The 131,653-nt window shown below is 42.5% G+C and overlaps 2 protein-coding genes and 1 pseudogene across 9 annotated transcripts; all 3 read left to right on the forward strand.

The window, feature by feature from the left end:
* Window positions 1-2,197: 2,197 nt before the first annotated feature.
* Window positions 2,198-6,990, forward strand: LOC121405234 (annotated as a pseudogene).
* A 30,440-nt stretch (window positions 6,991-37,430) lies between these two features.
* LOC111080054 lies at window positions 37,431-52,087 on the forward strand. 3 transcript variants are annotated; one of them, XM_041595893.1, is made up of 5 exons: window positions 37,431-37,746; window positions 42,609-42,639; window positions 42,704-42,846; window positions 50,950-51,225; window positions 51,290-52,087. In XM_041595893.1, the coding sequence occupies exons 1-5, from the start codon at window positions 37,534-37,536 to the stop codon at window positions 51,338-51,340; spliced, it is 714 nt and encodes a 237-aa protein (XP_041451827.1). In that variant the 5' UTR covers window positions 37,431-37,533; the 3' UTR covers window positions 51,341-52,087. The 3 variants fall into 3 exon arrangements, with proteins under 3 accessions (XP_041451827.1, XP_041451828.1, XP_041451829.1); XM_041595894.1 differs by lacking the exons at window positions 42,609-42,639; window positions 42,704-42,846 and having other exon boundaries at window positions 51,290-52,083; XM_041595895.1 differs by lacking the exons at window positions 37,431-37,746; window positions 42,609-42,639; window positions 42,704-42,846; window positions 51,290-52,087 and adding an exon at window positions 48,009-49,302 and having other exon boundaries at window positions 50,950-51,249.
* Window positions 52,088-53,919: 1,832 nt separating this feature from the next.
* On the forward strand, window positions 53,920-108,943 carry LOC111081552 (serine-rich adhesin for platelets). 6 transcript variants are annotated; one of them, XM_041595900.1, is made up of 14 exons: window positions 53,920-54,468; window positions 55,080-56,410; window positions 56,482-57,342; window positions 57,405-57,554; window positions 57,616-57,648; window positions 59,828-59,854; window positions 70,844-71,224; window positions 71,314-72,797; window positions 81,303-81,497; window positions 81,553-82,031; window positions 82,100-82,512; window positions 97,578-98,025; window positions 98,084-98,171; window positions 106,672-108,943. In XM_041595900.1, exons 2-14 carry the CDS (start codon window positions 55,112-55,114, stop codon window positions 107,909-107,911), a joined length of 7,098 nt encoding a protein of 2,365 aa, XP_041451834.1. In that variant the 5' UTR covers window positions 53,920-54,468; window positions 55,080-55,111; the 3' UTR covers window positions 107,912-108,943. The 6 variants fall into 6 exon arrangements, with proteins under 6 accessions (XP_041451834.1, XP_041451835.1, XP_041451836.1 ...); XM_041595901.1 differs by having other exon boundaries at window positions 53,920-54,229; XM_041595902.1 differs by having other exon boundaries at window positions 53,920-54,128; window positions 55,010-56,410.
* The last annotated feature ends 22,710 nt before the right edge of the window (window positions 108,944-131,653 follow it).

A 131,653-nucleotide genomic window follows, 5' to 3' on the forward strand; every position in this document is an offset into this window, starting at 1 on the left:
GACCTCATCCTCTTTACCAAGAGATAAAAGGTACCGGCATGGATCCCCCCGAAAATTGATAAAACCAGGCTGACCCCGAAAACAAGTCAAATACCTCGGCATAGTACTGGATAGCAAGCTGGCATGGAGGCCCAATGTGGTGGAAAGGGTGAAGAAGGCCACCATTGCGCTATACGCATCCAAGAAGATGCTTAGCAGCACGTGGGGCCTGTCACCCGCTCTAATGCACTGGATCTACATCTCGGTGGTGCGACCGACCCTGCTGTACGGAGTCTTAGTGTGGTGGCAAGCGACAGCAAAGAAGACGTACAACAAGCTTATGGAAAGGACCCAGCGGCAGGCACTGCTCTGCATTACGGGGGCGCTGAGGTCAACCCCAACAAAAGCTCTCGAAACCATAATCGGAATAGACCCCCTGGACATCCACGCTCAACTGACTGCAGGAAAGGCGGCACAACGCTTAGTAGCATCAGGCAATATGTCTCTACAAGGATTCGGGCACAGTTCAATTGGCCGAGACATGACCAGTATATCTGACTACATGATCCCCCAAACTGGCCTGGATGTAAAAACAACCTCATACATGGGACCCGATGATTGGAAAAGGGGTCGGGACCAGACTCAACACCTCAACATCTACACTGATGGCTCCAAGATGGAAGGAGGAGTAGGAGCAGGCATATACTGTACAGACCCTGAGATAAGGCTGTCCTATAAGCTACCGGACCAATGCAGCATATTCCAGGCGGAAGTCTTCGCCATACGGAAAGCGGCAGAGGCTGCTCAGTCTACGGATCGTCCACATGACGTGATCAACCTGTTCGTGGACAACCAGGCGGCGATAAGATCCATGCAGTCGTCGGCGGTCAGTTCCAGAAATGTCTTGGCAAGCAGGGAGGCACTAGATATCCTAAGCACGACAAAGTCAGTGCGGATCTACCTCCCACGGAAGGACTGCAGAATGTTGGTGGGAATACTCACAGGTCACTGTCTGGCCGCGGCACATGCCGTCAAACTAGGTATCACCAACAGTGGCCACTGCAGGAAATGCGAGGAATCCGGGGCAACTGAAACCCTGGAACATCTCATCTGCAACTGCCCGGCCCTCTCAAGGGCTAGGAGAATATACCTGGGCGCCCCGGTACTGGCATCTCTGGAAGATGCCTCCAAGAGGACGCCAGGGGAACTGCTAGCCTTTGCCAAAAACACCTCAATCCTTAGGGACTTCAAAACCTCATAAATATTTTCGAAAGGTTCATACCCCCCAGGGCCGTGGCCCCGTGAGGGCCGTCTGGGTTAACCTAACCTAACCATATCCACATACATTTAACAATAAAAATCTGCGATTCCGAGCAGTTTACGCGTTCCAGCAATAACTTTGGTCGCCACAATACGTGATATTATCTCCAATTCCGTAACAAATTATCCTCCACCCAGGCACAGCGCATTTCCGCAGCGATTTCGCATTTTTTTTCGTGCCAATTGTCGTATGTCCGTGGGAAATTAGAGGTGACAAAATTTAAGAAAAACTATCGGTATCACAAACACCAAATTGAAGACAAGAAATAAATTCAAGCTGACGAATTATCCAAAATACATAGTCCCACGTTTGTTCCGCTTCTGTATAAGGAATTATTATTTTTTTTGCATATTCGTTCCGATAGTCTCCGCCACACCAGTGGCAGTTAATTTCTTGGCTCCGATCATCGTGCTCGTGTATCCTATCGGCCCTACCACCTCCACGGCATAACATGGGGAGCAAGAAATCGACCAACTCCGTCCAAAATCCATCCGCACTAGATAAGGAAGATTAGTCGCCCACTGCAAAGGTCCGTCAAAAGGGTAAACGGAGAAAAGCCGCACTAACAATATTTTTATTTTTTTTTTTTAAATATTGCCACAGCCAGTGTGACCGTTCCTCTCCTCGGCGTGTATCAATTTGATCCACTCATTGTTTGGGAACCTCGATCCAGAGCGGCCACAAATAATTCGAGTTGGTATTAAAAATTGTTGTCCAACATCGCGCGAGGCCCTTTCCTTTCCATTCCTCCAGCAGTGGGTTCTTTTTGTGTGTTGAAGGGATTTAGTGCCTTCTCGTGTGGTGCCCAGCCCAGCCGTAGTTTTTTTTTTCTGTTCTTTCGCCAATCCGCGGATTCCGCATCCGACTTCGCATCCAACCTCTGCGTGTGTGAGTAGTATGCCAACGGGTGACAAGGACAGCAAAGGGCTTTTGGCTGCGACCTCTCCACGTCGGCTACGCACCTCTTCCGCGTCAGGAACTACCCCCACTCAAAAGATCAAGTCCCAGAGCAGCCAGTGGCAGCCCAGCTGCAAGGACCAAGTCGGTTCTCTTCCCGTCTCCCGTCACTCTCAAGGTGCCAGCTCGGATCCAAGACGATCCAACCAGCTCTTTCGGTAATAGTCCCGTCAGCTCGAGACCTTCCATCACAATGGCTCAACTCGCCACCACTACTGCACGAGCAAAATTAGCCGCCGCCATTGGCCGGCTGTCTCATTTGGAAGCGCGCATCACTTCCGCTCCATCCGCATCTCTTTCCGAGGTTCGCCGAGGACAAATTCTGAGTATGTGGGCGGATGTCGAGGCGGAATATAAAGCTTGCTCCGCAGTGATGGTTGACGAGGACCCAAGGGTCCAAGAAGACATCCGAGAGAAGTACGGCGAGTGCTATGGGGTATTTGAGCAGTGCCTCGCCGACCTCAATGCTCAGCTGGCCCAAACAGCAGTCCATCCGTCTGCACCGCAAACCTACCAGGGCGGCTGCCGACTGCCTCCCTGCGACATCGAGGTCTTCGCAGGAGATTACGTCCGTTGACCTACTTTTCGAGATTTACTTACTGCAATTTACATAAATAATTCTAGGCTGTCTCCGGTAGAGAAGTTGTATCATCTCACCGCGAAGACAAGTGGCGATCCGAAGGCCATAGACGAGAAGTCCCCGCTCACAAACGATGGTTTCGAGTCGGCATGGTCGGCCCTTCGAAACCGTTATGAAAATAATCGGCTCCTGGTGACCAACCAGATATTTTGCTCTTTTTGCCTCGCGTCGAGTCCGAGACCAGTCGAGCTTTAAAAGAGCTTCAAAGCACGATGCAAGGGGTCCTCACCGCCCTTGCTCACTCCAAGGTCTGCACCGACAACTGGGATAGCCTCCTCGTTACTATTTGTGCCTCCAAGTTGCCGAAGTTGACCCGGTCTTTGTGGGAAGCGTCCGTCACAGACAAGAAGGAGGTGCCTCCATGGACGGAAATCGACGCCTTCCTCACTCAGCGCTATTTGACGCTAGAGGCCATGGAGAGCGACCCGTCCACTTCCAAAGGCAATCCGACTCCACCATCGTCCAAAGGTTCCTTGAATCCGCAGCCCTCCGGAAGCAACTCCAATCCGTTCCGGTCTCATGGCAGTCCCGTGCCAAGGAAGTTTCACTCCTTCCAGCCACAAGTGAGTCCGAAGAGAAGAACGGTTGATCTCTGTTCCAAAGAGAACCATCCTATCCGACTGTGTCTGCACTTCCTACAAATGACCGTGGATGCACGAGCCAGCTGCATTAAAAAAAGGCAGCTGTGCTTGAACTGTTTCGCTAGAGGTCATCAGCTCCGGGAATGCCAAAGCTCCCACAGTTGCTTCACTTGTGGAGCCCGCCACCACACGCTCCTGCATCGGGGGACTCCAGCTCCCAGCGAGCTGACTTCCACAACAACTTCCACGCTTCTTCCGTCGCTCCGCCCAACGTTCAGAACTATTTTGCTTCGGGAACAAGAGCGGTGCTTCTCGGTACGGCAATAATCAACATCTGCCACCGGGGGACAAATTTCCGTGCCCGCGCTCTGATCGACTCGGGCTCCGAGGCGACGTTCATTACGGAACGTCTCTTTAATATCATCCAGTTGCCATTCCGCCTTATTCAGGCCCAGGTTTCAGGCCTAAATCAGACTGTAGCAGCTCAATCCAAGAAGCTCTGTGATTTGTCCATTCGCTCCCTGATTACGCCGAGCGTACAGTTAAACGCCACGGCCTACGTCCTGCCAGACATAGCCGGCAATCTCCCTTCATATCCGTTCCCGCAGAGCGCGTTGCGAGACTTGCCAAACCTGCCTGTCCAGACCAGATTGCATCTTTCTTCACCCAAATTTCCCACGTCCGCGATGCTCCATTGGACAAACTTCTCACAAAGTTTTGGTAGGTGGGGGATCTACCTATCAAGGTAGCAGGAGAGTCGGACTCCTATTGCGAAAGAAATTTTCTTCGAACCACGTCAAGAACGTCAAGCGGGAAGTACGTGGTAACACTGCCGTTTCGTGACCCCGATCATTGTGGGTCAGGCCTGGAGCATTCAAGGTCCATTGCCCTAGCTCAGTTTCTCCGAAATAAGAATCGGCTAAAGAGAAACGTTTCATTTCAAGAACAGTATAACTCTGTGATCCAGGAATATTTAGATCTCGATCATATGACAGAGGTTCCGTCCACTAACTAGTCCGCCAATTATTATCTCCCGCACCATGCGGTAATCAAGCCGGAGAGCACTACCACGAAAGTCCGCGTGGTATTCAACGCGTCCAGCCCTTCTGCGAACGGCACGAGCTTGAATGATCTTCTTCATGCGGGTCCGGTCCTCCAATCCGATTTAACCCTCCAAATCCTGAAGTGGCGCTATTTCCGATACGTCTTCAACGCCGACATTACAAAGATGTATCGCCAAATTTGGGTACATCCAACGTGCACGCCCTTCCAGCGAATATTATTTCGAAACCAGGAGGGTGAGATTCGGGATTATGAGCTGAAAACCGTGACCTTTGGTGTCAATTGCGCTCCGTTTCTAGCCATCCGGGTACTGCAACAGCTTGCCGACGACATCCAGTCGCGATTTCCAAAGGCAAGCCACATTGTACGGCATTTCATGTACGTCGACGACGTCCTAGCCGGGGCAGACTCCATCAAGGAGGCTCAGCTGGCTATCCACGAATTGCAGGCTGCCCTCAGCTCTGCAGGTTTTCCACTGCGCAAATGGACGTCCAACCAAAAGGAGATTTTGGACGAGCTTCCGAGTGACCACCTCCTGCACACCGATTTTCTGGAAATCGATGCCGAGAGCACGGCAAAGACCCTCGGAGTTCGCTGGAAGGCGGCGTCAGACGAGTTCTTCTTTGTTTCTCCCGTGTTCACGCTTGAGTTATCCTACACCAAGCGAGAAGTTCTTTCCCAAATTGCGAAGCTGTTTGACCCCGCGGGGTGGCTAGCCCCATTCATCGTCCGGTCCAAGATTTTTATGCAGGAGATCTGGTTGCAAGATTTGGGATGGGACGAACCTCTTCAAAGTTCGTTGTACCAACGCTGGCTAGACTTTCTGCAAAGTTACGCATCACTACCCGAGATCAAGATTCCAATATGGGTATGTTACCAGCCATCGGTAAAGATCGAACATCACGGTTTCTGCGATGCCTCCGAAAAGGCGTACGGTGCAGCGATCTACGTGCGCGTCGAGTGTGACCAGCATATCACGGTGCATCTACTGTCGGCGAAAACACGAGTCGCTCCCGTGAAAACAGTTTCGCTTCCTCGACTAGAGCTGTGCGGTGCAGTGCTCCTTTCCGAAATGGCGACGGCTATCCTGCCAAGCATGCCGACGGAAAGTCATCAATGCTACTACTGAACCGATTTTACTATTGTACTGGCCTGGTTGAGCAAGCCCGCTTGCCACTGGACTACCTTTGTGGCCAATCGAGTGACGAAAACAGCTCAGACAACCGAAACCAAGGATTGGGCTCATGTTTGTTCCGAACATAACCCCGCTGACTTAGCCAGTAGAGGCGTAGCTTTACCAGAACTGGTGGGTAGCCAACTCTGGTGGCATGGACCAGCGTGGTTGCAATCTCCACGTGATCAATGGCCAGCCCAAGCCGCCGAAACCCCAATTCAAACCCAGAGCAGCGGGCCGTGAAGGTCCATCTCGTTTCCAGCCCACCCGAAGATTTCCTGGAGCGATTCTCCCAGCTTGAGAAGGCTCTTCGAGTGCGGGCATATGTTCTACGTTTTATTCAGTGTTGCCGGAAAGTAACACCCCCATATAGGGACCACCTCACTAGTGGGGAAATTAACGAAGCGGAGCGAACTCTTATCCTAGAGGCTCAGCGCCGGGACTTCCCCCAAGAATCTCACTGCCTGAGTGGTAAACGTCCCGTGCCAAGTTCAAACTCTATTTTGAATCTGAACTCCTTTCTAGACCGACAGGGGATCATGAGAGCCTGTGGCCGGATCACAGCTTCACAAGGTCTGAAGTATGATGAGCGCCATCCAATCATCCTGTCCTATAGTTGCCGCCTGTCTCGCCTGCTCGCTCACTTCACGCACAGGATCACTCTCCATGGCGGCAGTCAACTGATGACGCGCCTCATTCGCTGCAAATATTGGATCCCGAGAATCCAGAACCTGGTGAATGGCGTGGTGAACTCCTGCAAGGTCTGCATCATCCACAAGAAGAAGCTACAGACTCAACTGATGGGTGATCTCCCGACAGACCGAACTTCTTTCTCCAGACCGTTTACCCATACCGGTATTGACTATGCAGGTCCTTTCGACATAAGGAACTATACCGGGAGAGCGTGCCTGATCACCAAGGGCTATGTGTGCGTACTTGTATGTTTTTCCACGAAGGCCATTCACTTGGAGGCTACTTCCGACCTGACCACCGAGAAGTTTCTAGCCGTCTTCGTTCGTTTCGTCGCTAGACGAGGTTGTCCGCAGCGTATCCATTCCGACAATGGAAAAACTTTCGTGAGAGCAGCAACTGTACTTTCTCGGGACTTTCTTGAGGCGTTCCAGGATTCGGTGACTGAGGCATATAGCCATCAACGGGTTGCATGGCGTTACATCCCGCCAGGAGCTCCACATATGGGGGGCCTGTGGGAAGCCGGCGTAAAGAGTTTTAAAACGCTCTTCTACAAAGCCACGTCCACCTGGAAATATACCTTTGAGGAGCTCTCGACGCTTCTCGCGAAGATTGAAGCATGCCTTAATTCCAGGCCGCTCTCACCCATGTCCGAAAATCCGACGGAGTTGCTGGCCCTTACTCCCGGCCACTTCCTTATCGGAGGACCGTTAATGGCGACCGCAGAGCCCGAAATAAAGGAGAACCTCCAGTCGATCATTAATCGGTGGCAGCATTTGAAGGCCCTCAACCAGGAGTTCTGCCAGAGGTGGAAGGATGAGTACCTCTAGGAACTCCACAAGCGCAACAAGTGGCAGACGGATATGCCAAATCTTCAGATCGGCGATATGGTTATCGTGAAAGAAGATAACCTGCCTTCTAACCACTGGCGACTCGGAAGAGTACAGTCCGTGTATCTCGGCGCCGACAACAGGGTTCGGGTGGTAGACATTCTTACTGCCCGCGGTGTGCTCAAACGCCCGGTCGCAAAAGTCGTTCTCCTTCCGGGGGAACTCCCTCATCCCGTACAACAATAACGGAAGTCGTCTTGTGCCTAGCCCGGTTAATAATGCTTCTCCTTGTCTACTATTCCATCCAAGTTCTTTTCGCCTCCAAAACGCCCTCGTTTGTTCTTCCCACAGTACTTAGAGAAGTGCCTGTCACCTGTTCCTAGCACGTTACTAATGCTTCTCAGATTCTTCTTTTCCAAACCAGTTAATTTTGCATCCAGATCCTGATAGCTCCACAACCCCGTGTCAACCACACCTCAGGGAGCAGACGCTCCCGAGTACAAGCTTCCTACCGCTGCCGAGTCTGCTCCGGAAGCCATCCACTACGGGACTGCCGTAGCTTTCTCAACGTGCGCGTGGCGAAGAGGCTCCGAGCCGTGCTGGTGAACAAATACTGCCGGAACTGCCGAAGTGGTGGCCGGTGCAGGGTGTGCCACAAGGACCATCACACGCTGCTCTACATGCGACCGTCCCAGCGTCCAGCCCGCTCGGATTCGCCAGCTCCGTCTCCAGCTCCGGTTTCCCGAGCCGATCGCCGCCCCCGTTCTCCGGAAAGACGCCCCAAGACGGGGCCCTCCCGGCGGCCAGCCCGCTCAAAGTCGTCGACCGCGACTCCAGGTCCGTCTCCAGCTCCGGTGTCCCGAGCCGATCGCCGCCAACGGGTTCCCGCAAGACGCCCAAAGACGTGGTCCTCTCAGCGTCCAGCCCGCTCGGAGTCGTCAGCCGCGACTCCAGGTCCGTCTCCAGCTCCGGTGTCCCGAGCCGATCGCCGACCCATCGTGGGTCATCCGGCTCCATCGGTCGAGACGCTGTTCCAGCACCGAAGCACCAACTGCCTCCCGACGGCCCGGGTGGTCTTGCACACGGGAACAAAAACCAACGAGACAACGGCGCTCATCGACCCATGCACGCCGGTGAGCTGCATTGACGCTTCCTTGGCCGCCGACTTCAAGTTGCCCAGCACGCGCATCGGAGCGGAGAAGGTTGCCACCGCTATCATCCGCGCCAGGACCGGCGATGTTCAATTGGACGTGGTCCTCAAACTGGCGCCCCGCTTACGCGTCCGCACGCCGCTGCGACCCTTGAGCGAGGCGACTCGGGTCAGGTTCAACGACATTAGCCTTGCCAATGAGCAATTCCATCGCCCGGCCACCATCTCTCTAGTATTGGGAGCAGATGTCTATCAGAAGGTGATCCAACCCGGGTTCCTTGCTCAAGGAGACGGCCTTCCAGTGGCCCAAAGCACTGTTTTCGGATGGATTGTGTCCGGGGCCTGTACGCAGCCATAGGAGGTGATGTTGCAGTCCTGCAATGGGGGAGAGGATGTTTAGGGCAGCAGCGCGGTTAACAGCGTTAACAGCGCTCTGTTAGCTCGCGCGCTCTCTCATGCCCTTCGCTCTCGCGCGGCGTGGACGCGATCCACTCGGCGCTCCATCACGGGCGCTAGCCGTAGGCCGAGCTGCAGAGAACAGTCTCTCGACACCTACGCGCCTTTACACAACCGTAACATCAACCCTCAGGTTTGTCCCAGCAAATACACGCCAATTATAATTTACGCCACCGACTATTATTTATTGGGAATCCGGGCTGTGGGAACCACCAACATCCACCCTCCTACAAAACACCATTTGTCGAACTAATATATCATATGCATACTTATTATTTCATTAATATCATTGTTACAAATTAGATTTATGTTGATCAACTTTAAAAGGGAGCGTGTTACATATTATTTTGAATTAAGCGTGCATCTCAACTTATATTATACAGACACATATACTCACATGAAAATGCTTGTATATTAGGAAACCTATTCTAATAATGAGCTTAAAACCATGATCTTTTATAGTAATAAAGTTAGTCGCTACGCAGCTCTCAAAGCGTTTTACTCGGGACACTACAATAACGAATAATGGAAATGTCAAAGCTTAGCCTAGAAATGAAAATATTAAATAAAAATTGTGGCGTCCCTCCTGGGGTGTCCCCTTGTAACAAAGAAAAACGGAATGTTGTCCCTTTAGTGGGAATTATAGGAACTAATGGTTGAGTGGTTCCCTTCAAGGGAGAAAAATTTTTGGGGGAGCGTTTGCTCCTTCACAAATGTGTGTAATCTATGAAATGAATGTTGTATTGTGGCGCCGGCGTTTTGTGTGGTGGTACTGGGCGTCACATGTTTTTATTATATTTTTTGTCAGGTCGATCATTGCATTAACCTTTTTAAGGGGGTGAAATCCTATAATGCATGTTTCTTCGTCGGCGAGTGTATCATCTTTTGCTGTGACCTCTTCTTGGGCAATTGCTTCATGCTCTTGGTCAAAAATTGATTTTTTGTGTAGTCTTCGCGCCTCCGCTGAAAACGTTCAACCTATTGTTCGGTGGATATTTTGTCGGTTGTCTAAAGCGGGAGGGCTGTCATCTCCATGGGTCGGGTGGAGCTTGTATTTGCCCTGTCCTGTCTACCCGCCTGGGTTTTAGTTGAATGACGACTCTTCCTGTGGCCCCCTTAGGTTCAAATTTCATTATAGTTGTTCTGTTGAGGACTACTGCTAATTCTGATTTCTATAACTATACTCAACAAAATGTGACTTTTTCTTTCGGCTGTGGACCAAAATGACGTTTTCTGATCGATTTTCGGGATTTAACAATTTTTGTAGTATTTTTTATTTTTATGGTTTAACTTTTTGCTTAAGAATTTTTAACATCTGGTATTTTTTTCATGGTTTTGTTCAGAGGTAGTGCTAGTGGAAGATTTTAATGAACAATACCCTAAACGACGCCTAATTAATGCGTCTATCTAAAACTAAAAATGCATGCGAAGAATAATTTTTTTTCGTCTTTTCCCGAGTTTTTAACGTAAAAATTTCTGGAAAAAATACCGCAAAAAAATGATGAAATTTGAATTTGAAACCTTAATATCTTCCAGGCGTTAAGCTGCAGCTACAAAATGACTTAAGTTATGTGAAAAATAGAAGCACTACCTCTGAAAAAAAAACATCAAACAAATGTCAGATTTTAAAAAATTCTTTAAGAAAAACTAAACCATAAAAAAAACCATAATTCGCTAAAAAATGTTAAGCCCCGAAATCTATAAGAAAAAGTAATTTTTGGCCACAGCCTAAATGTCGTGTTGACTAGTGTAATTAGCGCGCTTTTTCCTCCACCTGTCTGGCAAAACTGGCTTCAAATACTGCAAGAATTTGAAAAATTTGTGGCATGGCGCCAAGAGTCATAATTCTCTTGGCTACCATTGATGTCCATATTAATTGAAGCTGGTTGGTAATCTTGAACATCTGGGTCGATTGCAATTGCCTTTGCAATTGCAATTGCTCCTAAGTACGTTTAGCTTTTCTTCGAATTCTAATTTCTGTCGGACGAGGGCTTCTTCTATTGACCTATCATTCCTGAGGGCGATTAATTGGGCCTCAAACTTCAATTTCTGCTGCATTGGGGCCGCATTTATAGCGGCCTCCATGACCTCGATTTGAACTTGATTTATACTTCGACTACTCTTAGCTGTAATATCGCTGTGTCGCTGTTTTTGAATGTTTTGTAATAAATTTGAATTTCTGTGTCCTAGTTACTCAAGATAATGATTGCAAAACACGAGAATCAGCTGACCTACGTGTGCCTTTCCAAACACCAACATTATTTCTGTTTTTTTTTTTTAATGAACATCTCTCTTATATGTTTTATGGCTGTCGTTGATACGGTCGCTGTCCGTGATACGTCACTTTTGGTGATTTTCTGCCTCCACTGCAGCTGGCTCCGCTGCCCTAGGTATTTTGCGGTTCGATTCTCATTCGGCTTATAGTTTTAATGATCAACAGCGCTGGTTGACGTGCACTTGTGTTATAGGCTGTATTTTATTAAACCTAGGTATCGAGAAATTAGTTGTTTAGTTTAGGTCAATATTCATTCATATAATAGTTGCCCTAATCATATGCTCGTTATTTTTTCGCCCGCTGTTCTTGTTGCTTATGTCCAAAAACTTAACTGTAACGTTCTCTCAAGTGTAGCCAAAACGCGCAGCTGCATGCGAATACAACGATGTGCACCGTCTTTGTATTGGAGCGTCGCATCGCGTGATCTTCTAATTCCCTTTTGGGCTCGACTATATTTGTGGAGTTGAGTCAGTACAAAAATATATTTGAGACTAACCGCACGCGTATTCATTACCACCGCTATTGTCACCCCCGCTATTTTATCGCCCCCGCTTTGTTTATAACCCGTTGTACAAATAACCAATAAACCAACAATATTACATATAAATAAAATCAAAATACATAAAAGATTAATACAGTCCACTCATTTGCAACCACTACGTTTTGGTTTTATTCTGTTGAACTCCACTTGACGTGCCAATAATTAATAATAGTTAATAAGCAGAAAATAATGAAGATTATGTACAATGTAATTTAGTTAGTAAGTAAGTGTAAGTGTAGTAAGTAAGTGATGTTTACGTTATGAAGTCCCGCCACTGTATCAGAAGCCAAGCAACATGTAACTACACGCCCGCAGCATAGTCGACAAAGCTATGCGTGGGAATAAACCACTCGTAAAATTGACTTCGTTTCGCACGGTTCACTCTTTTTGATGGACTTTTATCGCCGCCTCAGCTCTGGTCCATCCCGCTAATCCCCGCGTCTCAAGCCTAAGTAAAGGCATCCGCATTAACTTGCATTTTTGTTTCGAAATTTCTGCATGGCGCCCGAGCAGGGAATTTGGGAATAGTTTCTCAAAAAACCAATCGTTGTTTTCGACCAGAACGCTGTTCGCGAATAAAAAGCCGAGAAAAAACCAATAATTCGACGTCCCAGAAGGAAGACCTAATCTTACGATTAGGAAGATTATGGACATTGAGTTGACAACGCCCAGGGAAGTTGATTCATCCGAAGACCAGGTAACAATGCCAAAGCAATAGCAGCTAAAATAATAGCGGATAATACCTATTGGCTTGGCATTGAACAGTGTCATGCGTATACATTCACCTACAGTTTGATTATTCGTGTGTAGCTGGGTAAATAGAGAAGAGTATTAGAAGGCGCCGCAGCGGTAAGCTAATTGTTGCGCTCTTTAAGCTCTTACAGCATACGGTTCTCTTAAGTTCACGTTCGTGCAGTACACTCGTCGTAACTTTGCTCCCGCAGCTTCGTTGTCATCTGACTCTCTAACTGGTGTCGTCCAGCTTGTCGTTGTGACGAGAGCTGATCAGCCACTCTTATATTGCGCCAATCAATTTAAACATCGTTCGTTAATTCGATTTCGGGTCGAACGCTGTTCTAATTTAAGTATTTGTTTGCTTTGTGACTCTAACTGGTGTCGCCCAACTTGTCGTTCGTGGCGAGAGCTGATCATCCGCTCTTACATTTTGGATTAATTGAAATATCGTCGTCACTTCGTTTTCGGGTGTGAGTGAGTGGGTCCGTTACCGCGGGACTGCCGCTAGGCATTACTTCGCGGTGCGGACTGTGGGGTCAACGGCCGGATTTAGTCGGTCCGGCTTCGCTCCAGCCTGCGCAGCTCCTTCATCACGCATGCTGCGATGTTGGCGACCGCGTTCCATTATCGCTCATCGGCTAGCATCTGCTCTGTGAGGGTGTCAACGTTGACTTCCGCTAGTGTCTCCCCTAGCCTCGCTCGCTCTTGCGAGAAGCGGGGGAATGAGAAGAAGACATGCTCTGCATCCTCTTCGACTCCAGGCCCGCAGTAGCTGCAGTATGGGTCGTCAGCATGTCTAAAACGATGCAGGTACTGCTTGAAGCAGCCATGCCCTTTTAATAGTTGGGCCACATAGTGATCGATCTGGCCTCTCCGTTTCTGCAGCCATGTGCTAAGCTGGGAGATGAGCCTCCCCTTTTCCGCTTGGTCCCAGCGTCTTTGCCACAGGGATATGCTGCTCTCTCGCCACTCGCTGGCTACCGCCATTCTGCTTTGGCGCTCATCCGCCAGGAGATCCAGTGGGACCATGCCTGCTACAACCAGGGCGGCGTCTTCGGACACCGTACTGAAGCATCATGCAACCCTGAGTGCACAGCGTCGGTATGCGCTCCTGCTCTCTCTGCTATAAGTAGGCACCCTCATTGCTGGTGCCCACACAGCTGATCCATATAGTATAATGGAGGTGACCACACCGGCGATGAGCTGTCTGCTGCGCTGCCGTGGTCCTCCAGTGTTGGCCATCATCCTGCTTATGGCCGCCGTTGCTGTAGCTGCCTTCGCGCTGGCGTATTCCAGGTGTGCCTTGAAGTTTAGCCTGTGGTCTACCATTACCCCTAGGTACCTTAGGGCTGGTTTGGTCCGTATTGCGACGATTCCTACCCTCACGCATGCCTGTTCTACTTTCTTCCTGCTACTTATTAGCACCCCTTCCGTTTTTCTTTCGGCCAGGGAAAGTCTGTTCTGTGCCGTCCAGTCTACTATCTTCGCGATAGCTGCGTTGCAGTTCGCTTCTGCCTCCTGTACTCCCTTCGCTACTGTAACGAGCGCTATGTCGTCAGCGAATCCGACGAGCGTGCACCCATCTGGTAGTGCGAGCCTCAGGATGTCATCGTACATGGTGCTCCACAAGATCGGCCCTAGGACCGAACCCTGTGGCACACCGCCAGTGATGGTGTGTGTTTTTGCTCCCTCGTCCGTGTCGTATATGAGTACGCGGTCCGTGAAGTAGCTCCTCAGCGTCCGTGTGAGGTACTGCGATATGCCCCTCCGTGTCAAAGCCGCGAGTATACTGCTCCAGCTGGCTGAATTGAAGGCATTCCGCACATCTAGCGTGCATACCAGGCAGTATTTTTTGGTGCCTCCAGCCCATCGCGTTCCTGCAATGGCTTCTTGGGCCAGTCTGGTGACCATTTCAATAGCGTCTATGGTGCTCCTCGTCTTCCCAAATCCGTACTGGTGAGCGGAGAGGCCCTGGCGCTCTGTCAGTTCCGCCTCGAGTCGGTTGCATACCAGTCTCTCGAATATTTTCCCCATGCCATCTAGCATGCATAGTGGTCGCTTAGGTCCTTGCCCGGCTTGGGTACCAGGACAAGCCTCTGGCGTTTCCAAGCTCATGGTACTCTTCTTTCCGCTATACACAGGTTGTACATTCTCGTGAATGCTTCCGAGTGGGCGCTAACTAGGCATTTCAGGGCCGCGTTGGGGACTCCATCGGGGCCTGCCGCCTTGCCGTTCCTTAGGTTTGCTGCTGCCTTCAGCACCTCAGTCACATTATGATGGTGGTTGCCTGATCGACGTCTACCTCGCAGTCCCCATCTTGAAAAGGTGGCTGCCAGGGAAAGAGGGCGTCGACTATTTCCTTCAGCTCGGTGGGGCATTTGGGCAGAGGTTGTCTATTGAGCTTTCCCATGACCAGCTTGTATGCCCCCCCCCCGAAGGGTTCGGCATCGCAGAGCTCCTGGAAGCATTTAGCCTTGGTGCTTCTAATGGCGTCTCTGAGGGCTTTCCGTTTGGTCTTGAATGCCACTCCGTTGTGCCCAAACTGCAGGGTGCCTCTAGATCGCTGGTAGGTGCGCCTGGCCGCGCAGCACTCCCTCCTGAATTGCGCGATGTGCTCGTTCCACCATGGTACTGGGCGGTGCCTGCTTCCTCCGATCTTCCTTCCCTCCATGGCTGCATCACATGCCGCTATGACGGTCCTGGAGATGGCGCTCGCTGCTTCGGCGTCGCCAGTGGCTGTTAGGCTTTCTGCTGTAGAGAGGAGCGCGCCTCTGTCGAGTGTTCCTTCCTTGTAGCCTGTCCGTACTGGTCTTTGGCTCCTGGCGGTGTTCCTGGTAGCAGAGATATCCGTCAGCACCGCTAGGTGGTCGCTATGAGTGTACACGCTCAGCACTTGCCACTTGGAATGGCGTGCGATCCCCGGGCTTGCAAAAGTTAGGTCGATGATAGACTCACGACCTGCCTTGCTATACGTCGGGGCACTTCCGGTGTTTAAGAGGCAAATGTTTAAGCTTGCGAACTCGTCCAGAAGCGCTGTCCCTCGAGCCGTGTTCCTGGCGTTGTCCCAGGTCGTGGCAGATGCGTTGAAATCGCCCGCTATTAAGACCGGGGATCTGTCTTGGGCATCGCTGGCAATGTCGCGGATTACTGCCTCGTACTCCTGTTGCGTGTGGCGTGGCGCTATGTAGCAGCTGTATACATACATGCCCTTGTGCTTGGCTCTTGCGTAGCCCACCCTTGATGCTCTGTGCGTGAGCTGGTCTGGTTGGGACCCGCAGCTCCAGATTGCCGCTCGCATACGGCTCGCTAAGTATAGCTAGGTCTATATTCTGCTCCAGGACTGTTTGAGCCAGCAGGTCCTGAGCAGCTCGGCAGTGGTTGAGGTTAAGCTGCAGTAGCTTAACCATCAATCAGCTTAGATATGGCCTTCTTGTACTCGGGACAGCTCCGGCTCCGAGTGGGCTGCTGAGCGGGTGTCTTCATGCTTGCCAGCGCATAGTAGGCACTTTGGAGGATTGCTGCACTGGTTGTGCTTGTGCCCCTCTCCTCCACAGTTGTAGCAGGCGTCTCTTGTCACGGGGCGCTTGGATCTGCACCTGGCTGCGGCCATGCACTTAAAGCACCGGGTTGGCGCTAGCCATCGTCGTATGCGGCTCACCACCCAGCCGTTTCGCACCTTGCCAAGGTCGAGGTGCTTCTGTGCGATGGCGGGCTGGAGATTCAGCGTGGCTACCTGTGTAGCCCCATAGGCTTTCCGCATGTTCGGGGCAACTGGTTGGGGTGGGTCATCTCCGATCGCTGCGATCCCATCCCTCCTCGCTTGACGTAAGCTCGTCTAGGTCGAGGACTTCGATCGCGACTGTCTCCTGCATGGCCTTCATGGCTGCCTTGTCACCAAGCGCTTCTTGTATGGCCGTCTGGAGCTCCTGGGTGGCTGGGTCGGAGAGTTGCTGCACCCTGAGTAGCAGCTCCACAGAGGCAGTTTTCCTTATACCCTGGACCTTGCTCCTAAGGCCTTGGAGCGTGGGTGCTGCCCTCGCCAGCTTGAGGATGTCGGCATACGTCGTCTCCTCCGTGCATTTGACCAGCACTGCGTCTGGTCTGGCCATTTTCTTGCGCTTAGCTCGTAGTCCTCTGATCTCGCTCCACTTCTGCGTGGGGTCGGTGTCGGTGCTTTGCGCTTTGGTCATCGGCTTTTTTTCCGGCCCTTTTCGGGTGTCGTTCTGCCTGTTTGCCCTTTTGGAGGCTTCCCGTGCATAGTACGATCCTTGGGTCGTGGTGTTGGCGCGTTCCTGCGGGCTCTTGGTGTCGTTTGCGTCGCCTTTGCCGCTCTTGGGTTCGTCGGGTCAGCGTCAGGGTTGTCCAGCCTGGGCAGGAGCCCTGCAGCATGGCAGTAACATTGGCATTTTCCTGCCGGTGCCATTTCCTCCGATGGCGCCTCAGCTGGGTCCTGACCTTGCAGCTCCTTCATGCGTCCGATCATCTTTTTGATGGCCATATTAATCGACCTCTGACCCTTCTCATTCATATGGTGCAGAAGATCGTCCAATATTGAGCCCATCTCGTCGATGTCTTGGGTGCTGGTCTTGCTCCTCTTCGGGGGAGTTTTCCTCGCACTGCTCGATGGAGTGGGGGGTCTCGCGGCCTTTTTGGGGTGTCGGTGTCTTTTCTGTCGTCCTGCCTGGACCCGCTGGCAAAGCTGCACATCGAGCTTTGTTTCATAGGGGGCGCTGAGGATGCTAGTTGATGTGGCGGTGTTCGGGCAATCTTCGGGGCTTTTTGGAGAGCCGCTGTTTCGTTGCTTGTAGATTTTCTTGCTTCGTCGGCCAAGTGTACCACCGGCGTAGTAAGTTTTGGGGAAATGTTTCTTGGGGCCTCCAGAATCCGTGCCCCGACCGCGGGATTGCTCCGCGCGAGTGGATTACCACCTAGTGCGTTTCCACCTGGAGTAATTGAGTTGTAAGAAGACATTACCATTCCATTAGCATTTTATACCTACTGCCAGTTTTTTTTTGCATTTTATACATCCTGCCAGGTTTCATTACTGCCGATCAATATGATACAGACGCAGACCAAGCGGCCACCCATTGTGGGTCAGACGCTGCTTGGATTTTGTTTGGTCGGCGACACTTTTTTGAGGCGTCCATCGGCGGCCGAAGATTTCATTCCGGCTTGCTGATGTGGGTTATACCGCCCATACTCGGTTGCCAGAGCCCCGTTTTGGGGTGCACCGCCTAGGCGGTGGGGGTGGCTGTTGGTCTGCTTCATGACCTTTATCACCCGTTGTTCCCCGTGTGTTCTACCTAAGAATGCATCAGGGAGAAAGAATATATTCTTCGGTACTTTTGTACCGCTGCCGAATCTACTGGCGCCATTTGTTGGTGGGCTTCTGCATGCGATCGCGGGCTCCGTCCTCTGCCGGAGCTTTTTTGTAGCCCTTTTCGGTTTTCTCCGTTGCTCATCACTGTTATGCAGCTGATCAGCTGGAATGACAAGTGAATTTACAGTGAGAGTGGAGCCGGCAAAAACAAACATTAAAGCAACAATTGAAAGTGCAACAACAAAAAAGACGTGAAAGGCACGTATAGAGAGAATGTGCAAAGGGCGCCCTCAGAGAGGATCATTTCTCACCTCTCACCCCTGTCCTTGGTCTTCTTTTTGTGGCCACTGCCTCTGGAGCTTGGAAAAGCGGCGTTGGCCATGGGTGGTCATCTCCTGGGTATGTGCTGGACTTCAGTGTTGGTGTAGTTTCACATCCGGTCTTTCCTCGCAGGTATCGCAGCCATCGCTACCCACCCGGGAGCGCCAAGGAAACGCGTCCGCACTTGATCAGAACTCTCACTCTCCTCAGTTTGAAGAGGGTGTGCAACAACAAGGGCTTAATATTCTTTGAGACACTTGCCCAGTTATTTTACATTCCTGCCGTAACCAAGCCTTCAGCGTCTTCTTTGCGATCAATTATAGATACTGTGTCAGCCATTCTAGAGTCGCTTTTATCGTAAGGAGATGAGCGAGAGGTTGCTAACGCCATGATAATACATCTGGAGTAATCTGAGGTGGTATGAATAAAAAGTATAAGGAGCAGCTTAACTATGATGAGCTGGTCGGATTGTGCAAAAATGTTGAACCAGCGGTACCAACACACTTCAGCAGAGGAGTCATCCAAAGCGAGAGGCAAAACCAAAAACCAGCAGATCCACATTTTCTTGCGCGAGGCCCGAAAAGTCGATCGACCCCAAGTGCGTATTTTGCGCCGCCAGCCATTCAATCAGAAACTGCCAGGGATTTGGGGCAATACCCATCTTGGAGCACTTCGAGTTCGCAAAAGGCAAGCAATTATGCATTAATTGCCTCCAATCCGGACATAGGGTATCTCGGTGCACATCCCCTAAGTGCAGAGTTGGTTCACAGAGGCATCACACCCTCTTGCATAGATATGCAGCTCAGAGCGCAGATTCACAAAGGCAGGCAATTGGGGTACAACGGATAGACTCCGGAAGTTGCTATCAAAGCAACCTACCATACAGAGTCAGCTGAAGCGTAACGATGGGCAGTGGACTGAGGGCAGTGAAGAATCCCAAACGGCACTAATGGAAGCTCATTTCTCAGAATGCACCGAGGTTGCTGACGCTACAACGCATCAGGACCTAGCAACTGAGGAACAGCATCCCCCAACGGATCTCATATCGTCTAAGAGAATCCTCTGGGCTATAGACTCCTTTGCGGGTACAAAATAGAGTACTGCATGAATTATAAAATACAGGCATTCGAATTAACAATGCTCAAAATGAATTGAGTGAATTCGAATGCTGTCAACAGAGTTTGAGTGTGATCATAGTGAGGATGGCGCTGGCGGGGCAACCGCTCTGTGGGCATTCCAGCCACACATCGCTGTTAGCGTTCCAGCTACACAAGCGGTCGGGCTCGCTCTCGCCCTTATACTTAAGAGCATTTTTCCCCCCGGCGACGCGCTCTCGCGCGCATACTCACCACGCTTGCGCTCCCGCCCACGCTCACGCTCTCGCTCTCGCTGCCGACAGCCCTCGGCAGCTTGAGCGCCACCGAGATAGAATAATGCGCTTCTTCACCCCAAGCAAAACGGCCAGTCTAATTGCACGCGATTCCCTACTGTTATATCTAAGTGACTAAACCTACGAATATACCTATATACATTGAAGAAATTGGATCTACATCTCGTATTTATTTTGGGAATTGATCTTGGGACTTCGCATCGCCTCTACGCTCAAACATTCGTCCTTCGAGCCGGATATACTACGCCTTCCCCAACCATATCCAGCATTCGAGCACGGAATCGCCTTCACCAGCAGGATCCTAAGATAAGTACGATTTTCGTGTGCCACTAATCCCTTCCATTCGCGATTTGTGTTCCCAATTTCCGAAAAGTCCGCGTTCCGCGATATAAGTTCATATATATATTCTTATATATGTACTTATTTCTTTATTCTGTGCCATCCGTTATCCGTGTCTCTTCTTTTTCGACACCGCCATATTATCGGCGATTCCGGCCGTTCTCCCGTCATTCACCTCCAACTACCAGTGATATGGTAGTTTTTTCGATTACTTGCGTCTGTCTTTGATTTGCGGACAAATTAAATAAATAAAAATAAAATTAATTCAAAAAAAGGTCATTCCGAGCATATGTATGTACGCACATTCCAGCCCATGAGAGCGGCTTGCGTACATACACCCACACATCTACATCCGTGTCTCTACAAGTGCATTCCATGCACGACCCACCCCAATAAAAATATACACTGGCACACTCCGACTGCACCTACAATTAAAATTAAATGTTTTATTCCTGTATCTGTACACATACCTACATTTATTCATACATTTATTTCCATAGTTGGCCGCAATATTCCATATTGCCAACTATAAATGTACATACAATTATTACACACCGCATAAATATACCACATTCCGTATTTAAATACTGCACACACAAACACTACATACATATTCCGCGCGAGTGCCATATTTAATATAAATTTCGCGATTTCGTGCAATTCGTGCACTCCAACCACTTTTTCGATCGCTACCCCAACTCCAACATTCTCCACTTTCCAAATAAATTACTCGCGACCAAGGCACAGCGCACTAATAGTAATTATTTGGCAATTTCCACTGCCAATTGGTGTTTCGGTTTTTTTTTTGTTGTTTTTGTTCCGTGCATTAGAGGTGTCCCAATCCAAGGCCCAACTAGCGGCATCAATACACGAGTGGAACAATAAATAAATCACATTGATTGATTGATTTGATTGAATTGATTGATTTAATTGATTGTTTTGATTGAATTGGTTGAATGATCGAGTGATTTATTTTTCCACAATCAGAAAATTTATTTTTGATAAGAAAATCATTATTTATTTTTTGTGTGGTGTCCGTGTCACTTCCGTCCGCCGTGCATCCGCTTTCCATCAGAAAATAACCCGGATCTGCTCACGATTGCGTCACAAGGGTAAACGGAGGATCATCGCACTAACAATATTTTCCAAAATATTGCCACCACCAGTGTGACCGTTCCTCTCCTCAGCTCGGCTCAATATAAGGTGTCTCATTGTTTGGGACCTCTCACCTACAGGTGATCTCAAACAATCCGAGTCGATCTGATTATTGCATTCCTGCTAGCTTGATGCCTTTTTCTCTGTCAGCCGTCCGTAACTGGGTTGTTTTTCCGAAACGATTTTGGTTGCCTGACGGTTTTTTCGGGTCAATTCGACTCAGACCAGTCTCCTGTCCCTCCAAGACTTCCAAATCCGATTTTCTGTGCGTGTGTGAGTTCGTAATATGCCAACAGGTCACAAGGACGGCAACCAGTTTTTGCCTGTGACCTCTTCCAACCGGCTACGCACCTCGTCCGCCTCCGGAACTTCGCCGACTCAGAAAATCAAGGAACCCCTCACTCCGAGAGCAGCCAGTAGCAGCCCTGCGGCAAGGACCAAATCGGTTCTATTCCCGTCTCCTGTCACTCTTAAGGTTCCAGCTGTGACCAAACAAGATCCGAAGGGCTCCTTCGTCAGCAGCCCCGTCAACTCTCGCCACTGTATCACAATAGCTCAATCCGCCACCTCAGTCGCTCGGACCAAATTGGTCGCCGCTATTGGGCGACTGTCGCACCTGGCAGAGCGCATTACCGCCGCCCCATCCGCCTCTTTGTCCGAGGTCCGTCGAGGCCAAATCCTCAGCATGTGGACGGACGTCGAGGCCTTATATAAGGCCTTCTCCGCGGTGATGACTGACGAGGATCCAGATGGCCCACATTCCGGGATCTGTTTACTGCAGTCGTGATCAACAATCCTAGATTGTCTCCGGTAGAGAAGCTGTACTACCTCACCGAGAAGACCCGGGGCGAACCGAAGGCCATCGTAGAGAAATCCCCCCTCACTAATGACGGTTTCGAGTCCGCATGGTTGGCTCTCCGCAGCCGATATGAAAATAATCGGCTTCTGGTGACCAACCAAATTAACATGTTCCAGCTGCATTAAGAAAAAGCAGCTGTGCCTAAATTGCTTCGCAAGATGTCATTGCCTCCAGCACAAGTACCGTTCTTCTGGGCACGGCACTCATTAATATTTTCCACCTGGGAACCAATTTCCGTGCCCGCGCTCTGATTGACTCAGGCTCCGAGGCGACGTTCATCACTAAACGTCTCTTTAACATTATTAAGCCACCGTTCGAAGCAATCCAGGCTCAAGTCGCAGGTTTAAACCAAACCGTAGCGACTAAGGTGCAAAGGCGCTGTCACTTCCTGATCAGGGCCGCCTCCAGGCCTGGCCTCAAGATCGAGACCATGGCATATGTTCTGCCTCAACTAGCAGGTAACCTCCCCTCATATCCGACACCGCAGCACTTCTTGGACGAGCTTCCAAACCTCCCACTGGCAGACCCCTCATTCCACCGAAGCTCGCAGATTGATGTGCTTTTAGGCACTGACATCCTTCCTTCTATCCTGTTGAGCGGCTTCCGGTCTGACATTTGCGGCTCGCTGCTGGGACAAGAGACCATCTTCGGATGGATCCTATCCGGTCCGGTATCAGCTGACTCGACTCGGACGGTTTCCGCGTTCACCACGTCTCGGTGATTCGGATGATTCGGATGTCCGACTCGAGAAGCTTCTCACCAAATTCTGGGAGGTAGAGGACCTTCCGGGGAGACCGACGTGTGAGTCAGACTCTGTGTGCGAGGAAAACTTCCGCCAGACCACTAAACGAGCCCCCGATGGGAGATACATTGTTACTCTCCCTTTCAAATGTCCAGAAAATGCCGATCTAGGACATTCCAGATGCGCGGCACAGGCCCAGTTCCTTAGAAACGAGCAGCGTCTGCAGCGGAATTTGCCGCTCAAAAAGCAGTACGACGCTTTTATCCAGGAATATTTAGAGCTAGGCCACATGACAGCGGTTACACCCAGTCATGACTCCGGCCATTATTACCTTCCACATCACGCCGTGTTTAGACCCGACAGCACCACAACCAAACTGCGCGTGGTCTTCAATGCCTCCAGCCCGTCTTCCAACGGGAAAAGCCTCAACGACACATTGCATTCGGGGCCAGTCCTTCAGTCTTCCGCTATGTCTTCAATGCCGACATCAGCAAGATGTATCGCCAGATCCAAGTGTCTTCCCAACACACGCCCTATCAGCGAATACTCTTTCGCGACCGTAATGGGGACGTGTGTGACTACGAGCTTGCCACTGTCACCTTCGGAGTCAATTGCGCCCCGTACCTCGCCCTTCGCGTCATTAAGCAACTCGCACAAGAGGTGCGCCCACAGTTGCCAATGGCAAGCGACATCCTGGAGAGCTACATGTACGTGGACGACGTGCTGGCTGGTGCTCACACTAAGTCGCAGGCAATTTCCGCCATTTCCGAATTACGCAAAGCACTCGACTCCGCAGGGTTTCCATTCCGAAAGTGGACAGCGAACCATAAGGGCATACTGCGCGACATTCCGGTCGACCACCTACTTCGAGCTGACTTCCTAGAGCTTGAAGAAAGTAGCATCGCTAAGACGTTGGGGATCCGATGGCAAGCCAGTGCCGATGAGTTCTTCTTTGCTCCTCCCGAATTAATTCAGCGGAAGTCCTGTACTGCAATGTGCTATCTCAGATTTCGCAGCTGTTCGATCCAGCGGGATGGCTTGCCCCCTTTGTCATCCAAGCAAAAATTTTCATGCAAGAAATTTGGTTAAGAGAGTTAGGGTGGGATGACGTCCTCCCTAGCGATCTATCGCAAACCTGGGAGACGTTCCTGAAGAGTTTTCCGGCCATCCAGGATATCCGCATTCCGCGGTGGTTGCACGTTTGTCCAATGGCCAAGGTGCAGATACATGGCTTCTGCGACGCGTCTCAACGTGCCTATGGGGCAGCGATTTACATCCGAGTTGAGCGACCGCAAGGCATTGTCTGTGCCCTTCTCACAGCTAAAACCCGCGTGGCCCCCGTGAAAACGGTTTCCTTGCCTCGACTCGAACTGTGCGGAGCCGTCCTTCTGACAGAGCTTTCCGAGGCCATCCTTCCTCAACTGCCACTAGACACCAGCCAAGTGTCCTTCTGGCCCGATTCCACGATTGTGTTGGCCTGGCTGAACAGACCTGCATGCGATTGGACCACTTTCGTGGGCAATCGAGTAGCCAAAATCACTCGATGTTGGCCCAGCGAGCGATTTAGCCACGTCCGATCCGAGGACAATCCGGCCGACCTGGCCAGTCGAGGGCTAGGACCCACTGACCTGGTCGGAAGTGATATGTGGTGGCATGAGACACTTGAGACTGACCTGGAGAAGCGAGTCGTCAAGGTGCACCATGCTACCAGCAGCCCCTCCGATATCCTCAGCCGTTTCTCCGAACTCGGGCGAGCTCTGCGCGTGATCGCCTACGTTGGGCGAATCACCCAGCGAGTTAAAGGGCAGACGACCCATGTCTCCGAGGAGCTGAACGGAAAGGAGGTCGCTGCCGCTCTCCAAGCGGTCACACTAACAACCCAACGCTTCCATTATGCTGGGGAGCATCGGTGCCTGCTAAACAAGCAACCACTCCCGACTACGAGTTTTCTTCAGAATCTTAGTCCGTTCCTTGACCAGAACGGAGTCATGCGGGCATGTGGCCGAGTCCAAGCCTCGGCGTCCATGTCCTACAACGAACGGCATATTATCAGCGATTCCGGCCGTTCTCCCGTCATTCACCTCCAACTACCAGTGATATGGTAGTTTTTTCGATTACTTGTGTCTGTCTATGATTTGCGGACAAATTAAATAAATAAAAATAAAATTAATTCAAAAAAAGTGCATTCCGAGCATATGTATGTACGCACATTCCAGCCCATGGGAACGGCTTGCGTACATACACCCACACATCTACATCCGTGTCTCTACAAGTGCATTCCATGCACGACCCACCCCAATATACACTGGCACACTCCGACTGAACCTACAATTAAAATTAAATGTTTTATTCCTGTATCTGTACACATACCTACATTTATTCATACATTTATTTCCATAGTTGGCCGCAATATTCCATATTGCCAACTATAAATGGACATACAATTATTACACACCGCATGAATATACCACATTCCGTATTTAAATAATGCACACACAAACACTTCATACATATTCCGCGCGAGTGCCATATTTAATATAAATTTCGTGATTTCGTGCAATTCGTGCACTCCAACCACTTTTTCGATCGCTACCCCAACTCCAACATTCTCCACTTTCCAAATAAATTACTCGCGACCAAGGCACAGCGCACTAATAGTAATTATTTGGCAATTTCCACTGCCAATTGGTGTTTCGGTTTTTTTTTTTTGTTTTTGTTCCGTGCATTAGAGGTGTCCCAATCCAAGGCCCAACTAGCGGCAACAATACACGAGTGGAACAATAAATAAATCACATTGATTGATTGATTTGATTGAATTGATTGATTTAATTGATTGTTTTGATTGAATTGGTTGATTGATCGAGTGATTTATTTTTCCACAATCAGAAAATTTATTTTTGATAAGAAAATCATTATTTACTTTTTGTGTGGTGTCCGTGTCCCTTCCGTCCGCCGTGCATCCGCTTTCCATCAGCCAATAACCCGGATCTGCTCACGATTGCGTCACAAGGGTAAACGGAGGATCATCGCACTAACAATATTTTCCAAAATATTGCCACCACCAGTGTGACCGTTCCTCTCCTCAGCTCGGCTCAATATAAGGTGTCTCATTGTTTGGGACTCAAACAATCGGATCTGATTATTGCATTCCTGCTAGCTTGATGCCTTTTTCTCTGTCAGCCGTCCGTAACTGGGTTGTCTTTCCGAAACGATTTTGGTTGCCTGACGGTTTTTTCGGGTCAATTCGACTCAGACCAGTCTCCTGTCCCTCCAAGACTTCCAAATCCGATTTTCTGTGCGTGTGTGAGTTCGTAATATGCCAACAGGTCACAAGGACGGCAACCAGCTTTTGCCTGTGACCTCTTCCAACCGGCTACGCACCTCGTCCGCCTCCGGAACTTCGCCGACTCAGAAAATCAAGGAACCCCTCACTCCGAGAGCAGCCAGTAGCAGCCCTGCGGCAAGGACCAAATCGGTTCTATTCCCGTCTCCTGTCACTCTTAAGGTTCCAGCTGTGACCAAACAAGATCCGAAGGGCTCCTTCGTCAGCAGCCCCGTCAACTCTCGCCACTGTATCACAATAGCTCAATCCGCCACCTCAGTCGCTCGGACCAAATTGGTCGCCGCTATTGGGCGACTGTCGCACCTGGCAGAGCGCATTTCCGCCGCCCCATCCGCCTCTTTGTCCGAGGTGCGTCGAGGCCAAATCCTCAGCATGTGGACGGACGTCGAGGCCTTATATAAGGCCTTCTCCGCGGTGATGACTGACGAGGATCCAGATGGCCCACATTCCGGGATCTGTTTACTGCAGTCGTGATCAACAATCCTAGATTGTCTCCGGTAGAGAAGCTGTACTACCTCACCGAGAAGACCCGGGGCGAACCGAAGGCCATCGTAGAGAAATCCCCCCTCACTAATGACGGTTTCGAGTCCGCATGGTTGGCTCTCCGCAGCCGATTAAAAAATAATCGGCTTCTGGTGACCAACCAAATTAACATGTTCCAGCTGCATTAAGAAAAAGCAGCTGTGCCTAAATTGCTTCGCAAGATGTCATTGCCTCCAGCACAAGTACCGTTCTTCTGGGCACGGCACTCATTAATATTTTCCACCTGGGAACCAATTTCCGTGCCCGCGCTCTGATTGACTCAGGCTCCGAGGCGACGTTCATCACTAAACGTCTCTTTAACATTATTAAGCCACCGTTCGAAGCAATCCAGGCTCAAGTCGCAGGTTTAAACCAAACCGTAGCGACTAAGGTGCAAAGGCGCTGTCACTTCCTGATCAGGGCCGCCTCCAGGCCTGGCCTCAAGATCGAGACCATGGCATATGTTCTGCCTCAACTAGCAGGTAACCTCCCCTCATATCCGACACCGCAGCACTTCTTGGACGAGCTTCCAAACCTCCCACTGGCAGACCCCTCATTCCACCGAAGCTCGCAGATTGATGTGCTTTTAGGCACTGACATCCTTCCTTCTATCCTGTTGAGCGGCTTCCGGTCTGACATTTGCGGCTCGCTGCTGGGACAAGAGACCATCTTCGGATGGATCCTATCCGGTCCGGTATCAGCTGACTCGACTCGGACGGTTTCCGCCTTCACCACGTCTCGGTGATTCGGATGATTCGGATGTCCGACTCGAGAAGCTTCTCACCAAATTCTGGGAGGTAGAGGACCTTCCGGGGAGACCGACGTGTGAGTCAGACTCTGTGTGCGAGGAAAACTTCCGCCAGACCACTAAACGAGCCCCCGATGGGAGATACATTGTTACTCTCCCTTTCAAATGTCCAGAAAATGCCGATCTAGGACATTCCAGATGCGCGGCACAGGCCCAGAAACGAGCAGCGTCTGCAGCGGAATTTGCCGCTCAAAAAGCAGTACGACGCTTTTATCCAGGAATATTTAGAGCTAGGCCACATGACAGCGGTTACACCCAGTCATGACTCCGGCCATTATTACCTTCCACATCACGCCGTGTTTAAACCCGACAGCACCACAACCAAACTGCGCGTGGTCTTCAATGCCTCCAGCCCGTCTTCCAACGGGAAAAGCCTCAACGACACATTGCATTCGGGGCCAGTCCTTCAGTCTTCCGCTATGTCTTCAATGCCGACATCAGCAAGATGTATCGCCAGATCCAAGTGTCTTCCCAACACACGCCCTATCAGCGAATACTCTTTCGCGACCGTAATGGGGACGTGTGTGACTACGAGCTTGCCACTGTCACCTTCGGAGTCAATTGCGCCCCGTACCTCGCCCTTCGCGTCATTAAGCAACTCGCACAAGAGGTGCGCCCACAGTTGCCAATGGCAAGCGACATCCTGGAGAGCTACATGTACGTGGACGACGTGCTGGCTGGTGCTCACACTAAGTCGCAGGCAATTTCCGCCATTTCCGAATTACGCAAAGCACTCGACTCCGCAGGGTTTCCATTCCGAAAGTGGACAGCGAACCATAAGGGCATACTGCGCGACATTCCGGTCGACCACCTACTTCGAGCTGACTTCCTAGAGCTTGAAGAAAGTAGCATCGCTAAGACGTTGGGGATCCGATGGCAAGCCAGTGCCGATGAGTTCTTCTTTGCTCCTCCCGAATTAATTCAGCGGAAGTCCTGTACTGCAATGTGCTATCTCAGATTTCGCAGCTGTTCGATCCAGCGGGATGGCTTGCCCCCTTTGTCATCCAAGCAAAAATTTTCATGCAAGAAATTTGGTTAAGAGAGTTAGGGTGGGATGACGTCCCTCCTAGCGATCTATCGCAAACCTGGGAGACGTTCCTGAAGAGTTTTCCGGCCATCCAGGATATCCGCATTCCGCGGTGGTTGCACGTTTGTCCAATGGCCAAGGTGCAGATACATGGCTTCTGCGACGCGTCTCAACGTGCCTATGGGGCAGCGATTTACATCCGAGTTGAGCGACCGCAAGGCATTGTCTGTGCCCTTCTCACAGCTAAAACCCGCGTGGCCCCCGTGAAAACGGTTTCCTTGCCTCGACTCGAACTGTGCGGAGCCGTCCTTCTGACAGAGCTTTCCGAGGCCATCCTTCCTCAACTGCCACTAGACACCAGCCAAGTGTCCTTCTGGCCCGATTCCACGATTGTGTTGGCCTGGCTGAACAGACCTGCATGCGATTGGACCACTTTCGTGGGCAATCGAGTAGCCAAAATCACTCGATGTTGGCCCAGCGAGCGATTTAGCCACGTCCGATCCGAGGACAATCCGGCCGACCTGGCCAGTCGAGGGCTAGGACCCACTGACCTGGTCGGAAGTGATATGTGGTGGCATGAGACACTTGAGACTGACCTGGAGAAGCGAGTCGTCAAGGTGCACCATGCTACCAGCAGCCCCTCCGATATCCTCAGCCGTTTCTCCGAACTCGGGCGAGCTCTGCGCGTGATCGCCTACGTTGGGCGAATCACCCAGCGAGTTAAAGGGCAGACGACCCATGTCTCCGAGGAGCTGAACGGAAAGGAGGTCGCTGCCGCTCTCCAAGCGGTCACACTAACAACCCAACGCTTCCATTATGCTGGGGAGCATCGGTGCCTGCTAAACAAGCAACCACTCCCGACTACGAGTTTTCTTCAGAATCTTAGTCCGTTCCTTGACCAGAACGGAGTCATGCGGGCATGTGGCCGAGTCCAAGCCTCGGCGTCCATGTCCTACAACGAACGGCATATTATCAGCGATTCCGGCCGTTCTCCCGTCATTCACCTCCAACTACCAGTGATATGGTAGTTTTTTCGATTACTTGTGTCTGTCTATGATTTGCGGACAAATTAAATAAATAAAAATAAAATTAATTCAAAAAAAGTGCATTCCGAGCATATGTATGTACGCACATTCCAGCCCATGGGAACGGCTTGCGTACATACACCCACACATCTACATCCGTGTCTCTACAAGTGCATTCCATGCACGACCCACCCCAATATACACTGGCACACTCCGACTGAACCTACAATTAAAATTAAATGTTTTATTCCTGTATCTGTACACATACCTACATTTATTCATACATTTATTTCCATAGTTGGCCGCAATATTCCATATTGCCAACTATAAATGGACATACAATTATTACACACCGCATGAATATACCACATTCCGTATTTAAATAATGCACACACAAACACTTCATACATATTCCGCGCGAGTGCCATATTTAATATAAATTTCGTGATTTCGTGCAATTCGTGCACTCCAACCACTTTTTCGATCGCTACCCCAACTCCAACATTCTCCACTTTCCAAATAAATTACTCGCGACCAAGGCACAGCGCACTAATAGTAATTATTTGGCAATTTCCACTGCCAATTGGTGTTTCGGTTTTTTTTGTTGTTTTTGTTCCGTGCATTAGAGGTGTCCCAATCCAAGGCCCAACTAGCGGCAACAATACACGAGTGGAACAATAAATAAATCACATTGATTGATTGATTTGATTGAATTGATTGATTTAATTGATTGTTTTGATTGAATTGGTTGATTGATCGAGTGATTTATTTTTCCACAATCAGAAAATTTATTTTTGATAAGAAAATCATTATTTACTTTTTGTGTGGTGTCCGTGTCCCTTCCGTCCGCCGTGCATCCGCTTTCCATCAGCCAATAACCCGGATCTGCTCACGATTGCGTCACAAGGGTAAACGGAGGATCATCGCACTAACAATATTTTCCAAAATATTGCCACCACCAGTGTGACCGTTCCTCTCCTCAGCTCGGCTCAATATAAGGTGTCTCATTGTTTGGGACAATGAGTCGATCTGATTATTGCATTCCTGCTAGCTTGATGCCTTTTTCTCTGTCAGCCGTCCGTAACTGGGTTGTCTTTCCGAAACGATTTTGGTTGCCTGACGGTTTTTTCGGGTCAATTCGACTCAGACCAGTCTCCTGTCCCTCCAAGACTTCCAAATCCGATTTTCTGTGCGTGTGTGAGTTCGTAATATGCCAACAGGTCACAAGGACGGCAACCAGCTTTTGCCTGTGACCTCTTCCAACCGGCTACGCACCTCGTCCGCCTCCGGAACTTCGCCGACTCAGAAAATCAAGGCACCCCTCACTCCGAGAGCAGCCAGTAGCAGCCCTGCGGCAAGGACCAAATCGGTTCTATTCCCGTCTCCTGTCACTCTTAAGGTTCCAGCTGTGACCAAACAAGATCCGAAGGGCTCCTTCGTCAGCAGCCCCGTCAACTCTCGCCACTGTATCACAATAGCTCAATCCGCCACCTCAGTCGCTCGGACCAAATTGGTCGCCGCTATTGGGCGACTGTCGCACCTGGCAGAGCGCATTACCGCCGCCCCATCCGCCTCTTTGTCCGAGGTCCGTCGAGGCCAAATCCTCAGCATGTGGACGGACGTCGAGTCCTTATATAAGGCCTTCTCCGCGGTGATGACTGACGAGGATCCAGAAATCCAAGCGGACATCCGTGACACATACGGTGAATGCTATGGGTATTCGTCTCAGTACCTCAACCCAACTGGCCCCCACGTTCCCTCCCCGCCAGTCCAACGGGCGGCTGTGCTCCCCCACGGTCTCAGGGGACTACGTCCGCTGGCCCACATTCCGGGATCTGTTCACTACAGTCGTGATCAACAATCCTAGATTGTCTCCGGTAGAGAAGCTGGACTACCTCACCGAGAAGACCCGGGGCGATCCGAAGGCCATCGTAGAGAAATCCCCCCTCACTAATGACGGTTTCGAGTCCCTGGTTGGCCTCCGCAGCCGATAAAAATAATCGGCTTCTGGTGACCAACCAAATTAACATGTTCCAGCTGCATTAAGAAAAAGCAGCTGTGCTAATTGCTTCGCAAGATGTCATTGCCTCCAGCACAAGTACCGTTCTTCTGGGCACGGCACTCATTAATATTTGCCACCTGGGAACCAATTTCCGTGCCCGCGCTCTGATTGACTCAGGCTCCGAGGCGACGTTCATCACTGAACGTCTCTAACATTATTAAGCCACCGTTCGAAGCAATCCAGGCTCAAGTCGCAGGTTTAAACCAAACCGTAGCGACTAAGGTGCAAAGGCGCTGTCACTTCCTGATCAGGGCCGCCTCCAGGCCTGGCCTCAAGATCGAGACCATGGCATATGTTCTGCCTCAACTAGCAGGTAACCTCCCCTCATATCCGACACCGCAGCACTTCTTGGACGAGCTTCCAAACCTCCCACTGGCAGACCCCTCATTCCACCGAAGCTCGCAGATTGATGTGCTTTTAGGCACTGACATCCTTCCTTCTATCCTGTTGAGCGGCTTCCGGTCTGACATTTGCGGCTCGCTGCTGGGACAAGAGACCATCTTCGGATGGATCCTATCCGGTCCGGTATCAGCTGACTCGACTCGGACGGTTTCCGCCTTCACCACGTCTCGGTGATTCGGATGATTCGGATGTCCGACTCGAGAAGCTTCTCCCCAAATTCTGGGAGGTAGAGGACCTTCCGGGGAGACCGACGTGTGAGTCAGACTCTGTGTGCGAGGAAAACTTCCGCCAGACCACTAAATGAGCCCCCGATGGGAGATACATTGTTACTCTCCCTTTCAAATGTCCAGAAAATGTCGATCTAGGATATTCCAGATGCGCGGCACAGGCCCAGTTCCTTAGAAACGAGCAGCGTCTGCAGCGGAATTTGCCGCTCAAAAAGCAGTACGACGCTTTTATCCAGGAATATTTAGAGCTAGGCCACATGACAGCGGTTACACCCAGTCATGACTCCGGCCATTATTACCATCCACATCACGCCGTGTTTAGACCCGACAGCACCACAACCAAACTGCGCGTGGTCTTCAATGCCTCCAGCCCGTCTTCCAACGGGAAAAGCCTCAACGACACATTGCATTCGGGGCCAGTCCTTCAGTCTGACTTGACCATGCAAATCCTGAGGTGGCGAGTCTTCCGCTATGTCTTCAATGCCGACATCAGCAAGATGTATCGCCAGATCCAAGTGTCTTCCCAACACACGCCCTATCAGCGAATACTCTTTCGCGACCGTAATGGGGACGTGTGTGACTACGAGCTTGCCACTGTCACCTTCGGAGTCAATTGCGCCCCGTACCTCGCCCTTCGCGTCATTAAGCAACTCGCACAAGAGGTGCGCCCACACTTGCCAATGGCAAGCGACATCCTGGTGAGCTACATGTACGTGGACGACGTGCTGGCTGGTGCTCACACTAAGTCGCAGGCAATTTCCGCCATTTCCGAATTACGTAAAGCACTCGACTCCGCAGGGTTTCCATTCCGAAAGTGGACAGCGAACCATAAGGGCATACTGCGCGACATTCCGGTCGACCACCTACTTCGAGCTGACTTCCTAGAGCTTGAAGAAAGTAGCATCGCTAAGACGTTGGGGATCCGATGGCAAGCCAGTGCCGATGAGTTCTTCTTTGCTCCTCCCGAATTAATTCAGCGGGAATCCTGTACGAAGCGCAATGTGCTATCTCAGATTTCGCAGCTGTTCGATCCAGCGGGATGGCTTGCCCCCTTTGTCATCCAAGCAAAAATTTTCATGCAGGAAATTTGGTTAAGAGAGTTAGGGTGGGATGACGTCCTCCCTAGCGATCTATCGCAAACCTGGGAGACGTTCCTGAAGAGTTCTCCGGCCATCCAGGATATCCGCATTCCGCGGTGGTTGCACGTTTGTCCGATGGCCGAGGTGCAGATACATGGCTTCTGCGACGCGTCTCAACGTGCCTATGGGGCAGCGATTTACATCCGAGTTGAGCGACCGCAGGGCATTGTCTGTGCCCTTCTCACAGCTAAAACCCGCGTGGCCCCCGTGAAAACGGTTTCCTTGCCTCGACTCGAACTGTGCGGAGCCGTCCTTCTGACAGAGCTTTCCGAGGCCATCCTTCCTCAACTGCCACTAGACACCAGCCAAGTGTCCTTCTGGCCCGATTCCACGATTGTGTTGGCCTGGCTGGCCAAGGGCAGACGAACCATGTCTCCGAGGAGCTGAACGGAAAGGAGGTCTCTGCCGCTCTCCAAGCGGTCACACTAACAACCCAACGCTTCCATTATGCTGGGGAGCATCGGTGCCTGCTAAACAAGCAACCACTCCCGACTACGAGTTTTCTTCAGAATCTTAGTCCGTTCCTTGACCAGAACGGAGTCATGCGGGCATGTGGCCGAGTCCAAGCCTCGGCGTCCATGTCCTACAACGAACGGCATCCAATCCTGTTGCCACCCGCATGTCTTCTGGTTCGCCTGCTGGTTCGATTCACCCATCATATATCGCTACATGGTGGGAACCAGCTGGTCATCCGCCTTATCCGGGCCATATACTGGATCCCTCGACTACGTCACATAGTGATCCATTCTTGTAAGGTTTGCGTCCTTCATCGTAAGCGACTTCAAACCCTTTCTGCCTTACGAGTCACATTCTCCAGGCCGTTCACATACACCGGAGTCGACTTCGCCGGCCCCTTCGACGTTAAAAGTTTCACAGGTCGCGCATGTCGCATCTCAAAGGGGTATGTGTGCGTGTTCGTCTGCTTTTCCACGAAGGCCATCCACTTAGAGGCCACGTCCGATTTATCCACCGACACCTTCCTAGCCGCCTTCGCTCGTTTCGTCGCGAGACGAGGGTGTCCTCATGAAGTTCAATCCGACAATGGCAGGAATTTTGTCGGCGCGTCCCGCTCTCTGGCTGTGGATCTTCTCGAGGCCATTCGCACTCGGTCTTCTGCGGTGTACAGCCAGCAGGGGCTATCGTGGCGGTTTATCCCTCCCGGAGCCCCACATATGGGGGGCTTGTGGGAAGCAGGTGTGTCGAGCTTCAAGATCTGTTCCAACGGTCGATGTGTACGTCCAAATACACATTAGAGGAGTTTGCGACCTTACTTTCGAAAATTGAGGCATGTCTTAACTCGCCACCAATCTCTCCTATGTCTGAGCATCCAACGGATCCATTGCCTTTGAGTCCAGGCCATTTCCTGATTGGTGGTCCGCTATTATCCGTGGCAGAGCCAGAAATACAAGCGAGCGCCTCCTCCATCCTAAAACGCTGGCAACATCTTAAGGCTCTCAACCAGCAATTCTGTTCGCGCTGGAAGACAGAGTACCTGCGAGAGTTGCACAAGCGTAACAAATGGCAGCATCCGACAAGAGACCTCGATATTGGAGACCTCGTGGTGATCAAGGAGGAGAACATCCCCGCTCAGGAATGGCGTCTCGGCCGTATGCAGAACGCGTATCCTGGAGCCGATGATAAGGTCCGTGTGGTCGACCTACTCACGGCCCGCGGCCTTATCAAGAGACCGATCACGAAGGTGGTTCTGCTGCCTATGGAATCGGAGGTCCTTTCCACCTACTCTCGCGTAGGCTTCGATTCATAAGCCTCCGTCCTTTTGTTAAATGCTTAAATCCTGCTTAATTATCCGTATCCGTACCCGTATCAGTATCCGTATGCCAACCCGTGCCAGCTCTTTACTAATGCTTCGTTGACTCCTTTTTTTCATCCTAGTTTTTTCCAGAAGGCAGATATGGCCCCTCAAACTTCCTCACGGTTCCGATCCAGCCGCAGGTCGGATCGCACACGGGCACGAGGTAAGACCTCCTTCCAATGTCGAGTGTGTCCAGGAGTACACCCACTGAGGAACTGTCGGAAATTTATCCGTTTGAGCGTCGAGAAGAGACTCCGAGCCGTCTTTCCTGCATAAATATTGCTCTAAGTGCCTGGCGCACGAGCACTCGGGCAAGGATTGCCGCAGTGGAGACTTCTGTAAGGTGTGCTCCCGCAACCACCACACGCTGCTCCACCTTCCCGGGACTCGGCGCCCTGCTGGCTCCTCTTCGGCATCGTCGACTTCACCTCCGTCTTCCCGCGCCGAGCCACGCCGAGTGGCCAGGGAATTGAAGTTGCCCACCACCTGCATCGGGAACGAGAAGGTTTTCACCGCCATGATCCGGGATAAGACAGGAGACTTCCAAGTGGAGGCCGTGTTTAAAATCCAGCCCCGTCTGCGCGTCCGTACGTCGATCCGTTCACTGAGCGACACCGTCCGTGCTCGCTTCGACGACCTGAAGCTGGCCAACGATAAGTTCCATAAGCCGACGACCATTTCGCTCGTGCGGATGCGGGGCGGATCTGTATCCAAGGGTCATCCAACCTGGGTTTCTCGCCCACGCAGACGGCCTTCCCGTGGCTCAAAGCACAGTGTTTGGATGGATCGTGTCTGGTGCGTGCACGCAGACTTAAATCTTTGCAATCCTGCAAGGGCGGGGGATAATGTTCAGAGTGAGGACGGCGCTGGCGGGGCAACCGCTCTGTGGGCATTCCAGCCACACATCGCTGTTAGCGTTCCAGCGGTCGCACTCGCTCTCGCCCTTATACTTAAGAGCATTTTTCCCCCCGGCGACGCGCTCTCGCGCGCAAACTCACCACGCTTGCGCTCCCGCCCACGCTCACGCTCCCGCTCTCGCTGCCGACAACCCTCGGCAGCTTGGGCGCCACCGACATAGAATAATGCGCTTCTTCACCCCAAGCAAAACGGCCGGTCTATTTGCACGCGATTCCCTACTGTTATATCTAAGTGACTAAACCTACGAATATACCTATATACATTGAAGAAATTGGATCTACATCTCGTATTTATTTTGGGAATTGATCTTGGGACTTCGCAACGCCTCTACGCTCAAACAGAGTGAGTGAGTGCGCTAACGTAAAATTCATACACACAACATTGAAACGAAAAGGCACGAATTGAATGAGTTAGAGTGAGTTTACGAATTCATTCGAATGCATTCTATTTTTTTTTTTATGCTTTTGGGTATACATACTTGTATACGTAAGGGAAGCAAAGAATCAAGGATAATAAAGAAAATAAGGAAGAGCAATGTAGTTTTTGTACAGATTTTATTTAAACTAAGTTGGCCAGTCGGAATCAAACCTTCAAGGTTAATACTCTCTGCACACTGAGTCCATCCTGGGGGAACGGTGGGAATTTTTGAAAGATGTGAAACACCGATTCACATTGACACCATCCACCATCCATGAGAAACAGCTGATGCTCACAATTGCGTGCGGTGAAAATTTGTTTACTTTAATTAAAATGAATATAAATAACATTTCAATGGTCGTGAATGTGATTCAGCAGCAAAACATATTGTTGCACAAGCTAATCATGTTGTTGGACATGGACGATGATGATGAGGATAGCTTTGACGAGGAGGAGATAATAGATAAGATAAGTAAAACAGCTAGAAGTTAAGCCCAAACACTTTGCGATTTCAGCTTACCGTCTGGGAAATATAAAGCATTTCAATGCTTTTCAAAATAGCAAAGTTCTTTACAACCAAACGTAAGATACTAGAGTTATGTGAAAAAAACAAGCGCTACCTCTGAAAATAGCTTAAAAAAAATACCAGATTTCAAAAATTCTTCAAAAAGAAGTGCTGCCATAGAAAAAAAACCATAATTCTTTAAAAAATTTTAAAGCCCCATATCTATCACAAAAAGTCGGTTTGGATCCTTGAGGAAAAACAAAGTTCGATTTTGTCGAGTAGTGCTATCAGCAGCAGCAGATGGCGACGCCTCCCGTGCCGGACACCGTGAAGAAAAAATGTTTTCAAAACAATATATGTTTTATAAATATGAAAATTAATAAAAATAATAAATTATAATATCCATATAATTGTCATTCATATAATACTGCATTAGCTAGATTCTATTTTTCTTCATTATTAAAATATTTCATTTGGTTTTTTGTTCTCTTATTGCAATGTTTGCTTCTTGTTTGCTGGCAAATTATATCAAATTAATATCTTTTTCGAGGTGGGTCAAAACATACCAAAAAAACAAGCATATACTTCGGATACTTTTCCAGTATATACCGACCATTTTGTTTTTTGATCTGAGTACTGCCTTCCGTACAGAGCCTAGATAACAGTTTTTGCCGTAAAAAATTTCTTATCGGTTTCATACGAATATCAACCCTGATTCTGTTCGCTAGGTGTTTTTTTCGATCTGAATACTAGGGTTAAAGTGATAAAAAACAACAAATATAGCATTACTTACAAACCAAAACACAAGATGGCCTCCCTGGCCAAGGAGAAACTTCTGGCCTCGGATTCGAAATATGCTAAAGCAAAAAAAGCAAGATTAACTTCTAAAAGAAAATCTGATAATCACAGTAAGCCCAGTAGTGAATATGAAGAAATGGAGGTTACTGAGGCCGATACGATTGGATCAAAACAAGAATCTGGAAAAAATAATTATGTTGAACAAGTAACAAAAAATTTTAAGGTTAGGTGTGAAGAAAAAAATATGGCGACAGAAATTTCATAAATTTCTGGAACAAAACCGAGTATGGAAAAGAAAACAAACGTAGCTCAAGGAAAAAATGTGAATTATTTTATATATTTTACGATATTTTGCGATGAAAAACACAAGGGACCCTACATAGTTTATGTAGACAAAATTACTGGCAAAGAAAATAAATCAAAAAGATTTCCCAATAACCCCCATTGATCTTAGTTGTATATTAATGAAACTGAAAGCTGACGGTGTTCTGACTGTGCCAAAGATAGGCTTTGGCAGATGCAAAATTGAATTTAAAAACTCAATGAGTGCCAATAATTTTGTGATGATTAATTTAAAGAATCATTGTTATGAACCTAAAATTTTTAATCATTTCGTTTATAAAACGGGTCTAATTTTTAATATACCAGCATCCATTTCTGACAAATTATTAGCTGAATACATCGACTCTCCGGTTCCTATTGAGAAATTGATTAGAATTAAAACAAGAGATAAGAATAACAAAGATTTATTTGTTCCAACATCAAGAGTTAATCATGTAGCTACATCTGTTTCTTGTCCTGCTAGAAAGCGAGCGTATGCTATACAAAAAGGTATGACGGTGGAAAATTTATCTAGATTGGAGGTCAAAACTAGATATCCGGCGCTGTTTGGCAAGACGGAATCAGTTGATATTTTTGATCACGATTCTTTTCCGCAACCTTTTTGGCAAAAATCGACAAATGAAAATATACTGTTACAAAACAACATGTCTTCCACGGCAGAGACTGTACATTTTAAACCCTTTAACAAAATTGTTAAAAACAACAAATATAACAATACGGAAAGTCTAAATGCACAAAACACAATAAAAGCTTGTCAGAATGTTTTAAGAGAGCATGAATATGTTCCAAGTGAATAATTCACTCCCACAACATCCAGAAATAATATACAACATGAGACGGCTCTTAACACAGCTGAAAAAAGCCTTAACAAGCTTTCTCTAGACATCTCTCATTTTCATACAGATAAAAACAACAATAATATGAATAAAGATACTAGAAAATTCCTAGAGGAACTAAATACAAAAATTTGCAAACAAACTGTAAAATTGATTTAAGTAAAATTTATAACTAATATTTATTAATTTCAAGACTCTTAATTTGATTAATTTGTTGTTTCTTCCATTTATATATCTATTATTTTCTTTAGCTCTTTTTTTCTTTACATTGATTCTAACTATCTCAAATGAAAATACTACAATACAACATTCAAAGTCTTACTACAAATAATAATAAGCATCTACTAGAAATTTTCTTGATTAACCATAACATTGATATTGCCATAATATCTGAAATTAATATCAAAAAGAATGCCATGTGTAGTTTATTAAATTTCAACTTTATCTGTAAAGAGCGGGAGGATGGTTGGAAGGTGTTGGAATTTATATAAAGAAAAATATACAATTTAAAATTTTGAAATGCAATACAAGTCTTGAAGTCATAGGTCTAAGTACAGAAAATCTCTCCCAAAACATAAATATTTTTAGAGTGTATTGTGCCCCTAACATCAACCTTCAAACTTATTATTTGGAGAGAGCTTTATTGAATTCAGGTTTTTTTTTTGCATAAATAATGGCTCTCCAACTTTTTTACCTAATCCGAATTATTCTTCAGCACTAGACATTACACTGGTAAATAAATCTAATAATAACATAAACTGGTCCGTTCAAAACTCTAAAATTTCAAACAGAAACCATTTCCCTATAATTATTGATATTTCGAACTACTCTATCAAACCTAGCAATACAATTTTACACAAAAGAGTAATCGAGGATTTCTCTAAGATAAATGTTAGCAAATTAGAAAACCTAAATAATTCAACCAAAAAAATAATCTCAAATAATACCATAAAATTATCTTTAAATAACAATTATATTCCTAAACGAGAAGGAAGTGTGAGTCGCTTCTAAAGACGCGACTCATTATACCCGTACTCAGTCAGTATTTACATTTTTGAGCATATGATTTTCAGAATTTAGAATAAAAAAAAAATTTTACATATTACATTTTTTTTTGCTACATCTGTTATTACATCTACATCTACAATGTATATTTTACATCTAACATGTAGATTATAGATATACTATTCATATTCTACATCTTTTCCGCTAGGGGTTGCTCGCGCACTGAACGCGGCAGAGTGTGCGAGCGAGAAGGAAAATGAGTTTCGTTGTCGTTTGTGGGAGCTGGGCAGGGGAAGCAACTGAAAATTAATTTCGTCATTCTGGCTATAATTATGATCCGATCTAATTCAGATTCAGCAGTCTGGTAGATATGGGCATCTCTACGATACTGCGTTTTAGTTTTATCGTATCTTCAAAATTGTGCCTGCCACAGATTTTCGTCCTTTGTGGGGGCGGAAGGGGGGCGGGGCGAAATTCTGAAATACACTTGTAGCAGTGTGATATCACATGAGTCTGGAAACCAAATTTGGTTGCCCTAGCTCTTATAGTTTCTGAGATCTAGGCGCTCATGAGACAGACAGACAGACAGACAGACAGACAGACAGACAGACAGACAGACGGACAGACAGACATGGCTATATCGACTCGGCTATTGATGCTGATCAAGAATATATATACTTTATGGGGTCGGAAACGTTTCCTTCTCTGCGTTACACACATCCACTTTTACCACAAATCTAATATACCCCTTAACTCTTTTTTGAGTACGGGTATAAAAATACTGGGACGAGACGAGTGAAAGACTTTTTAGATTAAGAAATGCTAAGAGACAAAAATATTATAAAACTAAACTCTTTACGGACGCTTTTGAATATATTAAAGCTAACAAAACTCTAAACAATTACATATATAAGATCAGAAAAGATAACATGAACACACTTTCCGATGCAATTTAAAATCCATCATCTCCAAAAGAAATGTGGCAAAAAATTAAAAGTCTTAAGTTATATAAACAAATCAAGCCAACACAAAAAGTACTTGGAATGATGTTGAACATCAAAATTTTCTTAAGCAAATCGCAGACATACCCAACACTAACTCTTGTGAGCATACTTCCATTCCAGAGCGATGGGACCATTCACTAACTAGAAATAATTTTAACTTAGATGAACTTTTATTTTTTCTAAAATCCAGAAAGCCCGGACCAGCTAAGGGAATAGATAATATATCTTATAAATCTCCCTAATCTCCCTTCCCTTGAACCAACAAGAAACCCTTCTCTCATTATTAAACGAAATTTTCTTCAGTGGAATTATTCCGAATAGTTGGCGAATAATAAAGGTTATTCCTGTACCAAAAAAAATTTAGACGCCTCCATAGTCTCAAACAACAGACCTATCTGCCTCCTAAGCGTTTTATTTAAAAGCTTGGAGGGTATGATAAAGATTCGTATGGAATCTTTTATAAATAAGCACAATCTACTGCCCAATAGATCTTATGCCTTTAGAAAAAACCACTCCACTGCACACTGCATAAATGATGTAATAAATAATGTAGCCAATTTCAAAGCCAAAGGCTTTCAAGTTGTTGCAGCGGTTTTGGATATAAGCAAGGCATTTGACGCAGTCAACATACCTCTGATGTGTCGGAAACTAATAGATTTGGAGTTTGACATAGACCATATTAGGTTTATAATTAGTTTTTTGGAGAAAAGGGTTTTAAAATGCGGCAAACAGAAAAAAACTGTTCACAAGGGTGTGTGTCAGTATTATCCCAATACTTTTTAATATCTATACATCAGATTTTCGTTCTATAAATGATGAAAATTGTATTCTATTTCAATATGCAGATGAATTTTTTATTTTATGCTTTCACAAAGTTTTTGATTCGGCTAAGAACATTTTAAAATAAACGAGAAGGAACGTGTGAGTCGCTTCTGGGGACGCGACTCTACTTATACCCGTACTCAGTCAGTATATACATTTTTGAGCTTATGATTTTTAAGAATTTTAGAAAAAAAAAAAAATTTTACATTTTACATTTTTTTGCTACATATGATATCTACATCTACAATGTCTATTCTACATCTAACATGTAGTTTGTACAAGTACCATTTAGATTCTACATCTCCTCCGCTAGGGGTTGCTCGCGCACTGAACGCGGCAGAATGTGCGAGCGAGAAGGAAAATGAGATGCGTTGTCGTGGGCGGGAGGGGAAGGGGAAGCAACTGAAAATTAATTTCTTCATTCTGGCTATAATTATGATCCGATCTGATTCAGATTCGGCAATCTGGTAGATATGGGCATTTTCTACGATACTGCGTTTTTAGTTTTATCGTATCTCTAAAATTGGGGCTGCCACAGATTTTCGTCCTTTGTGGGGGCGGAATGGGGCGGGGCGAAATTTTTAAATACACTTGTAGCAGTGTGATATCTGGAAGACAAAAAAAGCTCTAGCTCTTATAGTCTCTGAGATCTAGGCGCTCACCTTTACCACAAATACAATATACCCTTTAACTCTTTTTTGAGTACGGGTATAATATGGTTCAATATGGTATGCAGCAGTAAAAACTTAAGATTCAATTCGACAAAATCTACCGTAATTCATTTTAGTAATAGAAGACGTCCATTAAATATAGTACATAACAATGTAACACTAAAAGAGGTAGGTAAAGTAAATTACCTTGGTACTTCACATTGATGAAATAATTTCAAAATCAAATAAGAATAACATGTTTTTACAAATGCTCAGTGGATGTCACTTAGGAGTTAGTCCAAGCAAATCTTTAAATTTTTACAAAGCCTTTGTACGCTCCAAATTAGAATACTCTTGTTCCTCATTTGCAAACATTTCTAAGGTGGTATCTAACAAAATTAAAGTTCATATAAATTTTCATCTTAGGCGAGCACTAGGCCAAATAAAGTCCACCCCGGTAAATATAATTTACAATCTAGCTGCCGAACTTCCACCTGAATACAGACTAAAATTTATTACAGCTAAGGAGCTGGCTAAAGTTTTTGCCTATGGTCTTCCGGCGTCATCGCTTTTGGTCAGTTCTTTTGCGGCACGGAATACCAGCTACGCCAAAGTCTACAACTGGTTTAAAGACATTTTGAATGCAATTGTACGGATCACAGATGTACGTAGTTTTAACAGCAAAATTTCAACCGACACAGATTTTTTCAAGGGCTCATGTCCAAACAAAAAATTAACTCATTTAAAATCTAAACACTTCAATTTAATTTTCACGGATGGTTCAGTCACAGACAATTACGTGGTTTGTGCCTTTATCCATAAAGAATCAGGATCCGTTAAAAGTTTCTTTACCAACAAAAAGTTATCGTCACTCACAGCTGAGCTTTTAGCCATTAATAGGGCCATTGACTTTGCCATTTCCGTAAACTTTCTTAAAACTGCAATCCTCACTGATAGTCTCAATGGGATTTTATTATATTCCAAGCCATGTACACATAAAAGAAAACGAATTAGCTAATATTGCTGCTAAAAATTCTAAAATTAATGGCACATTCTTTATTTCTCGCTGGCCTCTTAAAGACGCCATCACAAATATTTGTAATAAAATTAAAGAAGATTGGGAAAGAGAATATATTACTTACGCCACGGAAAGAAATAAAGTTTACACAAAATTATTTTCTTATATACGGGGCAAACCATGGTTTAAAGACAAAAACTGTAGTCTAAGCCATCTGGAAATCAATCAAATTAACAGACTACTAAGTGGTCACGGAATAGACAAAGTTTCGCTTACTAGTATGAAAGTAATAAATAACAATTTATGTGATTCCTGCAACCTACCAGAAGACACTTCACATATAATTTGTATATGCCCCGCTTACTCTCAAGAAGGAAATCGTTCTCCAGTACTCAAATCCTATTCTTATATACATCGTTTCTTTGAAAAAGAAATACAAATATGAAATACAAGTATGAATTGTTGAATTCATACGCATCGCAAATATCAAATTGTAAATCAAGCATGCTAACCATTTACTAACAAAAACGTCATTGCATGAGCACCATACATACACTTCCAGTCATCATATTTAAAAGTTAAAACAATTAATCAAGTCTTTCAAGAAAACAATCAGGAGGTGGCGTTAACCCGTATCAGACGTGGAGGCCAAATAAATCTTTCAACTAATCACTCTTGAAAGTAACTTAATATCACAAAAAAAAAAAAAAAAAAAACTAAGTTGGCATGAAGAAACATAATTTTGTTTATATTTTCTGGATTGGTAGATAACACTACTCGACAAAACCGAACTTTTTTTTTCCTCAAGGATCCAAACGCGATCAGATACCAAATGTTCAACCCTTGTTCGTTTGCTTTGTTCCCAATTGGCAGTTGGGCCCGCCGCCTTCAAAAAGGTATTTTTTGTTCATTTTTTAGGTTTGGTTAACGAATTTTAGCTCCAAAGTCTCTCCATAGATTTTATTGAGCGATACCTTAAACGACGCAAAATTAACGCACCTATACACAAAAAATAGAGGACACAAGATATAATTTTTTTTCGACTTTTTCTGAGTTTTTAAAGTCAAAATTTCGTAAAAAATACCCCACAAAAATCATCATTTTTGCATTTCAATGCTTTATATTTCCCAGACGGTAAGCTGTAATCACAAAGTGTTTGGGCTTAACTTCTAGCTGTTTTAATTATCTTTTCAAAATAGCAAAGTTCTTTACAACCAGACGTAAGACACTACAGTTATATGAAAAAAACAAGCGCTACCTCTGAAAAAAGCTTAAAAAAAAAATACCAGATTTAAAAAATTCTTCAAAAAAAAGTTCTGCCATAGAAAAAAAAAAAATATCATCAAACCATTTCTAAGTCCCAAATCTTTAAGAAAAAGTTGGTTTTGTTCCTTGAGGAAAAATCGTGTTGACCAGTGTAATAGGCAACACTTTTCGGTGATCAAGTTTCTGGCATCTGAAAAAGCTCGTTCAGAAGCCGCACTACTCGCTGGTATGGAAAATATTTTGCAGCTTGTTTTATGCAACAGGGGGAAAACATCTTTGTGAAAATTCCACCACGCTAAAACAGTCGGGTGTGTATATTATTTTAATGTTGATGTATCCTACTATTTCCTGTTCTGCTTGGTCTTTGTAGCTGTCTACTTGGCGTACTTCAATGTATTCAGAAAATTCATCTTCTGTCGCAGGCTTTTCAGACGCTTCTAACACAGTGTCTAACAAAAAAGAGGTCATAATTTGTTTACAGTCATTAATGACTTTTGTTTTTTCGGTTGGTGAAAATATTATTAGTTTGTTCGTAGGTGGGAAAAGAAAAAGAGATATGTTAAATTTGTTAAATTTGGAAGTACTGTTGATAAAATTTGTGTTTTAAGTGCGGCTTTAAATGATTTAATTATGTTATAATCGTTGCTATCGGACAGACAAGTTTTCTTTAATTTGTTTATGTTCGGAACTATCAATTGTATGGTTGGACGTTTGCTTTCGAAGACTTCTAACAGACGGAAAACATGACTTAACTGATTTAAATTTATTCCTTCCATCCTAATTATCTGATTTTTCTCCATTAAAATATTTTGAATGTCAATCCAATTAATTTCGATGGATTTCAACAAATAAAAAACTGTATTCCAGCGAGTTGGGCAAAAACTTTTTAAAGACAGCCCTAAGGAAGAGTTTGATCCAGACTTCTTAAAATATTTTACAAGCTTGCTGCAAACAGTAACGAGTTCCCCCATCTCAGAAACAGCATTGATGGCCTTTTCAACTGAGTTTTTAAGCAGGTGGTTGATGCAATGAATTTGTTCCATCTTGTTAAAGGCTTTGATCATGTTCGAACCCCGATCTGTTACAATTATGGGATTGTCCAGTTCAAGATCGCATCCAAAGACTTTCAATATCTCTCGAATTTTTTCACAGATATGAAAATCTAGTAGATATTATAAATACAATTAAAATAAACTTCAGCAATTTCTAGATTGGATGATAACAAACCTGTGCAGGAGCTTTCTCGCATTGACTTCATGGCCATAAGGCGATCAACAAGTACTCCTTCCTTTACATAGTGAACGGTGAAGGACAAATAGGATGACTTTAAATAATTATCCGTCCATATGTCACTGGTGATCGAGTACCCGAAGCATTTATATTTTTCTATTTCTGCTTTTATTGGACCAAAGTGCCTCTCATATATCATAGAAATATTTCGTAACATTTTTGTTGGATGGGGTAATAACTTGTCAACGTCTACATTACCACCATAGGTTGCTCCAACTTTAATCAGAAATGATTGAAACTTTTTGAGTCCGGAATCGTCAATAATTTTGAATGAACGGCAGTTCTTAACAACCCATCCGGTTATTACAGCAACACCCTCCTGTTTCGTTTCGGGATTTACATAAATTTGGGTAGCGTTGCGTAATTTACTTGAGTTCATAATGTAACATTTATGTTTTACAAGGTTAGATGTGCTTCCCGCAAATTTAAAGGTAGCAAAGCACAGCTTACGGGCTACAAGCTCATCGACTTCCTCTCCATTTTCGTTTTTAGTTTTTGAGAAAAATTCCCAAACTTTTCTTCTGCCCCTCTTCTGAATTAAGCTTGAAGCTTGTCCTTAACATCCACTGATATGGCTTGAACCTACATATGTATATGTCGGAGAATAATGAGTTTAAGAGAAAATCTATGTGACCAGTGTGTTTGTGTTTGATTCTGGTATCAACCCTGTGTGAACTGGATCGAGTGTGGTTCTGTATGCGTTGCTTAAAATGAGTTAGTCTGTGAAAGGAGCAACAAGAAATGGCTGCAGAAACTCGCTACGCTGGTCCATGGCTGAGAGACAGATCATTAATCGACTCGGCTATTGATGCTGATCAAGAATATATATACTTTATGGGGTCGAAAACGATTCCTTCTCTGCGTTACACACATCCTATTCGACCACAAACCCAATATATCCATAAACTTTCAAGTAGCGAGTATAAAAAATACATATTGTGTACAAAAATTCTTACCGAATCACCGGCGTTTGTTTCTCCACACATTTTTTTTTTGTACCTCCGGTCAGCTCAAAGGAAAGTGAAAGAATGCATAGACTGTACGGCAAAAATTCGAGTTATTCGACCTCGAGGATTGTCTTCCTTCCAAAGGCAGGAAAATGCAGCCATATGAGCCCCAAGGATTATTGACCGATAAGCCTCACCTCCTTTCTACTCAAAACTCTAAAAAAGCTGCTGGATCTACACATCAGGAACGATGTAGGGGGACAGATGTCAACCAACCAGCATGCCTACACCAAAGGGAAATCGGTAGAGACGGCACTGCATTCGCTAGAGCCCTACATAATAAAAAGTATGCTCTAGGAGTATTCGTAGACATATCCGGAGCATTCAATAACGTGAATACGAACGCGATAATGGACCGCCTAGAAGCGACCAACACGCATCCCGCTATCAACCTCTAGATAAAGAACATTCTAAGTTGTAGACGGGAGTATTCAGAGTGGGGCACCGCTTCCATGGTGAAAGGGGCGCACAGAGGCACACCTCAGGGTGGGGTCCTGTCGGTGGATCTATATCTCGGTGGTGCGACCGACTCTGCTGTATGGAGTCTTAGTGAGATGGCAAGCGACAAGAAAAGACGAAGTACAATAAGATTATGGAAAGGACCCAGCGGCAGGCACTGCTCTGCATTACGGGGGCGCTGAGGTCAACCCCAAAAAAGCACTCGAAACCATAATCGGAATCGATCCCCTGGACATCCACGCTCAACTGACTGCAGGAAAGGCGTCACAACGCTTAGTAGCATCAGGAAACATGTCTCTACAAGGATTCGGGCCCAGTTCAATTGGCCGAGACATGACCAGTATATCTAACCACATGATCCTCCAAACTTGCCTGGATGTAAAGACAACCTCATTTATGGGACCCGACGATTGGATCTCAATATCTACACCGACGGCTCCAAGATGGAAGGAGGAGTAGGAGCGGGCATATACTGTACAGACCCTGAGATAAGGCTGTCCTATAAGTTACCGGGCCACTGCAGCATATTCCAGGCGGAGGTCTACGCCAAACGGAAAGCCGCGGAGGCAGCTCAGTCCATCGATCGATCACACGGCGTGGTCAACCTGTTCGTGGACAGCTAGGCGGCGATAAGATCCATGCAGTCGTCAGCCGTCAGTTCCAGAAATGTCCTGGCGAGCAGGGAGGCATTAGACAACCTAAGCACGACAAAGTCAGTGCGGATCTATTGGGTTCCCAGCCACCAGGGCATCGAAGGTAACGACAGCGGATGTACTGGCTAAGGAAGGCGTCGGGCTGGCGATTGACAGTACCGAGAACGTGCCTGTCTCCCTTAGAACGCTAAAAATCTCTCTGGAGAAACGAGTGGACACGAAGGCCAGAAGCAGGTGAAAGAGTACCACCACCTGAAGAATCTCGAAAACCATGTGTAAGGAGTTCAATGGTAAACTTAGCCACTTCATACTGCACCTCAATGTTAGTGGGAATACTCTCAGGTCACTGTCTGACTGCAGCGTACGCAGTTAAACTAGGCATCACCAACAGTGGCAACTGCAGGAAATGCGACGAAGCCGGGGCTATCGAAACACTGGAACACTTCATATGCAGCCGCCCGGCGCTATCATCGGCAAGGAGAAAATTCCTGGGTACCGCGGGGATGGCATCACTGGAAGAGGCCTTTTAGAGGACACCAAGGGAACTTCTTGCCTTCGCGAAAAATACCTCGATCCTCAAGGACTTCGAAACCTCACAACAGAAGGTTCATGCACCACAAAGCCAACGTCTGCAAATACCCTTGCCTTTTAAGATCGACCCAGTATTGTTGGGGTCGTCCTTCGAGGTCGCGAAACGTCGTTGCTTATCGTTAGAATGACGAACGTTAAGAGAGAGTGAGCTGAGAGACATGTATCTCAGTTTCATGAAAGAATTCCGCCAGGACCACATTATTTTATGCCACGCCAGTGCGTCCTGAGGCCTGATGTAGTTCCACCAAGCTTTGAGTCGTTTTTGACGCGTCGAGCAAGACCACAACTGGGCGGTCATTAAATGATTTACTTATGGTGGGACCTACTATTCAGAGGGAACTATTTTTATCACTCGTTCGATTTCGGGTGAAAGCATAACGCTTTAACGGCAGACGTTTCGAAAATGTATAGGCAAGTGGATGTGGCCGAAAAATACCGGAATTTCCAGCTCATCGTGTGGCGAGAACATCCCACCGATCAGTTGCAAGAATTTCGGTTAAATACAGTTACCTATGGTACGTCCGCAGCACCTTTCCTTGCCATTCGTTGCTTGCACGAGCTCGGTGTTCGCCACAGACACACCCCCAAGATGGGTTCTGAGGTGATCTGCAGTGATTTTTATGTAGATGATATGCTGACAGGAGCCGATGACATAGACACGCTGAAGTCGATTTGCGATCAGGTGTCTGAGATTCTTGGCTCCGGAGGGTTTCAGCTTTCGAAATGGTTTTCGAACCATCCAGAACTAATGGATGGAAACAATGAGGAGAAATCCCTATCATTCAATGATGCCGATTCGACCAAAACATTGGGGATGATGTGGAGTCTAAGAGCGGGTAAGTTCCGGTATCACTTGGAAGATAGCTTCACAAACTTGAATCCGACTAAGCGCACCATTGTGTCAATTAGTGCTCGACTATTTGATCCACTAGGGCTACTGAGTCCAATCAGCATAACAGAGAAAATGTTCCTCCAGCAGCTGTGGCAGCTTCAGCTGGATTGGGATGAAGCCATCCCAATGTCACTGCATACAAGCTGGGAGAGGCTAAAGCTAAATTTGTGTGGTCTTGACAAAATAGCCGTGCCTCGGTACGTTATGGCTATTGGGTGCTCGTCAATTCAAGTGCATGGCTTCGCGGACGCGTCTAGTCACGCGTATGGGTGCTGCATTTATATGCGAGCGATTTCCGAAGGTCCGGAACGTTCAATTGATCGATGGTAAAGCAAGAGTAGCTTCTCTAGAGACAAAGACCCTCCCGAGGCTCGAATTGTGTGCCGCAGCTTTATTGGCACAATTTTGGTACTACGTAAAGCTGGTTTTGGAAAATTGTCGAATCGAGAGCGTATTTTTTTGGACGGACTCAGAAATAAGGCTACATTGGATTAAAACCCCACCGTCGTCACTTGCAGAATTCATTTCGAATAGAGTAGCCATGATTCAAGAGCTGGGTCAGAGCATTACGTGGCGTCATGTCCCTTGGCTGTCGAATCCAGCGGACTTGGCGTCTCGCGGATGCGAAGTGCCTGAGGTCCTTGAGTCCATTTGGCTAGAAGGTCCGAAATTTGTCTGTGAGCCTGAGCATTGTTGACCAGAAAACCCGCATTTTTACATCCCAGATGATGTGAAGAGCTCCGAGGTGAAAAAGTTCTAATTGGCGTTGAGGACACGTTTTCAAATATAATCTTTTCTCGGTTTTCGATGTACCCCAAATTAATTCGAGTTTTTGCTTATGTATACCGGCTTGCTAATATCGGCACGAACAAGGAACGTTCCAGGGAGCTAACTGCAAAGGAGTTGCAGCAATCGTCCCTTAAGTTGGATACAAGGAACTTACAAGGAACGTTCCAGGAAGCTAACTGCAATAAAGTTGCAGCAATCGTCCCTTAAGTTGATGGAGCTGGTTTAACGAAGCGTCTTCTCTGAAGAGTTTAAGAAGCTGAAAAAAGGTCATACGCTACAGCCTGCAGATGATGGTCCCTTTTATCCAAAAAAGATCAGAGGATGGGCGATTGTTTTCACTTATCAGGGTTGGAGGAAGGCTGTTGCATGCCAATTGAGGCTAAGTTCCCGGTTCTACTTCCCGCCAAGAGTCACTTAGTCGAACTCTACTTAAGGAATCTGCATTTGAAGAATTGTCACGCGAATGCAAAGACACTAGTTAGTTTGCTGAGACATGAGATTTGGCTAGTCAATGCACGTCTAGAATGCACTCGCATAGTGAGTGCATTCACTGTTTTCGGTACAAACCTAAATTGATGGCTCAGATTATGGGGAATCTTCCAGCAGACAGGTTTAGGGAGGGTCGTCCGTTCCCGATTTGCGGGGTAGACTTTTGTAGTCTCATCAACGTCTCACTTCGGAGTCGAGGTCGTCAGCCGCTTAAAATGTACATCGCGGTATTTCTGTCTTTCGCTTCAAAGGCCGTCCATATAGAGCTTGTCCCAGACCTGTCGACTAATTGTTTTCTTTTGTCTTTCAAAAGTTTCATCGTAAGACGTGGCGTTCCGCTGAGGATGTATTTCGACAACGGGACAAATTTCGTCGGAGCCCGGAACGAGCTGCGGAGGCTTCAGGAAGCGTTCGAGGAGCAGTCCAGCAGCAGTCCAGCCTGAGGACGTTCACGGCGGAGCAAGGGATGCAGTGGAGGTTCATCTCCACGCGAGCACCGCACTTCGGCGGTTTATGGGAGGCGACCGTCAAGTCAGCGAAGCTCCTGATCGTGCAGCACAATGCGGACGCCGCGCTCACGGCGAGCGAGGTGAGGACTGTGTTGGCCGAGGCCGAGGCCGAGGCCATAATGAACTCCAAGCCGCTCTCTCCAGCCAGCACGGATCCAAACGACGGAGAGGTGCTTACGCCACTTCACTTCTTGATCGGACAGCCTCTTCGCTCGCTGCCGCAAGGGTGCGAGTCAGACGGACGGATCAGCGGTACCACCTTTACCAAGAGGTGGAAACTGCTCTCAGAGCTCAAACGGCGGTTCTGGCGGGCCTGGTCGAAGGACTACGTCCACAACCTACAGGGACGCAGCAAATGACAAACCCTAGAGCCCAACATGACGACGACCATACGCTACCGCAGCGGTGGATCACCGGAAGGATCACCAGCGCGGTCGTGGGAGCGTTCGCCAAGGGCAGGGTGGCCGAGGTGCGGACAAGAGGGGGCGTTATTAGACGTCCAATCCACAGGCTGGCCCTTTTGCCGATGGTTTGAAGCCCGACGTGCGGTTGTTCAAGGCGGCCGGAATGTCGCTACACTATATGGTAGCCAATAATTACTAATAGTTAATAAGCAGAAAATAATAAAGTTTATATTCAATGTAATGTAGTTAATAAGTGATAGTTACGTTATGAGGTCCCGCCACTGTATCAGAAGCCAAGCAGCATGTAACTACAGCATATCCGACAAAGCTATGCGTGGGAATAAACCACTCGTAAAATTGACTTCGTTTCACACGGTTCACTCTTTTTGATCGACTTTTATCGCCACCTCAGATCCGGTCCGTCCCGCTAATCCCCGCTAATTTTCACTTAACTTTAAACTCTTTCTGACCATTGAGCGCCAGTTATTTTAAATCGGTTTGGTATAATATATTTATTTAATTTAATATTTGTTTGATATTAACCCGAGAAAATGTTGATAAAAAATATTTCCTTTATTAAATATATTTATTTAACATTAACCCGTGGCGGTGTTGAAGTAAGATTGTCCGTAAGGACTGATGATCTCCATGAGACTGAATTTACTTTATTTTATAATTAGTATTAATGCTGGCCTACGTGGACGCTCTCCCCAGCTGCAATTCAGCCCGCGTTAACTGACACACACATACATACACAGGAAACAAGCGAAACGAGAAGGAATGTTGTGAGTCGCGTCTATGGCCGCGACTCTATATTATCCCCGTACTCAGTCAGTATACTCAGTCAATATATATGAATGTGAGGTTTTATTTATGTGGTATTTTTAAATGCTTTTCAGCTAATATTTTTTTGCTACATCTGTCATTTAAATCTACATATCCCTTGTAGATTACATCTCCTTAGCTATAGGCCGCACACACACTGAACTAGGTGAAGTGTGCGGGCGAGAAAGAGAATGAGTAGTGATGCAGCGCTGGACAGGGTGGGGTTAGAAACTGAAAATAAACTTCTTCATTCTGGAAATAATAATAATCCGAACGGCAATCTGGTAGGATTGCTGGTTCTCTACGATATTGTTTTTTTCGCATTCTCGTATCTTAAAAATTGTGGATGCCAGAGATTTTCGTCCTTTGCGAAGGCGGATGAGGGCGTGGCAAAATTTGATTTTGAATTTGATTTGAAATTGATTCAGTGTGATATCGCATGAGTCTGGAAACAAAATTTGCGTGCTCTAGCTCTTATAGTTTCTGAGAATTAGGCGTCAAACAAGACGGACGGAGAGACAGACATGGCTATATCGATTTGACTATTGATGCTGATCATGTATATATATACTTTATGGAGTTGGAAATGTTTCCTTCTCTGCGTTACACACATCAACTTTTACCACATATCTAATACCCTTTGCACACTGAGCCCACACAGGGGGGAATGGTGGGAATTTTCGAAGGATGTGAAACACCTATTCACTCTGGCACCAGCCACCATCCATGAAAAACAGCTGATGCACACAATTTGGTAAGGCGGAAAATTTGTTTGTTTTATAATTAAAATTAATATTAATAATATTTTAATGGTTGTGAATGTGATACAACATGTAATCATGTTGCTGGACATGGATAATGATTATAACCGAGTTTTTGTGCTTTAAGCCTAGTACTCAGATCCGAAAAAACACCTCGCGAACAGAATCAGGGTTGATATTCGTATGAAACCGATAAGAAATTTTTTCCGGCAAAAACTGTTTTCTAGGCTCTGTACGGAAGGCAGTAAAGATCAACAAAAAAGAAGGTCGGTATATACTAGAAAATTATCCGAAGTATTTGCTTGTATTGCTGGTATGTTTCGACCCACCTCGAAATTTATATCAATTTGATATATTTTGCCAGCAAACACGAAGCAAACATTGCAATATGAGAACCAAAAACCAGTGTAACCGTACGGAGTGCAGTGAACACCTCTGGTCACACCACTGGGTGCTAGAAGAATATTTGACATTTTTTTTGCTAGCAAACAGTTTTATGATCTGAGTAATAGGCTGAATTGAGTACTAGGCTTGATATAACCAAAATATGTCTTTAAATTGCTAGTATGGAGACAGCTTTTTTGTAAAGCGAAATATCCCAAATAATTTAGACTGAACACAAATTATAGCCCGTAGATAAATTTATAATATCAGAGTCAAAAAATTTGTGAAATCCATTGCATGTCGTTATTTTCGTATATTTTTACAATTTCTAGGTGGACATGGGTGAAGCCGTTCGATATTTTTAGAACGTACAAATTTTTCTACACCTATCGGAAGAGCTGCCCTTCTCTAACACTTGGTGTTGGTTCTTCGTGGTTAAAAACGTTTCGGGATCTAAATAATTGTTTTTAATGCAAAATTTAATACAGTATAGGCATATTAGCTGTACGTCTTATACGTAAATGCTAAGCTATGTGCTATCTGCAATGATATGTGATTTAAGTTCAAAATATGCATGCGCAATTGTGTTTGGTTTACAAAAAGTCCCTTGTATGTATGTATGTACGTGTTGTGTAGTGCTGTTTGCGGCGCTGCGTACACAACACGTCGGGACGACAACTATGTATTGTATGTTGACTGCAATCTCAAGTGTAAGCGAGATGACTATTGCTACTAGAGAAGTTTTATACAGTCTCACAGATACAATGTGAGCTAGCGCGCGAGCGCTCTCGCAGCCGACTACGCCGACTATGACCATAGACGACGCAAGCATAGATAAAAAAAAAAACGAGCGGCCATACATATGTGGAATGAGTACATGATAAAGAATGAAGTAGTGCATATTCCATTTATAAATACATATGTATATAAACTACAAAAATAAATAAAGGTGCAGAATTTTATGAAATATGTAGTGCTTACGCTGTAGCTGTGTTGTCTAATAGTATAGTCTACAGTTTATTCGATACTTTGTTTTGTGTAATAAATTTGAGATCAAGCAGATTATTTAGATTGTCATTTATATTTTATATACCTATGTATGTATATAATAGGGCTAAAATGATTGAGACTGGGGATACAAATACAACACATAAATTAATTTAATAATTAATGGTATTTCAATAATGATAATATAAACATGAAGATAATACATTAACTCGTGTCACCCAAATTTCAAATAAAAAGTGGAGCCAATAATCGAAGCAATCATCATGCTTGCTGAAAGTATTTAGGTTGTCTAGAAGTGACTACCGCGTATAGTAATGGACTAATGCAAAGAAAAACATCAAAATTGATACGACTAATCGATTTTTGCAAATTAAACGAGTTTTAATTGACCACTGTCGTTGCCGGCTTAGAGTCATTAGAACCAGAAGATTTGAAAACTGTTGTGTTCAGGTGGTGTTGGTTTTTTTTTTGCCTTTTATCAGGATACGTCTAATGGATATAGATAGTTCTCATTAAAACGGAACAGAAAAATAAGAACAATTTAAATTGTAGGAATCTGAACCTGATCCCTAAGCCACAACGTTATGGATCTGGAAAATACCAATACAAGCGCTAAATTAAAAGCGTCAGCGACTGAAAGCGGCATTAATGGATCTGGATCACAAAATCAGCAGCTGTCATTACATGACGATACAGCAGCAGCTGGGGCTAGAGCAACAGCGTTCCAATACCAAGATGATACAAATGAGACGGCACTTGGTGTAGCGACAGTTATGCCAACACTTGCGACAACAGTCCTTGACCTTCCTCCACCTTCTGCTAATCTCTTAGAACAAGGAAACGTGACTTTCTCTGACTCAACAAAGCTTCCAACAGATGGAGAATCCAAGGTTAAACCTTCAACACAAGAATCGACTGCGTCGATTGAAACAGAAATATATACATCAGAATGCACTTCTGCGTCAGCTTCAGCCTGCCCAGTATCTGTTTCAATGGGGCCCAGTGCAAGTGATTTCGACTCCGATACGGAACTCTCGATAGTAGCTGCCGCAGCTGTGGCAGCCGTAGCTTCAACGGGGATGGATTTAAGATCACCATCTTCATCAACAACAGGATCTATACTGGCTTCTGGTGGTGCTGTCCCTTTAGCAAGTACTGAAATCGGATCAGGATTAGGAGCGGGTACTGTCAACACAAATGGATACAATGCCAATAATAGCACATCCAGTAGTGCTCACCTAAGTCTTAATGCAAAGCAACAACGTCAGCAAAAGCGACGACGTGAGCGTGCTCAGCGTCTGCAAGCGGAGCGAGATAGTCGGTGTAGTTCAAGTACCTTAAATGGCACATATATTGCTGGTTCTATGGGAATCAGTGGATGTAGTGCTGTTAGTCTCAATGTAACTGTTGCAGGAGCTGCAGGTCAAGGAATCGGAGTCATTACTACTGGTGCATCATCATCTGCTCTAATAGGTAGTGGACCGGGGGCAGGACCAGGCAATGGCATGATATATCACATAAATAGCGCGGGCAGCATGGGCGAGGACAGCAATAATTCCAACGGAAATTTCACCAGCAGTAGTAATGGCAGTAACAACCTTCTGCCCCCTACAGATAGTATTGCATCATTATTGTTAAATCCGCCACATTCCCCCGAGTGCAATTCCGGATTAATGGCCACGCCTAGTGACAGCGAAGGCGAATCCCTTGATGAGGATCTTCTTTCAACGTCATCATCATCAACGCTGTTGCTTCCACGTGACAAGCCACCACCCCGTCCTCCGCCTCCTGTTCGTAGAAAATTACCTCGCTCTCCAGTACTCGAAGAGGAAATCATCGATGGTTTTGCCATATTGGAGTTTAAAACATATGAAGATCTCGAGGTAAGTTTATTGCAAATTTTCGTCCCGTTCCAATACAAAGATTTATCACCTATCTTCAACCGAAAATACAGTTTGCTATTAAATTGGGTCAAAAACGCAAGGAGAAACGCCTATCCGCACTCGAAGAGCTAACGTCCACCTACTGCATTGAGGAAATGAAAATTCCAAAGATAATCGATACTGGTCAACCGCATCCTCTGCGTGCTACTAGTTTGTCCACGCTGACTGTTGTTAGTAACACCAATCTTAAGGAGAACACTCAGCTTCATCATCGCAATGCTGTCGTTATTAACAACAATATAAACCACAATTGTACCACATCTAATAACAAAATCAACAGCAGCTGTAGTGCGGTATACATGTTGCCCTCAGCAAGCACAGTTTCCGATACGCAAGCGGAATGTGTAGCACATTGGCGATCTGAATACGGACAGCAGCAAGACCAAATGCACTGCGGCAATAGTGTCAATATTAAAAGTAACATCAGCAATGAGAATCAAATTAGTAATAGTTGTAGTCAGCAAGTGAATCACGCCAAGCAATCAGACAAACAATTGGATGACGCTGGTACAGTAGCTAGCCTTACGAACAGTACAACTAATTTTCTAGAAAACGGTAACGATGCGCTCATGTTGGATATCAGTTGCTCAACGTTAACCGATGCAATTAATGAAAATACAAAAGATTGCATGAAGATGAGCATGATTAGTGCAAACTGTAAGATCGATGGCAATAAATCTCACAATCCACCTGCCAGCATTAATAATACTGATGAGTTAACTAGTAATGTTGTAACATCAGTCGATGTCCACAATAACAGCATGGAATATATTGGAAAAAAAAGCATAAAATCAAATGATGCTACTGCAGTAGGAACACCCAATAATCACAAGAGTGTGTGTAAAATATCGCAGCCGACGAAAGCCATAGAAGTAAGTTTCGTGTTTGCGCATTTTTACATCAAATGAATACATACATTTTTAATACAATATAGAAATCAAACCACTCTAAGGACTTAGAAGTTCCCACATCCGCTGCCTGTCACACGCTGAATATTCAAGATTTAACTAACGGTTCAGCGCAGGTCGTTGTTCCCACTAATAATAATAAAAAGGACAACGAACAAAATGATATTTTTATTGAAGTAAGTTTCAAGATATATAAATGTGCAACAATATCATAAATAATCATTTATATACCATCAGGCTCCAAGATGCAGCAGCAAGGGAGATAATAACGTATGTACTTTAAAAATGAAGGGCATCTATTTATACCCGGTACTCAAAGAGTTTAGGGATATATCGATAAAGTATATATATTCTTGATCAGTATCAATAGCAATGTCTGTCTTTAGTCCGTCTCAGGGACTATAAGAGCTAGAGCAACCAAATTTTGTTTCCAGACTCATTTGATATTACACTGAATCAAGTTGCTTTCAAAATTTTGTCGCGCTCCATCCCGCCTTCGCAAGACGATACGAAAAAACGAACAACACAGTATCCTAGAGAATGACCATATCTATCAAATTGCAGCATCTGGATAAGATTCTTATTGTTATTATAGCCAGAATGAAGGAGTTAATTTTCAGTTGCTAACCCCTGCTCTGCAGCCGCTACTCATTCTCTTTCTCTCGCGCACACTCTGCCTCGTTCAGTGTGCGTGCGCCCCCTAGCGGAGGAGATGAAGAATCTACACTGTAAATGTAGATGTATATGACAGATGTAGCTCACATATATACTGACTGAGTTCGGGTACAAAAGTAGAGTCACGGCCACAAAAGCGACTCACAACGTTCCTTTTCGCTTTTCATGACTTTGGCGACTATTTTTGGCTTACCAGCAATAAGTTTGCGCCAAGTCTCTACTGGAATCTCATACCACGTTTTTGGGTCAAACTCCAACAATTCTTTGGAGTTTTGAAACGAACTATTTGTATCGTATTGGTATTGGTTGTTTTAAGTCTCCCAATGGGTTATAGGCAAACGGGACAGTCGTACGTATTACAAGTGATCAGGTCAAAATAAGATGGATTTAAAAAAAAAAAATTTTTAAATATACCTTTAGCCAAGATTGAACCATTTTTCTCTTAATTTTTTTTTAGTTAAAATAGTTAAAAATATTAGAACGATTTTGTGGAAATAACTTTTTTCAAGAATCATATTATTTATAAGAGATAAAAGTAATAGAAAACGTGGTAAAAAAAATATAAAGAAAAAAAAGGCCGAAAAAGGGAACTTTTGCTTATTTGAATACGTTTTTACATCAAAGTTAATGAAATTATATATCCAATTGGTATATTAGTTTTCTTTCATTAAATTATTATATAGACACTGAATTTATTGTTCTCTCGGTGGACCTCGTTAGACAATTTTAAATTGGATTTTCGTCAGGAGACTTGGCCAACTCATAACTTTTACCTTGTTCTCTGTAAACCATGCCTTGACCAGTTTGACCAGTTTTGAGTCGTTGATTGCATAATGTCATCCAATATGTTTTTATACCTGAATGTGGTCATAGGATCAGTTATTCAATGTATCGACTCAATGCCATGCCAAAAAAAATCAGTCCCAGACCATTATACACTTGCCTCCGTCCTTAACCATTTTTTGTATACCGGACTTCGAATTCTTTGCTTTTGGGAGTCGTACACATCTCCTGGAGTCATTGCCAAAACTATTTATTTGTGTTTTGTCGCTTCAAAAAATATTTTTCCACTTTTTAGACCCATATGACATATTTAAAAAAAATTTGTTCTCGGAGTAAGGGAACTTTTCGGGCTTTACGTCCTGGTAACTCTGTATAAAGACTATATAGACTATATAGACTTCTCTACGAGGAACGGTCTGAGATGGTATTTAATTGCCAATTTTAGCGGAAATGGCCTTTTAAGACATGAAAGCATCCTGGCGATAAAGATGTTTGTAAAGATTTCTTCTTCTGCCGTCTTGGATTTTCAGTAAGCATTTTTAAGCTTAAGGCATTCTGAACAAAATATACCGAGTGTCCAAGACTTTTCACAATTTTACGAAGACTTTTCCATTATTTTTTAAGTTTCATGACCAAATCCATAAAAATTTATAAATACCACCAGTCTACTTATTATTTTGACAACACCAAAAATGCCCATCCAGCACAAACTTAAGCTTAGAATTGCATTCACTTTAATTTTTGATATCAATTTTTGGCAAAACTGTTATCTTAAAAAAGATTAACAATTGGCAGTCATGCTGTCATAAACATTCGAGATATTTCATAAAAAATCAGCACGATGCCTCTATACTTATTATTTTGACCAGTAGTGTATGTACTGACTGAGTACCGGGTATAAAAGTATCGCCGCGGCATATGCACAAGGCTCAAAAAGTTGCCCCTAATTTTGTTTTTACATAAAGGTTAATCATTTTTTTCTTCTTTCTAGTGTGATAATGTCTGCGGAGAGAATAAGGTGAGTTTCTTGACTATAGAATTATGTATTTAAACGGTACAACCTTATTTGTTATAGTCCATAAGCATGGTTTTCAAAAAGTATAGGGGTATTTTTAATTCGTTTAGAGGTATGTAACCGCCAGAACGAAACGTTTACAACCAGGGACCGTAATCATTATAAGCTACAATTTAAAAATCACACAATAATAATTGGATTATATAATAATTATTTTTATTAATTATTATTAATGATTATCCATAATAATTATGTTTGAGCAAAAAAAATAAAACTCAAAAATAATGATTAAACTTTGAGTTTTATTTTTTCGCTCAAATATAAAACTCAAAGTTAAATAATGAAAAAATCATTGGAAGCTGAGAAAATATTGATACATAGCCTTACTAATTAAGTCAAACGGAACGCATAAAACATGTTTTTCAATAAAAAAAAAATTTCTTATATTTTTATGAAAATATGTATACATTTTTAGGATTTTGAGGTAGAGCCAAGATGGCCTTGTATTTGTGCTTCTTAACTATATAAAGCAAAAAAAGAAATAATGTATAGGCCCAATTGGCCTATTAATTATTTCGTATAAATCAAAAACATGGCACACAAATAAAAATACGTACATTTTTATTAAAGCATGATTATTAAATTGTGGTAAAGCTGCTTGCTTTGTACATGCATGCATTTCCGAACTGGTTGCTAGTAGAAGCTTCGCTCGCCATACATAAGCTTGCATAGATATTGAGCGAAAATATAGGCGGAGAATCTTAGTAGTTGCAGAGCTTTAACAAACATTCAAAATTGTAAACAAAATGTGCGGTCGAACTGCCAGAAAGCTTTTAATGTTATGCACAAAATTTTGGCTCTAGATGAGCTTATCATGATCGTATTCTAGCTTGCAGTAAGAGCACGCCTGGATTCTGGAAGTGCTTTACTATGCCTTCCAATGCAAGAGATGATCTACAGGTGCGCCTCTTACCGGAGTCTTTGCAAAAACTTCTTTTTGTAAAATTAAACAAATAAATCAATTTAAAAAAAAAATTATATATATAAATTATTAAAAAAAAAAATTTCCTTAAAACATGTTTTATGCGTTCCGTTTGACTTAATTAGTAAGGATATGTATCAATATTTTCTCAGCTTCCAATGAATTTTTCATTATTTAACTTTGAGTTTTATATTTGAGCGAAAAAATAAAACTCAAAGTTTAATCATTATTTTTGAGTTTTATTTTTTTTGCTCAAACATAATTATTATGGATAATCATTAATTATAATTAATAAAAATAATTATTATCAATAATGATTATCCTAAAAACTGAAAATTTAAAAATTTTTGTGGATTTGCATAGTTTATCATTAGAGCAGACTATAGGTCTATTTAATTCTTCTGTGCGGCTACTTTAAGTGGATGATTTTTTCGAAAAAAAATAAAAAATAATCATTATTTACGGTCCCTGTTTACAACCCCTATAGAGTGTTAAAACATGGCCAGAAATAGCTTTTTCAAAATAATCTTCTAAAAAATACGTTTATTGTAAAAGGAAATCACATGTGATTTCGATCAGTAGACCAGCATCAAGGGCCGAGTTGATATAACCATTTCCTTCTTTCTGTTCGCCTTGTCTACGATTAGTTCTTATTAGAGATAGGCGCGGGCCTCCTTTTTTACGTCCGGCTAGACCCGAACACGTAAAATCAAATTTGTGGGCCCGAATATGCCCGGCCCGGTCATATTTAACATAGGGCCCGGCCCGGTAATGTCAACAATTATTAATTGCATTTAAAAAATTATATTTTTATTCTCAAATCCCTTGCTGCGACTTTGTACCAAGAACAAATCTTGAAGACGAGCCTAGATAGAGACCAGAAGAAAGAACCTATACTTATTTCGTTCTAGAACAATCATATATTGATCGCAGCTCATTCTGCATAGAACACATGAAAATAAACAAAATCATGTACGATGGCAGTATCGGTAATATGGTGTTGCAAGCCTCTTCGGGCATAATGGGCTTTCTGGCCTATCGGGCTTTCGGTTTTTAAGGTTGCGCACAAAGACCGCACGACTTCGTGCCAAACTCGATTATGAGGCACGAAGCATTGAAAAAAGTTTATTTCAAAAGTTTGACACGCCTAAGAAAGGTCGAAAATCCTTGTCATCTACAAAAAATGACCAAAAGAAAAACATGTATTCATTAAGAATAATCGCGTCTACCAGTTTGCCGGATCAGAATCAGATCGCATCAGTATTATAACCATAATGAAGAAAACGATTTCCCGTTTCTCTCCCTCTATGTCTCTCTCTCACACGCACGTACACTCTCTCTCTCTCTCACACACACGCACACTCTCTCTCTCAGACACACACACTCTCTCTCTCTCGCCCCCTGGCGTGAGAGTGAGTGAGTGAGCGAGATATAACAGAGTCTTCGTTGGTGTGAAGAGTTAAGGGGTATTGTATTTGTGGTAAAAGTGGATGTTTGTAACGCAGAGAAGGAAACGTTTCCGACCCCATAAATTCTTGATCAGCATCAATATCCAAGTCGATATAGCCATGTCTGTCTATCTGTCCGTCCGTCCGTCCGTCTGTCCGTCTCGATGAGCGCCTAGATCTCAGATACTATAAGAGCTAGAGAAACCAAATTTTGTTTCTCAGACTCATGTGGATATCACAGTGTCACAAGTGCATATCAAAATTTCGCCCTGCCTCCTTCCGCCCTCACAAAGGACGCAAATCTGTGGCAGGCACAATTTTAAAGACAAGATAAAACCTAAAACGCAGTATCGTAGAGAATGACCATTTCTACCAGATTGCCGAATTTCAATCAGATCGTATCATCATATAGCCAGAATGAAGAAATTAATTTTAAGTTTCTTCCCCGGCCTCCTACAGCCAGTGACCCGCTACTCATTCTTTTTCTCGCTCGCACACTCTGCCTCGCTATGTACGTGAGCGCCCGCTGGCGGAGATGTAGAATCTAAATGGTATATGTAGAATCCAAATGGTATTTGTAGGTTCTACATTTTATATGTAGATTCTACATTTTATATGTAGAATATGCATTGTAGATGTAGATAGCAGATTTAGCAAAAAAAAATTTTAAATGTAAAAGTTTCTAAAATTCTACATTTTGTGGCTGCCACAGATTTTCGTCCTTTGTGTTGAAAGGGGGCGGGGCGAAATTTTGAAATACACTTGTAGCAGTGTGATATCACATGAGTCTGGAAACAAAATTTGGTTGCTCTAGCTCTTATAGTCTTTGAGATCTAGGCGCTCATCAAGACGGACAGATGGACGGACGGACATGGCTATATCGACTCGGCTATTGATGCTGATTGATATTGATATTGATTCTTGATGGAGTCGGAAACGTTTCCTTCTCTGCGTTGCACACGCCCTTTTTTGCCACAAATCTAATATACCCCTTAACTCTTTTTGAGTACGGATATAGAAATGTAAAATATTCTGAAATTCCACATATATCATAAGCTCAACTAGTTTATATACTGGCTAAGTGCGGGTAAAAAGTAGAGTCGCATCCACAGTTGCGACTCAAACGTTCCTTTTCGTTTTTTTCGAAAGCATGTCATCTCATGTCGTCGGCTCCGATACCAGTTTCGGCGCTTATGTATAATAACGTTAAAAAATATATTGTATAGGTTACATACATCTTAAGCTTACATATATATATATACGTACATATGTATACTGACTGAGTACCTGGTGGCGCAACTCACAACGTACCGGCTGATTACACTAGTCAACACGATTTTTCCTCAAGGAACAAAACGAACTTTTTCTTAAAGATTTGGGGCTTAGAAATGGTTTGATAAATTTTTTTTTATGGCAGACTTTTTTTTGAAGATTTTTGAAACCCAACCTAGTTGTTCCATATTTAGGTTTGGTTAATTAGCTCAATCTCCCATAGTTTGAGGTACCTGGACCCAAATTACCTATACACAAAAAAATGCCGTATATTTTAAAGTCAAAATCGAAACCAAATCTCCATTTCAATGCTTATATTTCCCAGACGGTAAGTGTATCACAAAGTGTTTGGGCTTAACTTTAGCTGTTTTAATTATCTCAAAATAGCAAAGTTCTTTACAACCAGACTAATTAAGTTATTAAAAAAAAAAACAAAAACAAAACAAAAAAAAAAGAGCTACCTCTAAAAAAGCTTACAAAAAAATACCAGCTCAAAAATCAAAAAAATCCAAAAAAAAACCTCTAAAAAATAAACCCATATCATCAGAAAAAGTCGGTTCGGATCCGAAAAAAAAGTTCTTTGGTGTTGTGTTATATCTCTGAGGTGTCACTACTAAGGCGCGTTCCGTTCCATCGTCGTTTTTATTCGTCATCTCTAATGTTTTTCTGGTGTTGTCTATTAATAATTGTTTTCTCGCCTTGCGCTTAATTGCGGCCAATGACTCCTACATTTGTGGGGGAAAGTCGCTCGGGTTCGTATTGTGTTGGTAGCAGCCAATTCTTTTCTGTTATCAGCGCAACTATCACCCTAATAACAACAAAAATAGTAGTTAAAAATTATTTAGCTCAATGTATGGTGAGGTAAAATTAAATCCTAAACAATATTTAACTATTAGCTGAGGCCATTTACGCGGAGAAGAAAACTTGTGGTTTTGTGTAATGAGCCCCACAAACCTAAAAAGAAATTTCTGGTCTAAAAATAAATAAATATGAGCTCAATCCGCCATTTGTCGTGCACAGTGGGGCGGCCAAAAATGGGCTGCTCTAAGTCCCATACAAAATCCAAATTTTGACGTTTTTCGTGCGAGGTAGCGTCACTGTCATCGATGTAGAAGAAAAACAACGCAAAACTTCAGATAGGGATTTTAAACTTAGGTAAAGGATTATGCATAGAGCACGTATAACAAAATTTCGGAAATACAAAACATACTTTTTTTAAATTCAAGTCAAAGTTGAAAAACGGCCAAAAATGAAGTTACTATTCTAATGATTTCATATATTTCATCCATTGGACATATGATATCTGAAAATAAATCGGAAAATAGTTCTTGTATATAAATTTTAAGTTTATGAGATATTTTTTTAGTCATCTGACTATTTTTAAAAAAATATTTTGAAATAAATAAATTTAAAAAAATTATACTTGAATGAAAATAAAATTTAGAATTATTATATGTAAGTTATAATAACCATTAAACTATATTTATCGATGGGAAAAAAAACAACGTTTAGCACATAATGCACCGCAAACAGGAAAATATTCAACGGAATCAAATATAAATTTATTGTAAAGCATGTAGACATTGTAGACAATCCTGCAGACTAAATTTTTAAAGATTTTCCTTTCAAAAACAGTTTGTTTCATGAAGATATATTGATTCGTTCAGAAGTTATCAATTTAGCAAGCTGAAATGACCGAAGGCCCCACTGTGCGTCGTCTTGCATTATTTTGTTGATTTCCTAAAATTTGGTTACTTTCCTCGTCATCAAGCACACAAATCAGCTTTTCTCAAGACACAACAACCTGCGTGTGCCTCTACTTTCTACTTCATTGCGTCTACCGATATCGATGGGTAACGCCCAGTGTAAAAATTTTATAACTGATGAAAATCGATATGCAAACCTTTCACAGTCGCAAAATACGTAACACACACACAAATAGATCATCCGTATATAAAAATGGTGGGTAGTGGTAGAAAGCTTATTTACTAATACTTACGGTATTTTTTGTAAGTCGTGTTTTCTTTTACTATTATCTCTTATAAAAAATATGAAACTTTTCAAAAAGGTTTATTCCCGGCTTACCTGTATATATTGAACTGTAATTAGCCTAAGGATTTTTGTCCCGTGCGACGGAGTTTTAAATTAAATTAAAAAAAAAATACTAAAAATAACATTTGCGCAAAATTATAACGATTTTATAGAGATATCAATGCACAACATGAATAGAAATTTGCATCAATATACTGTCTCAACTTTAGCTGAAATCTCAGTTTGATTTGGCGCCGAGAAAACGAAAATCGACTGTAGCACCATTTATAGGCCTAGTCAGGAGGTGCGTCATAAATGTAAAACCATTTGGAAAATCCGGCTTATTTTGACCTTTCTACCTCTTGCTATGCGTAAACCTGTTACAATCGACATGAGAGAAATTCCCAGATATAGATTAAATATTGTATTATAACTGATTACAGGCTATCTTAATGTCGATGCATAGTAGGCAAACCTGCCTATTGATTTTTTTTTATTGCTTATGCTAATTAATTTTAGTCAGTACATGAATAGTGTGTGTAACGGCCCTTGTCGCAGCTCAAAACGCTCGTTTTTAATTTGAAAATGAGTTGGTTTTTCTTGAGAACTTATTTGTTCTTGGAAGAATATGAATGAATTATGATTCATGATTAATGATTATGATTTAGGTAACTCATCGATTCACCTTCCTTATCCAGTGCTTTAACACAATTTTTCATTAGTCCCAGCTTAATGTGTAATGGTGGTAAAATAACGTCTTCAAACTTTACGAGAGCTGCATTTTGTATGTTTTAATTTTCCAATGTATTCTCCTCCTGTTTTGGCCAGAGTTTTCCTTAGTAATGTTCTAGCTCTACTTTCCCATAGGCACAGGAAGCAGCAGTATTTTGTGTAACCACCTTGCAATCCCGTTAACATGGCTACGACTTTTAATTCACACGCGACTTTCCACTGGTGTTTTCTTTATATTTTATATTTTCAAACAATTTAGCCATTGTTTAATATGTTTCCTTCATATTAACAGCATTGGCTATGGGAACAGACGGCTTTTGGTTTCAATTGTGTAACAAAACAGCCTTTAAACCTTTCTAACTGCTGTCAACCCCCACCAAATCGTTCAATTGTTCCTGTGAAAGAGGCTTGCAATATTTATAATCTCCTGATTGGTCATAACTTGGATCCGTTGTTCCATGCGACGAAGGCGACATCTCTCCTTTTTGCGTTTTAGTGGCGGTATTTCTTCTAAAAGAGGAGCAGGAAGCGTAAAGCAAGCAAGCCTTGACCAGGTTTTTTCGGGTAACCCCATTTCATGGATCTCCCGCTTCCAGTTATTTTGAATGAAAAAAAAAATAAACATTCAGAGCAGTGAATCTCTGGTTTTCTCCACAGCATTGGAGTAAAAGTTACTGTCCATACCTAGGACTCGGTCAAACAAAAATTACAGGTCCTTTTTGTTTCCTTTAATCCCATTTTAGCAGTTGGACCAGCAACGTACCGGATGGTATTTTTCAGGTAAAATGAGTTTTGAGTCGTTTTGGTTTAACGGCTGCAACTTGGCCGTTTATCCATCGGTTCTTACAAACGATACCTTAAACGATACCTTAAACGATTTCTAATTAATGCGTATATATAAAACCAAAATTCATGACAAGAAATACTTTCGAAAAAAATATCGCAAAAAAATGATAAAATTTGAATTTTAAAGCTTAATATCTTCCAGACAAAGTGCTTGGGTCGGATTTATAGCTGCATTTGTCAACTTTTCAGAACTGCAAAGTTCTATGCAATCAGATATAAGATACTAAGGTTATGTGAAAAATAGTATCACTATCTCTAAAAAAACATGAAAAAATACAAATTTTTTCTTTAAAAAAACGAGAAGGAACGTGTGAGGGGCTTCTGGGGACGCGACTCTACTTATACCCGTACTCAGTCAGTATACACATTTTTGAGCTTATGATTTTTAAGAATTTTAGAATTAAAAAAAAAAATTTTACATTTGCATTTAAATTTTTTTTTTGCTACATCTGTTATCTGCATCTACATCTACTATGTATATTCTACATATAACATGTAGATTATACATGTACCATTTAGATTCTGCATCTCCTCCGCTAGATAGCGCTCGCGTACATAACGCCGCAGAGTGTGCGAGCGAGAAAGAGAATGAGTAGCGTTTCTCTGGCTGGGGAGGCGGGCGAACCAACAGAAAATTAATTTCTTCATTCTGGCTATAATTATGATCCGATCTGATTCAGATTAGTCAATTTTGGAGATATGGCCATTTTCTACGATACTGCGTTTTCAGTTTTATCGTATCTTTAAAATTTTGCCTGCCACAGATTTTCGTTCTTTGTGGGGGCGGAAGAGGGCGAAATTTTGAAATACACTTGTAGCAGTGTGATATCACATGAGTCTGGAAACCAAATTTGGTTGCCCTATTGATGCTGATCAAGAATATAAGTACTTTATGGGATCGGAAACGTTTCTTTCTCTGCGTTACACACATCCACTTTTACCACAAATTTAATATACGCCTTAACTCTTTTTGAGTACGGGTATACAACTAAACCATAAAAAAAAAAAACAATATACAGCTGTGTTCAATGAAATAGTAGTGCCGCACCTCATCACTTTCAAAACTCTTTTTGAGACACTTCTAGTTATCCAAATTGAACAAATGATACCTTTTTAAATAGACTGGACTATTAGCATTAGAAAAATATCCATACATTTGAATTCCATCTTCTTGTTTTACATGACATAAGCCGAATACCCATAAAATATGCTGTTCAATGAAATAGTAGTGTTTTTTAGAAAATTAAAAAAAACAACGAAACTTAGATAAAAACATATATTTCATGTTCTTCATGTTTCTTAAGCTTTAATATTTAGTTTTTTATCAATTTGGTTTTTTATTGCGAACTTGCACCGGCCGGATATGGGTCATTAATCTCTTGCCAACGCTTAGGATTTGAGCCAATAATCCATGAAACACTTGCTATAACTTGGATCTGGTTCACGGATTTGCAGTTGAAACAATGTATTTGGTATTCCAGCATAAGATTTCGACGAGATTAATATCCAGTTGGACAGTTGGCCATGGCAAAATGTCGATCTTTTCCGATAACAATTAATTCCTAGCGAGCTTTTATGGGTGTTTCAAGTCATTATCCGGTTAAAATATCCTTTTAGCAGGAATTTTTCAACTATAATATGATCATAATGTATTCTAAAGTATGCCTACAAACACAGTTTCGCTCAAAACCATACTATACTCAAACGCCAGACCAGAAAGTACTAGCTCAAATGAGCTGGGCCCCATAAGGCTCAGCCTAGCATGCCCAATGCTATATTTTTCATGATTTTAGGTTGTAATCGGATTTCGATTTCTTCAACGCTTCAAAGTCAAAAGTACCGCAATGTCCAAAACTGTCTTTCATCAAATTATTCGATATCTGAATTGAGCTTGCGGATGGTGACTTATTTAAACTAATTTTCTTTCTTTTTAATTTTTAAAAATAAATTTAACCCAGCACTACTATTTCATTCAACAGCAGATATCATGGGTATTTGTCTAAAGTCATGAAAAACAAGAAGATCGAATGCAAATGTAACGGGGTTTCTTCAAGTTTCTAATGCTTACATTCCAGGCTTTACGTAAAGGTATCACTTGTTCAATTTGAAGGACTAGAAATATCTCAAAAAGAGTTTTGAAAGTAGTGAGGTGCGGCACTACTATTTCATTGAACACAACTGTATATGTTTTCAAATCCCGAAATCTATTAGAAAAAGTCATTTTGGTCCACAGCGGGAAGAAAAAGTTCAATTTTGTCGAGAAGTGCAATAAGGTATTTTTTTTTTGTTACTGTTAAAAAATTAACGATTGGTGAAAATCCAGAAGTTCAGATGAGGTTGATATATTTAGTTAACTAGTTCGCAAAAACTTGTGCAGGTTTTTTTACTGCCAATGTCTGATTAATGACGATATCAATGGTATCAATATATATGCAATAGATTTCACGAAATTATCCAACTCATTCAGCAAACAAAATTTGTTTTAACTTTCTTGCTTAAAATGCTTTGTAAAATTCGGTAGAAAATCGTAAAAAAAATTTTTTTAAAAATAAAAAACTTTCATATTACTATCAAACGCAAACGTTTAAATTAAAAAAAAAACATTTTTTTGTTGTCTCAACCTAGTCTAGTGTACATAAAAAAGCGACAAAAAACTACGGTTGCTATTATTGAGCTTTCTTCTGACACTTCTTCGGTATTTTTGCGCATTTTGAGTAGTTCAGTGAATGGTTGGCTCTGTAAAAAGAGTGTTGCGTTATAATTGCACAATTTTTTTTGGAAATATCTGTTTGTTCATATAAGCATAGCCTAAAGTCTATAAAATTTCAAAAACATTTCTTTTTATGTGTTTAATCCTTACACCTGTATTTTGTACTTTTAATTTGAAAAGTTAAAAAAAGGTCAAGTTGAAGAATTTAGGATCACTTAAAAATTCCTCAAAACAGCCAAATGTTCTTATTATTTGACTGACCCCCCATATTTTTTCATTGTACCCGAATAAAAATAAAATTAAAAAAAAAACTGAATGGAGTCAGTGATATTTTAATATAATAATATTATATTTTTTGAGTTCCTTTTGTTGCTTTTACTTAAATAACATAAATATTTTTCAAAATTTTGGTTTAAACACAAAAAAAACTTTTGCTTATTTAAATAGGTTTTCTCATCAAAGTTAATGAAATTATATGTTAATTGGGTAATTAATTGTTCTCGGTCAGAAAAAATTCGCAATTGTAAGTCAATTTTTTTTTTGTTTTTTTTTGTTAGTATATAATAAACATTTGAAGTCATATATTTTTAAGTTAAAAAAGCAACATTTTATTTATTAACTGCATACGCCTCCGCCGATTCTTTTTGGCCTCCACGCCGCCCCCGAAGATAACACAGTCGGCGTAAACCTTTCTGCAAACCAAATATTGTTTCTCTAGCTCTTATAGTCATACAACTTGATGGTAAGCGGGACCGACAGGTGGACGGAAAAACAATCATGGTCATATCGACTCGGCTATTGAAATGCATCCTTTTAGCTGTTACATAAATATACAAAAATGTAATATACCCATATACTCTTTGAGTACCGGGTATGGAAAATATTACATTTTTTGATAATTAAAATGATGAGGAGCGTGCTTTCGGTATACATTTTTAAAATTAAGTGATTTTACTCTATATGTTTTACAGAATTCTGCAAGCTTGGTGGGTATAGATTACCCTTCGGCGGCAATGCATGTTTCAAATTCTTTACCGAAACAAGATCGGAAGAGTCATAGTAAGCCTTCGGACCTTTCGCTCTTAAAAATAATTGGATCGGCCGTGCCTTCAACTCCGACATTAATGCCTGGGTCCTCAGGGGGGACAGAAAGTGATGCACGTGATATTAACAACGAAAATACGATCGCAAGTACACAAGTTGTGGCTGTGATTACCGGTGCTTCCGTGTCTACATCTGCAGTCGTTCTTGCCGACAGCGGAAGTAAGGAATGTAATGCAATACACAAATGTGTTCAAGAAAAACCGCGTTATCCCATTATGTGCGTTGCTCCATCTATCTCTCGACCTCAAGTAAGCTTATAATTATTATTATTATCATAAAAATCTAGTTTTTATAATTTTTGTATTTAAACAAATTTTTTATTTTCTATATCCAACAGCATCCCAATGCTGGAACATCTGTTAGAAATGACACTAGTGTGACTGCTTCATCGAATAATGATCAACCAATTCTTTTTGCTACAAAGATTTCTTCAAACGGATTACCATCAGCGGGCCAACGGCCACTTGTTCCATTATTACCTTGTAGTCAAAAAACTCATGGTGGTTTAGGACTTGGCTGCCAATTTAGTGCGCGAATCTCAACTTCAAGTTCTGGATTACCGATTTCGTCGCCGTCTTCAAGTGTAGTGCCAGCGAACAACCTGAAATCAAACGATACCGTTACAAGAACTATAAGCCACAACAATGTTACAGCTAGTGGCACTGGATTGTTATCTTCGTTATCAGCAGCTTCCGTAGAAACACTAAAAATTACTAATGGTTCAACACCTACATCCAGCAATTCAGTTGTCAATGGGTTCGTTGGTGATTTTCCAACGATCAATAGCACAGCAAAAACACTAATTAGTACACAGCCACGTGTTTCTCCTCATGTTACTACTAAATTGATGTCGGCAGTATCTACAACAACATCGATCAGCAAAAGCACAGTTGGAAATTCTGGTTCAGTGTTTGGAGCAGGGGCGAGTGCACTTGGGACTACAGGGCCCCCATTACTTTTTCCCGGAGTCCCACCCCCTCCTATGTCTCATGTGGCTGCGGGCATGCCTATGCTTATTCAGGCACCTCCATACCGTACACCTTATCCTAATTACTCTTTGTACACACCATACAACAACATAACGCACGGACCGTACCTGCCCCCAACATTGCAGACTGCATCGCCCAACATATCCTCTCCGCTTCGTAGCTCCGATACACGTAGCAGTCGAGAGTCGCCAATAGTCCCGGCATCTTTAAAAGCGGCATCGTTAAGTTTCACAGTGCAACAGAGTGTATCATCGACACCGGCGATGCGACCCATCACCCCACTTAATAACATAAGCGTTTCACAACCCGTTTCACAGTCGGTTGCAACGACAGCAAGTTTTCTTTCGGCTAACTCCACTGCGGTTCATTCGCTAAGCCATTTGCATGTATCTCATTCCCATCATCTTCCAGTATATGCCAGTAATTCTTTTGGCAATGCAACTGCCGCGCTAATTACCACAACTTCGGTACCGTCTACTCCCGCTGTAACTTCGCTTGCAACTGCTACCCCACAAGCACTCCCCCCTCCATCTACACAAATGCTTCCACAGGCTGGGCAGTTTCCATCTGTCTCTCATTTGCTAACTACGCATCCGCAGTTAGCGGCACCAATGCAATCACAACACCAACAGTTTGTGCGTTGCGGAGGTACTCCTTACACATCCACTGTTCCTGCCTCCAACTTAAGTGCTTCAGTTCTCACCGTCCAAAGTTTACCGACAACGTCGTGCTCATCATCTGTATCTGCGTCATCATCGTCATCTGTGATCCAAAGAATAATTTCACCCAAAGGTGAAAGTCCCTGCAGCAAAGATCGGGATCCCGCATACAGGTAATGTAAATATAAATATATGAAAGCATAAATAAAATATAAGTTAAAGAAAATTCGAATTAGCATAAGACTCTAAAGATTAGGTATAAATGAGGTATAATAAAGGTTGGAGAAAAATTGTGATTTTCAAATTCTTGTATAGAAGCTATTATGATCTGATCTGCTCTGCTCTGCATTAACTTATACATAGGCTGCTATTTAAGTTTCTGACCTATCCATGAAAAAAACCAACCAAAGTTGGTTGAAAATGGTTTTATTGTTTTTTAACAATATTTTTTAAGAATATGAAACCCTATTTTGAAACATTTTAATTAATTTTCGCAGATCTTTTGACACTCAGAAGAAAGTATATCTAAAACAAGGCTAATCAGGCTCTTTCGCCGTCAAAAAACGATGATATAGTTGAAAGTTGGCGGCCGCTAATTAAAAATGGTTCGTTTCAAAAATGTTTGTGGCATTATGACTCGTTTTAAAACAGGGGCCGACAGCGGCACTGTGCATAGGAAAAAATCTCGGGCAGCGCAGTCGGCATAAAAGCTTCGTGTGGCTCGGCTCGGCTGCAGCAGCTGCAGAGAGCCAACTTTGTGTGTCCTATGCACAATTTCTCCGCTGCCGCAGCGGCAGAGAAATAAGTAATGTATTAGCCCTTCGTGTCTGTTGTCTTCGCACACAAACATGTGTGTGCGTGCCGACCCCTACTTTAAAATATGCATACCGTCGCAGAGTGTGGCCTTCGGCCATTTTAATAATTAATAAAAATTAATATAATTAAAACCTTCTAAACTAATTGAGATATCTCCATGAAATAAACTGCATTTGAAAGGAAAATCTGCATAAATGTAGTCTGCACGGTGCATGGCTCTACAACTTCCAGAAGCTTTACAATAAATAGTCAAAATTTTACTTTGATGCCAGTGGATATTTTCCTATGTAAAATGATCAATTACACTGCTAGACAAAATCTAGATAACTTTTTTTTATAGAATTTTTGAAGTCTTGTATTTTTTTTAAAGCTTTTTTTTAGATATAGCGCTTCTTTTTTGACATAACTCTAGAATACCCGCGCTGTATCCACAAAAAGTAATAGGCTGACAAGAACATTGTAGTACCTTTTACAGGTTTTTTGTATCGTGGTAATAGAATGGATATATCTGAAGATATAGCGACTCAAAGTTTAAATTTCTACCATTTTTAATGTTTCTTCAACTTTGGCATTTTTCTAAAATATTTGTTTACCCTTGTTCAAAAAGAGTTAAGGGGTATATGCACTTGTTGTAAAAGTATATATATTCCAGATAAAAATCAATAGCCGAGTCGATATAGCCATGTCGCCAAATTCTCAGAGACTATAAGAGCTACATATAGCAACCAAATTTTGTTTCCAGACTCATTTGATATCACACTGAATAAATTTTGTTTGAAATTTTTGTCACGCTCTCTTCCGCCTTTGCAAAAGACGAAAAATCTGTGGCACCCACAATTTTGAAAATACGAGAAAACAAAAAATCGCAGAATCGACATTGTGTATTTATAATCTACATTTTAGATGTGGAATCGACATTTTAAATGTAGATAACAGATGTAGCAGAAAAATGTAAAATGTATATATATTTAAAAAATCTAAATAAATCTTAAAGCTTACATATTTATATACAGTTGTGTTCAATGAAATAGTAGTGCCGCACCTCACTACTTTCAAAACTCTTTTTGAGATATTTCTAGTCCTTCAAATTGAACAAGTGATACCTTTACGTAAAGCCTGGAATGTAAGCATTGGAAACTTGAAGAAACCCCGTTACATTTGCATTCCATCTTCTTGTTTTTCATGACTTTAGACAAATACCCATGATATCTTTTGTTGAATGAAATAGTAGTGCTGGGTTAAATTTATTTTTAAAAATTAAAAAGAAAGAAAATTAATTTAAATAAGTCACCATCCGCAAGCTCAATTCAGATATCGAATAATTTGATGAAAGACAGTTTTGGACATTGCGGTACTTTTGATTTTGAAGCGTTGAAGAAATCATTGCTCGGTCCAGAAGAGGAGACCTAAGAGTTAAACTAAAAACTTAAGGCAGGAGGTATAATGGGATTGAAAACTAAGTTGTATGCACTCTCACTATTGTGTTTAATTAATAAACTATAAGAAGTAGACTGAAAATCGATTTTGTATTCGAAAAAAATATTTTTTAGAGGATGGTCGGCGATGGTCGAAGGCAAGACCAGGCCTTTAATATCCTCAAAAATTATGAAAAAAATTTTTAATCGCTGTCAGTGATGTGACAGTTCGTAGACGAACACATTATTTGAATGCAAGAAGTCCCAGAAAGCTCCGCGTTTGGGTCTGAGAGTACATGGGTGCACGACTTCAGTTTGGAAAATCGCATGTGGTCTGGCCTGTGTTCACAGTGACAAAAATGCTGTTGACTGATGATAGTAAAGTTGTATTTTATGGTAAGATAGGCTCAAAAGAATATGTTTGGAATTCACAGAAATCCGATTACCACCTAAAATCATGAAAAATATAGCATTGGGCATGCTAGGCTGAGCCTTATGGGGCTAGGCTCATTTGAGCTAGTACTTTCTGGCCTGGCGTTTGAATATAGTATGGTTTTGAGCGAAACTGTGTATGTAGGCATACTTTAGAAACATTACATTCATATTACAGTTGAAAAATTCCTGCTAAAAGGATATTTTAACCGGATAATGACTTGAAACACCCATAAAAGCTCGCTAGGAATTAATTGTTATCGGAAAAGATCGACATTTTGCCATGGCCAACTGTCCAACTGGATATTAATCTCATCGAAACCTTATGGGGGAATACCAAATACATTGTTGCAACTGCTCAATCGTCAACCAGAGCCAAGTTTTAGCAAGTGGTTCATGGATTATTGGCTCAAATCCTATTGAAGCGTTGGCAAGAGATTAATGACCCATGTTCGGCCGGTGCAAGTTCGAAATGAAAACCAAATTGATTAGAAACTAAATATTAAAGCTCAGGAAACATGAAAAACATGAAATATAAGTTTTTATTTGAGATTCGTTGTTTTTTCAATGTTCTAAAAAAACACTACTATTTCATTGAACAGCAAATTTCATGGGTATTCGGCTTATGTCATGTAAAACAAGAAGATGGAATTCAAATGTATTGATATTTCTTCGGTTTTCTTTGTTCAATTTGTCTCAAAAAGAGTTTTGAAAGTGATGAGGTGCGGCACTACTATTTCATTGAACTCAACTGTACTGACTGAGTACGGGCATATAAGTAGAGTCGCGTCCACAGAAATTCCAATGTGTTCAATAATAATAATTATTCTCAAGCTTTCGGACTTTTCCGACAGCTTGATAAAATTCCACAAAATAAGTCAGAAAGCGAAATCGTTTAATCTTAAAAACTTGGCTTTATTTTCGACAATTTATAATAGCGAAAAATTCAATCCGTGTGTTCGTGGCGAAGGGTTACTGAACATATATATGTATATATACCTTGCAAGGGTCGTTGGACTATATTAATCTGTTCCGTTTGCTCTCAAGTTTTCGACTCTCCCGCTCTCAAGAGCAATGCAACTAACTCAGACCGCTCAACGCTCGGGCACTCGGGCTTGATCTACGACTAGTGATGATAAGAGCGAGCGTGCATTAGATTTAAGAGCGACAGATAGCGCAAAGAGCTTGTTGCCAGCGGTTGCTCCGAAGAAATGTATCCCTTTATCCATTGTTTATTCTATATTAAAAGTATATTAGCATATAAAGGCTATACAAAACAGTTATTCTGATATTATGCGTCAAGCTTTTTCAAAAAGTGTCTTAATACTCATTAACTCAGCTGCGCCACTTTCGTTGTATGAACTGGCACATCTATATACTGTATGTATGACATTAATTGAGTATCCTCATTCTGACTATAATTATGAATCGATCTGATTCAGATTCGGCAATCTGGTAGATATGGGCATTCTCTGCGATACTTCATTTTAGATTTTTTTTGCTACATCTGTTATCTACAACTAAAATGCTGGTCTCTTGCTGGCGGAGGTGGAGGAAGCAACCGAAAATTAATTTCTTCATTCTGGCTCTAATTATGATCCGATCTGATTCAGATTCGGCAATCTGGTAGATATGGTCATTCTCTACGATACTGCGTTTTAGTTTTATCGTATCTTTAAAATGGTGCCTGGCACAGATTTTCATCCTTTGTGTGGGAGGATGGGGGCGGGGCGAAATTTTAAAACACACTTGTAGCAGTCTGATATCAGACTCTGGAAACCAAATTTTGTTTCTCTAGCTCTTAAAGTCACTGAGATCTAGGCAAACAAAAACGCAAATACGAATAAGGGAACAGTGCAATCTCGAAGAAAAGACAACAACAAAATCATAACAAAAATCGGTAACACCAATCAAAGAAGAGAAAAAACCGGTTTTTGCTGGACGGATCGCATACGCACATAGATTTTTGCATGTGTTGGGCTTTCGGTATGCTGGTACACAGCACAAACTGTGTATGCGTACAAATATATACATATATATATCATCAATCAATTTCTAAGCCCAAAATCTTTCAGAAAAAGTTGGTTTCGTTCCTTGAGGAAAAATAGTGTCGGGTAGTGCTATCCAAAATGTCCTGAGAAAAAGAAAGCAAATAAGGTGGCAATACTTTGTCCAGATTTAGCAATAATATTTGGTAGTTGACGGTATGGATGACGATACTTTTTTTAATTTATGAAGCGCCAGAACACATTAGGATTGGACTTTCAACATCAGAGATGTATTGATTATATAGAAATTTATTCAGAAACTCAAACTCTCGCTTGTGTTGCCTGTATCAATCGCTATCCCTTGGATTATCCCATCTAAGAAAACTTTTGTAGAACGTATTCCTTAAATTTTTATATTTCTGGAGGCCTTTAGTGTGCCAAGGAAGCCTATACAAACCCTCTAACTTGGTTGAAACCATGCTGTCAAGAGTATTTATAAGGGTAACAAGGAAGTTATTATAATTAACCCAATCCATAGATATGAGGCAATCAATTACGGCAACCAAGCTGGCAGGATCAAAATTAGATCCAGAAACTACTTAAAGAGCTGGTAAAAAATTTAAAAATTTGTTATTAAAGCATAAGAGCTTATGATGAACAACACAACTAGAAATAGTAAATTCATCAGGCTTACAGAGGAATGAACAATAGAATTAATAAATATTAAATAAAGTAACCTATCATTAAAAATATTATATACTTGAGTGAGGCCCATGCTATAACAATCATCAATGCCGATTTTTTGATGTGGCAAGTGTACATTGCCAGGCACCATAGCAAGGGATTGCGGATCACATGTCCATACAACAGATACTAAATTAAAATCTCCTGTAACACAGATACCAAACAGAGTCATCTAAGCTGGTATTTATGCTGGAAACATTGTTCATATCGCCTGATAAAGTAAAAAGTCACATCCTGGGGGTATATAGGAAACAACTATTAAAGTCTTCCCGGACTAGCCAGACACCTCGATAGTCAACTGGTCCAGAAGTGAGTCATTTAAAAAGTTCAACTGCTACGCAGAAGAAAGTACGTCGGACAGGCACGATGACACCTCCACCGCTCTCGCAATGAATTCCGCTGAATTCTCTATCCTTACGATAGACCTGGAACAAGTTTGCATCGAAGAGCTCATTGGAGGTGAAGTTAGGGTTGAGCCAGGTTTCAACCAATATTATGACGTCATAATCGCTGTTGGAAGTACTAACGAAGAGTTTTGAGTTTCTCATATCTCATTCCAGATATGTTTTGAAAGAAAATTTTAAGGCAGCTATTTCCATTTCTCTTGTCAGATGAATTTGGCTACCTGACGGTAATATGGAGTGTAAGAGTAAAATCCTTATCGGCGACACCAGATGTCTGCACTGCACAGCCAAAGGAACCAATATAAAACCCTGCGCAATGTTTCTGTTCGAATACGTATTGGCAGGCTGAGATCATCATTAAAAAAGTTAGAGATACAATCCATTCGCTAAATAGCAGAAGATATTCTTGTAGATACTTCCGCAGTCGGTGCGTGCCGTTGACAGCGCGCTGCAGAAAGCATCAAAAGCATGCAGAAAATTGTGGAGAGAGCAAGTGTCTGTTATAAAGTAAGATTTTACTATCCCACGCTGGCAATTGTGAAGAAGAGAGCGATACTCGAATAAAATCGCTGAGCCATCCAGGTGTTGGACGATACGCCGTGGCAGCGGGAGGTGAAAGTAGAGTCACTCCAAAGAGCACGGTACGAGCGAATGCATCGCAAGCAAGTGTATTGGGAACACAAAAAGCAACTGTTAAAAGCGACTGAATGTATGAGGCTGCACGATGAAGAGAGAGCGCTGTGTGGGCGCGCACCCATTCCACTTTCGTGGCAGCATACCGACTTTTTCTGATAGATATGGGGATTTTAATTTTTTTAAAGAATTATGGTTTTTTTTTCTATGTCAGAACTTTGTTTTGAAGAATTTTTGAAGTCTGGTATTTTTTTTTAAGCTTTTTTCTGAGGTAGCGCTTTTTTTTATACCCGTACTCAAAAAAGAGTTAAGGGGTATATTAGATTTGTCTGTCTGTCCGTCTGTCCGTCCGTCCGTCTTGTTTGACGCCTGGATCTCAGAGACTATAAAAGCTAGAGGAACCAATCTTTTTTCCAGTTCATGTGATATCACACTGCTACAAGTGTATTTCAAAATTTCGAACCGCCCCCACAAAGGACGAAAATCTGTGGCAGGCACAATTTTAAAGATACGATAAAACTGAAAACGCAGTATCCTAGAGAATGGCCATATCTACCAGATTGCCGAATCTGAATCAGATCGGATTATAATTATAGCCAGAATGAAGAAATTAATTTTCTATTGGTTCTTCCACCTACTTCAGCCAGAGACCCGCTACCTATCTCTTTCTCGCTCGCACACTCTGCCGCGTTCAGTGCGCGAACAAACCGTAGCGGAGGAGATGTAGAATCTAAATGGTACATCTGTAATCTACATGTTATATGTATAATATACATTGTAGATGTAGATACTAGATGTAGGAAAAAAAATGTAAACTTTTTATACCCGTACTCAAAAAAGAGTTAAGGGGTATATTAGATTTGTGGTAAAAGTGGATGTGTGCAACGCAGAGAAGGAAACGTTTCCGACCCCATAAAGTATATATATTCTTGATCAGCATCAATAGCCGAGTCGATATAGCCATGTCCGTCTGTCCGTCCGTCCGTCCGTCTGTCCGTCTGTCCGTCTTGATGAGCGCCTAGATCTGAGAGACTATAGGAGCTAGAGAAACCAAATTTGGTTTCCAGACTTATGTGATATCACACTGCTACAAGTGTATTTCAAAATTTCGCCCCGCCCCCTTCCGCCTCCATAAAAGACGAAAATCTGTGGCAGCCACAATTTTAAAGATACGATAAAACTAAAAACTAAAATCTGAATCAGATCGGATCACAATTATAGCCAGAATGAAGAAATTAATTTTCAGTCGTTTCCCCCCGCAGCTAGAGCAACCAAATTTTGTTTCCGGACTCATGTGATATCACACTTCTATAAGTGTATTTCAAAATTTCGCATTTCCCCCTTCCGCCCCCACAAAGGACGAACATCTGTGGCAGGCACAATTTTAAAGATACGATAAAGCTAAAAACGCAGTATGGTAGCGAATGACCATATCTACCAGATTGTCGAATCTGAATCAGATCGGATCGTATAATTATAGCCAGAATCAAGAATTTGCAGTTGCTTCCCCCACCACCACCAGCTCGAGACAACTTTACCTATGCTGGTGCTCGTAAAAAAAACATGTAAAATGTAAAATACTTCAAAATTCTACATAAATCATAAGCTCACCAATTTATATATTGACTGAGCTCACATATAGATTACATTACACATAACAAAAAGTTATATGGTTTAATAACAGTCTAGGTGCTATGGTTTAAGTCAACCTGATCACGATTACAAAAAAAAAAATCGAAGATCCAAAGAGCATTCATCTTTTAGATGAATTCCCAATAAAGCTTCAAAGAAATTATTGAAATATGTTTAAAAGCACAAGGATACGAATTAAATGATCAAAATATTAAAATTTGTGTAACGTAATAGTAAATTTGAGACTTCCATAACTCTTAAATAACAACGCTTTCAGAAAAATGTATATGCACATAAAAAAAATCCATACAGGGTTGAAATTTTGAATGCGAATTCAATAAATGTTAAAAATACAGAGTTTCATGTGACTTTGCTACAATTTCCGTCTAAATATGAGTGCGAATGTTCGATTTTGACCATATAATATTAATTGCTTTAGGCGAGTTTGCTTCCACGAAATGATTCTGTTAAAATTCGATTCTATTGTTCTGCACTTTGAAGTGGATTTTAAGATACATATTTTTGATAGATACGTCTCTGAAAGGTTGTTCACGGTATAATTTACAGTAACTCCTTAAGGAATTGTTCTAATCATAGCTAATATTTTTCTCCAGCACTACAAATCTGCGATCAAACATATCGGCAACATCATCAACAGGTGTGTCGCAGGGTGTCAGCATAAGTGCACCATTTTGTGCCATCGCGCCAAGTCCATACGTTGGTATAACTATTTCATCATCAAATTCATCAATGACGGGCCAAGGGACGGGTCTATCGTCCTATTCTCCAAGGAATGGGTTGTGGTTAAAGTAATTTCTTATTTAACTTATTTACCATTGTAATAACGTTATACCTTGCTTGCAGTTCTACCCCTTCTACTATGGTATCGACACCCATCTCATCGACATCTGTCATATTCAGTGGTAGTGCCCGTCCAACTCCACCGCCATTAAATATAGGAGCAGGAATTGGAATTGGTATGGTGGGGACAGTGGCTCCGACGACAAGAACTCCATCCAATTCAATATCACCACATGATATGTCATCGGCTGGTGTCAGTGGGCATGTGACAGCCACAAACTTTCAACCTACTTCGTACTTCCCCGCACATTTAGCACAACCAACGTCTTCTCCAGCGGCTCCAACCTCTGCTACAGCTATTAGCTCCGTTCCGCAAATTTCATTGGTGTCCCACACTTTTACCACTATTTCAACAACGGCAGCAGCTTCTGCTACTACGTCATCGTCCAACATACAAGGCATAACTCAACCTACAGGTGCAAACACAATTACATCCACACCGCATCCGTTTTCTGCAGAATCTCTTTTTCAACCAAGTAAAAGTATGAGGATTATAATGAACAGAAAAGTGAAACAAACGTTTATGTGGTTTTTTTTATTTTTTGCATAGATGACCAAGCAGATTTGCTACGTCGCGAGCTAGACAGCAGGTTTTTGGATCGGTCTGGCTTGTCTGTTCCTCCCACACCACCATCGTCAACATATCTACGACAAGAGCTTCATCATCATCAGCACCAGCATACTCACTTGCACCAACATCAGCAGTTGTTGCCAGCTGCATCCGTATCCACTACAGCAATGCCCTTGCATACAGGCCAAACAACTCCAGCGCAAATTTTTCCGCCGCCATTATTTAAAGACATTCCCAAACTCACGACTGTTGACCCCCAGTTCTATCGGGCTGGTATTGGATTACCTCCTGGCGGCTATACGAGTTACAGTTCGGCAGGTCTTTTACACACTGGTTTGGGTGGAGCAACGCCGTTCATGCCCCCGAATCATTTGACCGCTTTTGCTCCCAAGGTAAGCAATAAAACCATACATATATCTTATGTCCTTTAGAACGCATTTAAGACCAAAGCAATGAAAAAAAATGTTCATTGTCAGTGCAGACAGTTTTCATTCATCCTGTCATTGTAAGGGTCGCTCAAAGCTTTTGTGCCTTTTCAAAATAAAATCTAACAAAGATGAGAAAAATAAAAGTAACGACAGTATTTTTAAACTTTAAGCTAAACCTAATGACCACTGTATACATTAATAATGGAACTTTATTTTTGTTTTGCTTTTGGGACTTTTTATGGAGAAATATTAGTTGTATGTATAATCTATATTACAAAGGGACTACGTTTTTACTTTGAAATATAATACTGGGTAATATAATTTTATAATTTAATCAAAACCTTGAACTTGCACAGTTGACGCAAAATACTGCTATATATACGTATTTTGGCACTAAATATCCAAGTAAAGTAAACCTTAACATATTTTTTCGGTACACACCTGGAACATAAATACACTTATGGACAAAATAATAGGTGTGCTTTTTTTTCTTTTTCAACTTTTAATTTCTAGTTCATATCTTCTCTAATCTTAACAAATCAAAGTGTTTTCAAATCTTATATTAATTGTCTTTAAAGAAAAAGTAAAAACAGTTTCACAAACTCTTTAATTTACAAGAAAATTAAATATTTCCTAAATCCGTCAATTTTGGCTGGACATGTTTAAATGTTTAAATTATATTTTAAGTCCTGTTTTATATTAAATTGAGTGTCTGGCAGCTAATACCCGGTATATCCGCCATTATTTTGCAGGGATTTCTCCATTCCTCTTGGCATGGAGGATATTAACTTGCGATAAGTTCCAATTGGAATGTTGTACCTCCTCTTTGGACAATATCCCAAATTTGATTTTTATTTTGTCAAAAAGTCTTTCCGACCTCTCTTTTGAGTTCACTCCAGAGATTCTCGATTAGATTTAGGTCCGGGGATTGACTTGGCCACCCAAGAACATCCACACTTTGCTCTCGGAACCAATCATTATCCTGCTGGAACTTCCATAAAAGTGGCATATTATTCTCGGCATATGGTAGCATCACCGTATCCAATAGATCTTTGTATACGAGTCTGTCCCATATTCCGTCAATACGATGAATCGGACCAACACCATACCATGAAAAGCAGCCTCATACCATTAGGCTACCACCTTCATGTTTCACAGTTTTACATGTGTACCTGGGATCAAATTCTTTGCCTTTTGGACGACGAAAATTCCTTTTCGCATCATTTCCAAATAAATTGATCTTGGTTTCGTAGCTCCAGAGGATATTAAGCTATTTTTTCTCACCCTCCGGTCCGCACCAGGCTATACGATCTAGTGCAAATTTTTTCTCCATCTGTAATTTTGCCGAACGAAGCAAAGGAACCCTGCGAGCAATCCTACCTGGTAGGTTTGCTATTGCCAATCGTCGCCGAACGGTCCGTGATGACACAATATTCCCAATTTCGTTGGCAATCGTCCTGGAGGACTTTAAACGGGTCGCATTTAACCAACTGAACCATGCGATCGTCGGTCTTAGATAATGATTTTCTGGGTGCTCCCCTAGTTTCACCTATTTTTTTCGATTTTATGGCATTGGTTACGTTTTGAGATCGTTTCATTAACCTGGCAATGGATTTATAAGTTTTACCCTCATCTCGGAGTCGTCGAATGAGCCTTCTCTCCTCCACACTGCAGTGACGACCACGGCCTATCTTATACAATTTTAATGGTTGCTAAGTCTATATTTAGTTATATTTTCCTAATACCTTACCTTTTGCAACCAAATAGTTATCTTAATAAGCTACAGGTTAATGTTTTGCGTCATACACCTATTATTGTGTCCAGCCAAAATTGACCGATTTAGGAAAATATTTAAATTTCTTATAAATTAAAGGGTTTGTGAAACTTTTTTTATTTTTTCTTTAAAGACAATTAATATAAGATTTGAAAAAATTTGATTTGTTGAGATTAGAAAAGATATGAAATAGAAATTAAAAGTTGAAAAAGAAAAAAAATCACACCTATTATTTTGTCCATAAGTGTACGTTTTTTCAACCAAGCTGGATTTTCATATCAGTCCTTAAGTGAGTTTTTCAAGAACAGACAACTCATTGCCAAAACAAAAATGAATTAATGAATAAGCTACCTGGTATTGAGTATCATTTATGGCAACACATGCAAAAATACAATGGCGGAAGACTTAATAACGCTAGAAACCAAATTTTTTCATTAAGGTCAAGAATATAGTAGATAACACTACTCGACAAAATCTAACTTTTTTTTCCTCAAGGAACCTAACCTTATAAATTTTTTTTAATTGGTTAATTTTAAATAATCAATTTTTTTAATTTAAAGAATTTAACTTTTTATACCCGTACTCAAAAAAGAGTTAAGGGGTATATTAGATTTGTGGTAAAAGATGATGTGTGCAACGCAGAGAAGGAAACGTTTCCGACCCCATAAAGTATATATATTCTTGATCAGCATCAATAGCCGAGTCGATATAGCCATGTCCGTCTCGATGAGCGCCTGGATCTGAGAGACTATAAGAGCTAGAGAAACCAAATTTGGTTTCCAAACTCATGTGATATCACACTGCTAGAAGTGTTTTTCTAAATTTCGCCCCGCCCCCTTCCGCCTCCACAAAGGACGAAAATCTGGGGCAGGCACAATATTAAAGATACGATAAAACGCAGTATCGTAGAGAATGACCATATCTACCAGATGGCCGAATCTGAATCAGATCAGATCATAATTATAGCCAGAATGAAGAAATTGATTTTTATTTGTTTTCCCCGCCCCCGCCTGCCAGTAGCGACCGCGCTACTCATTCTCTTTCTCGCTCGCACACTCTGCCGCGTTCAGTGCGCGAGCAACCCCTAGCGGAGGAGATGCAGAATCTAAATGGTACATGTAGAATCTACATGTTAGATGTAGAATATACATTGTAATTATAGATGTAGATAATATATGTAGCAAAAATGTGTAAAATTAAAAATTTTTTTTTTTTAATTTTAAAATTCTAAAAAATCATGCTTAAAAATGTATATACTGACTGAGTACGGGTATAAGTAAAGTCGCGTCCCCAGAAGCGACTCACACGTTCCTTCTCGTTTTTCACATAACTTTAGTATCTTGAATCTTTTTTTAATGAACTTTGCCATTCTGAAATAAGCTAATAAATCCATATATAAATTATACCTGAACACCTTGTAGCTTCAGCTTACCGTTTGGGAAATACAAAGCTTTCAAATGCAAAATTTTTTAATTTTGTGCGCTGTTTTTCAAAATTTTGATATTAAAAACTCAGGAAAAGTCGAAAAACGTACATATATCCTGTGTATGGGTGCGCTAGTTATTCATCTGTTAAAGTATTGTTCATAAAACTCTATGGAGTACGAGCTATAATTGTTTGACCAACCCTCCGAAAAACTCATTTTGTCGTTTGGAACGTTGCTAGCCCTCCAAGCAATGCTTGTTTTGACATTTAAAATAATGAATCGTTACCTCAGAAAAAGCATTAAGAAAAAAAATATTTTAAAAAAATTTCTAACGTAGAAAAAAATCTCATCAAACAATTTCAAAGTCCCAAATCTATCAGAAAACTAAGTTCGGTTCCTTGAGGAAAAATCGTTCAGATGGGGTAGAAACACACTCATATTTGCTATTACGTACATTTAGAAAAATTTTGAACACATGGTCTCTAAAAGATTCTAGTATAATAACGAGAAGGAACGTGTGAGTCGCTTCTGGGGACGCGACTCTACTATACCCGTACTCATTTTTGAGCTTATGATTTTTTAGAATTTAAGAATAAAAAAAATACTTTAAATATTACATATTTTTGCTACATATGTTATCTACATATACAATGTATATTATACATTATATATACGCTCACGTACATAACGAGGCAGAGTGTGCGAGCGAGAAAGAGAATGAGTAGCGTGTCTCTTGCTAAAGGAGGCGGAGAAGCAACTGAAAATTAATTTCTTCATTTTGGCAATAATTATGATCCGATCTGATTCAGATTCGGCAATCTGGTAGATATGGGCAATTTCTTTAAAATTGTGCCTGGCACAGATTTTCGTCCTTTGTGTGGTCGGTTGGGGGCGGGGCGGAATTTTGAAAAACACTTGTAGCAGTGTGATATCACATGAGTCTGGAAACCAAATTTGGTTGCCCCAGCTCTTATATTCTCTGAGATCCAGGCGCTCAACAAGACGGACGGACAGACAGACATGGCTCTATCGACTCGGCTATTGATGCTGATCAAGAATATATATACTTTATGGGGTCGGAAACGTTTCCTTCTCTGCGTTACACACATCCACTTTTACCACAAATCTAATATACCCCTTAACTCTTTTTTGAGTACGGGTATAATGAGACTTAAAACAAACTTTTTTTTTTTTTGAAAATAAATCGTTATTATTTTATCTAAATGTGCATGTATGTACAGATACTCCGCATGAGAGTCTACAGTTGAGATTTTCCTAAAATACATTAAAACATTGTCATTGCTGACTTTGTTAATGTTGAATATATGTTTGTAATATACATATATGCTTTTGCGCATTAACGTTCCGTTCCCGCACATATAGTACAGATGTAAACTGCCTCTTACTTGCATACGAACACGTCTCTACAGCCCTGTTCTTATTATTCTTTGAAAGTACAGTTCATAAGACTCTGTTTGCAAAACATTATTATTATTTTTTATATGTGTTTTATAGTGAACTTCCTCGAAATATGTGCTTTTTGCTTTTGCGCCTACTCACATCTGATTTTTTAAGGTCTGTTGTAAAATAAATTTGTGGTATCTTAATACTATTTTGGCTAATATTAGACTAAAAGTATATTAACAAGGAACAAGATAAGAAATCTATATATATATGGGGAGCTCAAGCTTTCTTATGGAGAAAGGGCCACGGCTCCACTTCCAAACCGGGTACTCAGTCAGTATTTATGTAGGCTTATGTATTATGTAACTTATACAATACATTTTATACGTAAGAGCAATTTGAATACAATTTTGAAACTGAAAAAATTTTAAACTTTGAGTGCTTATATCTTCTAACTAATTTTCTTAAAAGTTTGATTTTTGAAAGATCTGGATTCTATCCAAAGCGCTCATAAAATTCTTGAGTCTTCGTTTTTGGCCGTAGCTCATATCGGTCGTCTTCAAATGCACTGATGGACTCTTCTGGATACATCTCTAATGCTGCTGGTCATCTTTGGTGCGCACCTTGATACCCATCAAAACTTCCAAAGGTTTGGTATTGATGCTTCTGGTGTAAGTCGAGTTTATTACTCGTTGGACCTGATCTACGTGCTTAAACCATTTTTAAGGGTTGTCTATGCTGAGCTGGGCAAGCACGGATATGATCACTGCGTTGAACCTTTCCACCTGACCGTTTAGGTAGATCAATGTGTTAGAAAGGTTAGGTTAGGTTAACCCAGACGGCCCTCACGGGGCCACGCATAGGCCAATATGGCCCTTAGTTGTCCGGATGGGGGTGTAAGAACCTTTCAAGTATATTTATGAAGTTTTGAAGTCCTTAAGGATCGAAGTGTTTTTGGCAAAGGCTAGCAGTTCCCCTGGCGTCCTCTTGGAGGCATCTTCCAGTGATGCCAGTACTGGGGCGCCCAGGTATATTCTCCTAGCCCTTGAGAGAGCCGGGCAGTTTCAGATGAGATGTTCCAGGGTTTCAGTTGCCCCGGATTCCTCGCATTTCCTGCAGTTGCCACTGTTGGTGATGCCTCGTTTGACAGCATGTGCCGCGGCCAGACAGTGACCTGTGAGTATTCCCACCAACATTCTGCAGTCCTTCCGTGGGAGGTGCAGTATGTAGTGGCTGAGTTTCCTGTTGCGCTCCTTGAACATGGTTTTTGAGGTTCTGCAGGTGGTGGAGCGTTCTAAGGGAGACAGGCACGTTCTCAGTTCTGTCGTTTGCCAGCCCGACGTGCTTTGTCGTGCTTAGGATATCTAGTGCCTCCCTGCTTGCCAAGACATTTCTGGAACTGACCGCCGACGACTGCATGGATCTTATCGCCGTCTGGCTGTCCACGAACAGGTTGATCACGTCGTGTGGACGATCCGTAGACTGAGCAGCCTCTGCCGCTTTCCGTATGGCGAAGACTTCCGCCTGGAATATGCTGCATTGGTCCGGTAGCTTATAGGACAGCCTTATCTCAGGGTCTGTACAGTATATGCCTGCTCCTACTCCTCCTTCCATCTTGGAGCCGTCAGTATAGATGTTGAGGTGTTGAGTCTGGTCCCGACCCCTTTTCCAATCGTCGGGTCCCATGTATGAGGTTGTTTTTACATCCAGGAAGTTTGGGGGATCATGTAGTCAGATATACTGGTCATGTCTCGGCCAATTGAACTGTGCCCGAATCCTTGTAGAGACATGTTTCCTGATGCTACTAAGCGTGGTGCCGCCTTTCCTGCAATCAGTTGAGCGTGGATGTCCAGAGGGGGTCGATTCCGATTATGGTTTCGAGAGCTTTTGTTGGGGTTGACCCCAGCGCCCCCGTAATGCAGAGCAGTGCCTGCCGCTGGGTCCTTTCCATAAGCTTATTGTACGTCGTCTTTTCTGTCGCTTGCCACCACACTACGTCTCCATACAGCAGAGTCGGTCGCACCACCGAGATGTAGATCCAGTGCATTAGAGCAGGTGACAGGCCCCATGTACTGCTGAGCATCTTCTTGAATGCATATAGCGCAATGGTGGCCTTCTTCACCCTTTTCAAAACATTGGACCTCCACGCCAGCTTGCTGTCCAGTACTATGCAGAGGTATTTGACTTGTGTTTTCGGGGTCAGCCTGGATTTTCCAATTTTCGGGGGGATCCATGCCGGTACCTTGTATCTCTTGGTAAAGAGGATGAGGTCCGTCTTGTCCACGATGATACTGAGTCCTACCTTTTCCGCCCACTCACATATCTCCCTGAGTGTTGATTCCATTATGGAGCTTAGAGTCGATGGACCGTAATAATTATGCTTATGTCATCCGCATAAGCTGTTATTTCTGGGGCTCTCCTTTCGAATCTCTTTATTAGGTCGTCGACCACCAGGTTCCACAGGAGGGGCGAGAGGACCCCACCCTGATGTGTGCCTCTGTGTGCCCCTTTCACCATGGAAGCGGTGCCCCACTCTGAATACTCCCGTCTACAACTTAGAAGGTTCTTTATCCAGAGGTTGATTGCGGGATGCGTGTTGGTCGCTTCTAGGCGGTCCATTATCGCGTTCGTATTTACGTTGTTAAATTCTCCGGATATGTCTACGAACACTTCATGAGCATACTTTTTACTATGAGATCAGTCTCCCTACATCATTCCTGATATGTAGATCCAGCAGGTTTTCTAGTGTTTTGAGTAAAAAGGAGGTGAGGCTTATCGGTCTGTAGTCCTTGGGGCTCATATGGCTGCACTTTCCTGCCGTTGGTAGGAAGACAATCCTTGAGGTCCTCCATTGGATAGGCATATAGCCTGTGCTCATGCAAGCTGAGAGAGAGCAGAGAGCCATGGGGTGATCACGTCTTTGGTCACCTGGAAATATACCGTCTAGTCCAGTTGCTTTTTTACCCGCAAAGGAGTCCATAGTCCAGTGGATTCTCTTAGACGATATGATATGAGATCTGTTGGAGGGTGCTGTTCCTCAGTTGCTAGGTAGATGCGCTGTAGCGTCAGCAAGCTTGGTGAATCCTGAGAAGTGATCTTCCATTAGTGGTGTTTGGGCTTCTTCACTGCCCTCAGTCCACTGTTCATGGTTTCGCTTCAGCCGACTCTGTATGGTAGGTTGCTTTGATAGCAACTTCCGGAGTCTAGCCGTTTCTGGGACTTTCACGATATTGGAGCAGAAGTTCCTCCACGAGTTTCTTTGTGCCCTGGGTATTTCCTTTTTATATTCCGTGAGTAGGGTTTTGTATTCCTCATTGATTATCTCATCGTTGGCATGTTTGGCGATTTTGAAGAATTCTTTGAGGTTATTTCTTTGAAGCGATAAGTCCCGGTTCCACCAGAATGGTTTGTTCCTCTTTTTTGTTCTCGAGGGTGGGCATGATGCGTGGTACGCGTCCAGTAGTTCCTTGGATAGGGTCTCTTGGAACGTTTCTATATCTTCCGCGTTTTTCACTGTGCCATGGCAAGTCGCGAGCTTCAAAGTAACTGTCTTTTTAAACTCTAACCAGTTTGTGTTCCGGGGGTTTCTATAGACAGTTATCTTCGGAGAGTGTCTAAATTCGCACTTGAACTGAATGTACTTATGGTCTGAGAAGGATAGTCTTTCAAGGACTATCCAGCCAGATACCAAAGTACTCTTTCCCGTTACAAGTGTTAGATCTAGCACGTTAGACGAGGTGGGACCTACGAAGGTGTGTTCCTCCCCCATATGCATAAAATATGCATATGCATTTTATGATTCTGGTTTTGGTATATTTTATTAGGTGTATCGATTTTGATGAATATTCATTAAAAGAACTGATCTGTAGCTTCAAAAGAAAAACTTATTTTTCAAACCATCTACTTTTTGTGTTGTTTTACAACTTTAACTTGACAGCAAAAAAATATGCCCAAATTTTCCAGAAATTTTGTTTGCATGTTTGTTTGTTTACTTTAATTTTCCTAGTGCTACAAAGTTGTACCTTATGATTAGTGCACTAGTCACAAAAATTTCAATAAGATTAATTATTAAATTAGATTGGATTAGATTGAATATTTCCCATAGCTAATTTTGAGTAAGTTATGTTTTTCGCTTAATTTTATACACATTTTTAATTTTTAAATTTAAATTTAAATATCTCCTAAACATAATACATTCTTAATTTTATTTTGAGCTATGTTATTATTTTAATTTAGAGTTTTCAGATGTATAGTCAAATTTGTCCTGAATTTTAATGCGTCTACAGTTGTTTTAAAGCTATTTGGTAATTGGTTCCATAGGCGAACAGTGTAAATGAAAAGTGTCTTTCAGAGCAAGCTAGTCTGTGTTTAAGACATACTATATGATTTATTCTCCGAGATGCAGTAAACCTTAGTATGTCTGATAGATATGGTGGTTCTTTCTTGGTTATAATTTTATGTAAAAATATTAATGCTCGCGAGTCAATCCATTTGTTAAACCTACACCAAAAATTCTGCCTGCATGAGGGGTTATTTGCTCCCTCCTTCTTATATGAAATACATATCTTGCTATAGTATTGAATACGACGTTCAGTTTTTGCTTACAACTACTATCACAGTTTTCAAATAGCTCTACGCCATAAAAAAGTGTTGGTATCAATAGTGTTTTAGCAACTAAGAGACGAATATTTTCTGGAAGGTAACGTTGTGTCACGTTTAAAGTTCTTAGCAAACCATACGACCTTTATGATGTGATCATTCCATGTCAGCATGCTATTAAGAACCAGGCCCAGATTATTTGCTGTTGTTGTGTATGTAATGGTATTATGATTTATTTATATTTTGCGTAGGTTAGTAAATTCGACTTTCTTCTTTCAGATTACTAGGCATTTAGATTTAGTTGGGTTTATTCCTAGTCCGTTATTGTTTGCCCAACTGTTTATGTTTGTTAGTTCCCTATTGGTTATTATTGCACACTCAGTTATGTTATTTACGGGACGGCATACATACATTTGGACGTCATCAGCATATAAATGGACTTCACACTCAGACAATACATTGGGAAGGTCATTTACATAAACAGTAAACAATAATGGTCCAAGGAAAGATCCTTGCGGAACTCCTCTCGTAGGAAACACAGATGACGAGTACCCAAATTTCGTGACTACAGATTGTAATCGATTTGTCAAGTATGAATGAATTAGTTCGGTTGCGGTGCTGTCCAGTCCATATAGTCTTTGAAGTTTTGTACACAGAACCTCGTGATTGACGGTATCGAATGCTTTGCTATAGTCTAATAATGTCAAGAATGCCACCTGTCCTTCATCAATTTTATTACGGATGTCTTCACTGACTTTAAGGATTGCAGAAGTACAACTCCTGTTTTTCCTAAACCCCGATTGTTTTTCATTAAACAGTTTATTACTTGCCATATAGTTACTAAGTTAGGTTGAGAGCAATCGTTCAAGAACTTTTGAAAGAAAAGGCCAAATGACAATCGGTCTAAAGTCATTATTTGACTTCGGTATTGGAATTATTTTGGCTGCTTTCCAGGCCTTAAGAAATGACGAGCTCATTATTGCACTATTAAATACATGTGTTATATATAGTATTATCTTTGGTAGCAGTGTTTTATAAAATTTGGGATTTTTATCATCTGGTCCTGTTGCACTAGATTTAATTTTAAGACTCGACTTTACAACATCACATTGGGACACACATTCAAAGCTAAATCTATTATCACAGTCAATTTATACGCTATTTATTACAGTAGGTAAGGTAGATTGCACAAATTTTCTGTTCAAATCATCAAGGTCGATATCTACCTGTGGTGATTTCGGCATCTGTTTGCCGATACCGAGTGACTTTAGTTCCTGCCATTTTTGGCTAGTTGAAATGATTTCATGAAATTTGGTCGTGTAATAGTTAGTTTTAGCTTTCTTAATGCTATTCTGCACTTTGTGTCTCGCTTCTTTAAACATGGCGTAGTGATGGCTTGTCTTGTATCGTTTCCATCGCTCATAAGCTAAATTTAAAGCATTTATTAGCAATTTTATATTGTCAGTGTCAGTACTTTGTAAGAGTACTTTGTGAGTTGGGTAGTCAGAGTTTGCAGCATGCAGACCTATCGCTTCCAAATTGTTTTTTATCTGGTGCTCTTTCAGCATTTGACTATTTAGGTCACCGATGATTACTACATTGTCATACCCTAATGATATTGTGTCCAGTATTGAGATGGCTTCCGAAAAGTCTGTTGTGCGATTTGGTCTGTAAATGCAGCCAATAAGTAACCTGGACGCTTGTCTGGATCCTTTTATTTCGAGAAAGATATACTCATTTATACTTTCCTTGGTGTGCTTACCTATTACATTAGATGCCAGGTTGGACTTAACATAGATTGCAACACCCCCAGCATGTCCCTCACGGTCCGAACGAAAAACATTGTATCCGTCAGACGTAGTCATAACATCACAGATATTGGATGTAAGCCACGTTTCAGACACACAGATGACATCAACATTTCAGTTAGTAAAAAGGTACCTGAATTCATCCATCTTCTTCCATCTGATGAGATTGAGATGCATACATGGACAAAAGCTCTCTCATGCTACTAATGCGAACGTAGTTATCGCTCCCAGCCTCTCTCACATGAACAGCGGAGCGGCGCTTAAATACTGCGGTGAGCTTTTTCCCTTTCATAGCTTCTTTGAAAATTTCATATTGAGCTTTTGTAAGTTGCTCGTTAACATAGAATGCCACGTGTGAGTTGAAACCCAGCAGCTGTAAGCTCAGCGGCTGGTTTTCTGTTCTCCGATATGCCCCAATTTCTCGAAGCAATGCAATTTTGTCGCGTGTATGATCCATTTTAACTATAATTGTGGGATCAACAATAGTGCCGTTCGATGCCCTCTGTTGTCTTATTCGGAAAATATCCCTAATTTTTGGCGGAGGCGTAAGATTAAGTGAAAAACAAAGTGTATGAAAGATAGTTTTTAAGTTTTCGCCGTCAACAAACGGGACTCTGTGCACTCGGACGTCAGCTGCGACCCCATCCATTGCCTGCACCTCCAGCTTCTGCTCAAAACGAGCTTCCAGTGCCGATATTTTAGCCTTTAGTGTGCCATTCTCGGATGACTCCGTCTCCAACTGCTCCACACGCTTGGCCAGGCGCTGGAGCTCCTCGTTAAGTTTGGAGACGTGATCTTGGAGCTCACCCAGAATCCGCTGTTCGGTCTCCCGTATGAGTTGTGCCTGATCCCCAAACTTTTCGGAGATAATCTCCAAAAGTCGGGGTGAAGGTGCATCTGTGCTGCATCGCTGCACATCGGCAGCAGCGCTGTCCCTTAGGCGTTTTTGTGGTTGCGCCATCGTTGTTTGGAGTGTGTTTTGAGTGTTTATTTACTTTTTTTCTTTTCTCTGGTTGTCCGTAATGAGTGCTTTCTGTATTACTTGTGCGTATCAGTGTAACTTGGAGTGTTTGTATATTAGCGTCTAGTTTGAATGTATTTGGCGGCGTCTAACGCGAATTAAATTTGCTGTTTAAGGTTGCTGCCGTGTTTATTTTTGTTTGAATATTCGTGTACCTACATATGTTTAAAAGCGCGTTTTGCTCTTTTTGAGTCGTTCGGCTTTTATAATTTCACCCATCAGACATGTGAGATCTCAAAACAAATCTAAAAATAGTTATTCCATATGTTGTGTTATGCTTATGAGATGATCCTTAAAATGTAGGACGAATATAATACAAATTTTCGAATAAGCAATTTTTTGAGTGTAGTGTAGTGAAAACGAGAAGGAACGTATGAGTCGTTTCTGGGGCCGCGACTCTACTTATACCCGTACTCAGTCGGCATATACATTTTTGAGCATATGATTTTTTTGAATTTTAGAATACATTTTACATTTACATTTTTTTGCTACATCTACATATACTATGTATATTCTACATCTAACATGTATATTCTACATGTACCATTCATATTCTACATCTCCTCCGCTAGGGGTTGCTCGCGCACTGAACGCGGCAGAGTGTGCGAGCGAGAAGGAAAATGAGTTGCGTTGTTGTGGGCAGGAGGGGGCAGGGGAAGCAGCAGAAAATTAATTTCTTCATTCTGGCTATAATTATGATCCGATCTGATTCAGATGCGGCAGTCTGGTAGATATGGGCATTCTCTAAGATACTTCGTTTTTAGTTTTATCGTATCTTTAAAATTGTGGCTGCCACAGATTTTCGTCCTTTTTGGGGGCGGAAGGGGGCGGGGCGAAATTTTGAAATACACTTGTAGCAGTGTGATATCACATGAGTCTGGAAACCAAATTTGGTTACCCTAACTCTTGTAGTATCTGAGATCCAGACGCTCAACGAGACGGACAGACAGACAGACATGGCTATATCGACTCGGCTATTGATGCTAATCAAGAATACATATACTTTAAGGGGTCGGAAACGTTTCCTTCTCTGCGTCACACACATCCACTTTTACCACAACCACCCCACCCCTTAACTCTTTTTTGAGTACGGGTATAAAAATCAAAGTTTAGCATTTTATGCACAGCAACCAGGCAAATATGCACCGGTATCAAAGTTAAACTTTAACTATTTATTGTAAAGCTTATGAACATTGTAGCCCCATGTAATCGTGCAGACTACATTTTGAAAAATGTTTCTATCAAAGGCAGGTAAATTTATGAAGATATCCTGATTCGCTCAGAAGCTATTAATGTAGAAAAGAGAAATGTCCGATTTGTTCCACTGTGCGTCGTTTGGTATTGTCAGCTATGCTCTCACTTCCGAATCCGATCAAACACACCCTGCAGTCGTTTAATTTTGGCATACGCAGTTCGTCGTATAAATCTTCGCGTGAAATGTTAAATTTACTACCAGTGTCAAATAATGCCATACTCTTCGTATTTTTAATAGAAACTTCTTTAGACGTTAGTTCCGTTTTATTTGAAACTACGAGTAAGCTTGGTTTTTAATCGCTTCTCATTATTTTTCTTGCAAAACAGCTAAATACGCTTTCACACAGATGTATGTAAATTAATATTTAATGAGCATGTACAAAAAAATCTCATGCAAATGCAGGGATATTTTTTTGTAAAGTCAAGTTAAAGTTGAAAAACAATCCAAAAATGAGGTCAATATTCTATAATTCCATATATTTCATCTATTAGACATGGAAATTAGAATCGGCAATTATTCATACTACAGAAATGTTAATGTTATTAGACAATCCTTCCAATGTGGAAGAATAACAAAAAAATGTTGAATAAGTTTTAGAAAAAAACCAAAAATTTTTTGGTATATTTTTAAAAATGATGTTAGATTAAAATAACATTTTTAATTATTATGTGTAGCGAATGACCATTAATCTTTCTTTATCGATCCAACAAACCAAAATTTAGCATTTTATGCACCGCAAACAGGCAAATATGCATTTTAACTATTTTGACTATTTATTTTAAAGCTTTTAGACAATGTAGCCCCATGTTCTCATGCATACTAAATTTTGAAAGATGTTTCTTTCAAATGCAGCTTATGTCATGAAGATATCTTGTTCAGAAGTTATTAAGTTTCCAAGCTGAAATGGCCGAAGGCCCCACTGTACGTCGGAGGCTGGAATAAAAATCTCGGCAATCGGCTTTGCATACTCGTCTGAATTTTTTTATCAAATGAAATATCGCAAAAACCATTCGGGAATGAAACAATAAAGATAGCAAAAAGTTTCGAATACCAGATCACTCGTATTTCAATTCGAACGAATTTTTCAAAAATCATTTACAAGAAACGGAGCAAGGCTTTATATATACTTTACGCTGGCGGAAGCGCTTCCTTCTTGGCGTTACAAGGTACTAAACATCTAAAAAGACTAAAAAAAAAAAAACGTAATCCACCTCGCAAGGAAGCTCTATTGCTCTTGCAGGAAGCTTTATGATCAGGGAACTTGTAGTTAGATACACCACAAATTAGTTTTACAAAAAACTTGCGGCCCGATTCACTTGAAAAAATCGGCCACAAAAAAAGCAGAAGCAACTGTTCTTATTCAAGCGAGTCAAAAAATTGCATTCATGTTTCAAAGAATTTCCCAATAAATCACAAAAATAATGGTAAACTGGTTTGTATTCATTTTTTTAAAAAGACCCCTATGAACTGTAATAAGTAATGGAAGAAACTAAAAACTAAAAAATCAGTGCTCTTTTCAAGTGAGCGGATAAGTAAGGTTCAAGTGTAAGTATGCAAAATCGGTTATGTTTCGATATACATGCACGCTTATATCAACTAAATTCAAAAAGGTTTCTTCAACACCATTAAACATTGGCTTATTTTTAAACACTCCCAGCCAGGTTTAATGGTATGCTAAATTTTTCGAAAATCTTCTATCTTAGCATTTTTATTTATGAAAAACACATAATGATTTTAAACAGAAAACTGGTCGTTGGAATGCTATGCATGTTCGAATTGCGTGGGAAATTTATTACCACCAAAACAAACAAAGTTCTGATAAGACAGGATGTCCTACAGGCGGAAATAATGCAATTGGGAATTTGAGCTCCACTAATGCGTCAATCACCGCAAGCAACCTGATAACTGGATCCGGTGGAAGTATCATTGTTAGCACTGCCAGCACAATCAATAATGTTGGTACTGCCTCGGCTATTGGAGGAGGTATCGTGAGTGCAATTGGGCCAACACCGTCAATTAGTATTAAATCATCGACAGCTATTGCAATGAACACAACACAACAGCATCTTCCTCAACGGACGAATGAACTTCCACCACCTGCAGCTTTTGCAAATGCATTACCAGGACGTTCTTCATTTGAAACGTCTCCTTTGGCGGCGAGTTTCATCGGGGCACCCCCTAGTCATATTGGTAAGCTGTAAAAATGTGATTCACTAAATTTAGTTATTAATTGACTACATTTTGACAGGAACGGCAGTTTCACCTTTTGGACGCTATGTAGCTCCATTTGGGTTTACGGGTCTGACCCATTTCGGCGGACATATAGACGCATGGAGGTAAGTGCAGCCATGCAATTATATCAATTTATAAATTATATGCATACTTAGGAATGCTATAAAATAGCTATATTAACTATTTAATATTTTATTGTGGCTAATTATCTTATGTTGTGGTACGAGGGCGGATCAATATGTCTGAGACCTTTTGGATTAAAAACAGGTTTTTTGATACACAATCAATTTATTTATCAACATTGGACAGGGCCAAACAATTTTTTTTTCGAAATTTAAACGGGACACCCCCTAGTTTTGTTGCCGTAGATTAAATAGTAATTACATCTTTTTATTTTTATTTTTTAGAGGTTGCTACCAAATTTAAAAAAAAATTGTAATTATTTAAAATTAAAAAAAAAATTGTTTGCTGAATAAGTTGGATAAATGGTGAAATCTATTGCATATATATTAATACCATTCATATCGTCTTTAATCAGTTATTGGCAGTAAAAGTTGCACAAGTTTTTGCGAACTAGTTATCTAAATATATCAACCTCAGCTGAACTTCTTGATTTTCACTAATCGTTCATATTTTAACAGTAACTTAAAAAAAAAAAATCAAAATAACTTATTATCAATATGTACTAGTTTCTAAGTTTCAATAGCATTTGAAAAAACCGACGAATTCAATTTTTGTAATTTAAATTTTAATGTTTTTTAATGTATATTTAACTAAAAAGTGTATTTTTTTTTCGTGGTGGCAACCCCTAAACATTAAACTAAAAACTTCAAAAAAATTCTATAATTTTATTGAATAACAAAGAACAGAACTGGGGGGTGTCCCCTTGAAAAGAAAAAAAATTTCTTGGTCAAATTTTGGCCCAGCCTAATCAACATGGTCTTATTTTATCTCTATACACTTTTTTCAGCATTTTCCCAATTTTTGTATCCCCTAAAAAAGGATTTGTCGAGGTCCTCAAAATAGGCTTTTTATGGGAGAAGACTTAATCATTGGACTCAAATCCCATTCCGTCAAGCCTTTTTTTCAGGTTTGGAAACAAGAAATAGTGACTAAGGACTAAATCCAGAGAAAAGCTTGGGTGCGTAGCCTAATTCATCGATTTTCGGGATGGAAACTGAAACTGTCTGCATCCTTGCATTGTCCTGGTGGAAAATAACTTATTTCTTGGCCAAATGCAGTCCTTTCTTTTTAAAATCATCATTAAATCGATACAATAAGATGGCATAATATTCGCAATTGTCTGTTTTACCCATTCTGAAGGTAATCTATGTGGTTAATACCGCCAGCATTCCAAAAAACCTTCGCCATGACTTTATTGGCTGAAAAATCCACATTGGCCTTCTTTTGCATGATCAAGAACATATAAACTTTATGGGGTCAGAAACATTTTCTTCTCTGCAATACACACATTCACTTTTACTACAAATCTAATATACCCCTTAACTCTTTGCGTACGGGCTTAAAAATAGTGTTCTGGAGAGTCCTTGAGCAAAGCAATCTTTGGACCGTAGGTCTTCGAGTCGAGTTCAATTCCGGAACCTTATGTGGACAAACTGGATCCGATACTCAGATCAAATGGGACATATCCTTTGAAAGTCCCTCCCTTCCGAAGAGATTTAATGGGATGTTACGGCTCGTCTTGTAAAACTATTTTCTTGCCGCTCACGTAAAACTAGAGTCGGAAGAAACCTAAATGGTGTACTCCAAGAGTAAAAGAACTTCGCATAACTCTTCGAAGGCTCTTCAACAGAGGCTCTTCAAATACCATTGAAATCGATGGAGCAGAGATCCCATAGTATGTATCAAGCTTTTCCTTGGTTTCCGTGGTTTTTCATTTTTTCTTCAAAGCACGAAGAAGCTAGCTATCAATGGCTGTAAAACACAAACAAAGTGGCGCAGCTTATTAAAATTTTAAATGAATCGGCTAATTAGATACCTTTTGACAGAAAAATTATTGCCATATCAATTAAGTGGCGAGAAATTCAAAAGGTCTCGGGCTTATTGATCCGCCCTCGTATTTATATGGTACTTGAATAAAAACACCGTTTTTTTTTTAGATTTTGCAAATCTCCCTCAACTGCTAGAGCATTGATTCTTTTTTTTTTATCAAAGAACCATTTATTAAGCTCTGTTTACAAATATGGGATCTTTTTTTGGGTCACTTGATTGAGAAAAGTTACTTTGTCACTTTTTTATTGCAGATTTTGGAACCGAATCGTTCCGCAAAAGTATTTTAAAATTAGTTTGTGGTATCTAGCTTATATTTTAGTTAAAATGGAGAGAAAAGGTAAATTAACATCCGACGAAAAACAAAAACTTTTTTTTTAAGAATTTTCGACAACTGGTATTTTTTTGTAAGCTTTTTTTTTTTAGAGTTAGCGCTTCCTTTTTTTTACACACCTCTAGTATCTTACGTCTGGTTGGAACTTTGCTATTTTTAAAAGATAAATAAAACAGCTAGAAGTTAAGACCAAACACTTAGTGATTTCAGCTTACCGTCTGGGAAATATAAAGCATTGAAATGCAAAATTGATGATTTTTGTGCGGTATTTTTTCCGAAATTTTGACTTTAAAAACTCATGAAAAGTCGAAAAAAATTATATCCTGTGATATTAGGTCGTCATTTAAGGTATTGCTCATTAAAATATTTGGAGAAACTTTGGAGCTAAAATTCGTTAACCAAACCTAAAAAATGAAGAAATTTTTTTTGAAAACTGTTATTTTTTTGTAAGCTTTTTTCAGAGGTAGCGCTTTTTTTTCACATATGTAACTCTGGTACCTTACGTCTGGTTGCAAAGAACTTTGCTATTTTAAAAAGATAATTAAAACAGCTCGAAGTTAAGCCCAAACTCTTTGTGATTTCTGCTTACCGTCTGGGAAATAAAAGACATTGAAATGCAAAAATTATAATTTTTGTGCGGTATTTTTTACGAAATTTTGACTTTAAAAACTCAGGAAAAGTGGAAAAAAATGATATCCTGTGTTCTCTATTTTTTTTTTGTGTATAAGTGCGTTAATTAAGCATCGTTAAAGGTATTGCTCATTAAAATCTATGAAGAAACTTTTGAACTAAAATTCATTAACCAAACATAAAAAATGAAAAATCTGAACAAAAAATATTTATTTTTGTTCATTTGTATGCTTTTTTCAAAGATAGCTCTTATTTTGTACATAACTGGTTGTTATGTTGTTATCTTATCTGGTTGTAATCAACTTAACAAGCGTTAAATGTGATTTAACTTCATTAACCAAACTTAAAAAATTAACAAAAAATATTTATTTTTATTCATTTGTATGCTGTTTTCAAAGATAGCTCTTATTTTTCACATAACTTACATCTGGTTTTAATGAACTTTAACAAGCGTTAAATGTGATTTTTGGAAAGTTTATCAACCAATTTTATCTCAGCCGTTTCTCCATAGATTTTAATGAAAAATTCTTTAAACGACGCCTAATGCACCCATAAAAGAAAATATAAGCACACTTTTGCATTTGAAAAGTTAATATTTCCCAGACCGTAAGCTGAAACCAAAAAGTGTACAGGTCCACTTTATAGCTGCGACTATTATATTTTAAGAATGGCAAAGTTCATTTCAACCAGATGTCAGAAACTTAAGTTATGTGAAAAAAAAAGCGCTATCTTAGAATAAGCATAAACAAAATAACACTTTTTTTTAATTCTTTAAAAGGAGTTCTGCCGTAGAATAAAAATCTCATCAAACAATTTCAAAGCTTTAAATCTATCAGAAAAAGTGGGCTTGGTACCCTTGAGGGTAGTGTAATCAAAAGCTTTAATCAAGTCCGCGGGAACAGATGGCATCATCCCCGGCCAACTGATCCATGCCATACACAGAGCATCCAACTGGCCCTCGGACATATCCCAGACACCTGTCTTCAAAACAAAGTCATAATTTTTCTCAGGACAGGCAAGTCTTGGCACAGAGCATCTTTTGTTAGCATACTTCCAACCGCCATTACTGGTGCACTGGTGGACCTCCGGCTGTGAGCCTGCCGTCAACGTCTACCAGGTCTAATAGAAGGGAACACAGCAGGGCAGAAAAATGCGGGATAGGTGTTAACCCATCTAAAATGGCACTTGTGCTCTTTACTAAGAAGTATAAGATTTTGACACTTGTTCCCACAAAAATTCTGCGGGGAAACGCAAGTTTTTAACAACAATGACCACAAGTATCTTGATCTGATCCTTGATAGAAAACTCGACTGGCAATTGAGTATAAAGGGGAGGGTTAAAGAGGCCACATTAGCCCTCTACAGAAAAGCAATCTGAACTTGGATATGACTCGGTAAATAGTCCACTGGCTACACATCGACATCATACGACCAATCATGCTCCACGGATTGGTACAAATTTTGTATGTTATGCTATGTAGGTTTCTGGCCTATGCCACTTTTAGCCCAATTGCATTAAAAAGAAAAGTATTTCCTGGGATAAACCTTCATATAACATTTTATTTTACGGCCACGATTGATAACGACTAACGATATACGAAAAATTTATTTCAGGAACAAATTTAACTTTACTCATGAAAATGTCTGTGATTTTCAACCGCGATCAGCGGATATCCCCATTTGTGATCTTATAATTTATGTGGAATTTTTAAATATTCTATTTGTTTACATTTTTTTGATACATCTGTTATCTACATCTCCTCTGCCAGGGTTCGCACAGAGTCGGCAGTGCTGAAAAGGGGTGGGTTAGCAACTGACGGACGGACGGACAGACAGATATGGCCATATCGACACGAATATTGATGCTGATTAAGAATATATACACTACTGGTCAAAATAATAAGTACAGAGGCATCGTGCTGATTTGTTATCAAAAATTTCGAATGTTTATGAATGCATGACTGCTATGACTGAAAATGGAAGACGGAAGAAGAAATCTCCACAAACAACGGACACCCGTATCGTCAGTCTTGCAAAAAAATTATACGTTCATGTTTTACAAGGCCGTTTCCGCCACAATTGGCAATGAGATATCATCTCAGTCCGTTCCTTGTAGGGGGCTGTCCATATATTACGTAATCACCTAGGGGGGGGGGGGGGGGGTCAAGGAAATGATTATGTTTGATTACATGGGGATGGGGGGGTCTTGGACAATGATTACGTTATCATTTTAAAGAGTTTTTTTTATTGAAAGTATTTATTCAAAAATTTATTTCGCGCTGATTATTCCGCCAGTAAGTACCAAATGCAACCAAATTGGTTTATATATATTTTTTTCTTGTGATTACGTAATCATGTGGGGGGGGGGGGGTTCCTTGAATGATTACTTTTGATTATAAGGGGGGGGGAGGGGGTCAAAAATCATCGAAAACGTGATTACGTAATATATGGACAGCCCCTAGACGTCAATATTCAGACTTACCAGGACGTATAGGCCGAAAAGTTCCCAAATACGGTTTTTACGCTGCCGCATCATTGTCGAAGCTGCGAAAAAATAATGTGAGGCTTTTAGACAATAAGGGGGGCCATAACAGATACTGGCGTAGGATTAAAAATAACACTACTCAAAAAATTGAACTTTGCGCTGTGGACCAAAATGAATTTTTCTGATAGATTTTGGAATTTAAAAATTTTTGTAGTACTTTACCCGTACTCAAAAAAGAGTTAAAGGGTATATTAGATTTGTGGCAAAAAAGGGCGTGTGCAACGCAGAGAAGGAAACGTTTCCGACTCCATCAAGAATACATATTCTTGATCAGCATCAATAGCCGAGTCGATAGAGCCATGTCTGTCTGTCCGTCCGTCCGTCTTGTTTGACGCCTGGATCTCAGAGACTATAAAAGCTAGATAAACCAAATTTGGTTCGAGACTTATGTGATATCACACTGCTACAAGTGTATTTCAAAATTTCGCCCCGCCCCCACAAAGGACGAAAATCTGTGGCAGGCACAATTTTAAAGATACGATAAAACTAACGCAGTATCGTAGAGAATGCCCATATCTACCAGATTGTCGAATCTGAATTAGATCGGATCATAATTATAGCCAGAATGAAGAAATTAATTTTCTGTTGGTTCTTCCGCCTACTTCAGCCAGAGACCCGCTACCTATCTCATTCTCGCTCGCACACTCTGCCGCGTTCAGTGCGCGAACAAACCGTAGCGGAGGAGATGTAGAATCTAAATGGTACATCTGTAATCTACATGTTAGATGTAGAATATACATAGTAGATGTAGATAACAGATGTAGCAAAAAAAATGTTAAATGTAACATTTTTTTTTTAATTATAAAATTCTTACAAATTTTAAGCTCAAAAGCGCAGCAGAGTGTGCGAGCGAGAAAGAGAATGAGTAGTGACTCTCTGGCAGGGGGAGGCGGAGGAAGCCACTGAAAATGAATTTCTTCATTCTGGCTATAATTATGATCCGATCTGATTCGGCAATCTGGTAGATATGGTCATTCTCTTCGATACTGCGTTTTTAGTTTTATCGTATCTTTAAAATTGTGCCTGCCACTGATTTTTGTCTTTGTATGGGCAGGGGGCGGGGCGAAATTTTGAAATACATTTGTAACAGTGTGATATCACATGAGTCTGGAAACCAAATTTGGTTACCCTAACTCTTGTAGTATCTGAGATCCAGACGCTCAACGAGACGGACAGACAGACAGACATGGCTATATCGACGCGGCTATTGATGCTGATCAAGAATATATATACTTTATGGGGTCGGAAACGTTTCCTTCTCTGCGTTACACACATCCACTTTTACCACAAATCTAATATACCCCTTAACTCTTTTTTGAGTACGGGTATAATAACAGATCTAAAGAAATTCTTTAAAAAAAAACTAAACCATAAAAAAAAATAATAAAAAATTCGTTAAAATTTTGTAAACCCTGAAATCTATAAGAAAAAGTCATTTTGGGCCACAGCGGAAATGTCGTGTTGACTAGTGTAATAAGAAAAAAGTAGGAATTGTGATACGCTTTGGGTTTTTGGCTACTTTTAAGCTTAGTTATATTTAAAATAAACTAGACTGAACTAAACTATTTAACTAAAATATAAGCTAGATACCACAAAATAATTTTACAATACTGTTGCGGACAGAGCTTAATAAATGGTTCTTTGATGAAAAAATAGAATCAATGCTCTAGCAGTTGAGGGAGATTTGCAAAATCAAAATGTGTAAAAAAAACCTTTGTTCTTATTCAAGTACCATATAAATACGAGGGCGGATCAATAAGTCCGAGACCTTTTGAATTTCTCGCCACTTAATTGATATGGCATTAATTTTTCTGTCAAAAGGTATCTATTTAAAATGAATTACATTTTAAATTTGAATAAGCTGCGCCAGTTTGTTTGTGTTTTACAGCCATTGATAGCTAGCTTCCTCGTGCTTTGAAGAAAAAATGAAAAGCCACGGAAACCAAGGAAAAGCTTGATACATACTATGGGATCTCTGCTCCATCGATTTCAATGGTAAAAATGTGGCTTACTGTATTTCGCTGTGCCCGTACAATCACAAACGATGTCGCATGTGTATGAAAAGGCAAGATGGCTGCCGCGTTTGCTCACAATCGAGACAATTGAGACAACTTCGAAGGAGTGCTGTTTAACCACAATAAATTGCTCTCCATTTCGCTGCAGAACTTATGTCACGAGGCGCGTTTGGCTTTCCTAAGTTCTTTGTTGTAAAATGACAGACTGATCTTATACTCTGTAAAGTTCAGTTCTGTTATAAGTGTATGGCTTTAGCTCTGTTGACGTTTACAAGACGAGCCGTAACCTCCCAATAAATCTCTTCGGAAGGGAGGGACTTTCAAAGAATATGTCCCATTTGATCTTAGTATCGGATCCAGTTTGTCCATCTAAGGTTCCGGAATTGAACTTGACTCGAAGACCTAGGGTCCGAAGATTGCTTTTCAAGGACGAACGTTTTTTGGAATGCTCGCTGTATTAACCACATTTATTACCTTCAGAATGGGTAAAACAGACATGTGCAGTTTCCAATACAAAAATCCATGAATTAGGCTTCGAATTGCTTTCTCACCCACCCTATTCTCTGGACTTAAGACTCAAGAGATGGCTCTAAAAAAATATATAGTATTTTGACGACATCGACAAATTCTATTTCTTCGAAGGGATACAAAAATTATAAATTCCGAAAAAAAGTATATAGAACTAAAAAAGATTATGTCAACAAATAATCAAGAAAAATTAAAAAAAAAAATGTATTCTTAGATAGGCCGTGTTCTTCGTTTTCTACTGGCTCAGATATGGTTACCAGTGCTATTCTTAAACATTGTGCTGATTCTCTTTGTATGACGCACTTAAAACAGTTTAACTTGTCTCTTGAGCTCGGTGATTTTTCCTCTGTCTGAAAAGAATTATATATATTTCCCATTCCAAAACTCTTTAAAAAAATGAGTACATCTCAGCTTCAACACTTTTTTAGTTCCCTGTACGGGAAAGATGGAAAATATTGTTTGACTGAATTAAATTTATATGCATCCAAAACAACATATAAATACAACATAAAGAATATAATTATTGTATTCATATTTTTTTAGATCAAATGCTATACAACGCAGTGTTGCCTATCATTCATCACCCGCTTCTGCGCCTAGCTGGCCGATAAAATCCGATCCAGCTCTGGACAATGCACGACGTGAAGCAGAGGAACGCGAGCGGGAGTCGCGGGAACGTGAACAGCGAGAGCGTGACCGACAGCGTCGCGAGCGTGAAGAGCGAGAGCGAAAAGAAAAAGAAGACAAACTAAAACGAGAGCAACTAGAAAGGGAGAGAGAACGAGAACGCGAACGTGACCGAAAAGAGCGTGAGCGAAGGGAAATGGAACGCCGAGAAATGGAACGGGAGCGAATGTTGCAGCAGCAGCGAATTAATGAGAGCAATAAGCAAGCTGCTGCAGCACAAGCTGCAGCTGCCGTGCCAGCCCCTGCACGAGATCGCTCTCCACATCGAAACGTAGGAGAACTTACCTCGGAGATACGTATTAAAGAAGAACATACGCGCACAAAAGAAGAACAGGATATTATGCTTATGCGTGCATCGGCAGCTGTCGCCGTTGTTGGAGATCCACGCTACCATCCGAACTCGTTGGCAGCTGTACAGGCAAATGCTGCTGCTGTGCATCACCATCATGCTAACTTTATAGTGGCTGGTCGACATGGATTACCGTCGCCATCATCGCATCTTTCTCGAACTATGATGCCACCCACCTTAAGTGTCGGCGGTCCAATCAGTCATTTTGCTACGCCGGGTCCTCCAGGATGGGGCATAGATCCGTACCGCGATCCTTATCCTATCCTGCGCTATAATCCCATAATGGAAGCAGCATTGCGGCATGAAGCAGAGGAACGTCAAAAAGCCATGAATATATATGCTGCGCAATCTGCTGCTCATTTGCGAGGTAAGGAGCCGAGTCCCATTCCACCTCCTTCAGTAGGTGCTTTGGGCCCTCCGTCGTCACATCACCGCTCACAAGCATCATCTTTAGCCGCCGTCGTCGCTCAAACCGATTCACAGCCTCCACTGCACAACCTACAACAGACACCACTGTCGCAACTGTCTACAGGTATAGTGGCCGGAAAGACCACCGGTCCATCGACACCAATAGTCATTCCTGTCCAACATATGATTTCAGTCGATTCATTGAGCCACGCAACAGTTAACACAAAAAAAGAATCAGATCACACTATGGGAATAGTAGTAAGTGCCGCGGGAGTTGGGCTTAGTACAGTACCAGCCGGTCTCATGGGAATATCTCCAACTTACCAACATAAAACATAGTAAAAAGACAATGTTTTGATACAGTTTAGGGCACTTTAACCCCCCTTAGAACGTTGACTGTACCCGCTCCTTCCTAATTTACCCAGAGTTATTTCAGCCTGAGGAATAATTTAGAAAAAAATCGCAATGCGTTTGTTAAGCAATCAACAAGAAGAGTGACACACAAAATATAATATTTTTCTTTTATTATTATTTGAAAACACAAAACAAGCTGTTTCAAATGTTTTTCCAATAGTGAATTTAAATAATAATAATAATAATTTAAAATGCATAACGAAGTATGGACTTCCAATTTCTTTAAACCTACACACTGAGCCTCATATTTCGAAACATGGTGTGCCCAACATAATTCTGGTCGCTTTGTTAAACAGCACTTAATCCGAACTTTACTCATTTACATATAACTGAAAACTAGTTTAAACTAGATATTTACGTTCGAAAATTTAGTTTTAGTGCATTTATATTATTTTTATAATGTGACATTAAGAATGGCCAAAAGAAATGTTGAGAATATCTTTTAATCTGATTGTACATATATATAAAAACGATAAAAGAAATAATATACTACACGTATTACCGCAGAATGAAACTGATACAATCCAAACTATAATGTATATGATATACATATGTAAGTATGTATGTATAACTGTGACAGCTTCAATCTCTTCTTGCATTATGTGTTTCAAGACATTACCACATATGCAATAAATGTAAAAATGAAAAAATCAATAATAGAATCATTGGTAACAAATAATATAAAGTTTTTCACTTGCCCATTGTGTTCCTGTTTGTTGTGGGTATTATACATACATTTTTTGTAACTCCAAAGATAACACGGAATTTAATAATTTTAATAACAAAGCGCTTGTGGGAGCACTTGAGACATTTGTAAATGGACACGAAAAAATATATATTGTATTTTGGTTTGTAATTTACGGTCTTGACATATATTCAGATAATCCATAAAAATATTTCTTATGGAACTCCGCTTTGGCTCGATTATATACATAGAACAGCTGAACCCGCCGCGACTTTGTCCACGTGCAATTTTTTTAATAAATGTAAAAATGTTTTGTAATGGATAATATGAATATGGATGGATATAACTTTTGATTTTGGCGGTTGCGGCGAATTGGTGCAAAATTATTTCTGATAGTTGGATTAGGTATTATTTTATATCGGGTTTTTCGTAAGAAGGGGTATTTTTAATTCCATACAAACAAAGGTTTTTAGATCGGTTCGACAAACAAATTATATATAAAAGCTTAGCTGTTTGGTCTAAGCGTTTAGTCGTCTATAAGTAAAACGAGAAGGAACGTGTGAGTCGTTTCTGGGGACACGACTCTACTTATACCCGTACTCAGTCAGTATATATGTACATACACTTTTGAGCTTATGATTTTTTAGAATTTTAGAAAAAAAAAAAAATTTTACATTTTACATTTTTTTGCTACATATGCTATCTACATCTACATATAAAATGTCTATTATACATCTAACATGTAGATTGTAGATGTTCCATTCATATTCTACATCTCCTCCGCTAGGGGTTTGTTCGCGCACTGAACGCGGCAGAGTGTGCGAGCGAGAAGGAAAATGGGTAGCGGTTCTCTGGCTGAAGGAGGGGGAGGAACCAACTGAAAATTAATTTCTTCTTTCTGGCTATAATTATGATCTGATTCAGATTCGGCAGTCTGGTAGATATGGTCATTCTCTACGATACTGCGTTTTTAGTTTTACCGTTTCTTTAAAATTGTGCCTGCCACAGATTTTCGTCCTTTGTGGGGGCGGAAGGGGGCGGGGCGAAATTTTGAAATACACTTGTAGCAGTGTGATATCACATGAGTCTGGAAACCAAATTTGGTTACCCTAACTCTTATAGTCTCTGAGATCCAGGCGCTCAACAAGACGGACGGACGGACGGACGGACAGACAGACATGTCTATATCGACTCGGCTATTGATGCTGATCAAGAATATATATACTTTATGGGGTCGGAAACGTTTCCTTCTCTGCGTTACACACATCCACTTTTACCACAAATCTAATATACCCCTTAACTCTTTTTTGAGTACGGGTATAAAAATATTCCTAACCGATTGAGTCAATCGTCGCGATCGAATTAAAAAGTTCCTATATTGATGCTAGCAGCAATAAAAACAAAATATTCGTTGATAGTATCTGTTGAATGAATGAATCTATAATTCACTTCCATTTAGAACATTTGTATTTTCCAAGAGCATAAGAAATTTATCCACATAGCAGTCGATCAATAGTAGGAAGTGTATTACACAAATGAAAATATAATAATATGGTGTGAAAAAAATATCAAAATGCACCAAAAATTTGCGAGTGGAAAATTCTAAATCTAGAATGCGCCCTTATACCGAGTGCTGAAATAATTGGTCTTTATCCACTAGTGTCAAATTTATTTATAAACATGCATATATTAAAGTCTCGTGTCACGATGTTTGTTGATGTTACTGAGACGAGTTGTAAATTCGAACTGTTTTATTCTCAAAACTTATGCACTATATATAGGAAACTCTAACATAATTAAACTAAGACCAACGCTAAGAAAAGAACAAATGTGCGGCACTAGTTCCCACGATCATCCTTGATAGTGATAAGTGTGTGTGAATCTGCGACAAGTGTGTCGACAGATTTGGGTTCGACGCGACCCATGTAGATGACTTAATGGTCGAACCGATCCTAGATTTAGATGTCCCTTTTCTCAAGTGGTCTCCTTTAAGTGGACTGTATTATTTATGGGGTGGCCTGTGTCGTTTCTGTTCATGTTTATGAACATCTTGCCCGCGATCCGCTAGAATTGAGATAGCTGCGGGTTTGTAGGCCTCGTTCAAGTGGACTGTATTTGTCTGCGGCGTGAACTGCTGTCGGTTCTGTTAATGTCTATGAACATCTTGCCCACGATCCGCTGGAGTTGAGATAGCTGCGGGTTTGTAGGCCTCGTTCAAGTGGACTGTATTTTGTGTTCGTTGTCTGCTGTTGGGTCCTGTTCATGTTTATGAACATCTTGCCCGCGATCTGCCAGTTTATGGCGACTGTCTTTGAATTTGACCTTCCGTACATACCGCATCAGTGTGAAGAATCCGTAGTACTTCATTTTGGGATAAAATCTGAGTTCTTTTAGCTTTTGCAGTTTATCCTTGGGTTTTTTCCAAAACTTCTTTTTAATCTTTTGAACCAGTTTCCACTTTTGAAGAGATGTTATGGCTACATCTTCCTTTGGAACTGGTATTAGCAATGTAGATTTGCTAATTTGAAAATTTCCTGGTGTCAAAACATCTGCCATTTATTTTTTGCTTGGTGTATAAAATGGACGATAGTTTTTTCCTTTTCCGTTATGATTTTGCACTGTTGTCGTTTCTTCTTGCTGATAGAGTATTCCTTCATTTGGGAGGTTTTCCACGATCTGAAGATTTTCGTTGCTGTCGAGCCAGTCGTGGCGCCCATTTAACTTCACCCAGTTTGGAAGTGGTTTGGTTTCTGTGAACGTGCATTGGTAAGCATCGTTCGGCTCCATCGTTGCTTTTTCCTCTGTTGCATTTTCTTCTCCGTCGTCTTCTTTAAAAAAGATATTTTCTTCTCTGTAGTCTTCCTTTTGGTTTGTAACGGTATCTTTTTCTCCTTTGAGTTTTTTATTTTCGTCGGTTGCTATCTTTTCGTCGGCTTTTTGTTCTTCGACTGCTTCTTTAACCGATGATTCTTCGATTTTCTCTTCCTCCTTTGCATCTAGATGACACGTCGGCATTTTTGTTTGATTGTCGTCTTTTTTCTGCTTCTGACCATAGTGATACGAAGTGTGTTGCCGGTGTTAGATTCCATATTGCATCGGCTTCTTAGAAATGCTTCTTTTGGCCCACATTCCTTGAAAGTTTCGCGTTTCTTCTCGATGAGGTCTTTTGTGTGATGCGATAAATGAAGCCCATGAAATAGCTCTGATATTTTAGAAAATCCACGATCTATCCTCGGGATATCGTGTCCAGTTATATCCTCAAAGGCTTTATCGTTTATATACTTATTAAGTTCGTCGTAATTCTATAACATATGAGTTGCGTTTTCGAGATATTTAGCTTTTTTCATTAAATAATGAAATATATTCCTTTCGAAATATTCCTCCTCTCCGAAACTATCGTTTAACAATTCCGAATGGTTTTTCTCGATGGCCTTTCTGATTCTTGCTAAATAGATCAGATTATTTTCCGTTCTGCTCAGAGAAAATGGTTTGCTTAATGAACTCTTTTGTAGCAGCATCAAGTTCGCTTCTAATTTATCCTGCTCCTCTAGCAATGTTTTCTGGATCGTGCCCATTTTAAAGGCTTGTTTTAAACCTTTAGTCCTAAGTGAACCGTTGGGGGTGTTTTTATTGTGATCGCCTAGTTGACCATATTGTGCCCCGACTCACAACTGATAAGTGTTCATTTAGGCTCAGGTGTTTGTGCGAATTTATATACTAGTCCCTTTTGGGAGGGATCAGAGTTTTAGTATCGACTTTGTTTTGGTTATTGATAACGACCTTGGCACTCAGTCCAAGATTTTACGCTATTCTATCGATTTGGCGCTATCTTCCTTGCTATATAAGTCAAGGTTTAATGCGATTCTGCCTCTTACCACGGAGGGGGATGACAGGGGCTCGATGCTTCCGATAGCTACCTTGCTATAAAAGTCAAGGTTTTATGCTGTCGTGTTTAGTTGCCACTAGCTACCTTGCTATAAAAGTCAAGGTTTTATGCTATTCTGTCTCTTACCACTGGTAGGGGATGACAGGGGCTCTGGTGCTGATATGTCTGAATTTCTTAGCGCGGGTGGGGGGAACTCAGAGGCTCGATGGACCAAGTTTTGATGCGACTTCTGTTCTCCAGACTATTCTGAATAATGAATCCGGATCGAAGGACCACAAATGGTGTTGTTGATGAGACGAGTTGTAGGTTAGGTTAGGTTAGGTTAAGGCGGCTGTCGGGATCGTCAGAAACCCGACACACCTAGGCCGGCTTCGGCCCGTTGTGATACCGCATAGGCCGTTCCCTCTTCCCTCGTGAGACACTATGTTATCCGTTGTCCCATCCGGATGCCCATATGAAGCCTGCGATCAGTCTGGGACTGATTGTAGACATGTCCGAAATGTCAATTAGGAAAGGTGCACCCAAGTATTGAAGTCTCCTTCTACTGAGAGCCGGACAGGAGCAGAACAGGTGTTCCACAGTCTCCTCCTCGTCCTCATCTCTACAGCTCCGACAGAAGTCGTTATAGGGGGCACCCAGCATGGGTGGCTATTAGCCAATGTCCCGTAAGGGAGCGTATGACTGAGCTGCACCTGCTCCTACTGCGTTTGCAAAGCTCATCGGTGCGCTTCCTAGTAATGTTAGGCCATGTTTGCCGAGTTATGCGACATAGTGGCACTGTTTGCCATCTGTCATTTATTAGTTTCTTAAAATGTTCTTTTATTTTGAGCTTGCAGGCCATTGGCATACGAATATCCTCCTTATCATGGAGAAGGGGGATTGTTGTACCAGCTCTGGCCAGCTCGTCTGCTATACAGTTGCCTTCAATGTCCTAGTGGCCCGGGACCCATATTAGGCTGATGACAAACTGATAAGCCATCTCATGGAGAGATTTGCGACAGTTTGCCATGGTAGCCGAGCTTGTTGTTATCGCATTCAGTGACTTGATCGCAGCTTGGCTATCACTATAGATATTTATATAAGTTGCCGTAGGGGCACGTTCCTGAAGGCAGCTCAAGGCTTCCCTGATCGCTATGACTTCCGCTTGGAAGACACTGCAGTGATCTGGGAGCCTAAAAGAGTGTCTTATATTCAGATGTTGGAGTAGATTCCTCCTCCGACTTTGTTGTCCAGCTTTGAGCCATCAGTAAAGATATGAATGGCTCCATCTGGGCCAGGTGGTCCCTCGAGCCAGTTGGTTCTGTGAGGGATGATTGTTACAAAAGGGTTAACTGTATACTCCCTCGGAACGCAGTAGTCCGTTCTTGTGGGGACGATTTTGTTTCCATTTAGGATGGACGCATGGCCGGTGTGATGTGACACCCATTGGTCAGAGTCTCTAAGACGGACTGCTGCCATTTCTGCCTGCTTCTTACCTGCAAGGTCCAGGCCCTGCAGGCATAGGATAGCATTTAGCGCATTCGTTGGTGTGGTGCTCAGGTGCAGTGCGCTGCACCTTGCCCAGTTGTTTAGTGGTGGTCCCCTTCGATAGGGCAGGCCACCACACTGCGACTCCGTAGAGTAGTATTGGTCTTACTATTGCCAGGTATATCCATTGGACTATTCTTGGGTTCATGCCCCATTTTAGCCCAATGGCCTTCTTGAAAGTGTAGAGGGCTATCGTAGCCTTCTTCACTCTGTCATTGATGCTCAGGTTCCAGCTAAGCTTTTTGTCAATTACCAACCCCAAGTAACTGGCGCTGTCGCTGAAGGAGAGCCTGCATCCGTTTAGTATTGAGGGGTTGAGAGACGGGATTTTGTATATGGTTGTAAACAACACAAGTTCCGTTTTAGAGGGATTAACTCCCAGTCCACGGGACTTTGTCCATTCTGACAGTCGCGCGAGCTTTGCGGTCATTAGAACGCAGAGTGTTTGAGGGAATTTTCCCGAGAAGATAATGGCAACGTCATCCGCGTATGCTACCACCTTGCAGCCCTCCCCTTCCAGGTCACACAGAATCTTGTTGACTGCTATGTTCCATAGAAGGGGGGACAGGACACCACCTTGCGGGGTGCCTCTGTTGACATACCTTGACTGAGTCACCGTCCTGCATGTGAGCAATTGATCTATGAGCATCACCAAGTGACGATCCACTCCCAGGTCAGTGAGGGCCTCTGTGATGGCTCCCGGTATGACGTTGTTAAAAGCTCCCTCGATATCTAGGAAAGCTATTAAGGAATATTCTTTTATGTGTAGGGATTTCTCTACTGTCGAGATTACTTCATGGAGTGCCGTTTCCGTGGATTTTCCTTTTCGGTAGGCATGTTGTGCGCCTGACAGCCACTGATGATTTATGGTTGTTCTTAGCTGCAGCCCGACTAGTCTCTCAAAGGTTTTGAGAAGAAAGGACGATAGACTAATTGGTCTGAAGTCTTTTGGGGTTGTGTGTGAGGGTTTACTTGCTTTGGGGATAAAGACTATTTTAGCCTTTAGCCAAGCGCGGGGGATTTTTCCCACTGTCAGTATCTTCCTAAAGATACTTTGCAGCCAGTTGATGGCCATGACCCCGGCTTTTTGTAACTGAGCCGGAATGACTTGGTCTGGACCAGGCGATTTGAAGGATTTAAAGCTGTTTACTGCCCAGCTAATATTCCGTTTTGTGAGGATGTGCACCATCGAGGTTTCCGGGCCTTCACTTGGGGTGTCTGCCGGCTCGATGGTCGTGCACCCAGGAAAATGAGTATCGAGTATAATATGTAGGGAGTCCTCACTAGAGTTTGTCCACGTACCATCCATTCTCTTGAGATATCCCACCGAGGGGGATGTTTTTGACAGCATCTTGCGTAGCCTTGCGGCTTCTGACGTGTCTTCAATTTCGGAGCAAAATTTTTGCCAAGAGGCCCTTTTTGCTCTCCTTGTTTCTTTTTTGTATAGGGTTAGCTTACTTTTGTAATTTTCCCAGTGCGCTTCCTCGCTGCTGCTTTTGGCTCTGTTAAAGAGAGTCCTGCAGTCTTTCCGGAGGGTGTCTATTTGTTTAGACCACCAGGGGGGTTTCTTTTTCCGTCTTGGTTTGGTTGAGGGGCAGTCTGCCACGAAGGCCTTATTGCAAGCTTCCGTGAAGCTGTCCACAAGACGATTAAGATCGTCTTGTGTGTCTGGGTATTTTGGTGCTAGGGGAAGGAGTAATTCCTCCATTTTTGCACTATATATATCCCAGTTGGCTTTCCTGGGGTTAATATAGTTAGTAGGTTTGGTGCTTTCGAGCGATAGAACTGTCTCGATGTACCTGTGGTCTGAGAAGGAGTGGTCCTCTAGGACTCTCCAACTCTTCATTATGTCTAACAGTTCGACAGTAGAGTGAGGTCGATAACCTCTTGACGGTTTTTTATAATGAAAGTGGGGTCATTACCCCGATTACCAATAACGAGGTTGGAGTTTAGGATGAAGCTGAAAAGTGACTCATCCCTTACATTTGTATCCGAGTTCCCCCATTGGGTGTGATCGGTGGTGATCGTTGGCATTTTTATTATTATAGCCTATTATTAGGCTTGTATCCGACCTTTCGCTGTCGCTGGCTATCTTGCGAACGAGGTCACTGGGAGGATCGCTTTCCTCGTGAGCCATGTAGGACGACACCAGGTTCAGGCGTGTCCCCTGTAGCTCTAGGCTAGCCGCCGTGTTGTCGCCATTGCTAAAATTGTGGAGCAGAAAGATATTTAGGTGCGTTCTTGCTAGTATGCAGGTTCTAATTTTACCTTCAGTTTGGGCTACAATCAGCTTGTAGTCCTTCGTCGCTAATCCACAGACCTTGCCTCCTACCACCCAAGGCTCTTGGATTAGGACTATGTCCCCTCCGCTCGCGACTAAGTGGAGTATTAGGGCAGCGGATGCTGCTTTACAGTGGTGGAGATTTATCTGCAGAAGCCTCAGAGATTTAATTAGAGTTGCTCTCCCCCACTGTTATGTCGGCGTCAGAGTCGTCGAGAATCTCGTCACGACACAACGCCTGAAAATCGAGCATCAGCTCCGTCTCCGAGGAGTAGCTCTCCAGGGCCGGCTCCGGGTCTACGTCGGGTGCCTCGATCTCCGAGGCAACGTCCCGCTCAACTGGGTTGTTGACAGGGCGCGCCTCGGCCGCTGCATCCGACTTGTAGACCTTCATGGTCACCGAGCTGAACCCGAAGTTGAGCTCTCCCTTGGCTGCCTCGATCGGGGCTAGTGACTCCTTATTCAGGATTATCACTGCCTGGTTAGTGGGGCCTTTCGATGCCTCCACTTTGACCACCTTCCAGTCTGTGGTTGGCAATGTTGGGTTGCATCTCTGCAACATCCTGAGGATGCAACTTCTCCGATTTGCGCCACCGCAGCTTTGTATAGCTTCACGGAGCGCTCATCCTCGCAGGCTACCACTTTGATGCTTCCCTGGAACCATCCCATGTCTTTGCAGACTGGGGGTGGCCCGGGATCCTTCTCAAGAAGCTCGAAGCAGCGGTCGGCCAGTGCCGCTTCCACCCACTTCCATTGGCTTCTAGGTATGTTTCCCTCCGCGCTGCCGTTGTCGAGAACGCCTATCAGCGTCCTCTCCTTGGCAATCTGCGCGAAGGATACGTAGGGGAGCACTCTGGAGCGCTTCGCGGCAGGTCCGGGCGTCTCTTGCGAGCGCTGCCTTTTCGGTTGTGCAGCCACCTTCTGTGGCTCCACACTGAAGTTGGGCAGCACCGCCGAGGCCCATTCCACCTTTTTCAGCCAGTCTGCTGTTGGACTAGCTTCTTTACTGGCGTTCTGCCGACGGAGTATGTGCCCAGCACTCCTCTTTTCGGCATAGCTAAATTTTTTGGCTTGGACACTGGTTGATGGCAAGCCATCACCCGCAGCTTCACCGGAAGGTTGGGCAGCCGCAATATTGCTTAGCTGCCCTTCCATGGTATCAGTTTTGGGTGTTGATTTTCCACCCATCCCAGATTTGGGATGGGACCCACTTGGGTTCATACCCGCGTCTTTCACCGTGCAGGTCTTTCCTGCATCTGAGCGGATCGGGCCAGGCCTTTGGGCCGCTGCCTTCTCCCGCTTGGGATTGCTCCCAGCCGGCATTTGGGGAGTGCCTCTCTCATTTTTGTTTTTGTTTTTATTTATATTGTCGTATTTATCCATGTAGTTCCCACGAGCTGCAGAGAAGGGGAACGGTCCACCCCGGCAGAGCTCTACTTTACCCGGGTAAGACATAATTAAAACAGGGGGCTGCCAAGTCCCTGAGCTCTCCGTTCACGACTGGGCTAGTTTTGTACCGGGCCCCCATCCAGGCTGACTCTTGGCACGGGTCGAGTGACACCTTAGTCCGGCCCGGTGTGAGGTGAGTGTTGGGGATGAGATGTGGGTAGGTAATGTGTAGGGATGGGAGTGTGTGAGCGACTTAATGAGAGGCGGCACCACAAGCGCATCGTCAGTGTTGCTGCGTAGCGAACACCCGCTGGCTGTCCGGGACTGCTTATTTCCGGTACTCTCCCTCAGAGCCAACTTAGTTGATTCTCTTTGGGATGCCCGCTTATTCGCAGCTGATCTCCCCACTAGGGTAGGCCATTCGCTATCCGCAACCTGCAACCTGAGGCCACCGGACGGCCTCAGCTAGGCCCCCTCTGAGCCACCTCAAAGCCCAATAGGATCATCGGAGAGACGAGTTGTAAATTCGAACTGTTTTATTCTCAAAACTTATGCACTATATATAGGAAACTCTAACATAATTAAACTAAGACCAACGCTAAGAAAAGAACAAATGTGCGGCACTAGTTCCCACGATCATCCTTGATAGTGACAAGTGTGTGTGAATCTGCGACAAGTGTGTCGACAGATTTGGGTTCGACGCGACCCATGTAGATGACTTAATGGTCGAACTGATCCTAGATTTAGATGTCCCTTTTCTCAAGTGGTCTCCTTTAAGTGGACTGTATTATTTATGGGGTGGCCTGTGTCGTTTCTGTTCATGATTATGAACATCTTGCCCGCGATCCGCTAGAATTGAGATAGCTGCGGGTTTGTAGGCCTCGTTCAAGTGGACTGTATTTTGTGTTCGTTGTCTGCTGTTGGGTCCTGTTCATGTTTATGAACAATGTTTGTGTTTGTATATGATATAGGTCTGCGAATAGGCCGTAAATTATCGAGATTTTAGTATTTTTTTTTATCAAGTGATGCTTTGATTTATTTTTTGTGTGTGTTTTGACAATGTAATTCTCTATTAGGTGCGCCTATTTATTTTATCTAAAGTACTTATAAAATTGATCTTTGATTTTGCAACTTTTCGACTGTGCGACGTTACTGAAATAATGGTTGGCGATCGCCTTGTTTAGGGTTTCACAATGGTTAGTTAGGTTAGGTTAAGGTGGTAGTTGGAAAGAGCTCTGAGAGCTGCTTGGCTGTCTGAGACGACGCACAATGAGTGTCTTTCTAAAGAAAATTTGGATACGATGGAGATAGCCTCGTTTATTGCTTCAACCTCCGCTTGGAACACACTACAGTGATCCTGAGCCTGAAACAACATTCGCCAAGGGTTGTGCGTAGTCCGGCCGTTATGCAAAGCTCTGCCATGTCTAGTGCTGGCCACCACTCCGTATATCAGGATTGGTCGTATGATGGCGGGGTCATTCCCCATTTAAGTCCGATGGTTTTTCGGCAGGTATAGAGGTCCACAGTGGCCTTCTTTACCCTATCCTCTATGCTCAGTTTAAAATCGAGCTTCCTATCGAGGATCAGGCCAATATACTTGGCATTATTGCTAAAAACTTGCGCTTCCCTGCAGAGTTTTGGGAGAGTCAGTGTCGGAATCTTGTACTTTCTGTGAAGAGTACTAGTTCCATTTTAGACGAATTAACACCTAGCCCGCATTTGTATGCCCACTGGGACAGTTTCATGAGAGTGCTTGTCATGTACTCGCATAGCGTCTGTGGAAATTTCACAGAGAATGCTATGGCAACAACATCAGCGTACGCCACCTCGTGGCGTCCACTCCCCTTCATCTCACGCAGCAGTTAATTAACTGCTACGTTCCATAGGAGGGGTGAGAGGACTCCGTCGTGCGGTGTACCTCTGCCGACAAACATAGTGGACGTTGACGTCCCCAGTTAAGGCTCAACGGTCCTGCATTAAAGCATCTAATCGATGAGACTCACCGTCCGGGAATCAGTCCCCAGGTCCGTCAGTGCACCCGAGATGGTGGTCGGGATGATGTTGTTAAAAGCGCCTTCTATGTCAAGGAAGGCTACCATGGTGTATTCCTTACATATAAGGGACGTTTCAATAATCTATTTGATCGCCGTCTCGGTGGATCTTCCTTTCCGAACGGCGTGCTGAGAATCAGAGATTAGATTGGGAGGAATACTCGCTGTTAGATGCAGCCCTAAAAGCCGATCCATCGTCTTCAAAAGAAAGGACGAAAGACTTATGGGTCTGAAATCTTTGGGGGCAGTGCGCGAGGGCTTGCGTGCCTTTCTGAGTAACGAGTCCATTTTGTCCGCCTGAGGTTCCGGAATTGTACTGGACCCGGTATTGAGAAAGAGAAGACAGTTTCCACGTACCTGTGGTCCGAGAAGGAGTGTTCTTCAAGGACCCTCCAGGATTCTATGTTATTCAGGTTCAGCTCCTCGCGGTTTTTAATAATAAAGGTGGGATCGTTCCCCCGGTTTAATATAACCATCTGAGGGGCTCACCCCGTTCATTGATGTAGGTGCTTCCCCACTGACTGTGGTGTGCGTTGGCGTCGCATCCTACAAAAAGGCCGATGTCCGTGGCCTCGCAGTCTGCGCTGAGGGCCCATAGAAGGGCTCGTGTGGAGCAGAGAACTGCAAGAATCACATTTTTCTTGACTTACTCAAGTTTTACTAAAGTCTTTACTGACATGCAATCGTTCAAAAATACTCTGCGTTGAATAAACTCAGCTTGCGCAGTCAGATGCTTCGTTCGTATCAATACAATCATATCTAACATTTATGAGAAAGGGCTTACACGCATACATGCAAAGTCAATGCCGACGGATTCGACCCGAAGAGCCGAACGGTGCAAATTTCCAGCTGAAGAGTTCTTCGGACACATGTACATGTCTGTGTGCCGACCGCTTCTTCACTTGCCTAAAATCATACGAGCTGAGTTAACCCATTTGCGTCTTTGCTCATAATCAATACGATTATTGCTGAGACGAAGTAACAGGCACCCGAAACACGAACGAGCATTAATAAACTCAGCCAGAATAAAAAAAGGCACAGCTTGAGTGATTTAAAATCATCTGCGAATATGTGCGAATGCAAGTGTGTATCCGTCAACGCTGAGTGAGTTTACACGGGTGATTTTTATATGTAAACGTATTTGCAATCACCCGATGCCGATCTCTGGTGTGGAGGCGGGTCAGGTTGGTGAGCTCTGCTGGCCTTCAAGGCTTACCGCTGTGTGACATTCATAGCTGAAATTTGGAAGCAAAAATACGTGTAAATTTCTTTTTGCACCTTCCGGTAGCCATAGTAAGCTAGTCCGTCCGACTTTTCCAGTAGCTAGAGCGACTCCTTATTAAGGGCGAGGATTATCTGGCGCCTCTGTCCAGTAACCTCATCCACCTTGAGTTGCAGGTTTTTAGATCGGTTTGACAAACAAATTTTATATAAAAGCTTAGCTGTTTGGTCTAAGCGTTTGGCTGTCTATAAGTAAAAAAATATTCCTAACCGACTGAGCCAATCGTCGCGATCGAATAAATATTACACTCAGAATGAAAAAAGTTCCTATATTGATGCTAGCAGCAATAAAAACAAAATATTCGTTGATAGTATCTGTTGAATGAATGAATCTATAATTGACTTCCATTTAGAACATATGTATATTCCTAGAGCACAAGAAATTTATCCACATAGCAGTCGATCAATAGTAGGAAGTGTATTACACAAACGAAAATATAACAATATGGTGTGAAAAAATATCAAAATGCACCGTGTGCTGAAATAATTGGTCTTTATCCACTTGTGTCAAATTTATCTATAAACATACATATATTTAAATCTCGTGTCACGATGTTTGTATTTGTATATGATATAGGTCTGCGAACAGGCCGTAATTTATCGCGATTTTAGTATTTTTTTTATCAAGTGATGCTTTGATTTATTTGTTTGTGTGTGTTTTGACAATGTAATTCTCTATTGGGTGCGCCTATTTATTTTATCTAAAGTACTTATAAAATTGATCTTTGATTTTGCAACTTTTCGACTGTGCGACGTTACTGAAATAATGGTTGGCGATCGCCTTGTTTAGGGTTTCACAATGGTTAGTTAGGTTAGGTTAAGGTGGTAGTTGGAAAGAGCTCTGAGAGCTGCTTGGCTGTCTGAGACGACGCACAATGAGTGTCTTTCTAAAGAAAATTTGGATACGATGGAGATAGCCTCGTTTATTGCTTCAACCTCCGCTTGGAACACACTACAGTGATCCTCAGTCGAAACAACATTCGTCAGGGGTTGTGCGTAGTCCGGCCGTTATGCATAGCTCTGCCATGTCTAGTGCTGGCCACCACACCACCACACCACCACACCACCACTCCGTACATCAGGATTGGTCGTATGATGGCGGTATATAGACACCGGACTATGAACGGGGTCATTTAAGTCCGATGGTTTTTCGGCAGGTATAGAGGGCCACAGTGGCCTTCTTTACCCTATCCTCTATGCTCAGTTTAAAATCGAGCTTCCTATCGAGGATCAGGCCAATATACTTGGCATTATTGCTAAAAACTTGCGCTTCCCTGTAGAGTTTTGGGAGAGTCAGTGTCGGAATCTTGTACTTTCTGGTGAATAGTATTCATTCCATTTTAGACGAATTAACACCTAGCCCGCATTTGTCTGCCTACTGGGACAGTTTCATGAGAGTGCTTGTCATGTACTCGCATAGCGTCTGTGGAATTTCCCAGAGAATGCTATGGCAACAACATCAGCGTTTACAGTTTATAATACCCGTGAACGTATTTAAATATTACTGGCGCAAAAAAGTAAGGGATTCAAAAGGAAAGTGAAAATCATTAAGCGAGGAGACAAAGCCCGCTGAGTGAAAATCGCCAAAAAGTGCAAAGAAGGGTCAAACCAAAAGACCAAAGAACATCGAGTGCGGAGACAAAGCCCGCTCGAGAACAAATAAAATGAAAGTGGAAACAGTGGAGCGCGGAGACAACGCCCGCTCCAAAACACGAATATTAAAAGTGCGTGCAAAAATTGCACTCAAAAGCTCGTAGCCTCGAGTGTAAATAAAAGGCATTTAATCAACCCCAAACTGTTACACCAGAGCGGACGGCTTTGGGCAGCGGCGACGATAGACGAGAGGGGAGGACAACGCAGAGCAATATAAGATATAATATACCAAGTGGAGGAGAATGTAAGAGGAACATGTAAGTGAAACTTTTCTTCAATTATCGCCCAAAAAGTAAAAAGTAAAAACAAAACCAAACAGATAAGACGTTTTTATATTCAGAAATATTCGGCAGTCATTGTTCGCAGAATTTTTGCCTCAATCACCTCGATTTTACATATTCGGACAAGCGTCCGATACACTTGCTAGAGCAAGAGCTTGCCACACTTCGTCAGGGTAAACTGTCCATCACTCAGCTCTACGAAGAGGTCGAGAAGAATCTCACCCTTCTCACAAATAAGACGATCATGTCACAAGACGCCGCACAGGCGCAATACATTAACGAAAAGTATAGGGCTGACGCTCTCCGTGTCTTCGTTTCAGGCTTAAGAAAAGGCCTCACGGATACACTATTTGCGGCACAGCGGACTTGCCGTCAGCCTTGGCCTGGGCACAAGAAATTGAGGCCAACCATGATAGGCACGATTTTGGAAAAAATTACGCAAGAGCTTTAGAAAGCAAACCACAGAACCGAACAAAATATAGGCAGGGCGTACAGAATGAGCCCTACCACTATAAGAGACAGTCATAGAACCCGTTCTACACGAACAATCAGGGGAACCGTCAAACAGGTGGTATCCGTAGCCAAGACAAAGTAGAGATGATGGATGTTGATGCATCTTTCTCTAAATTCCGTCAGCCAACTGCCTTTCAAAAGCAACAGGGGCACAACCCAGGCCTACCGGCTACAGCAAACCCTAATAACGGGCACCAACAGAGTGCGTATAAAAGGTGGAGCCGGACGAACAACAATACGAACAGTTAGCATCGGAAGCAGTGGCGGGGATTGATGAGGACAATAGTGCAGGATACGACAGTGATACTGTCAATTTTTTTAAGGGGGGGGGGGGGGGGTCCCTGCTCTCGTTCGTCAGTAGCAGGGAGAACGCTAAACCTTTTAATAGACACTGGGGCCGCGAAAAATTATATCAAACCACTAAAAGAACTTAAGGGAATTGTCCTTGTAGAGGCCCCATTTGTTGTAAAATCCCCGCACGGCTTCAATAAAGTAGAGCAAAAATGTTTCCTAACCATATTTGACATTAAATGCCCATTCTTTATCTTGCCGGAGCTGTCAACCTTTGATAGCATCATAGGGCTCGACACGCTAACGTAAGCTGGCGTCAATATAAACCTGGGGACAAAAAATCTCCACTTTGGACAGGAATCTGAAAGGATTCTATTCCGCAAATGCCCCAGCGCTAACTTTACAAAAGTGGACGACATCGAGCTTCCGCCGGCGGTTAGGGACGAGTTTCTCAGAATGATGTCCAGCCGTATAAACTCATTTGCAGATCCGACTGAAATGCTATCCTTCAACACAGCCGTAGTAGCCACAATTAGAACCGAGGAAAGCCATTCCCATACAGTTTGATGAATGGCTCAGAAACAGGCCTTTGATAAACTTAGGAACATTTTGGCGTCGGAAGACGTCATCCTCCACTACCCAGACTTCAACCAACCGTTCGACCTAACCATGCCTCATCCAGTGGTATCGGGGCGGTACTGTCGCAAAATAATAGACCCATAACCATGATTTCTAGGACTCTGAAAGACAGAGAACTAAACTATGCGACCAATGAAAGAGAGCTCCTGGCCATAGTCTGGGCCTTAGATACGCTTCGTCACTATGGAAAGAGTGACATCAACATCTACACAGACCATCAGCCACTGATTTTCGCGGTTTCAGATAGAAACCCAAATTCCAAGATAAAACGTTGGAAGGCGAGAATTGATGAATGCGGCGCAAGGGTCTTCTACAAACCAGGAAGGGACAATTACGTAGCAGATGCGCTGTCACGACAAAACATCAATGCATTAGAAAGCCAGAGTCGATCCGACGCAGCAACAATTCATAGTGAAGCCTCGCTCACTTACGTAATTGAAGCCACAGACAAACCAGTGAACTGCTTCAGGAATCAGCTAATCCTGGAAGAGTCAAATACCCCTTCCAAGCAGTTTCACTTCGTCTTCTCCGAAAAGACCCGTCACAAGATCGACTTTGCCAGTCGAGACACACTTCTTGCTTCGTTAACGCCATCCACTGCACTCTGCCAACTTTGGCGTTTGTGCAAAACGATCTAGTAAAAGCCTTTCCGGACACAAAATTTCGATTTTGCAAGACCTTGGTGACAGACATCACCAACGACGGGGAGCGAAGAGAGATAATGACAGCTGAACACAATCGGGCGCACAGGGCAGCCCAGGAGAATGTGAAACAGGTACTGCGTGATTATTATTTTCCAAAGATGGAAAAAATCGCAGCAGAAGTGGTGATAAACTGCAGGATATGCCAGAAAGCCAAGTATGACCGGCACCCTAGGAAGCAGGAGTTAGGGGTGACTCCAATTTTGGCAAGGGTAGGCGAGTTGATTCATATCGACATCTTTTCCACCGCAGAGAAGTACTTCCTGACTGCAATTGACAAATTTTCAAAGTTTGCAATAACGCAGCAGATTGCTTCACGCACGATCACAGACGTAAAAATACCAATTTTACAATTGGTAAACACCTTCCCAGGTATAAGAACCATCTACTGTGACAATGAGGCAGCTTTCAATTCAGAGACCATTCGGTGTTTATTAAAGAACCAGTTCGATATTGATATAGCGAATGCCCCACCGTTGCACAGCACATCAAACGGACAGGTGGAAAGCTTCCACAGCACCCTCTTAGAAATAGCCAGGTGCTTAAAATTGCAACGCCAGGTGGACGATACGGTTGAACTAGTTATTCTAGTGACTATCGAATATAATCGAACCATCCACTCTGTCACAGACAAGACATCAATGGATGTGGTCCACGCAAGTTGCGACCTTGGGGAAGAAATTATGTTGAAGTTAGTAAAAGCCCAACAAGAACAGCTAGATAGAAACAACCCGACCAGGCAATATAGGACATTTGATGTAGGCGAGCAGGTCCTAGTGAAAACCAATAGGAGGTTAGAGAACAAACTAACTCCCCTCTGCACTGAACAAAAGGTAGAGGCAGACCTGGGAACCACCGTTCTTATTAAAGGGAGGGTGGTCCACAAAGACAATTTGAGGTAGGTAAGGAATTAGGTCTAAGAAACCAGGATTCATAGCACTAAGTTCAAGTCCACTAGGACAAGATATAGTAGGACTAAAGAAAGTATAGTTAATAAGCCGTTGTGTTTCTCATTTCTTATAGGTCACCCGTTGAATATTGCTGCCTTCTAACAATCTTGACCTTGACAGCCATGACCGACTCAGACCGTAAACTATCGCGATTTTAGTATTTTTTTTATCAAGTGATGCTTTGATTTATTTGTTTGTGTGTGTTTTGACAATGTAATTCTCTATTAGGTGCGCCTATTTATTTTATCTAAAGTTCTTATAAAATTGATCTTTGATTTTGCAACTTTTCGACTGTGCGACGTTACTGGAATAATGGTTGGCGAACGCCTTGTTTAGGGTTTTACAATGGTTAGTTAGGTTAGGTTAAGGTGGTAGTTGAACAGAGATCTGAGAGCTGCTTGGCTGTCTGAGATAACGCACAATGGTGTCTGTCTAAAGAAAATTTGGATACGATGGAGATAGCCTCGTTTATTGCTTCAACCTCCGCTTGGAAGGCAGTACAGTGATCCTGAGTCTGAAACAACATTCGACAGGGGTTGTGCGTAGTCCGGCCGCTATACATAGCTGTGCCATGTCTAGTGCTGGCCACCACACCACCACTCCGTACATCAGGATTGGTCGTATGATGGCGGTATATAGACACCGGACTATGTACGGGGTCATTCCCCATTTAATACCGATGGTTTTTCGGCAGGTATAAAGGGCCACAGTGGCCTTCTTTACCCTATCCTCTATGCTCAGTTTAAAATCGAGCTTCCTATCGAGGATCAGGCCAATATACTTGGCATTATTGCTAAAAACTTGCGCTTCCCTGCAGAGTTTTGGGAGAGTCAGTGTCGGAATCTTGTACTTTCTGTGAAGAGTACTAGTTCCATTTTAGACGAATTAACACCTAGCCCGCATTTGTATGCCCACTGGGACAGTTTCATGAGAGTGCTTGTCATGTACTCGCATAGCGTCTGTGGAAATTTCACAGAGAATGCTATGGCAACAACATCAGCGTACGCCACCTCGTGGCGTCCACTCCCCTCTATCTCACGCAGCAGTTAATTAACTGCTACGTTCCATAGGAGGGGTGAGAGGACTCCGTCGTGCGGTGTACCTCTGCCGACAAACATAGTGGACGTTGACGTCCCCAGTTAAGGCTCAACGGTCCTGCATTAAAGCATCTAATCGATGAGACCCACCGTCCGGGAATCAGTCCCCAGGTCCGTCAGTGCACCCGAGATGGTGGTCGGGATGATGTTGTTAAAAGCGCCTTCTATGTCAAGGAAGGCTACCATGGTGTATTCCTTACATATAAGGGACGTTTCAATAATCTATTTGATCGCCGTCTCGGTGGATCTTCCTTTCCGAACGGCGTGCTGAGAATCAGAGATTAGATTGGGAGGAATACTCGCTGTTAGATGCAGCCCTAAAAGCCGATCCATCGTCTTCAAAAGAAAGGACGAAAGACTTATGGGTCTGAAATCTTTGGGGGCAGTGCGCGAGGGCTTGCGTGCCTTTCTGAGTAACGAGTCCATTTTGTCCGCCTGAGGTTCCGGAATTGTACTGGACCCGGTATGGAGAAAGAGAAGACAGTTTCCACGTACCTGTGGTCCGAGAAGGAGTGTTCTTCAAGGACCCTCCAGGATTCTATGTTATTCAGGTTCAGCTCCTCGCGGTTTTTAATAATAAAGGTGGGATCGTTCCCCCGGTTTAATATAACCATCTGAGGGGCTCACCCCGTTCATTGATGTAGATGCTTCCCCACTGACTGTGGTGTGCGTTGGCGTCGCATCCTACAAAAAGGCCGATGTCCGTGGCCTCGCAGTCTGCGCTAAGGAGCCTATAGGGGCTTGTGTGGAGCAAATAACTGCAAGAATCACATTTTTCTTGACGTACTCAAGTTTTACTAAAGTTTTTACTGACATGCAATCGCTCAAAAATACTCAGCGTTGAATAAACTCAGCTTGCGCTGTGAGACGCTTCGTTCGTATCATTTTCGTGCTTCGGGTGTTTCTTCCTGTACTCATATATAATCACTCAAAAATACTCAGCAGTGAATAAACTCAGCTTTTGCTGGCAAACGCCTCGTTTGAAACAATTCTTACTCACCCAGACAAATCGCAGCTTCGTATACAATACAATCATATCCAACATGTATGAGAAAGGGCTTACACGCATACATGCAAAGTCAATGCCGACAGATTCGACCCGAGGAGCCGAACGGTGCAAATTTCCAGCTGAAGAGTTCTTCGGACACATGTACATGTCTGTGTGCCGACCGCTACTTCACTTGCCTAAAATCATACGAGTTAAGTTAACCCATTTGCTTTTTTGCTCATAATTAATACGATCATTTCTGAGCCGAAGTAACAGACAACTGAAACACGAACGAGCATGAATAAACTCAGCCAGAATAAAAAAAGGCACAGCTTGAGTGATTTAAAATCATCTGCGAATATGTGCGAATGCAAGTGTGTATCCGTCAACGCTGAGTGAGTTTACACGGGTGATTTTTATATGTAAACGTATTTGCAATCACCCGATGCCGATCTCTGGTGTGGAGGCGGATCAGGTTGGTCGTGAACCATGTATATGGAGCACATCCTCAGTGAGCTCTGCGGGCCTTCAAGGCTTACCGCTGTGTGACATTCATAGCTGAAATTTGGGAGTTAAAATTAGTGTAACTTTCTTTTTGCACCTTCCGGTAGCCATAGTAAGCTAGTCCGTCCGACTTTTCCAGTAGCTAGAGCGACTCCTTATTAAGGGCGAGGATTATCTGGCGCCTCTGTCCAGTAACCTCATCCACCTTGGGTTGCAGACCTGCAGAACCTTCAGAATCTTCTCAGGCTCTGCAGGTTTCACAGAGACCCTCGCTCTGGCCCTCGGTCTGCTGGGGATTTCTTCCCATTTTACGGCCTCCAGTTTGGCCCCTGTGTAGACCTTCTGGAGCGCCGCCACCGCCTTCATGTAGAGGTCTGCCGACCGAGCATCTTGGCAGGCGGTGGTATTCACCGTGCCTTGATGCCACCCAGCATCCTCACATTTAGGCGGTGGACCGCCGTTTTCAGCGTCCTCCAGAAATCTGTCCTGGAGCTCCACATCGAACAAACGCCATTTGTCCCGAAGACATTACTGGCCTTGGCGCCCCTGTCCAGGACGCCAATTAGGGTCTGGCCCCTCGCCACTTCCGCAAACGATCTGTTCGCTGGGTGGTTTTTCGCCCGCTTGGCTTGCTGGGCTTGGCCTGGCTGTATAGTAAGATCCTCCGCTGAGCGCTGCCGCTTGGTCGGGACCTTGTCTTCGAAATTTCCAGCTTTGGCTTCCTGGAAATTCGGGAATATTGATCTGGCCCAAAGCCAGGTATCCAGAGTTCGCATATACAGCACCGAGCTCCCCCTCGGCTAAGAATCCCTGGCATATCCTGTTTCACCGTGGATTGGGGTAATTTCAATACGAGAGTTTTCTTCTCTCAGTTCGACTTCAATTAGCCAGCATCCGTGGCAGAGGTCAAGTACCAAGACCGGGTCGCTTGTGATCCCCCTGTATCCTAGGACCACGAGCAAGGCCACATCGGATCAGGGCAAGCCCGGACCCGAAACACCTTTGCCCCTAGTCCGAGGGTACACTTATGGCGAGACAGCCCTTCATTCGTTAGTCCCCCTGTATCACCCGAAGATCTGATGGCCCAATGGTTACACCTTATAGAACAAATTTGCAAATGGCTATGGCAATTTTTCTGACAAGGTAGGACAGATTTATTGGCTCAAATAGCCGCTATCGTCCTACTCCCAGCATAATTACTCAGAGAGAAGACTAACAATTCAAGATTGAGGTAAGTTAAATTAAATTAGTCATTAAAGTAGATTTGACCCTAACAAGCGACAAAGTAAAAAGTAACGAGAAGGAACGTGTGAGTCGCTTCTGGAGACGGGACTCTACTTATACCCGTACTCAGTCAGTTTAAACATTTTTGAGCTTAAGATTTATGTCGAATTTTAAAACATTTTACATTTACATTTTAACATTGTAAATTTTGAAATACACTTGTAGCAGTGTGATATCACATGAGTCTGGAAACGAAATTTGGTTGCTCTAGCTCTTATAGTCACTGAGATCTATGCGATCATCAAGACGGACAGACGGACATGGCTAAGCCGACTCGGCTATTGATGCTGATCAAGAATATATACTTTATGGGGTCGGAAACGTTTTCTTCTTTGCGTTGAACAAGTCCACTTTTACGACAAATACAATATACCCCTTAACCCCTTTTTTAAGTACGGGTATTAAAAGTCATTTTCGAAGATACTTAAGTTAAAAATTCAGATGTTGAATAAACATGTTATATGTATGTAGATCTAGAGACAGATGTAGCAAAAAATTATGCAATGAAAAATATTTTAAAATGACTTTATGTATACTGACTGAGTACCCGTATAAGAGTAGAGTCGCGTTCAAAGAAGCGACTCACGTTCCTTCTCGTTCTTAATTTTTTTTTTTTCAGAGGTAGTGCTTTTATTTTTAACATAACTTAAGTATCTTGTTTCTGGAATATATTAAGCTTTTAAATCCAAATTTTATCATTTTTTTGCGATATTTTTTACCGAAATTTTGACTTTAAAAACTCAGGAAAAGTAAAAAAAAATAGTTCTTGACATGGATTTTTGGTTTTAGATAGACGCATTAATTGGTCGTCTACCTTAAACGACGCCCTTTGTAAGAATCGATGAATAAAAGGCCAAGTTACAGCTGTTTGACCAAAACGATTCAAAACTCATTTTACCTGAAAAATACCGTCCGGTACGTTGCTGGTTCCCATAAGTAGCTGAGGATTATAGGACTTCATGCTTTAACCCATACAACCATCAGTAATTTTCAGTCTTTTAAGTAAGTTTTAATACAATAAATAATTTTTTATTTAAGTTTTATGTGATTACAATATTTTTAAGATTAGTGATGAATTGTGTTTGTTACTGCTTTTTACTATTTCTAAAATGGTAACATGGCTGTCTTCCTTTGTTATTAGAATCAGATTCCCTTATGAGAGTCCACACATAGTCGCCCAACATATTCTCATTCCAAACACCTTGATACCGTCGTTCCATAGCTTTTAATTGTTGGTAAAATCTCTCTCCGTGTCCATCACTAACGTCCCCTAGGTTTGTCGGAAAAAAATCTAAGTGGGAGTGCAGGAAATGGATTTTTAGTGACATGTTGGCTACAATTTTTTTCATAGTTCTTTATTAAGTCTTGAACGATATTAACGAAATCATCACTTTTGCTGTGATCAAAAAAATTTGTTGTAACCAGTCGGAATGAGTTCCAGGCTGCTTTTTCATTCGTAGATAAAATATTTTCAAATCCATCATCTTTTAGTAGTTTTCGAATTTGGGGGCCATCTTTAACTTTTGCCAGCGACAGACGTGGAAAAACAGTTTTTAGGTAACTCATCAATTCAGCTTCCTTATTTAGTGCAGTCAGTATATGTACATAAAGTCATTTTAAAATATTTTTCATTGCATAATTTTTTTTTGCTACATCTGTCTGTACA

Source organism: Drosophila obscura, unplaced genomic scaffold (assembly GCF_018151105.1).
Source record: "Drosophila obscura isolate BZ-5 IFL unplaced genomic scaffold, ASM1815110v1 contig_87, whole genome shotgun sequence".
Classification (NCBI taxonomy): domain Eukaryota; kingdom Metazoa; phylum Arthropoda; class Insecta; order Diptera; family Drosophilidae; genus Drosophila; species Drosophila obscura.

What these genes read in the sequence shown, in the direction of transcription:
- LOC111081552 (XM_041595900.1), top strand. Translation starts at nt 55,112, where the DNA reads ATGGATCTGGAAAATACCAATACAAGCGCTAAATTAAAAGCGTCAGCG. An exon ending in TGACCGCTTTTGCTCCCAAG is followed by an intron (nt 82,513 to 97,577) that starts GTAAGCAATAAA and finishes GATTTTAAACAG; the next exon opens with AAAACTGGTCGTTGGAATGC. An exon ending in GGACATATAGACGCATGGAG is followed by an intron (nt 98,172 to 106,671) that starts GTAAGTGCAGCC and finishes ATATTTTTTTAG; the next exon opens with ATCAAATGCTATACAACGCA.
- LOC111080054 (XM_041595893.1), top strand. Translation starts at nt 37,534, where the DNA reads ATGGCCTCCCTGGCCAAGGAGAAACTTCTGGCCTCGGATTCGAAATAT. An exon ending in GCCAAATAAAGTCCACCCCG is followed by an intron (nt 42,640 to 42,703) that starts GTAAATATAATT and finishes AATTTATTACAG; the next exon opens with CTAAGGAGCTGGCTAAAGTT. An exon ending in CAATTGTACGGATCACAGAT is followed by an intron (nt 42,847 to 50,949) that starts GTACGTAGTTTT and finishes GTCTTTCAAAAG; the next exon opens with TTTCATCGTAAGACGTGGCG.